The sequence below is a fragment of the Amblyomma mixtum genome, chromosome 4 (genome assembly GCF_055824585.1).
Source record: "Amblyomma mixtum isolate Tamu chromosome 4, ASM5582458v1, whole genome shotgun sequence".
Taxonomy (NCBI): domain Eukaryota; kingdom Metazoa; phylum Arthropoda; class Arachnida; order Ixodida; family Ixodidae; genus Amblyomma; species Amblyomma mixtum.
This window is the reverse complement of record NC_143015.1, coordinates 70,096,742-70,239,800: the sequence shown is the minus strand read 5'-3', so window position 1 is coordinate 70,239,800 and position 143,059 is coordinate 70,096,742. Positions and strand designations below refer to the sequence as shown.

The following is a 143,059-nucleotide window of genomic DNA, read 5'->3' as shown; positions in this document are numbered from 1 at the left end:
GCTTTCTCTTCAAGCAGCACACGACGGTTCAGAGCACAACAGGCGAGACCCCCTCGAAAATGATGTTCGAGCGTGAAATGCGAACCCAGCTCACAGCCATCCTCCCCGAGCCAAAGGCAGAGATGTTCCGGGAAGAAAAAGCAATTCCGCGCTGCGGCACGCTTAATGAGGGGCAGCGCGTCCTCGCCCGACAGTTTCTGAAAAAGCCACGCTGGGAGGAAGCTACAATTGTCAGACGCATAGGCCTGCGCTCTTGGCTCGTCAACATACATGGCACAGTAGCACGCCGACATCTCAACCAGCTGCGTAGATTTACGACGCCGTCTGAGAGCTGTCCGCCAGCGAAGAGAGCACGTGCACCATCTTCCCACATAGCCTGGCACCCCTTCCCGGAAGAAGAGACTTCGCCCAGGACAGACCTAGGAGACACAGCGAACAACAGCCAGCCTACAAGTCTTTCTCCCCCGAGCGCACAAAGCCAGCGCGCCTCCACGCGTGAGCGCCGACCCCCTGCACGATACCAGGCAACTTTCTAAGGGGGAAGGAAGTGTTGTGTCCCCTTATTGCTTTTGTGTGTGTGCGCCCCCTCCTAACGACCATTCGCATCCTCCTCCTAACGACCACTCAATCCTCCTCCTAACGACCACTCGCATCCCCTCCTAACGACCGCTTGCCCCTCGTCGCACGCTGTCGCCGGATGCCCCCCCACGGTGCGCCCCCGCACCCTCCTCCTGTTCTGGGAAGCCACTCCCTGCCGTGGACGCTTCTCCACTCCCTCCTTTCTTCGGGCGGCCAGTTCGGCTCCTGCCTCGGTCGACGCTGGTCGCACAACCAACCAGGTGCGCAAGCCTTCTGTTGTTGTAAAATCGGTCAAAAAGGCACAACGCTGCTGGCGGTGTGACGACCAACACAACCCCCAGGGATGTCGATTCCAGTCAGCCACGTGTAATTTTTGCCACAAGCGAGGGCATATCGAAAGAGCATGCATTACGAAACGGAGACTTGCCAAGATAAAGTCACCTTACCAGCCTAATCACAGCGTCAACGCCTCAGAGAATACGCCGCTATCTGATCTCCATGGAACAACATCAGCAACACCATCTGTGTTGTACGACCTGAACACCATGAATCTCGGCACGCGACCGAAGATTTTTACAGAAGTAAGCGTACATCACCAGCTGATTAAGTTCGAGGTGGACTCCGGCGCAGCCTGTACTCTGATCAGTGAGGACACGTTCCGAACTTCATGGCCATCTGACGCACCAGCCCTGCAACAAGACGACACGCACCTGCGAACGTGGTCAGGACAGAATCTGCCACTATTGGGCTCTGCCAACGTGCAGGTTAACTACAACGGCCAGACCCATACGCTACCTCTGCTTGTTGTGAAGGGCACAGGATCAAGCCTTCTAGGGAGAAACTGGTTTTCTCCACTAGGCGTGATGATATGCGGCATACACCAGACGCCGAGCCAGAACATGGTTGGTAAACATCAAAACGCCGATGCGCTAAGCCGTCTGCCACTAGACGCAACTGTTGACGAACCATTTCCACCAGGAGACGTTCTGATGTTCGAAGCACTGCCAGAACCTCCGCTTACAGCAGGCACAGTTGCAGCATCTACGCAGAAGTGCGCAGCTCTCCGGCTAGTTTACACAGCTGTTCAACAAGGCAACGTGCACAAACTCAAAGGGGACAACTTCGACGCTTACCGCAGGCGAGCTACAGAGTTGAGCACCCATCGCGGCTGCATCATATTTGGGTCCCGAGTTGTGATGCCGAGAGAACTACGCGCACAAGCTATGTCTCTCATCCACGCCGGACATCGGGGCATCGTTGCAATGAAAAAGTGTGCCAGAAGCTACATGTGGTGGCCTGGCATTGACAACGACATCGAAACAGTGGTGCGAGAATGCAAGCCTTGCCAGAGCAGCCGGAGCGCCCCGCCGAAAGCTCCTGTCCCAGAATGGGAAAAGCCAGACACACCATGGCACACACTGCACATTGATTTTGCAGGACCAGTTGAGGGCTGCACTTTCCTTGTGGTCGTAGATGCCTACACAAAGTGGCTTGAGATAAGGCAAATGGGACAGACGACTTCGGCAGCAGTCATTGACAACCTCCGATCACTATTTGCAACGTTCGGCCTGCCGCGCAAGGTAGTGTCGGACAACGGAACACCGTTTGTGTCTGCGGAGATCCTCAAGTTTTATCGCGACAACGGGATCTCATCAGTTACATCGGCCCCCTACCACCCAGCGACAAACGGACAAGCCGAGCGCTACGTGGCCGAGCTAAAACGCGCCCTTGAAAGAGATCAGACAGGCTCGCTGCAGCGCCGCCTTGCGCGCTTTCTCTTCAAGCAGCACACGACGGTTCAGAGCACAACAGGCGAGACCCCCTCGAAAATGATGTTCGAGCGTGAAATGCGAACCCAGCTCACAGCCATCCTCCCCGAGCCAAAGGCAGAGATGTTCCGGGAAGAAAAAGCAATTCCGCGCTGCGGCACGCTTAATGAGGGGCAGCGCGTCCTCGCCCGACAGTTTCTGAAAAAGCCACGCTGGGAGGAAGCTACAATTGTCAGACGAATAGGCCTGTGCTCTTGGCTCGTCAACATACATGGCACAGTAGCACGCCGACATCTCAACCAGCTGCGTAGATTTACGACGCCGTCTGAGAGCTGTCCGCCAGCGAAGAGAGCACGTGCACCATCTTCCCACATAGCCTGGCACCCCTTCCCGGAAGAAGCGACTTCGCCCAGGACAGACCTAGGAGACACAGCGAACAACAGCCAGCCTACAAGTCTTTCTCCCCCGAGCGCACAAAGCCAGCGCGCCTCCACGCGTGAGCGCCGACCCCCTGCACGATACCAGGCAACTTTCTAAGGGGGAAGGAAGTGTTGTGTCCCCTTATTGCTTTTGTGTGTGTGCGCCCCCTCCTAACGACCATTCGCATCCTCCTCCTAACGACCACTCAATCCTCCTCCTAACGACCACTCGCATCCCCTCCTAACGACCGCTTGCCCCTCGTCGCACGCTGTCGCCGGATGCCCCCCCACGGTGCGCCCCCGCACCCTCCTCCTGTTCTGGGAAGCCACTCCCTGCCGTGGACGCTTCTCCACTCCCTCCTTTCTTCGGGCGGCCAGTTCGGCTCCTGCCTCGGTCGACGCTGGTCGCACCCTCATCGGCTTTAAATAAACGAAGTCTTAAAGTACCGTGTGCGTCTTTCGCTGCATTCAACACAGCGACCGGACACGACAAGTATATCGGTAGCTATCTGATGTTTTATTTGCTATAGGCTATGATCTCAAAGGTGCTATGCTCGAAAAGGCAGCAGCTGTGGCGGAGTCCTCTTTATCTGCCCTCCTCACACTACCTCTCCATCCAGACCTCCCCAGAGGCTGCAGAGGAAGCCGCCATTGCACTGGTTATCACCCGCACGGAAGCCCAGTACAATTTAAGTGACTCGAAAACCGCGATTCTAAATTTTGCTCGAGGCCGAGTCGATGTCCCTGCTTTTGGCATACTGGACTCGCCCGATGCACCCCCACCTCACTAAGTGAAGCTGATATGGGTGCCTGCGCATCCCGGGAATCCCGGAAACGAGGCCGCCAACCTTTTAGCCCGAGGTTCTTTAAACCGGGCTCAGATGGCCTGGGATCGGGGATTCACGAAGGAGCGCATGCACACATTCAGCGAGCTGACGCAGTCCTGCAGAGCGTCACGCCAGCTCTACACCCGCCCCATTCCTCCCTAGTTAACAAACAAGCAACACTCTGGCGCAGACTACAGACACACTCTCTCCCCTCACCCCTTACCCTAGCCCACTATCATTTCTCCTTCCCAACTATGCCCCCGCCGTGCAGACCGTCGCCACCTGCCGGGCTGCCAGTGTTATGGACCTTAGGAACATAAACACTTGAGTGCAGTGGGGTCGTGCGGGGACCCTGGGGTACGCCCCGAATTCCAATCCAAATAAAGTTTTTTTTTTCTCTCTCTCTCGGCAGACACTGAAGACTGCTTAGGTGTAGGGATGCGAAAGCACTACATTCCCGGGGTGTACTTACCCTCACCTACACATACATGCGCGTATCACATCACCTAGAATGTTGTGCGACGAACGGAAGCATCGCAAATTTAATACTAAGATTGGTTTTTGAGGAAAGGAAACGTCGCAGTAACTGTTTCGCATACCGGTGGACACTTCAAATGTGCCTTAAGGGAAGAGGAAAAGAGTGTGGGAAGACGTACGTTTCAAGGTGCACATGTCGTCGGTTCAAGTCCCTCTCACAAGTTAGCCTCCAACTTGAGTACCACATCTAAGCTATATGCAAAGAGAAATCGCTTGACACAGGCCGGAACGCTGTGCTACAAACGGTTGCTCACAATTTTGTTACGAATGCAGTCCGGGAAAACTTGCGCCATATTGTTTTCGGCTAGTCGGCTGTACTACATGTAAGCCAACGACATATGATTATGGGGCGGAGGGGCCCGGGTTCGAACCCGACCACGGTGGCCGCGTTTCGATGGAGGCGAAACGCAAGAGGCGCCTGTGTGTTGTGCGATGTCAGTGTGATGTCAGTGAAAGTTAAAGATTCCCAGGTGGTTGAAATTATACCGGTGACCTACACTAGGGCAACTCTTTCTCTCTTTCTTCTTTCACTCCTACCTTTCTCCCTTCCCTTACGGCGCGGTTCAGGTGTCGGCCGAGATATGTGAGACAGATTCTGCGCCATTTTCTTTCCTCAAAAACCAATTTACCAATTTTAGATCTTGGAGTATCTCTTGTTTCAGCCAGCGTCTTCGCTTCGGCGGACGCGGTTGTTGCGACGCGCGTCTCTTTAACTCTCTCCTCTTATCTTTTAACTCTGTCTGCACATGGCAGCGGTGGTGGCTCGGCTCGAGCCAGTCGGCAGGCCCGTGCACTTTCCTTTTCATCCTTCTCTCAGTCACAACAACAACAACAACAACATGTGGTTATCTGAAATGATGGTGCTCGGCTTGCTGTGTCCTTCCTACGGCCGCTTGATGACGTCACCCTATTTTTTCGCCATCGCTGGGATTTTGTCTCCCACCCCTGAGTGCCGCACTAACACACACCGAAGTTATGCAATGATGAAAGAACAGTATCTGTGTCTGCAAAGTGACAAGCAAAGAGGACACCAGGCTGCTAAATGGACCCGTTAACGTTATCGCGTCGTACTCATAAGGCGGAGGTGTTCCTCTAAGTTTTAGTTTAGTTAGTTTATGGGGTTTAACGTCCCAAAGCGACCCAGGGTATGAGAGACGCCGTAGTGAAGGGCTCCGGAAATTTCGACCACCTGGGGTTCTTTAACGTGCACTGACATCGCACAGTACACGGGCCTTTAGAATTTCTCCTCCAAAGAAATTCCAGCCGCCGCGGCCGGGATCGAACCCGCGTCTTTCGGGTCAGCAGCCGAGCACCATAGCCACTGAGCCACCGCGGCGGCTCCTCTAAGTGGCATTTTTCTTCCAGTCCTTTGATTTGTCTTTTTTACTCCGCCTTAAAGATCTCATTTCTGTTTATTTAGCAGAGCTTGTAGCAGCCGTCCTTGACCCGCGTAAATTGGACAACTATTTCTGGTTTGGTTTGGTTTATTGGGGTTTAACGTCCCAAAGCAACTGAGGCTATGAGAGACGCCGTAGTGAAGGGCTCCGGAAATTTCGACCACCTGGGGTTCTTTAACGTGCACTGACATCGCACAGCACACGAGCCTCTAGAATTTCGCCTTCAAGAAATTCAGCCGCCGCGGCCGGGATCGAACCCGCGTCTTTCGGGCCAGCAGCCGAGCGCCGTAACCGCTGAGCCACCGCGGCGGGAGTATTTCTCTTGGGCGATAATAAATAGGTACTCATTATCCTTGTGCTCTTTTCTAAGCGCATTTATCGAGGCACGTATATTATGCATGCTCAATTTTTTGTTGGCAATCGGTGCGTTTTATTTTGCTGGCGACAAGAGCATACATTTCAGAGAGGTTGCTGTCAGTTTAGCGAAGGTATCGTAGTGCCTTAATCCTTAATTTCCGTCCTACCGGTGCTTACTGTACGGGGGTAGATTTCCTTGACATGTGATAATGCGCGAATTCGCTGCCTCAGCACTTTCTTCTTCAGGTGATTTCAGCAAATTTTCTTCCCTTGCAGCAGTAAAGTTTGACGATCCCGCAAGACGGAGGTTCCTTTCGCGTGAATGCATTGTCGCGGGCCGCTGCTAAATTTATTTTACCTCTATACACCTGCGGTGAAAATCTCCCTTTCGCTCAGCCAGAAACAGTGGATCACTTTCTTCTCTTCTGTCGCCACTTCACTTTCTTAGGGGACTGCTAGAAATTCGTATCCAGAAACCCGGTTTCTGTTTTCCTTTCGTATAACTTTTCTATCCTCTTGAGCATCTAACCTGGACACAGTGAAAACGTATGCTCCATATTCAAAATTTCTCGTCGAAACTAAATGTCTTCTATTGTGATTTTTTTCTATTTCAAAATTTAACCACATGAAGCGTGTGGTGCATGTTCAACCATTTTTCACAGAAAGCAATTTGATTACTTGTTTATAAATTATTTCCGCACTGACTCGTTAAGCAGAAGCTGTGGAAGTCATAGCCTGTGTCATGCTCAATCCCTCGTGTGGTTATATGCTGCATTATGTCTCGACGGCAAAAACAAAAAAAATTCAGAGGGGCAATTTGTTGACATAAAGTGCGGTGAGGCGAAAGCCTTAAGCCCGGTGTTGTTCCTTGTTTCACTGATGTGTGGATAAGGTATGTTAAGCTTCGCCTCTAAGTGTGAAACGCGACAGCGTCCTGCAACGCTGCCAGGGAGCCCACAGAACACCATCGCCCGTTCGGCTCTACGCCTTGCTCGTCGGTAAATTGGTTTTTGAGGGAAGGAAATGTATCTGTGTCGCATATCTCGGTGGACACTGACACCCTATTCACTAGACGCGCCTTTGTTCATTCCAAACCATCGCGCTGGCATGACGGAGTAGTTAGCGTGCACGTCTCCCACTCCGGAGACCCTGGATCGATTCCCCAAGTCGACAAATTTCCTACTCGGTTTTATTTATTTATCTGGTCTGACTAGAAAGGTTAATTAGGCTGATTGGTTAATTGCGCAAATAACGAAACTAAGACCCCTTTACTTGGAGCATCACTATACGATCCCTTTAATTGGTTGCATGGTTACGAGCCAAAGTTAAATTGTCCTCGTTTGAAATGCGCTCGCTGCGACGTGACGACCATTTCGACCAATTGAAAACACACCATCTGTTAGGGGTGGTGGTGAAAACATTTATTACGAATGAGCAGGAGGTATGTTTGGATCAGCCCGTAAGGGACCGATCTTTACAAACACTAGGTGGAGGTCCCTAGTATGGGACCCCAGTGCCGGTTGCCGCCGCCCGGGCGCGCCCGACTAAGGCTTGTTGGGCCTGTAAGTCGTGGCAGCCGAGCAGGGTCGCCTCCCAGTCCTCCCGGGTTGGGTTGGGGATGGGGGGAATAGCGGCGTTGGAGGGGCAGGCCCACACCATGTGATAAGTGTCAGAAGACACTGCACTACAGTGTGGGCAGCTGCCGCTAAAAGAGGGGTCAAAATGTTTTAGCGCTGCCGGGCACAGCAATGTATTGGTGAGAAGGCGGAGAAGGAGCCGCTCATCCGCCTTCTTCAGGTCTTTACATGGGCTAGGGTAAAGGCGATGACAATTTTGATAATATGTTGTAATATCTTTGAATGTATAGACCGGATGAAAATCGGTTTCCTGATCGGATGGGGAGGAGAAAACAGCCCGGTGAGAGAGCGCGCGGGCGGCTGCGTCTGCTGCCTCGTTTCCTGCCAACCCCTGATGAGCAGGGGCCCATATGAGGTAACGGTGTGCGGGGTCCGTATCCCGTATGCAATTTTGGTATATTCGATAGGCTAGGAAGGGAGTGCAGCCTTGTTCGACGTTCCGACAGGCCCCTGGCGAGTCGGTGATTATGTATTTTGAATTGGAATGTGAGGCCGCGAGAGCAATCGCGACCTCTTCTGCTTGTGTTGCACTGCGGGCTCTGAAAGTTAGGCCGTTAACTGTGTTGCTGTTGTGAACTACCGCGGCCGTGTACCATCCCCCGTGGTGAGGGCCGGAGGCGCGGGTGGTGGTGGTGAAAACATCTATTCAGAACAGGAGGTGTTTGGATCGGCCCGTAAGGGACCGATCCTTACAAACACTAGGTGGAGGTCCCTAGTTTGGGACCCCAGTGGCGGTTGCCGCCGCCGGGGCGCGCCCGACTAAGGCTTGTTGGGCCTGTAAGTCGTGGCAGCCGAGCAGGGTCGCCTCCCAGTCCTCCCGGGTTGGGTTGGGGATGGGGGGAATGGCCGGGTTGGAGGGGCACGCCCACACCATGTGATAGGTGTCCGAAGACACCGCACCACAGTGCGGGCAGTTGCCGCTAAAGGAGGGGTCAAAATGTATTATTGCTGCCGGGCACAGCAATGTATTGGTGAAGAGGCGGAGAAGAAGCCGCTCATCCGCCTTCTTGAGGCCTTTACATGGGCTAGGGTAAAGGCGATGGCTATCTTGAAAGTAGGTTGCGATATTTTTGAACGTATAAACCGGATTAAAATCGGGTTCCTGATCAGGTGGGGAGGAGAAAACAGCCCGGTGAGAGAGCGCGCGGGCGGCTGCGTCTACTGCCTCGTTTCCTGCCAACCCCTGATGAGCAGGGGCCCATATGAGGTGACGGTGTGCGGGGTCCGTATCCCGTATGCAATTTTGGTATATTCGATAGGCTAGGAAGGGAGTGCTGCGGCGGCTCCCCGAGAAGTGGGGTCCACGCACCACGCGACGAGCGGTTATACCTGGCGTAGTATTGCTTTCGCAATAAAAATTAATTGACTACGAAAGAAATTGGTCCCTTGAGCTTTCACCGCATGACCTAAATAGATTAGAAGAGTGCCACTAGTACTAATTGGTTTAGCATCTTCGTTTCCGCACGCTGCTTTGGCGTTAGGAAGAGGACGTAAATTACGGAAGAAGAACGACAACCCACTAGGACAATGCGCGAGCTTACCGCGGCCTATTGCAAGCTAAAATGAGACTGCAGACGTTGATTTGCATGAAGGAGCTCTTTTATAGAAATCCGTGTATTTAATGGTTTCTTGGCCCCTCTTATAGCTTCACCTGAAGAGATTTCATGTATTTGTATAAATCATCGTGGTGGGTACAGCGCGAACCAAACGAAGCAAAAAGACTACACAGACGAGCGCTCGTCTGTGTAGTCACGATGAATTATTACAAGCTCGCCCAGATATCCATCCTTCTTCATTTGTATAAAGGTGGACTAAAAATTTCAATAAGTTCCAATGGGCTGCGTGAACTTGCAATGGAAGTTTAGTCTCTATTGTCCTCCTCGTAGCCAAAAAACATTGCGCAGAAGCGATGTAAATAAGATGTGTATGAAATACTGTCAGGTTGACCATGCATTAATGTTGGCATTTCGTACACCGTTCCTAGCTTCCGAGCTTCTCTGCATGCATAAGAGCATTAATATATAGAATTACACTCTTTTCTGTTTACACACAGAGCCAGAACCGCATACTAGAAGGAGTAATTGAAGGATTCGTCTAGGAACACTGCCTTACAACAGTCCAGAAAAATTTGTTCTATTGTCTCCAGCTGGTGACGACTAGGAAGGTAATAAACCATTGCACAAAAGAATTCATTTGCTTTGAAGCTGAGGCTTCATATAGAGCTCGGTAGTGTGCAAGTGGACGAAGGTTTGGCCGATTGTTTGACTGGAGTTCGTTTTACCTTTACTGCGCCTGTTTTCCTCGTATAAGCTGCTATGTGGAAGACGCCACTACCCCCTTGGTTTCTGCGCTCTCTGATCTCTCAAGCCAGTCACACGAGGCTAACGCACCGCGGCACACAAAGAGAATGCGCAGGCAGGGCATTCTTGAATGACGCATGGAAAGAAAAATCCACACTGCATGGTATTCGTGGCACAAAGTGGCCACCTTTGCCTGCTTTAAAGACGAAACAGAGTGGAACCGATGCATACACTCTGAGAACAGACCTGCAGTTCACCGTCGCCAGACATCCTTCTTGGCCTCTTCATGTCCTTTCTCTCCGCTGTATTTGGCACGGCGGAGAAAGGGAAGCGTAAAATAATTCCAAAACACTGATTCAGCGAAGCTATCACGTTCACTCGTGCAGCAAAAACGTCCATCTCGCCACAGTTGGACTCGCTTTCTATAGTCGTATACAACTTAAGAAGGCAGCGGCTTTTCCCCGTCAAAGGACGCCCCTCCAGCCAATGGCGTCGGCCGAATCTCATTGTCCTGCTAGTGTGACAATGCAGGGAGTGGCAGATGAAAGGGGATAGTCCCCTCCCTCCATAGTCGGGGATAGGCCCCTCTCTCCATTGTGGCACCGCTCCCTGCATTGTCACCCTAGCAGGGTCACGAGAATCGGCCGACGCCACTGGCTTGAAGGGGGGTCCTTTGACGGGGAAAAGCCGCTGCCTTCTTAAGTTGTATCCGACTATAGTTAAAGAAGCGTGGTGCGCATGCTTTAAATATAACGCCAGGTATGCATATATACAGCCGCATTAGCTGTGAAAACAGGTTGCTTTCACAGAAGCCACGCATTCTAAACTGCGACTTCGCATTTAAAAAAAAAAAATCGATGAGCCTCTTTCTCTTCATTGCTCCCCTTCAATGCACGCGCTGCATATTTCTTTGTATCCCTAGCTTTCTTCAGAAAGCAGTTCGCGTTTCTATGAAAACGCAGGGGTCTCGAAAATCTTTAATGCACTTAGGCTTCGTACGGAGGCACGTATCCTGTTTTTGTTTTTCTGCAGGGTCCTAAATTTGAAGCAAGGTCAGGATACCTCCAACACCCAACTATAAAAACAAAAGCGCCCATGATGATGACTCACGTCCCGAGTGTGTCAAATCTGAAAAAAAAAAACAGTTGAGCACAAGACGATGATCAAAGCTCTGTAAGCTGCTTCGACATGGCCTCACGAAAGCGTTGCTTACATTCAACTGAGCACAAAAGCTTGTGACGTCCTCCCGTGTTGATATAACAATGTTGGGACATGATGCCACGCACACGGAAAAGACAAAATAGAAATTCGACCGCCGCGGCTCGATCCCTGCCGCGGCGGTTGAATTTCGATGGTGGCGAAATTCTAGAGTCCCGTGTACTGTGCGATGTCAGTGCACGTTAAAGAACCCCAGGTGGTCGAAATTTCCGGAGCCCTCCACTAAGGAGTCCCTCATAGCCTGAGTCGCTTTGGGACGTTAAACCCCCCCCGTACCACAAACCACAGAAGCTACTTTTGACGGCGGCTCTAAATCGCACAATTCCTGTCGTTTTTGTGATTATCACCCGTCTTAAGCTGTTTTTGCGAACAACTGACCTTTATTGCATACAGAACAGGTACGGCAGGATACACCCGGCACAATATCCGAATTACTGTCCAGCCACAAACTTGGCTTCCTAAAAAACGACACACACGCCGTTCGAGCAGTGGCGGGCAACCCTGACCAGTGATACCTTGGAGACACAGCGAAAGCTAATCCAGCAAATGCGCGAAGTCAGAGGCTGCCACTGGCGTCCTGAACTGAAGATGCCACCCGCCTAGCTGGGGTTCTTTCTTGTTAATAACGTTCATTCATGCATTGACTCACTCATTCAAACATTCGTTCACAATCAACCTTGATGTAGCTCCACTCCATTAAGTACGCATTTATTGCCGTACTTCCATGGAAAACTGTGAATAAATAAGCTATATATCACCGGCTGTCATGTTAACAGCTCTGGTTCAGTGATCGTAGGGTCGCCGTCAACCAGCAAGCCCACTTCCGCTTGCTGCCAAGCCGTTGCAGCCGCTACGCTCGTGGACTCGTTAAAGCCGGAAGCGACCACGTCCGGTTCTTGCCTCGCCACAAACCGGACGGGGTCCACGAAGACGGCCGCGTCCTCCGGCGTCGCTGTTGGCCCGCGCAACTTGCGTTCTGGAAACATCGAATTAAGGATGATTCAGAACGGCTGCCGATGTATCCACGCATCCTTTCCACAAACTCTGCACCGGCTACGTTAACAATGACAGGAGCTTACTATAGGCCGTGCAGTGAAATTTCCTATTGCCCGCGGAGACCTCCGCAGCTCTGGAAAGTGGGTTGTGATTTTTTTAAGCGATGTTGATTGCCTCAGGGCGTAAAACTGTACGTAATGATAGATGAGGATGCCTAGCTAAATGAGAAAAGGTTCGCTGATCTAATGAAATCGAGCAGTGAACGATGATGAGGTCCTTCTGTCCAAGCGCTGTATGAAGCGCTATTGTTGGGCGAAAGACCCGCAGCCGCCAGATGTCGAATTCTCACTCCATTCACATTCACTTCACACACCATTCATTCGTATGCAGTTATTAGTCATTAAAATAGGAAAAATGGTCCCGCGGAAATGTAACCGATCCACTGTAGACTAGTTGATCAGGAGGCATGTGGTTATGCCGCACTTTATACTTTCTTTACAATGTGTCGCATGTGTTTTTGATACATCAAATTGTGTCGCGAATACTTTTTTTGTCCCTGCGACTGCTTTTATTCATCACATTGTATCAAACATTTACCGCAACATCGTCCCATTTCACTTCTCGATGTCCTATCGGGGACAAAAGTGGCATACGCCACGCGGCGGGAGCCGGAGCAACGGAAAACAGTATTGCGACGCCATCTACAGGCGGCATCTGGAATCGAGACAGCCAATGCGTGACCTTTATTATTAGCAGGCATGTCGACGTCAATGTTTCGAGCTTTAGCTCGCCAAAATGCCGCAGTTTTCCGTTGCTCCAGCTCCCGGCGCGTGGAGTATAGCACTTTTGCCCCCGATAGTACGTCATAGAGGGATGCAATGGCAGCCAGCCGTTGTCAGGTCTCAAGTCCTAATGTGAAAAACCAGCCACCGCATTGGCTCAGTGGTTGGCGTGCTCAGCTGCTGACGAGAAAGACGCGGTATGGGCACCGGCCGTGGTGGCCGCATATGGATGTAGGCGAAATGTTAGGGGCCCGTGTACTGTGCGATTTCAGTGTACGTTGCATAACACAAAGTGGTCAAAATTATCCGGAGCCCTTCACTACGGCGGTCCTAATAGCCGGAATCACTTTGGATGGTTAGATTCCATAAATAATGAACCAATGTGGAAGCAAGGCTCTCTATGTTAGCAATGCCAAGAAAGGCCAATTCCGTAGCACAGCCTGCAGAGATTTACCGCATTACTACTGCATAGCTCCCTTCGCCTTCCCTCCGACAATTGCTCCTCAAGATCTACGCAGTTACCCTCGATGCGCGGGATCTCGAAGGAGACATTCCCACTTTGCGGCTCCCCCATCTGTTCTCAAACTGCGAGACAATTTTTTTCCAGCAGATTACTGGATTTTATTCGACCATAGCCTACTGCTATAGTAGGATGCGACATCAGCACGTAAGTGCTGTTAAATGTAAGGGGTTAGTTCTACTTGGAACAGTGGGGATAATTACGGGCCTAATGAGACATAGAAAGAGGAGCGTATGCAACAAAATACACGGCAGACACCAGCAAGTTCTACTGACACAAAGTCTGGCATATTTGACACTGGCAGAGTAAACTTCAGGAATTCGACTTCCTTTGAAGACAAATATAACGGCGGAGTGTCCACGCTTCTTTTTTCTCTCAGCGTCGCACAGAAAGGTCTAAAATATTTCAAGGTGCATTTGGCTTTCAGCCGTATGGTGCCAAAACGCGCTGCTCCAACGGGTCGCCAAGCTGGCTGGCTTCCAAGTTATGTGTTCGGGAGCGAATGATCCAAAGAAATGTATTTTCTCAATTACGATAGGTGACATCACAATCCATAGACCTCATTGCGCCGGAAGAGTCATTGTGCTAGCCTGTCATCCGGGTGGCGTGGCCTCGTCAGGCAATGTATGCCTTTTGCCACGTCACCGTGGACAACCTCTTCGTTGTCTGAAATAAATTCTGAATGAATGAATGAATTAATTAATTGGGATATGAAGTATTTCCTCAAGTCATGAAGATCCTCGGAAATCAGCCGTGAGATGTGGCATTGTCACTCAAGCGCGTCATTACCTCGGTCATTACCGGTGGCATCCCTCCTAATATATCTGCCGCTATGCCTTTGCAAATTTGGAGCACATCCTTTTCTTCTGTCCCGTTTCTCTACAATCCTTTCAATACAATTATTCCCCCCCCCCCTCCCAACCGCCAGGGGGGGGGGGGCGACACTGGAACCAGCTGTCCATGGCCTTTCGGGACTACCTTTCGGTATTTTCTTTCTCTCTTGCACTCTGCGGCCCGAAAACTTATCACTATAGCTGTAGAGTTGGCAGCTGATTTGGAGACCGGGTTGCTGGCTGTGTCTGCTGCGTTAACTACAGTGGAAGCCACATTCTTCGTATCTGCTCCTCCGCATGTGACCGTTCGTAGCAGTGTGCTCGCAACCGAGATGTTTCGTCTCCTTTCGCTCGGGGTGCACGGCTGTATACTTGCAGTTTTCTTTTTTCTTTTTACCACGGCAGTCCAATATGGCTGAGCGAGGCTTCTGCAGATAATATGGCTTTCGAATGTGGCGAAGTGGCTCCGTCACGAGCGCGACCGCTCCATGGAGAACGTCTGCAGAAGATATAGGAGTGAAAACGAAGCTCGCTGTTGTCTGCCGGCCCAAACAAACCAAGCAGCATAGTCTCGAGCCCAGAGGTCAACGCTTCATAGAACTGGCATTTGTCCAAGCCACACATTGCAGCACTGGTGTTGTTTGTGCGCAATAGTACAGGGGTGCGCAGCCTTGTTGAGAGCGCGCCGCCGATCTGCTGGAAAGCAATGCAGTGCCATCTAACGGTGGCCGCCGGACTCGCGGCAGCTCTAGACTGCGCATGCGCGGCCAGAACAGGCAGAAATAGGATTAGTCTGTTCGTCTGCTTCCGTTCGCGGTGGCCGCGCTGGCGTTGTTACTGCGCCGCCCGCCTATGTAACGGCGCGTGAAACGAGGCTGCCAGGCCACCGAGCGCAAGTGGTAGCCGATGAGCACTAGATGTGGCCGCCCATCCCTGGAAGCTTTGAACAGTTTAGCGGCTTTGAGCTACCGCTGACGATTCCAGCAGTTCCGGTGCAGCACAGCTCACTGCCTGTTCCGTTCAGTCGGCTTTGTTATTGTGACTTCCTCGCTTTCCTCCACCTTTATTTATATGCTGTTTATTTAGTTCTGAGGGGGGAAGGGGGGGATCAATCGCTAGTTAGTGCACTTTAGTTCACGAAGCCTTTATTTGCGAAAGTGCTGAGTAGTTATTACCAGTTTCAGAAATCACAAACACAGGGCCCGCCAAGTTGGTGTGGTCACCCTGCGCGTCAGGTGACAAGACTACGGCAGTCAGTCAATGAGCCGTTGAATCTGCTGTACATATCGCAACGTGCAACGCTCCAAAATGCCGTCGGCTCGTTCTTACTATGTGAAAGCAAGTTTGTGGGTCTTCACGGGCACGAAATGTGCCGTCTATCGTTCCTGAACACGCAGCGTGAAGACTAGCGAACAGCTAAACCACATGGCCACAGGGCATGGTGCGTAGAGTTTCTAAATATTAACTAGAGGGATAATTGGCGCCACTGCCCATGCAAGTTTCGTATTTTCATGAAGAGCACTTCATTTACCGCTGGAATGCAGGGAAGACGAGGTTTCGTGCTTCGCTTGGCTAGTCTTAAGCCGGAAGCGTGGATTGTACCTCGAAATTGATAGTTCAATGCTCCGCAGAGTTCTCCTCTGTGCTAAGATTGTTATTTCGATACTCCGTTTTAAATTTCTTGAATAGATTTAAGTCGAGTATTAGGTTCGTATCGAAACTATTACAGCATTTCTTCGAGGTATGTCTCGAGCCGAGTCGCATTTTTACGGCTGTACGCTCGTTTTATGCCCAACAAAAGCGAAGTCAACTAAGAAACTTCGTCTTCCCGGCATTCCTGCCCCTATCCATGTATGGTGCATGAAGTGTAGCACCGTCACCTTTCCCTCTAGTTACGTGAAGAAACGCGACGGCACGGTGCGCATTCTGAAACGTGTGACCGCCCGCCAACACCCTAGCTAGCGTGCCCAGCGAGTTAAATTTACGAGAGGTGACACGGCGGCTGGCAGGAAACCCTCACTGTGGCGAGAAACGCAAGCAGGAAGTGAGAACCAGCAACGGGATCAGTGAGAATGATTCTAACTATCGTGCCGCTCGTAGGCACTCAAAAGCTGTCTCAAACATAGCGGTCAATGTTAGATGGCGCTGCACTGCTCCGGAGCGTACCGGGGGCGCCACAAGACAAGTATCCTCGCCTCTTTGCATGAGGACTTCCGCAGTTACTACGACTAGAACGCTTTATAGGGACTGTCCACTCACCGCTGACGACGGCCACGAGCGCAAGCGAGAGGACGCTGACGACCGAAGCCAGCGTCATTACAGCGACCCAGAGATAGAGGCTCAGCGGAGAAGTATACCTAAAAGGGAGCAAAATGCGAACGCAAGACATAGAGCACACCTTCCCCAATACAATGACAAGTTGCACTGTAAGTAGACAGTTTCACTGAAAGAATTACTTTTCTATGTTATTAAAGTCTTAACGCCATCTACGCCAACTGGACACAGTGGAGACTGCATAGGTGTGGCGCAATTTGATTGAACAGAAAATATCTATAACAGCCTCACTGGCACAGAAATTAAATGAAAATGTGATGTTAGAAGAGCCATCCTCTTTTGATGTTCGTAAGTAAATGCGCTGTTCACTGTAGAAAACCAACATCAGTTCTTATTCGGGTTATCATTACTGTCACGGATTAGAAGGCGACAAAGTGGGCAGTGGCGCGGCATGAAGCGCTCACGCTGAGCCCGCCGCCATTAAATCGTGCCTTAGCCATCTGTCACGCAGTCCTGGCTTCATCGGCTTGCCGTCAGGTAACATCTGATGTGAGGTTCGGGGCAGTCATCGCCATCCTGGTCCTGTAGTATGCCGTGGTCGTCGGCTATGTGTTTCTGTCCGCACCACCCGGCTGTACCCCAGCCCGCCAGACCAGAGCCGATCTCGCCGTTCGCCACCGCCGCGTCCCCCGCACCGACCACAAGACACGACTATCCTATTCACCAGACCCTAAGCGACCCGACCGATGAGAGACACGTGAGCACATAGGCCTCCTACCAATGCTGTTTGGTCCACTCATGCTTCTCAGACGTCGGCTGAAGGGGATCTGCGTGCCGGAGGCTTTGTGGACCAGTGCTCATCCGATAATCTCCTCATCTCTTACACCGTGGCGGCAAGCCCTACAGCGTCTTCTCTTCTGTGTTCTTCCCTCCAGCCACGCCCATCGTCACGTCTTACATTTCATCGTCACTGCCATTCTTCTAGTTCGCCCGATCGGGACGATCGCTCGGTGGACCCGGGTAGTGTAACGGCTAGAAGACGACAAAGTGGGCAATTGCGCGGCACGGATTGCTCGCGCTAGGCCCACCGCCATTGAATTGTGCCGTAGCCAACTTTCATGTAGTCCTGTCTTCACTGGCTTGGCGTCACGTAACAATGCCTTTAGGCCTATCAACAATTCCCTTCATGACGCCCATTTCTTCGCCTTTTCTGCGCTCCGTACTGTTTCTACAGTTCCTAGATAATAATTATTTCCAGCTGATATCTGCACAAACAAAATCGACGAAGTCACAGCGCTAAATTTACGAGCACCTGTTACCTTACGAACTCCTCGTCGACAATTTCTTTTTTAGCGTGTAATGTACGCACCTGGCCACAACTGAGGATTTTCTGTCTGAAAACAAAATTTATTCCTGAATGATTAACCCACGAAATTAACTGGGTGTGCTAGCTTGCGGCTGAATAAAAAAATTGGCGGTAGCTTAGCTGTGGTTAAGCCTGGTAGGTTGCGAAAGCGAGCGCAGCGTCTCTAACGGAAGGAACGCGGCGCGCCGCGTCTAAAGAAGGAACGCAGTGCGCCGCGTCTACAGGTCACGCGTGGCTACCGGCCGCCGCTGCGCGACGACTCGACTTGGTAGCCCATCTCTCACCCTGGTATGATGTCAAAATATGACGCCACTAGGCATGGCAGAGGTCATTCTAAATGTCATGCGTGTCTACCGGCAGCCGCTGCGCGACGACTCGACTTGGTAGCCCATCTCTCACCCTGGTATGACGTCACGCTGTGACGTCACTAGGCATGGAATGACGTCAGAGGTCATTCTAAATGTCATGCGTGGCTACCTGCCGCCGCTGCGCGACGACTCGACTTGGTAGCCCATTTCTCACCTAGTATGACATCACGCTATGACGTCACTAGGCATGGTATGACGTCATAGCTAATTCTAAATGTCACGCGTGGCTACCGACCGCCGCTGCGTGACGACTCGACTTGGTAGCCCATCTCTCACCCTGGTATGACGTCAGAGGTCATTCTAAAGGTCAAACGTGGCTACCGGCCACCGCTACGCGAAAGGCCGTTCATGAGCGTAGTATTGCTTTCGCAATAAAATAACACGTCAAAGTGCACCCAACGTCAATGTTATATCATTTCACGAGCAGCTACTCTTCGCTCAGTATGCAACCGCTTTACATGAGCTGTCCGCAGCGGTACTCACTCAGCGCTTGATATAGAGCTGGTATACGTCGACGTTACTCGGGATACGCCCTCCCTCCGCGATGACACGGAATCTGCATATCAAAATGAAGCTCTTTAGTGACCTATAGTACAGATTTGCTGCAGTTTAAGTGGAGCGATAATTCTCTTGACTGCTCCGCAATTTTATTACAATCTTTTTGTTAAAAGTACCTCCTACGTCCATAAAAAAATTATTTAGACGGATTTCCTAGCTACTTGGAAGAGCAGAGGGCAGCATGGTAACCAAACATGCGAAAAAAAAAATGTTTATAAGACCACATCAACCATAGCACATTTCAGCACAAAGCAGGTAAATATTCGACTAGCGATAAGAAAATGGAAGATAAAATTGGCGACACTCAATTAAATGCTGCCTTAAGGGTATGACGCGATAGCGCTCATGGGTCGCTTACGCTTCTTGGGGTCCTTTATGCATATCACTACGCAGACAAGGACACTCTCCATTCTTCCACCATCAGATAATGCTTAACCTACCCTTAAGAGTGCATTGTGATGGTGTTACAGATCCGTTCTGCATAAGTAGTCCATCTCGGTCGCCTGGGTTCTGCCTGCCCATATATCCGTAATTGGTCATTCTCTAATTGACAGTCATACATCACATAGATCGAGTCATTATGCCGCTCCATAGCGTTTAAGCCATGCGCCACTGCTCGGTAGGTGCCAGTTTCAAACAGAGCCTCCGGTGGGACTTGTGACCGTGTAAAACGAACTACATCGTGTTGAACGGCCCCCTTAACGTGGCGAGGCTCCGTAAGGCCATCGTGAGCCCATTTTTTTTCGTGGGGCTCAACGGATAAGGAAACCGGGACATTTTCCCACCTTTCAGCCGGTGGGCTGTTGAATCAATTGAGGAGAAGGTTTATGATAGTCGAAAATTTTTCCAGTAAAGTGCTTTTCCCTGACCTGTACGGCTCTGTTTTACATCACGGCGGTTTTAAACCGGTGCAGACAGCAACAACAAACACAGCAAGACTGCCGGCTTTTCACAGCGTTACAAAGAGCAGCACTTAGCAAGCTTGTTTCGTCTCAGGCTACATGAATGTGCCGTGTCTGTATTCTAGTTTTCATTGTTAATTTATTTTTTCACTGAATGCATCAAACCCCAATAACTGAGAAATGAGGTGCAGAACAGCAGATTATGATAATGTGACCCCAGTGGCTGAACGGTGAAAGTCAGGGCAAAAATTAGAAAACTTCAGCAAAGGGAAGGGGTGAGGGGGGTAAGAGGGTACTGGAGCTGCCGCCATCAATTTGAGTCCATGAAGGAAGACTGAAAGCCTGGAGAACCTGAAAATTATCGTAAAACTACGTGGAGAAACAGGTACCTTACAACAGGCACTAACACCGAAACCACACATCAGAAACCGCAGTCGCCGTTGTTTCTGTGCGCGCACTAGCAAAGCATAAAATATTGAGTCGAGATTCTTAGTTCAATTTTTGGGAAGACATTTCGTGTCTTCGTTGACTGAAGGAACTGGAGGCTCGACGTGAAAGCCACTTCCCGCCTTACCGCCAGGGGGTCTGCGGGCAAAGTCGGACGGTCGTAGCGGCCTTGTGCGATCCGTGTACAGGATGCGGTAAGGCAGGTGACCCCACGGAGTGGACGGCGCCTCCATGAAGCCGCTCTCGTCTGCCCCGCGCAAAAAGATGCGAGAAAACCGTGTGACTGAAGATGAGCAGCAAGCTTACACGATCCATCGCCACCGTCGTCGTCGCAGCAGATGCTCTGGCTACGTCTGTTCGATCACCTGTGGTTGTATAGGCGTGCCCTTTACAGTGCGATGAAGGGATTCAAATGTTCTTTTCTGTGCTTTTCTGCGAAACAGTTCACACGGGCTTTAAAAAGCAGGTTTTACGTAGCAGGTCTCGTAACTACCATGGCCATTTTCTGAGGCACCACTACAGCACCTGAAATTTTTTTTTCGAAAGCCGCCAGTGATCATTCATAAAAGTGAGTATCCCTTAGCGCTAATTAAAATTCCAGCTGCAAGCATCCAGAGAGGATCACGCGAAACATTTCTGCCCAGACTGACAGTGGACGGCACCAATAACCATTATTAGTGGTGGTGGTGGCGTAAAAATACGGGCGGGATTAGCCTTTGAGAGGCCTGTCGGCAATCGCGCCACCTGAGTCATTGATTTAAGAGATTGGGTCCCTACCAAGACCCATCATACCAATGTCCTCTAAAAAACATGATGACTGACTGTGCGTGCGAGGGAGGTGGGGTTCGTGTCTTGGAACGCCTGTTCCCGGGTTTGAAGAATGCTAATCGACGGTTTAAAATGTGCAAGAAGAGATTTAGGGGTTATAGCTGCAAAACTCAGCACAAGAAACACAGTTCACCCCAAGATTAGCATTCAAGTTGCCTTGCCATGCTGTATTCGTGTTTTCCTTTTTTTCTTTGCAATCTATATGCATTATAGATGACAAGCGTAGGGGGAGGGCGACCGAAAGGACAGTTGAGATTGAAAAGTTTGCGGAGAGATGGCCGGAGCTGGCACAAGACTGTGCTAACTAGAGAAATAGGGAAGGGTCATTTGGCCTTAAAAGGACATATTTGGGTTGACGACGATACCTTATGCGCATGAAAAAATTGAAGAAAATATTTCATACATAGAGCAAGGACCCCTATACTGGTAACTAGGCCGCATAAGGGATCGATAAGTTATGCAGCCATCGCTTTTCTCGCCTGATTTTGTTTTATGATGATCATTGTCTCTGATTCCTGTCTATACTTAGTACACCAAGCGAACTATTCCCGGTTTGAATTTCTTAAAGCAGCTGTTTCGGCTTTGCACCTCTCGTATTATTTTGCTTGAAGGTGTTATGGTCAATTTAGATCCACGGAAAAAATAAAAGGATAGTAGCCACGGTGGCTACTGTGGTAATAGTGCTTGGCCGCTTATCCGGATGATGCGGGTTCAGTCCCGCTTGCGGCGGACGCATTTAGATGAAGGCAAAATACTAGATTCCCATGTTCGAACTTATCCGGTGACTCCCACTACGGCGCCCCGCAAAGACAAAGTCGCTTTGGGAATTTAAACGTCATAAACCGAACCAAACCAACCAAATGTTCCATAAACAGTGGAATTAAAGCTATCGTGCTTACTTCTACTTGATGGTCACTTCGTACGCAGCAACTAATGGAGCTTTAAACCACGCCTAGCGCTTATGGACAAGTGGCCTCTAACATCATCTTCCTGTAGCCTCCTTCCATACCGAAACTCTACGGAACTAAAAAACCGTCTACAATAGCTGGACACGCGTACTCTCTTTCTATACCAGCCTTAGACAAGCTATATGCCAAAACAAGACTAATGATAATTTTACTACAGTGTGGTAAGAAACTGCAAAATGAAGTGTTATTGCTTACTGAAGTAAGCCATGCAACTGCCAAACATTTTTAAAGTACGCGGTGCGATACAAGGAAACCTTCACCTGGTAAGGGCTTGTCAGGGGATATGACACCTGCGAAGGAAAATAAGAGCATTCATCAAAAAATATTGGTTGTAATGCGATATTCCTGTAACTATCTTTGCAATTGCTATCTAACACTCCGTCGCCAGTAGAAATGTCTAAGTCAAAGGAGAGAGCTGCAGCAGAACATTGTGAAGGGGTTCGACTATTTTGAGTTTCGTATTACGAGAAATTTTAGAACCTGATGCGAACAGCGAAAGGTAGCTCCTCTGATGGCTGAGCACTACGTTCAATATCAAGTCTACTGTCGATATTAGAGTAGTAATGAACAATTTAAAATACAAGCGGTTCTTTTGGCCTGCTCTAATTTTTGGCTTTAATGATCTCTGTAAAAAGGTTTTGAGAAGAAAAGTATTGTACGAGCTGCACATCTCCGATATGGAAAGATATTGCCGTAGGTCTTTTCGAATGACAGAATAGTTGGAATAGCAGAATCCGTCCCTTTTTGTTTCGATGCGTGCCGCTTGTCCACCCAACCATCTAACCGCAAAGTGCTTCGGCCGTCCTTGTGTGTCTTCTCTTTCGCCCGCATTTACGCGCTTTTCATCACAGTCTGCACCGCGTTGCAACTGATTTTAAAGCGGCAGTTTAAGGCTTTCGTTCAGACGAAAAGTGGGCGTCGCTGTTGTAAGCCACGCCACGCCGGCGCCGTGCAGAGAAACCCTCGCCATGCGTGGATGCCTGAACGCGTTTCATATCCTATTTGCCTGACGCGACATAGTGGCGCCGACATGCGGCGGTCACCAGAAATTTCCCGCAATATGATGTACACAGCTGCCCCTACAGATGGCGCGCGAGCAGTATGAAGTTTCTCAGCGCGGTATCTGAGTCAAGGTCGGTCAAGGTGGAACACTCCTTTGTGGCCATGCGACTGTGTGTGCAGTCAACGCTAATGAGATCAACCAACCGAACGATAAATTTAATTCTAGTATTTTTTGCACGCTGCTCAAAAATGTTTCTTCCTTGTCAGTTAGAGGATTGGATGGCTTGCTGACGCATGATGACCCAATATCATCGTTGACTGGTGGCGTGTAGGTTTCGGGAACAAGTCTGTCGCGGCTCCTCTTTACCACGGGACACCTTCAAGAGGCTGTTGAGGAGGACGCGCCCCTTATTCTTGATGCCACCACTCTTGGCAAAAAAGAACTGAAGCCTGCCCCATAAAATTCAATGTAGAGAAGAAGAGGGCAACGATGGTTGCTGTAATAGCGAAGACTTGAGCGCGAGCAGACCATCCATTGTTTTAGCTCACCTAAAGGCGTTTCCACCTAGTGAGTGTAACAGATTGGCACAAATTCCTTATGGTTTCCTATAAATGTTTCTGTGGCGTCGTCAATAAATATTGTTGCCAACGTTGCCAACACTGACACTCGTCTTCGTTCCCCTCGCCGAGTTTTAAGCTGGCCCGCCGCGGTGGCTCAGTGGTAAGGCGCTCGTCTACCGAGCCGGAGTACCCGGCTTGGAACCCGACCGCGGCGGCCGCGTTTCGATGAAGGCGAAACGCAAGAGGCGCCCGTGTGCAGTGTGTTGTCAGTGAACGTTAAAGATCCCCAGGTGGTCCAAAATTATTCCGGATGCCTCCACTACGGCGCCTCTTCCTTTCGCTCCCACGTTCCTCCCTTCCCTTACGGCGCGGTTCAGGTGTCCGCCGAGATATGTGACAGATACTGCGCCATTTCCTTTCCTCAAAAACTAATTTACCAGTTTACAAGCACCATTAATCGACGCCTACATTCTGTACTCACGTTAATTAGCGTTACCCTCGACTTCTCTCTCTACATGGAAAGCGCGATAGCATACTCCTGGTTACACAGGAAAATAAATAACCGTGAGGAATGCCTGAGAAGTTGACTCAGTGCATGGAGAATTCATTTCAGAAATATTGGGTGCTGAATGGTCCCGATCCTTATTTTGCACTCTAAACGTTATCATGATTCCCCAAATTTACCCACATAGTGCAGACTGTAGAACAGCAGGGGTTGAACGTTTAAAACAGTATTAAGCGATGCGGTTTGAGCACATGAGTAGCTTCCGTGAATAAAATTCTGCTCAATTATGTGATGAGCTCAATTCACGGCGCTCATTTCATTAGCATGCCTGTATTTCAGGACACAGAGAGGAAATCGCTTCTTTCACCCCCTTACAGTTGAGTCCTAAATTTATCCCCAGGAAAGGATCCACAACGTGGGTGGAAGCCGGTTGGTGTGAAATGAAAGATATCACTTACGCAGCGAAGCATGGTAGAGCTCACTCAGTTCCGCTCCTGGAAAGGAATGGCATAGCACATGTTGCAATTTACGAAAGAAAAATACTAAGCAGCTTGCGATTAGAAGTTCACCTCGCTTTTATTCCAGCCTATTGCGAATTTATTTAAGCAGCAGCGCACACGGAAAACAGACACAGGAAGAAAGGGACAACCGCTGATCCACTTTCATCACTTCTCCCCTTTCTGTTTGTGTTTTCCTGGTGCGCTGCTCCTTAATTATGTCAAACCAACTAGCCCAATTTCATGCTTTACTATTACGCCTGTCAGGACGCACCGAAGGCGTAAAGGTAGAGCATTCATTTCGCGTGCAGTAGCAAAGCGGTGTTCTTAGGTGCTCTTTGTGTTCCATTCTGTTCTTTGGCATTCTTTCTAACTAAAACATTATGTCGTCGGCCAGCAGTTTTGAAAAGAAATATTTGTTTTGTCAACCTTAAGACGTTAGCTCTGAGGAAAACTAGCAATGATTTTTCAAACGGGTTGCTTTAGCTAATGCTCCTCTGTCCTTACTACATCTTACATTAATTCTTATTATCACTTACGTTAAAACCGGCGTTACAGGAAGCATGCGCGCACTGTTTGGTATTACATAAACGCACTGATATATTTTCTCCTCATTAAGTTTCGCAAAATGGTAATGGTTTTAATTTACATTCTGAGGACAATGCCAAGTAGTAAAGACATCTTGCGATGCTTGTATTTCAATCAAATTTTTAATCGGGCACATACACCTTTCGGCTTCGTCAGAGCCGATACGCATATAAAATTCCTTTGGTTACCACCGGCCGACCTCTCCTCCTTTTCCTCTGATTAAAATTCCTTTCTCTCCCTCTCTTTGGTAAAAGTTCATTCTCTTTCTCAAAATTTGAATATCTGGGGCCGTATTCTATAAGGTGTCCATTTTCAGTTGTCCACTCCGCATTCATTCGGTGCTCTCTCAGCGGTCCCTCGGATATACTCCGCGGATTTCAAGCGTCTGTGGGAAGCGACACGGCTATTGGGTGGCTGGCGACACGACCTCACCATTGGCTGCGTTTTTCTTCCAATTTCAGCCAATGGGGAGTTCGTGTCGCCAACCACCCAATGGCCGTGTCGCTTCCCACAGACGCTTGAAATTCGCGGAGTATATCCGAGGGACCGCTTAGAGAGCACCGAATGAATGCGGTGTGGACAACTGAGGAGGGTAGCTGTGTAGGCCAGTTGGTGAGACATGAAGGCGCTAGACACCGCAGCGGACACGGGACCGCCCTGTGTCGTCTTCTTTCTATGTCCCGTGTCCGCTGCGGTGTCTAGCGCCTTCGTGGACAACTGAAAATGGACACCTTATAGCATACGGCCCCCGGGCTTTGAAAAACGCCACAGTGAGGGTCTGGCTAGTTTCGAGAACGTGAGTTTGCAATACCCTCATACACTTATATCCCAGAGCACAGAAGCATCTTTCCACCTTTACCCCATCAAAATCGCTATGCTGCGGCCAGGATTCGATTTGCGACATCGCTCTCAACAGCGCACTCTCTCAGCGACTGCAGTTGCGTCGTTGTTACGGCTTTTTGCACACAAAATTGACAGTCATCTCAAAGATCCGATGACAGCAAGGAAATCGAATGCAGGATCTACAAAAACTACTCCCCGGTGAACAGCAACGATGGCGCTAGATACTTCCACGAACATTCCTGCACTACAGCGACCGCGCTCTCGGAATGAACGAAAGAAAGCTTTTTCATGCGTGCGTTAGGCTATTAGATGAAGTGCAGCCACTCTTACCTCTTGGTGCTTTCTTTGTGCCTTTAGAATAGGGTTTACCCATGGTAGCCTGTATCGTACGCGCGGATCGGGCTAACTTGTCTTCTTCCTTTTCGACGCAACAAGACTAATCCGCACGAGGTCATGGCAAGCAGCGGAATGTGGAATAATAGAGCGCGAGCAGCAACGATATTCAGTGGCGACGAAGGTACGCTAAATGTGTGCCAAAATTAAGCGTGAGAAATAAAGAGGCAGCGTATACGACACAGTTTACTATAAAGAACTGGTGACATCAATTTCATCTCGAGCATATCCATTTCTCGCTCTCTCTTACAAATTGGTTGAAGTTGCTGCGCTAAGAAACTGTAAAATTTAAAAAAAAGTGGATGAAATTATTCTGTTAACCTTTTTTTTTCAGTCCGAGCCGAATGAAGCTCCAGATACTGACATCAAGAAAGGAGGAAAACGATGTTCGCTGTTGCAGCTAATAGGATTAACTTACTAGGACTGTATGCTTTGTAACAATTTCAAGCCACCTAATAATCTCAGCATCTGTACAGTTCAGTAGTCTGAGTGTCGTTTTGCCATCATTTGTAATTGTAGAGGTTTGTTTTCTGTCACCTGTTTTTTGATCCTGGTAGATATGGGCATACGCTGTTCAAAAAAAAAAAATGTGAGGGAGAGAGCAATGTGAGGGAGAGAGCAACTTTTTTAATCCTTAAGAGAAAATTTATAACGCCACCTTGCTACGTTTCAGCTCGGATCGATCATCGTCATAAAGTTGGTATTCTTTCATGCCAAACAAACCACTTTTACAACTCATTCATCCCCAGCACATCGGCACAATGGAATCACCTTCCCCGATCGGTCGTCGAAATAAGTGACCATTCTGTGTTTAAAACGGCTTTAACTAACTTGATGGTAACATAGTACATGTAATTCTTGCGCCCTGCCATTTATTCTTTTCAGCATATGTTGTAGTTCAAACAGACCTGGTGTTTTTTTTGTGTTTTTTTTCCCTTGACAATTTCTGCTGTTTAAGGGCATGACAGAATGTGTGCACCAGTGTTTTCCTGCCATTTTCAACAATTTCCTCGTGTTTTTTTTTTGTTTGCGTGGTATGCTTACTTTTATCCTTTGCTCATAATTTCGTGTTAAATGACTGTTAATTTGTTTGATTGTATTTGCTGTAACCTACTGATTTGCGCGAGACATATTTTTGTTCATTTTGTGTTACTTGTAACTGCTGTTCTTTTGTCATTTTGTCTATTGTACCCCACTCCCCTCTGTAATGCCCTCGGGCCCTGAGGGTACTGAAATAAATAAAAAATAAATAAACTAAATTTTACGTTAGTGCGACCGCTAGGCACTCGCCTCTCTCGCCCTTAAGCCTTTGTTCTAATTTTTCGCAGTCGAAACGACACGCAGACGTTCGGTAGCGTTCGATGGCTACCTGCTTTCTTATTTTCCTTTAATTTTATATCTATAGCTTCATTCCCTTCTTTCGAAACGCTTTAACCCCAGGGTTAATGAGTCCCGAGCGAGAAAGGCGGTCGCATACCTATTTACGCCCTCTCTGCTCTCTTGCTAGCCACGGTAGCAGCCAATACCTTAACGCCTCTTGAATCGTTACTCTTTGGACAAAAGGTAGGGAGTAGTAGTTTAGGAATAACCTGCTTCTTAGATCCCTTTATTCTGACTTGATCAACGTTGGCGGATGCATCGAATTTTTTTGTGGATGTCTTTAAGATCAGAGAGCTTAAATGTTAAAAAAAAAAAAACAACAGAGAATGTTTGCTACATTCGAATCGGAGCGAAACAAGGATTTGTGCTACGCAGAAGAGGACGGTGAGAAGGCAAATCCGCGGGACAGAGCAGATGGAAGATGATGAAGACGACGCTATCCAATGCACAGCGCGAGACTTGTCGCAGATTCCCCCGGTGGCTAATCTTTCCAACAGTTCACCGCCTGTGTCTTGGCCACTCCCCCGTAGTGGGTATGTGCCATTCTACTTGAGGCCAACCAACCAACCAACCCCCGGTGTTGCTCTCCCGTGTGCTTTTTTCTGTTGCCTTTATTAAGTACAGGTGAATAGCAACCTCTGCCTCCCAATTCTTGGCCGATCCCGCAGTGTGGGTATGTGCAATCTTTTCAATGGCTAACAACAGCAACTAGAACAGTTTAACACAAGGCGTGTTGGCTGCGGCGATAATTTAGTGGTCTCGCTGAGCGGCCCTTAAAGGAGACCCGTTTGCGCAGCCGCCGGTTCACTCCCAGTCGTGGATATTGTTTAAAAATTATTTGATTGCGACAGCAATACTACTCCCAAGAACGGCCTTTCGCGTAGCGGCGGCCACTTGGCACATTTGACCTTTAGAATGACCCCTGACGTCATGCCATTCCTAGTGACGTCACAGCGTGACGTCATACCAGGAGCGAGAGACGGGCTACCAACTCGGCTCGTCGGGTAACGGCGCCCGCTTGGCACGGCGCGCCACGCTCTTCCCACTAGAGGCACAGCATATGCAGTATAAAACACCTTCTTTCGCAACCTACCAGGCTTAACCGAAGCTAAGCCTCCGCCAATTTTTTCTTTTTTTCAAGGCTTTTTTTTTTTCGAGCTGTTTTCCATCAGGCATAATGAAAAAGGAGAGAAAGTTATAAAAAGGAGTGCAAACAAGCCTCGCTTAAAAAGCGGCTGTAGGTTAAATCTAGGCACCCGACGATCGAAGCACGAGGTCTCGTGGAGAAGCTTCCGCTTCAAAATCCTTTTTTTATGCAAGTCTTCTTCACAGCACTGTGTTGCCTGTCGCGTTGTTCGTCTAATTCCCTCATTGCGTTTTACAGCTGGCCTAAACAAGAACATCGTTCTGCTTCTTAGTCAGTAGTTGTGTACATATACTTTCTGCGGAGCGTATGCGTTAACTTCATTATGTAAGATGTCAATACCCAAAGCTCAAGACTCACCTCTTGCACAAAGGAAATGTTGGATAGGTAGAGTCCTTACATTGGGGCGCTTCGGCAAGGTGGCGGGTTCTGTAGAGCAGAGAGCATCTCAACATTACCTGTAGGAAAATAAGAGACCCCGCGGTCGCTGCTCCATGACGGCTAGGCGGTGGAATGCTGTAAAGTGGACACTTAATTTTAGGCTGAAAACGTGAAATATATGTGGCAAAATGCACGCACCGCATTTATGTTCTTTTGAAGGCCACAATACCGCGACTATCTAGTTTCGCCTACCACCTCGCCTCACATGCAGCTTCTTCACACTGGTCGGGCGCAGCACCAATACTTGCTGCGGACTTGCCCGGCTACAGCTTCCGTGAGACGACGCTTCCTAAGAAAGGTAGGCCTGCGATGGGACGTTGCAGGCGACTGTCGCAAGTGGACTCATGATAATCGCTTTATCGCGAACTTTTGCCGCTTTTTAAGCGAGGCTTGTTTGCACTCTTTTTTATAACTTTCTTTCCCTTTTTCATTATGCCTAATGGAAAACAGCTCGAATAAAAGAAAAATGCAGCTTCTTAAGCGGCGATTTTAGCCTAAGGGTACCCCAAAAGCTAGCCTGCGAGAGAAAAAGCCCTCTGAGAAGCTCCTAATGACTGAAGTGCTGTTAATTCTGAGTGGGAAAGAGGACGAGAACCGTTCACTTTCATTCAAAAATTAACAGCCATTCCACTGCATCGCAAAATATTTTCTAGTACGGTATTCATTAAGAGCGTCGATAAATATCCCACGTAGGCCACATATCCAACGCAATATCCCACGCCGCATATTTTATTAATAGTAGGTGCTGCAGCCTCCCGCTGCCTTGAGGTGGCACGATTGCAAGCAAGTCTGACTTTATGTGCACTGATAAAGTACAGGAACAACCACAGGCCCTTGAAATGCTCTGATTTCCGTCGTGGTTCCAGCCCGATTAGTGCACGCTAGGAAGTTGATACGATTAAATATTGTCAATGCGCCGCCGCGGTGGCTCAGTGGTTATGGTGCTTGGGTGCTGACCCGAAAGACGTGGGTTCGATCCCAGACGCGACGGTCGAATTTCGGTGGAGGCGAAATTATAGAGGCCCCTGTACTGTGCGATGTCAGTGCACGTTAATGAACCCCAGGCGGTCGAAATATCCGGAGCCCTCCACTACGGCGTCCATCATAGACTGAGTCGCTTTGGGAAGTTAAACCCTAAAATCAATCAATCAATAAATATTTTCAATACAGTTACAAGCAGTGAGGCACAAGCATTATCAATGCAAATTTCAGTTTATTTGTTCAAGCACTCTTAGCTGCTGACACGTTGGTTATGATAAAAAAAAGCGTTGATATGAGTTTGCACAGCTGAAGCATCTGAGAAAAAAAAAGCAATACGCTTAAAACCGAAAAGACTTCAAAACGAACGCTAGCCATTGTCCAGGTACACTGCGGGCTTCTCTTATGCTTAGCAGTCATAATTAATAAACGTTTTCGTGCAAGGAACAAATACAAAAATATACGACAAAAAAGGAAAAGTACATGCGATTAGAACTAATATGTGCCTTCAGATGACTGCATCCGAATCGGCCAGCGGCTTTAGCGGGCGCGCATTTTCTTAGAGTTGCGCGCGCTGCCAAGAACACGTCGGCCGGGAAATCTCTTGTCACGGTCCGCGAGCTTCAGGGGAGATCTTGCGGCTCAGTAGTCGGATATGTAGCATTCCGAACCCTCCCTGCATGAATCAGAAAATAAAAAAAAACGAAACGCGTAAAGAAATGCAAACAGAAGCGTTATTTATTGTTTGTTTTTCGTCATCACTTGCCGTTCTTGCCTTCGATACTACTCTGATAAAAGTTAGCGCAACGCAAAAACAATCACGGAAAAGGAAGACAGGACGACGCGCAGGACGTATACTTCTATATCCTCGGGCAACCATGTTCTTTCCACAAGACTGCGATATGTCAGTTTGGTTGGTTGTTGATTTAACGTCCCAAAGCGACTCAGGCTATGAGGGACGCCGTAGTGGAGGGCTCCGGAAATTTCGACCACCTGGGGTTCATTAACGTGCACTGACATCGCACAGTGCACGGGCCTCTAGGATTTCGCCACCATCGAAATACAGCCTCCGCGGCCAGGATCGAACCCGCGTCTTTCGGGCCAGCAGCCGAGCGTCGTAGTTAACAGTGGTGCCCTTAAAGCGGAACAATTTACGTATAAGAGCATTGTTAGCAGCAAGTGGGTTGTGGGGTTCTTGAGCATAGGGCAGATCCGGCATAATGAACTATATTACATTAGTCGCTAGTGTAATGTTGCTGTTCAGATAAAAATAATTAACCAGTCGCTAAAACTAATAATTATTTTAGGAAGGCTTGTATTAGGGTCCTTAGATGGCAAACAAAGCATGATGTTTTTACATTGTTCGCGCTTTTTGAGGTATGAAGGTGCCTGAACGCATAGTTAGAGGGCAGAAATTAACATATTATTCGCTTCCTTTTCTTTAGAACCGCTATCTTGAAACGGATTGTGAGGCGAAACGCAAGATGCGCCCGTGTGCTGTGCGATGTCAGAGCACGTTAAAGAACACAGGAGGTCGAAATTATTCCGGAGACCTCCGCTACGGCACCTCTTTCTCTCTTTCTTTTTCAGTACCACCTCCCTCCCTTCCGTTACGGCGTGGTTCAGGTGTCCGCCGAGATATGTGAGGCAGTTACTGCGCCATTTCCTTTCCTCAGTAACCAATTTACCAATTTTTACGTAGTGGCTGTATGCGCCTTCCGGACGCTACTTTACCGTATGGTCCACTGCTGATGTCGTTCGAAACCGGGGTGACGTCATCTGGGGTTTTTCTCCACTTGCTTTTCAGCTTTGTTCATGAGAGTAATGCTTAAAAATGTTTGTTCTGTGAATGCAGCAGCAAAACGATTATAATATTCAGTGTGCGCAATTAGGAGCACTCCTGTCAACTTCAGCAAGAGCCAGTAAATATGAACAGCTGGCTTCACTCTAACCCTCGCACGACAGCCTTCTTTTCTAGTGTTCACAGTTCAGCAGCGGAAAACTAAACTAGCTAGAATGCATGGAATATCTTATATATTTAGTTCACTAGAGCAGTCTAAATCGATGATAAGTATCGAATTGGTAGACTCGTACTGGGAGCGAAATGACAGGACAAAGACAATACTGGTAAATAAATAAGGAGCGAAGTGGTTTTTTCCCCGTTAAAAGACCACCATAGAACCAATGGCGTCGGCTGATTTTCATGAGCCTTCTAGGGTGACAATGCAAGGAGTGGCAGCTGAAACGGGATAGACCCGTCCCTCTATTGTCACGCTACGAGGCTCAATATAAAATCACCGTATGCCATTGGCTGAAAAGGGGTTCCTCTGACGGGGAAAAGCCGCTTCGTTCCTGAGTTGTATCCGACAATAATATTTTGGCCTCCTGTCTTTTGTTGCTAATTCGTTCGTAATGATGAACTGAGCAGGCCACTACCAACTAGCACAACTACAGGCTTTTACTTTTATTGGAGCAGAAACGAATACTTGTTAGTAGCAATAGGGCAAATTACCCTTTCGTTATCGTCGTCTTCTCGCTTTAGAAATTCAACTTGGCTCTTCGTATCCTTCGTAGTCGATGCGAAAGTGCAGAGATGGGAAAAATAAATAAAACTACGCTCGAAACAGACCGACCTACGAGCCCCAAACTGAAAAAAAAATCTCTCTCGAGTAGATATAGCTCATTTTTATCCATACATCAGCAATATCTGGCTCATTAGTGATTTCACATATGATTGGCGCGCAGGCTTTAAGCAGGGCACAATTCGTTATCACAGCTTTCGAAAAATTAATATCTATGGACGAGCTCTTGATATCAGCAAAATATGACTAATTATAAGTTTCTAAGTGTGGCTGATTTCGAAAAAAAAAATGTAATTTATTGTAGCCTCATTGTGACCACGAAAACACTTTCACTCAGGTTCAAAGGACTCTCCTTTATATTTTTCACAAGCGAGGTGGGATAAGGTCTATCTGCAAATGGGACAAAGAAAATATTTTAAATGACTGCAGTAAATCTCACTTTCAACTGCCCAGAGGAATGTGATAGCCATGATGAAGAGGAAGAGTACCAAAAGGGCGAGGGTGTACACGGCCGGCAGGCTCGAGTCGGGCGATGCTCTGAACAAAATAACATACACACACAATGCATGAGCTCTTCGTCAAGGTCCGCAGATGTAGAACATTTCCGCACTTGGAGACTCAATAGGGTAAGGTTACCAAGATATTAAGTGGAAGCGCTAAAATCTGCAGTTTAACATTGACTACGTGAAGCTGTGGTTCGACCACGGATTGACGTGGGTACGGCCCAAGAATTTTCAACGTCTAGCCAATGGAGAGGTACGCTACAGCGCTCTGTCAACTGCAGGCGGCCGGATCTGTCCACTGGCTGTCATTGGCTCCGATCTGCAGCCAATGGTGTGGTCCGGTCACCAACTATCCAATGGCTGGGTCGCTTGCCACAGATGCTTGAAATCCGCGTGTGTATGTTAGTGACCAATGACCCCGAAACTTATCTGCTGCCCCCTCCTTTTGTATCCAGAAGGCGCGACCACGACTGGAAACTACGTGAAATAAAATGCCGTACTAACGTGTTCAAACAATCTTTCTTTCCGCACGCCATAAATGAATGGAATAAGCTGCCTCATAGCATTGTTCAATGCCAGTCCGAAGAAAAGTTCCGAGCACTGTTGTCGGTACTGTGATGTAGACCCATGTTCATCTGCTGTTTTCCTGCTTTTCCTCTTCCTGTCCTTTCCCGGCCAATTGACTGAAGTGAATGCTCTGTTTAAACCTCTTTTTCATCCTCTGCCATCCGTTCTTTCCTATCCTGTACAAAAAGTTGCCACATGCTGTACGATTGAATGTTTGTATGTATTCACCCCTGCAATTATGCCTTCATGGCGCTGCAGAAATTTAAATAAATAAAAAATGGAGGCCTGATAATAGACAGCTTATAGAATAAGGCCCCTGACGAGGGTATATGAGGTTTAACGTCCCAAAGCGACTCAGGCTATGAGGGACGCCGTAGTGAAGGGCTCCGGAAATTTCGACCATCTGGGGTTCTTTAACGTGCACTGACATCGCACAGCACACGGGCCTCTAGAATTTCACCACCAATGAAATTCGTCCACCACGGCCGGAATCGAGCCCGCGTCTTTCGGGCCAGGACCCGAGCGCCATAACCACTGAGCCCTGATGACTGTTCTGGGTTAGAAGAGTTCATTCCGTATTGGCTCTGTGCTTTAAGGGATTCTTTCTGTTGGTATCGTAAGGAGGAGGTAACGGATCGACACCGTCCAGACCACAACTATAGTTGTTCAGAGTTCCGTGACGCATGCTACCGGGGCTGCATTACCTTCTTGCTATAACTTAGTTATTTAGGCAGTAATTAATTATTTACAAACAGCTGAGCGTAAGCCACAAGACGCAATAGCTAACGAACGTCTTCAAGTGACACACTGCTAAAGTGCAGGTAATGCGTTTGAGGTGACGACTTGGTCGCTTGCGAGTAAACGCAGATGTCGAGGGCAAAGACTAAAAGGTGGTGTAACTTTGAGAGCTTCAGAAGATGTTTTCAAGGGAACGGAATGCTAGCAAGTGCTAGCTAAAGATAAAGGAATCGGATGACTGCTGAGGAGAAAATCAACTGAGTAGCCCTTTCCAGCATTTCCTAGCAGTAGTGCTTGAGTACTTGAGGACGAAGTACTACTAGCGAAACTTGGACGAACTGAATGCCATTTGTTCTTGCAGCACATACGGAGGAGGAAAGAGTGTGAATATCCGAATAGAGTGTAATAACCTGGGGCCCCCGAAAATTCAAAACGCCTAAGTTTTTTGCAGCCCGTACTAGAAGCGCCATCTGCAGGCGATCATTATGATATCTTAAAGGCAGGCATAGGTGGCTAGCATGGCGAAGAACCTTGACAAATGATCATCGTGAATAAACCTGACAGCCGCAGAAGCAACCTTAGGCATGCTGCTGGTGAAGCCGCACCCACGGGCACCCGATCGTTGCTAGGAGCTTCGCTTAAAGGGCAACTGCAGCAACTTTTTGAGAATTTCGCAAAATTCAAGGATTCAAATCTATTTATGCGCTTGGTAAAGCATGCCAAGTGTTTCCACACTAGCATTTATAATAGTGACGTAATCAACGATTAAACTTTGCTCTTCTCCTCAATACACTGGAGGAGTGCAGGGAAATTGAGCGTGACGTCATGGAAGGTATGATTTCAAATTACCGCTGTCGTCAGCCACACCCTGCCCTGACTCGTTAGAAACTGCCAAGTTACTACCGGCAGGGTTCGCCTTCGGTGGCGTTGGTTTTTTCCTTCAAAACAGGCGTTTGTGCGTTGAAGATGTACCGATACCTTCGATGACGTCATCGTGCACCCGCACTTGGCGTTGTGGGCTGCGGAGATGCTTGAAGGGCGTCCGGATTTTAGTCGGCGATTACTTCACTATTTTCAGTGCTAGCCCAAAAAGACTTCGCATGCTTTACCTTCACACATTCGACCCTCTTAAGCTCGTTGATTTCTAAAACCTAGGCAGTTTCCCTTTAACACAGCTTTGCCGCCGTACTCACTCCGTCAGTTGGTCCTGGGCGGCTGAAAAACAAAGAGACGCCAGTAAGTTCACTGTTTCCCCAGGCATTTCAAGTCAAGATGCCCCTTAACTAATAAACCATGTGGCAGGTCAGTGGCTTTGCCGTTCGGCTGATAACCCCAACCTCACGGGACAGATACTGACCGCGGCAGCCGCATTTTGACGGAGCCCAGATACAAAAACGCTTGTAGGCAGCGCCATTGTCACCGCATGTTAATGAAACTTTGGGGGTCTAAATTATTTTTCAGCCCTCCACAGCAGCGTCCCAACTACCTCATGCGTCGATTCAGGACGTTAAACCCCACAGCTTGAAATTTTAACATAATTAATCTCGATGGAAGACGGCGAAGGCACAGAACAACAGATTCGGTGCCTGAGGAGCATTCACATTTTTTCTACTTCTGTATTTACCATTAGGGTACCACTAAGATTAAAGTGCAAACCAAGGCCTGAGTGCGTGGCCTTTATTTCCTCCTTCAATGTTTTAAAAGTTGTAGTAGGCGCGCAAGTTAAATATATCTCCACGTCTCACTCTTAAACGCAAGTCGCGAAGATAAAATATCAAATTGGTGCGTGTAGAAGAAATTTACCTAGGCGAACAAAGTAGCCTTTTAATCTTCGTAGTGATTTAACACTAAAGGAAAAGTTACGAACCTCCCCAATAAATTACTTTCTCTAGCGTTTCGTCGTTCGTATTAATGGCCTCAAAAAGTCCAGCCGCTGTAATGTACTGCCAGCTAATTGATACCAGCGCAAATATTTTCAGCCGTTTCGTTTATTCCATTCCTTGTTAGTGTCAGTACACGAGGAGGTACCAGTAAAAGAAGGCAGAGTAATTTGCTGAACCCATGTGTTGCGCTACCAGCCGGAAGACTAAAGTGTGCTCAAGCGTTCCACTCTTGCCGGAAAGCATGGGCCAATGAAGAGTAGTGGCACACAATATCTCGGAAATTATAATAGAACCTTTTTAATCCAAGGGTATTGTCGTGTTCGTCGACCAAGCGACGCCAGGCCGCTCCGGCAACCCTTGCCTCCTCCGCGCATACACGCCGCCGCTTCCCAGAAACAAGCGCGGGCCGGCCGCTCCAACAAAAGCTAGCACCCCCGTCGGGGGAGACGCCTGCTAGCTTTTGTGGGTGCTAGCTTTTGTTGGAGCGGCCGGCCCGCGCTTGTTTCTGGGAAGCGGCGGCGAGTATGCGCGGAGGAGGCAAGGGTTGCCGGAGCGGCCTGGCGTCGCTTAGTCGACGAACACGACAGTTATAGCTGTCATGAGTGACTACGCGAATGCTCGCAAGGCTACAAACCCCCTTCGCCCCTAAAGCTCGCTCGGAAGAAGGCTGCACGCGACCATTCCCTTTTACAGGGAGTAAGAGAGTGCTACCCTTAACATAGCCTTACCTGGCACAATGTCTCCTTTGCTCTAATCCGATTATGCTATCGAGAGGTTTCTAAGTCCAAAGATTTACAATTACTTCAGACCATAAGAGATTACCGGTTTAGTTGGAGATGCATGGGACGGGCATTTGTCCCGAGTGGACGTAGTTAGACTGGTTACGATGATGATGATAAGCAAGATCAGTGTGCGGGTTAACGCACCTTGCATACTGGCGCGGCGATCCACCTCAGGAGGAAGGTAGGGAACGGGAGGAAGAGGAGGCGGAAGAGGAGGCGGCGGTGGGAGAAGCGGAGGAGGCGGAGCAAGAAGGAGAGGAGGGTGCACAGGCGGAGCGTAGTAGCCGTTGTCGGGGGTTTGGTAGTAAGAATATTGGCCCTGGGGTGTCTGCGGCGTCGCAGGGTAGTCGAAGAAGTCTGTATCGTCTAGAAGAAAGACCGTACCGACATGAGAAAATTGCGAGGACACTTTAGCAACTAAAGTGTTGAGAGGCGAGAGCCGAGGACACTATGCCGTGGCTACTTTCGGTGGGTGTGACGTCACACCGTTCCCGTTCCCGTGGCTATATAGATACCCACATTATACATCTTTCGGGGATCGTAAGTGTTAATTACGCTTAATTACACATTCTTCCATGTAATTTGACACAAATCCGGCGTTTTTCCGACCATTCTGTGACAATTTTCACTATGCCGAGACGACGTCCGATGTATGTGACGTCACATCATTCCCGTTGCAATATCAATGTCGACGTCTGCGTTATTTCAACGCAATTTTGACATTTCTGACTATAATTAATTAAGTGATTACTCTACAGTCATCAAATGTGGTTTCTAGGTTCATTTTTTCCTCCGCTACTTAAAGAAACCATTTGTTTTCTCATATCTTTGTTAGTTCCCGAATAAACAGGCTGCCAAAGGTGTGACACCCTCTGCTAACGGACGAATGTATGATCCATTAAAGGCTTTCGCCTTAACAAGTGTTGCAACCCGATGAACGGACAAAGATTCAGTCTTACGAGAGCTTTAAACTCATTTTGACTCGTATTTTAAGGATGACTGGCGTACAGAACGTCGACAGGTTTGCTTTGAATTGTGAGCAATGCTTTGTGCGCGTTAAGCAAAGGGACAATTTCTTATTCACTACTGCGGCTCTAAAGCAGCGCTTTGTTCGTAATCCGTGACAAGCAGCTTGAGAGTGGCGCACCAAATGTAGCTTGAGACCTCACCAAAAACCGCAACAAACGTTGTATTCTGAAGCCAATCATAAATAAAAGCCGTGTTTCGGCAGCTGAAAGAACTTTGACAATCATTTACCACTTTATCCAAGTACGAAGTTCATACATAACAGCGTTGCTGGATTAGTAGAACAATCCATAAACTGGCCTCTAGGCATGTTTTGCGCGTTACTTTTGGAAAACACAGAGCGCTATAGCATCCGGCTAAAACTTTCATGGAACTGAAAAAATAACTAGAGCTATATGACAACGAATAAAAACTAAATTATAAGCTGTCCAATGCATCTTCCGTGTGGCCAACGCCACATAGACACAAAAGCAGCATATTTCCTGGCAGCATTAGTGTTTGCAACGCATTTTTGCGGTTAGCACTTATTAAACGCCATGTTTATCATTTGGCTGAGTGAGGTACGAACAACCTTGTTGTATTAAGTTTGCTTCTTCTATTTTCCTCTTAATGTTTAAAGCATACAAAATAAGTACAAAGTTTCCTGGATGCATGTTACCTTAAAGAATAGCCGCCTTATTATGTAAGGCACACTTAGGGAATATTTATGTCTGTGAGACGACATCACTGTTAAAATCTGTGAGATGACTTCAATTGCTGCAATTCACGAATCTCTACCCAAAAATTGGCGCTCTGTACCTTCGGAAAAACCGCCCCTAGGCTCTCCCCACAATCTTCATTAGGTCGTTTACTTACCTGGCAATGGCTCACCAGCGCGAATGGGGCCTGTCGGATAAAAACACGTTGTTTGGAGCAGAGAAATCGAGACCTTCCTAAAATAGCAGTTTTCTTCGCTTTCGCTTATAAAGACCTTCATCAAAATACAGTGCCCGTACGCAACGCAGCCGGTACTGTAGCACCCAAAGCTTTCTTTGGCGTCCATTGAGCGTAACTTATGATTCCCAATGTCTCCTGTTATGTAATGGCAGATGAACCACGATGTATGCTTGGAATCATAAATTAACGCAAGAGCTTGGAGCAGCGTACATTTTCCGTTATTAGTGAAAACACTTTGCAAATTTCATGAAACACGTAATAAAGATTTCCATTGTTTTCAGCATTTCTTGTTCGCGATCCTGAAGTGCGCTTTCTGTTGCTGGCTACTACTTCTTGGTGTGTATGTAATGTCTTATAAAAAAGAATGTGGAGCTGCCGACCCTCCTCCAATAAGCCGCAGAATTTAGCAAGACTTGTTTGTCGCTTTTGTTTGTTTTGCTATCGCTGTTTTTTCATATTCCTTTTCTTTGGGTGTCACGAGAGGCGTTAGTGAAAAGAGCGCTGACGGCGCGACCTTTGTGTCAAGCAGATGCGCGCTCTAACCCCGCAGAAATCTTCTCCCATCGACTGTGACTTTATTCGGCAACTGTCACATGACTATACTGTCAGGAGCGACGCTGCACCAGTGTTACAATATCCTAGCAACAGCTTTTACTCCGAAAACAATAGAAAAAGTAGTGGGTTAATTCCGCGCATAAAGACCTTGTCTCTTTCACATAGTGTGAAGAGGCACGTTTATAATACAAGGCGTTCGGAAAGCAGCGTCAGTGAATCGGCGTCTTTTATAGCAGCCATCATTCGCAGTGTATGCCATAGCAACGTAGGTTTTCATTGGGAAGTGTGTTCGACACCACACATTTAAGCCGTTCATTACTTTCCACGTGCTTTAGCGAGGCGTCGCCGATTTAGACGAAAAAAAGTTCTTCAGGAGAGATGAAAAGACGAGTCGTGCTCCTGCGTCATTGTTGTTTGACGTTCTGGAATACTTACGCAGAGAACCGTGATACAGCTCACTGAACACGGCTACAACAGAGAAGCATCAAATAAATATCAGCGTCCGGTACGAGGAACCCTGTACGAGGAACGAAAGCTTTAAGTTTAAACTTTAAGTTTAAGCTTTAAGTTTAAGCTTTAAGTTAAAAAAAAACATGTTTAAAACATTTTAGATTTAGATTTACATTTTACATTTACTTGCAGATTTTAAAAGTACAGACACCATTATGGAATGCTCCACAAGAGCGGTTTCTTTTTTCCTGTTCAAGATTGCGCGAGCTGTATTTTTGTGAATCGGTCTCGGAATTTTTAGGGTAGAGTTCGCTTGCTTGTCATTGGCTGCAGCAACGCGTGCGGCCGCATTAAACTGCCCCTGCGTACACAATCGGACCAATCACATGCTTCAGCCCCAAACCGGCTGGGAACTAAATACCCCCGGAACCTAAGTCATTAGCCTGAGCACTACTGGCGCCATCTGCTATCGGGGATGACTGTTACACATCCTATATTATGGCCTCCGAGATTAGATGCGGGTGCGCTCGTTTTGCGCGGGTAGGTAATTTCGGAGGCCATGCCTATACTCTCAGTAGCAGACAAAATCACGCACCGTTGCGCCGACGACTGAGAGCTCTCCGCTGTGCCGGCGTCAGGTCGAATGCAGCTTGCCCCATTTGCTCTCCATCTGCGCTTATACATTTCGGACGGAATTTTTGAAATTAGTTTTGCGCTGGATTCGTCCACAAGTTCAGAATGATCTTCTCCTTGTTTCAGGTGCGTTGTTCGGCGGCGATTGCCGAATCTCTCAACTTAAAGCATTGAAGCACAGCAAGAGCAGCTTGTTTTCTAAAGCGTCAAATCTCTTTTTAACAATTTTCGCCTTTCATATTGTGTAGTCTTAAGGAATTTACAATGAACTGAGTGCGCTATCACCGTATTGAACTAGTTAATGTAAGTCTTGGCTCAATGTAACTTGATAGGTTTGCCCGACCTTTACCTTCTCGCAGTATGGCAACACGCATTCAAAGAAAACTCCAATTTCCATGCAGCCTTATCGATCTGAAAAGTGTCTATTAGAGAGGTTCGGAAATCTGGAGCTAAGTTAATGCAACGTCTCAATGCATGTGGCATTTAGCTACTGAGGACGCGATCTAGGGATACGTTATGGCCACAGAGACGGAATACAGAAAAAAATGGTCGTCTAACGGTATTTAGGTGCAAGTTAAACAACCTCACGTGTGCCGAAATTAATCCAAAGACTTGCCATCTCTTATCTAAGAACCGCTGCCTCAGCGACAGCACAGCAAATGTCATTGATTTGGAAATATTCTTGCGCTTTTGAAAACTCAATCTTCATCGTGCTGTTCACTCAGGAAACTATCGACATGGGCCAGGAAGCGCTGGCTTCCAAACGCCTGCTTTGTTTGGACATGGACATTATTCCACAAGTTACTTTACAGCCATCTACGAACTGCACCCTACATGGTCCCTCCGGCACGCATATCTCACCGCACTCTCCATCAACTCCAGATCAGCCGTCCACGTGCACGCATCGTCACCTTCGCAGCTTCATTTTTTTCTTGCACCGCCGCGGACTGGAATGGCCTTCCGCTGACAATTAATTAATTAATTGATTGATTGATTGATTGATTGATTGATTGATTGATTGATTGATTGATTGATTGATTGATTGATTGATTGATTGATTGACCGTGAACTACACCTGCACCATGTCTGCCACGGAGATGGTCACTCTGAAAATTTATGGATTTATGAAAAGGGGGAGTGGGGGGGGGGGGAGGGCTTCGTACGCAATGTACAGAAAATACCGGAACTGCCATTACGCTGTCACTGTCTTTTCAGACTTCCGCGTCAGGTTCATCTGCAAAGTTGGGAATAACCCGGTCGGCGCGAACGAAAATAACAACGCTCACCGCTAGCCGACCTAAGTAACCTGGAGCTAAGTACAAAGGCTAGCCAAGCAAACTCGGAGTAGGCCCAACCTGGCAGCATTAATATAAAAACCCGAGAGAGGATTTCAGTTTGGTGCTCACCCATTTTCTTCAACTTCTTCGTCTTGCTTTCGGCAGAACGTGCGCGCCCGTCTTCGCTACTTCTTCTTCTCACGTTTTCTTCTTTTCCTGGTTTTCCCGAAAACACTGCGTTTGCTTGAGCGTGCGAATTTGTCTACATTATTATACATATAGCTTAACATATATTTTCATCTTATAATACTGCACTCGGAACTTTTCTTGTCTTCGTTATTGTTAGTTTACTTTTGCTTTCGGATGTTTCCTTGCTACTGCATTAACTGACGGTCCACTCCTAACCTTAGTGTCTCCCCCGTGAACTAAACACCTTATAAAAATGACTGATGGTGAGGTGAGTATACCTATAAATAAATGAATAAATAATACAAACCAAACGCCGCATGAAAATCTTTACGCGCTATGTCTGAGTTCCTTCTGCAACAACAGCTGCACCCACAGGCGCCAACCATCGCCTTAAAAGCCAGTGTTTACTATTTACCCATTTGAATTCGACTGCCGTAGGCTTGTAGTGATCAGTATTTTAGCCTCAAGAAGAGTTTTGCGTATATTAGGTTTGCAACAGTTTTGTCAGTGCCCTTTGTTATACGAGGTCTGTTAGAAAAGTATCAGACTTTATTTTTTTTTGCGAACACCTGATGGATATGAGACAAGCGCGCTTGCATCAGGCGACCTTGAACCTTCATGCGCATGCATGAATTTTTTCCCGCCTGCCGATCGTGTCAGTCGCTGGGAAGCAGCGTTTGAGTGAGGCAGTGTGCAGTGCTCTCGTCGGTTTTTTATTGCAAGGAAAATGGCGGAGTGAAAGGAGCAGCGCTACTGCAACAAATTTTGCCATAAACTTGGCGACAGCCGAGTGGAAACCATTAGAAATATTCAGACGGCTTTCGGTGAAGATGCTATGAGCAGCACACAGTTTAAGCAGTGTTACAATTGTTTTAAAAATGGCCGCACATCGGCGGAGAACGAGCCACGCTCCAATCGGCCATCAACATGCCAAAATGACCAGGTCATTGCCGAACTTAACGCTATGGTGATGCGGGACTGTCGCATGACTATCCGAGAAATTGAGGAAGAGGTGGACATGAGCAATTTCTCTGCACATTTTTATTTATTATTTATTTATTTGCAGATACTGCAGACCATACATATACATGGCCCAGGCAGGAGGGGCATCCGCGGCAAAAACATGAGTACACATTAACAAGCATGCAGCTGGTCAGAAACAAATTTCACACAAAAATTTCATAACGAGCGAAGTACAATTAACAGTGCAAGAATTGACGCTCCAGTTCTTTAACAAAGTCGCTGGCTGCGAAAGTGTGCGAAGGCAGGGAATTCCATTCACTGGTAGTCCTCGGAAAAAAACTATGCTTATAGGTATTAGTTCGTGCAAAAATTGGAGCCAAGGAGTGAGGGTGTGTGTGTCGAGTTTTCCTGGTGCAATGTGGCTTAACACAGTCTGGCATGTTTAACCTCAGCGTACCTGAGAGGCAGTTATGCAAAAAAGCGAGCCGACTAATTTTTCGACGGGATTCCAATGTTGCTATACTATGTTGCCACATCAATAAGGAAGGAGAATCGTGCCTTTTGTATTTGCTAAAAATAAACCGGACAGCCTTTCTTTGGACTCGCTCGAGCTGCAATATGTCCTTCTTATTGTGCGGATCCCATACAATGGAGGCATATTCGAGCTTGGCTCTAATGCAGGCAATATAAGCTAATAGCTTAACTTCGACAGGTGCACCTTTAAGTTTCCTCTTTAGAGACCACAGCTTACTAATAGCGGAAGAACAAATGGCGGATATGTGCGGAGACCAAGTTAGTTTATTTGTTAGCGTCACACCAAGATATTTATGCGTGTCTACTTCTGTTATAATATTGTTGTTAAGCAAGTAAGAATAGGTGCTGATATTTTTCTTCCTTGTAACTCGCAACAGAACTGTTTTTTGTGCATTTAGTTGCATTCCCCATCGAATGCACCACTCATGAATAGCCTCTAGGTTTGCTTGTAATATTGTATGGTCATTTGGTGCTGTGATGTTCTTAAAAAGCACACAATCATCCGCGAACAATCGGATAGCAACACCACCATGAACGACATCAGACAAATCATTGATATATATCAAAAACAATAGCGGCCCCAAGACGCTGCCTTGGGGGACACCAGAAGTCACAGACAGCGTTTTAGACGAGCAATTCATAATTTCAACAAACTGCTGCCTATCTCTAAGGTACGCGCAAATCCACTGCAAAACGCAGGAAGGAAGACCAATGCATTCCAATTTGTACAGCAACTTTCCATGCGGCACTTTATCGAAGGCCTTCGAGAAGTCTAAAAGCAGCACATCTAGCTGGCCATTCATGTCAAGAGCTTGTGCGAAATCATGAACAGTACAGACAAGTTGGGTAACAGTTGACATGTGCTTCCTAAAACCGTGCTGATACTGTGATAGAAGGTTGCGGCTTTCCAAGAAATCGCTGATGTAGGTGGCAATGACGTGTTCTAAGAGCTTACAGCACGTACTCGTGATTGAAATGTGGCGGTAATTTGACACAGATAAACGATCACCATTTTTGTAAATGGGAACCACACGTGCTTTCCTCCAGTCATGTGGTATTTCCCCTGTGGCAAGTGATAAGTTGAAGATATCTGTCAAGAATGGAGATAGTTGTTCCGCGTACCGTCGCAGAAAAGAATTCGGTATATCGTCAGGACCAGAAGGTTTTTTAGTATCGAGTTTTAAAAGCATAGCTGTGACCCCTTCCCTAGAAACCACGAGATCATCCGCGCCTGCTGAGTGCGTACTGTGAACCCTGAATTCTTCTGCGGCAGTGAATACACTCTGGAAGTAACCGTTGAAATGTTCGGCGATTTCAGGGGGATCAGATATTGTTGCATCTCCAATTTTAATTTTCTTAATTTCCTTTTTGCTTTCATTTAGGTGACGCCAGAATTTTTTGGCATCGCTCTTTATGAAGGCAGTAAGACGATGACCAAAGTAATTTTTTCCATTATCACCGAAGATTTGGCCATGGAGAGAGTTGCGGCGAAATTCGTGCCGAAGCTGCTCACGGTGGAGCAAAAGCAGCTTCGTGTTGAAGTCTCACAGGACATGCTGGATTCCGCAAACAGTGACCCCGACTTCATCAACATCATAATCACTGGTGACGAGTCTTAGGTGTACAGGTACGACCCGAAAACCAGATCCCAGTCGTCAGAGTGGAAGAATTCCACGTCACCAAGACTAAAGAAGGCCCGCCAATTGCGCAGCAATGTGAAAGTGATGCTGACTGCTTTCTTTGACACCCTCTGTGTGGCAGACCACGAGTACGCACTCTACAGGATCAAACAACGACCAAAGAGTGCTACAGGGATGTCCTCCGTTGCCTACGTGATGCTGTGCGGCGCAAGAACCCGGAGCTGAGGTCAACAGGAAATTGGCGCACCCATCGCGCCAAGCTCCTGCACATTCCTCGCACTCGAATCAGATTTTTTGGTGAAAAACCAGACTCCTGTAGTTCAACAGACTCCTTACTGTCCTGATATGGCCCCTGCGATTTCTGGCTGGTTCCCAAAATCAAAATGCCATTGAAAGGAGCGCGATTTCAGACAAGGAAGAACATTATGGCTGCAACGACAGCTGAGCTAAACTACATTCCGAAAAGGGCCTTTTCGGAATACTTCCCACAATGGCAGCACCGCTGGGAGAAGTGTGTGGAGTCCCAAGTAGACTACTTTAAAGATGACTAGGTTTGCAACGCTCCAGTTATGCAAGTTTTTTTTAACGGCCAAAGGTCGGATACTTTTCTAACAGACCTCGTATTTTCAAATAAGGCAATTATAGCTACACCAGCCATATCATAATTCGTAAGTCGTTCAAGCTATTGCTATCCAAAACAGCTCAGTTGTTTTGAATAAACTTGCTGCTATTGCAGGTGGCCATGTACATTTGCAAAATATGGTCTCAGCGCAAGCATCCTCTTGAAATTCAGTGGTCAAATTGAAAGTGGATTAAAAAGCACGATGGACTCAGTAAAGAGACATAGAGCACGTCACACTAATTCGAAAACATTTTTCCAGGCTGTCTACAATGGTCGACATTTAAATTGGGTATAAAGCTAATGGAGCACGGATGAATAGTGGGCCTTTTGGCATGTTGAAGAGGATTTCACGCATGCACCAAGCCAGGATAGGTAATAAACACAAAGTCATTCAAAACACCAAACTCCTTAGATGTGAGCGATAGAGATGGGGAACTGATACAAGCATCGCCATGTTTAGCTATCTAGAAGACCTCAAGGATTTCACTTGCCTGTCGTGCTTTTTCATGGCGGAATATGAACATTCCCAAAATGTGGAGAACATGTAATGGAACTTCCGTTTCAATGCCAAGACAAGATTGCCGTCCTCTTTGGTGCCAGCTTTAGTTCGGCGCTTGCGCAACCGTTCATTCACACTCTCACCCGTTTGCCGTATTTAAAATTTGCCACAGATCAGCAGAATCTTATAGACTGCGGCACTTTCCCATTTTGCAAGCATATTTCTATGTTTAGAAGTGAAGAGATTGTTCCTTCCGCCGGAAGTTGTTCGTGCGCAAAGACCTGAAAGTTTGGCTGGAAGAGAAAAAACCATGTTAACTCCTTGGCACTTACTTGCCCACATTTTTTTTTATACTGGGTTCAGCTTTCTACAAACACGGCACAACTTGAATTTTCTTGCTGTATAATCTTTAGTCTTTTTTTTTTCTTTCGTGAGACCTCCATTCATCTCCTTTAATATTCTTCTACCGTTCTCCAGACTACTGTTTGGACTACCAAACTAGAGCACCAGACTAGAGTTTGACATGCGTTGTGACCCTGAGTGACACAGTGCAGCAGCAACTTTTTTTCAACTGAGCAACTTCAGCAGCAACTTCTGAACTTGTTCTTATGGTAAGAATCGTAGCGTAAAAGTATTGTTTTCGTTCTAGGTGATTACAACCGGCTCATATGGCTTTCTCCTGAAAAGGTAATTCGTCAGTGAATTTCAAATGGGATGAGCGGCGCCTAAAAGAGCCCAGGATGTCTTCTACTACGTTGTTGCAACAGTTATTTGTACGGAGCTCAAATTCAATAAAAAGTTACCAACACTTCTGACAAATCGCACAACACGCGCATCGTCCAGAAAACTGAAAGCGAGTGGTCAAACTTTGCTAAAGAATGATATTTCAAAGCACTGGGGCTGCAAATCCTCCAATGAAAATCTCATTGATTAAAGTATAAAAACACTTAGCAAACTCAATAAGAGTCGATGAAAGATATATAGCAAGGAGCTCCAAAAAGCTCCTATCTTTTATTCCGCACCGTGCTTGAAAGGTCAGTTCACCGGAATCTTCTGTAAGTTCTCGCACCGCACGCAACAGTTCGTCGTCAGGGATCGAGTAGAAAAAGTCCTCGATGTCTACTGAAAAGGCTGTCTTCGCTCCAATAAAGCGTTGTCGGAGTTCTTCTATGAGAACTCCAGAGTTCTTTACACTGAACGTGTCTTGTGCGATAAGGCTATTCAGATGGCATTGGAGATAGTTTCCACCCACCTTTTACAATGAGCCTTCTGAAATTCATGGCCCTCGACGGCAGAGAAGGCTCGTGTCTCTTCGCTGTGAACTTCGCTCAGTCGGAGTTAGCTCTTCTACTGACATACAAGGAAGACCATTTTTGTGATGCTGCCTGTGGGGCGGTTTAATGAAAATGCCGCAGTAGCCACAGAGTAGCATTTTGTTCGCGCTTTGAAGGAGCACACCAAAGCAAGGTCCACTGCTGAGCAGCTCCTTGAACTAAATTTAGACCTCTTGTGGAAATCCATGAACAAATGCGCAGAGAATCCTTTGAAAGTTGATGACTTTGTTGATGTTGATGACTTTTTAGCGATTTTAAACCACGGACCAAATTACTGCTACCACAGTGTAGTAAAAGACATCCTGAGCGCCTTCAGGCGCTGCGCATTCAATTTTAAACTTACTCGCGAATTAGCAATGTACAACTCCGTTCGGTTTCTTGCCATGTTGCTAACCTATTTCGAAGAAAGCCATGTGTGCTAGATGTACTCACCTAGAATGAAAAAAAGGGCTCTTACGCTATGATTCTAACCATACTAAGCTAGTCAAGAGTGGTATTGGCAAGGCTTTCTTTCAAAATCCAACGAGAAAAAGTTGCTGATATACTCTCTTACTCAGCGTCACTACCTAGGTGAAACGCTTGTCTTGTGCTAGCCTTCCGTCAGGAATAACGAGAACAGTAGCAGAATTAGTATTAAAGGAGATAAAGGGGGTTTTAAGAAAGAAAAGAAACATACTAGTGATTGCAATAAGAAAATGCAAGTTGTTGCGCCGTATTTGCACAAAGTCGCGCACAATTTTGAAAAAAGTCGGCAAGTGTCAAGGCTTTAAGGTACATTTTTCTGCTTCAAAAAAACTTTTAGGTCTTTGCGCATGAACCACTCCAGGCGGAAGGATCAAACGCTGCATTATCACGTTTTTAAATATGTTTTCAAAATGCGAAACTGCATTAATGTATGAGATTCCGCTAATCTGTGGTATATTTTACATAGGACAGACCGGTGGCTGTGTAAATGAACGGCTGCACAAGCACCGAACAAAAGTTGGCGGCGGAGAGGACGACAATTTTGTATGGCATTGCAGCTGATGTCCCATGAAATGTTTCCCACGTTCTGCGGAAGTTTCAATTCTATACCTTGGGAATAAGCGAAAGGCACGTCAAATCTGTGATGCCTTCCAGATAGCGAAACCTGGCGATGCTTGTATCAGTTTCCCTTCTCTAGCGCTGACATGTAAGGAATCTGGTTTTTTGAATGACTTTGAGCAGATGAACCGTCCTGGCTTGGCGCTGGTGTGGCTGTTACTGAGAGGCTTGTGTACAATTAAAATTTCACTTGTCATTCCAGCCATTGTCCTGTGCGGCACTTCCTTTTGTATACGTCTTTTGTGCGTCAAATACAGTGATTGTTAGGAGATGTTCGAGGGCCGGAGCTTTGTTCAGCCTCATGAACTTCAACGGTTTCGCTATGTAAAATGCGTATGGCATTTTTTTTTTTTTTACTTTTGCGAGCAGATCTGAAAGTACGAGAAAGTTGGGTCGTTGTAGCTTTTCCTTCGCTTTCAAGAGAACGCCTCATGTTCTTCAAATGCGCATGATCAATAAGCGAAAAACTCAAAGCAGCCATCGGAGATACAAAGGCACAACTGAGCAATTTTCCAGCCAGGTTTATTCCATGACTGCCGTTCATGGGAAGACGGCCGGTGACTCGTCGCAGAGCAAGACGATTAAGCGTGCCTTGCGTGCTCTTTTCCACCACGCTTCAGACTTCACGCGCTTTAGCCACCGCTTCTTTCGTTGTATAACAATTTCTTATTCTGTCTTCCGCTGCTACACATTTAACTTCACGAGACGAGCCCAGTTCGTCCATAGCGGCATGCTCGAGTTGCCGTTTTCAGCGCTGCATCCGCTCCCACCTCTCGTGTCTTCCCCGCAGTACACTAATTGCTCTAGCAGCCACCGCGCACACAGCGGCTACACTACATGTGACAGCAACGACAGCGTCGAGCCGCGTCGCCTCTTCGTCGTCATTCGTCAGCCGCAGCGCACCCTAGAGGCCGCGGCTGTCGCTCTGTCTGCGCATCTTTTATCATTCGTTTCGTGCCCGAGAGCGCGGCCAACGGTTGCCTCGGCCATAGTCCTTCAATGCTTTTATGGTCATGAAACTTCTCCGTAACTCTATGGGAGAGCTTCATATGTTGACCGCGCCTTCCACGAGGCGGCGCTAAGAGTCGTGTGGGGGCAACGACGCGAGGAAGCGAGCGGCTCTACGGCCGCGAGTCTACGGGCGGAATGGGACGCCGGCGGTGCGGCTGCAACTATTTTCTCTTTTCACTTTGCATTCGTTTGCGAAATAAGTACAGTGGACGTGACGTGCAAGCCTGCGATGCCGAATGCTTTCCGCGTGACGGGCTGCCGCTCCGGCTACGGACGTGGGACGCCGAGCAGCGTAAAATATGGAAGCGGGCGATACCCCGACAGGAAAGCGGTGGATTTAGCTTAGACTCCAAGCGTATCCGTGTCTGCGAGAGGCATTTCGCCCCGAGGATTTAATTCGGCCTCACGAGTTCGTGATCAACGCAGAAGCAGTGTCGCCGCAACGCGAGAAGCTGACACTAAGGCACGGCGCCGTCCCACGGATATTCGAAGGCCAACCACCTTACCTGAGCACAAATCTGGACGATGTTGCATTTCAGACAACCGTACTCTTCAATGTGCTGATGGCTTTTCGTGCGAAAGCACTACTTCATGGGATGAAACCCAACCAAGAGTCTTGTGGCGTCCCTGAATATAAGGGTGCAGAAATAAAATAAATATTGCCGCGACTGGAAATTTTGAACCCTCGGCGGCGCGAACGGATCAGCTTCGCTGGTCACTGCACGAGAGCACTGTGCTATTGCAGCAGCCGATAACGCCTCGTGTTGTTGTTGTTGTTGTTGTTGCCTCAAAAACGATGGCACATACCCACGGTGGGAGATTGGCCAGGGTTTCGTGCGGACCCAAACAGGAAAAAACTAAACTGCAACACACTCTCGCGCGCTGCGCGCATTACACACCGTCGTATTCATCAACGTCCTCCTTCGAAACGAACACATCAGACGAGCTTGACCTCGATCAGAGCTTAACTTCAGTCTAATATCGTCGTCAGACGTCCTAACAACCCAGCAAAGCAAAACCATGAGCCAAACAGGCTAAACACATGCGTTCGCACGTCTGCTCGGTTTAACCGCGTTATACCCCTAGCGCGTTTTATTTTTTTTACATTTTTCTCCGTGATTTTTATTGCTCATTTTTGGTTGATTGCATGGCCGCTCACAGCTTGTCTCTTATTTTGGTAGCGCGAAGTCATCACATGAGCAATGAACAACAAAAATTCACAATTTACTTGTACTCGTCAGCGCCTCCGTAATCACAGCGTGACAAAGTGTAAATAAATGGCTTATGTAGCAAAAGTCTTCAGCAGCTGGCTTTGCCACCTCTGAAAGTGTCAGAAAAAAAAATTGAGATAACGCCATAAACTACCGGCGCATTCGTCATGTGATCGCTTTTGTAGCGCGCACTCCAGTTTTTAAAATGCCGCCATAATGCCTTGTTTTCAGCATTATTGAGATTGCAGTATTTCTCACAAGGTAAACGCCAGCCTTAAGCAGCCTTGTGCACTTAGATGAAAGCGAGGACTCGGCCGAGACAGGCGCAACTCAGACACAAGTAGATATGTTACGGATCGCTACGCTAGATCTTCCAGAATGACGCTGTAGGCAAGTTGCGGTAAAAATGAATGCGAAGGCTGGACCAATGTACAAAAATCGCTTTTTTTTTGTAAAAAGCAACGAGAGAAAGTAAGCGCGCTAATCGTTTGCCAGAAAACAGCCGCTAACAAGGTTTTACTAGCGGCCGTCGTCGATCGCACAGGCTTTTTAGTGTCTCGATGTTGCATCTAAGCTTTCAGGTGATAACCAGTACAGTAGCGTCCACCCTAAGGCCAAATACCAATTTCCAGAAAGCACAACTACCAAGCGAATATGAGCCTGCTGGCCGGAAAACAGCCGCTGCGAGCAGGGCTCGCGCAGCGACTCGCCCCCTCGCCGACAGCCGCGCCACTAGCGGCGCGCGCTGTCCCTATATGAAACTTTGGCCGGAGTTTCGTGACCAGAAAAAAACATTGAAGAACTATGCCTCGGCTCTACGGCCTCTTCGGTGCGCGTTACATGAAGCGGAGAGGGGTGGGGGGGGATGTGGAGGAGGAGTGGAGAGAACGGGCGATACCGCGGAGACGCGGGAGGCCTGATCACGTGGTCTCCACGGCGGCCGTCATGGAGGCCGTAGTTCACGCCAGTGTGTGTTTGCGGCCGCTGCGGCGGTTGCGGCTTCCAAGAGGGCCGAAGGAGAGAGCGAGAGGCGCGTGCCGTGGTTTCGCGGGCCAACGAAGACGCGCTGAAGGCCGCCGACTTGAGCGACAAGTGAAGGGGGCACGGCGAGGAGAGGTCGTGCCTTTGATGCGGAGTCGTCGTCGTGGTGGAGCGGTGCCAACGGCGGGAACGTGTAGCAACCTCGGCGATGCTGATGCGGGGACGCTGCCGCTGCGGAGAGCTACCGGTGATCCTATGCGCGACCCTACTTGTCGTCGCGCGTTCGACGTGGTCTTGGCCTGGGCAGGTGCGTCGCGGCACGAGTGTTCACTTGTTGAAGAAAAGCGCATTGAAGAGCGTAATTTTGTGCGGAAGGAACTCGGCGTATATGAAACACAAATTGCGTAAGGTGGCGACGAATGCAAGCACTTGTTGCTTCCTCTGGGATTTGTGTTTTGTTTTGCGCCAACTTCTTTAAAAATAGTATGCACCTGCTAAGCTGAAGTGAGTTATACAGCAGGTCTGCGATGTTCGCCTTTATCTAGGAATATTACATGCCAAAGTGGTGAGGACCGATCGATGACGCCTGCGTTATCTGAACGTTCCCCTGGTGACGTTCTACTGCTGGTCCGCGGTGGCGACCTTTTATAGGAATTATGCTCCGGGCGTTGCGATAATAGGTTCGATTCCGCAGGCTCAGTCTAAAGGTTCTCATTGAACCTTCGAAGATGCTGCCATTTCCGGGACTGTGCCCAGTAGCTGACATTACTTTAAAATAACTAGACGCAGGTGTAGGCAGAATATTTTGCAGAATTATTTGATTATTTGAGGTGTTGTTGCCCATTAGTTTGTTAGCCCAGGGCTGGGTGTCCCGTAATGTCAGTATCTTAGATATGAATGTTTCACACTGCACACCCCCTTTTTGTGTTCTGTCAAGCTTGCGCACAAGAAAAAATTGGCCCAAATTAGGCCACTTACTAGCGTGCTAATGAGAGCAATCGAATGTCATGCCTGTGCTTTTGGAGTGAGCGTTTTACTGTTTGCCTTATGGAAAAAGTTATGAGCTTTCAGGGCCGTGTTGTAGCCGGCTGAATGTGTACACGTAGATTGCTCAGAGTAGTATGGTACTGACACTGGGATTCTGTTAATTTTAGAAGCGCAAAGCAACGCTGATTGCCTCCTACCGGGAAGAAAAAAAAACAGCACACGAGAACAATGACCGCCGTGAAAATTACACGAAGGACCCGAGTATAATACTGATACAACTGCCTTCCAGAACCGCAGCTGAAGCCGCCAAAAGGTCGTGACAGACTCAGCAGAGCCGGTCGGAGAACAAAGTGGATGCTGGGACGAGCAAACATGTTTTTTAATTAACCTATGATTACTTCCTTAAACTAAATGCGACGTAGGTGTCCTAGGACAATATCTATGTAACCCATGTTAGCCGCATACCATGGGTTAATTATGACTGCTTTACAGGAAATGTAACCGGCGTGGTCGAAATTATTCCGGAGACCTCCATTACGGCCTCTTTCTTGCTTTCTTATTTCACTACCCCCTTTACACCTTCACTTACGGCGTGTTTCGGGTGTACACCGACGTATGGGAGACGGTTAATCTTCAAAAACCAATTTTCATTTAGCTGCAGCGACGCGGTTTCGTCCTTCTCACTTGACTGCAGCTGCCGCTAGTGACCCACCATTTTTCGCTAGTGACTCACCTAGTGCTACTGTACTCCACCTGCCAATCGTGGAAAGCAGCAGCTGGGAGGTAGAGGCTTCACTCCCAGACAGGAGGACGGTTTTGATGCTAGCTGCGCATGTAGTGCTAGCGTACTGATGTAAAATGTTCCTGAACGTACCACTACGTATAACCAGAGTCAGTTGGATACACAGTACGAGATCGCGCGACGGTGCAATCAACACGTACCCTATGTAGAGGGCGTCAGTTTAATGCGTGCCAGGTGGAGAGAACGATACAAGACAATGAATTCTCGAGGAAGGCGGCCAGCTTTACCTGTTGATATCCTTCCTACGAATGCGAAAGACACGAGAAAAATTATTAAAGTTGGCTTATGCCTATGTATGCCTGAAATGTTGGTAATGTGTATCAGTAAACGATATACTACTTAATTTGAAAACCTCGAATAAGATTTTTCATTGTTTTGTGACTAATACCTTTGGCACTTGCTTTGCTTACCTTTAAAACGAATAGTGCTCACAAGACCATTTCTTTTTTACACCTACGTGTCAAAAATTTAAAACGCCCCGGACTTGATGCTGCAATTGATTAACCCAAATTACTCATTAGGAACATGACGTGGACGCATGGTGGACTCCGGTGCGCCACGAACGCCTGGCAGCCGGCGTCTGCACCTCGGGGGAAGACCTCTGCGCTGCAGATGCCCCAAGCAACGTTTGTCGCTGCGACGCAGAATGCGTAAGGTACGGTGATTGTTGCGTAGACCGAATCAATCCAGCAGCCATCGGGGATATTCCTGCAACCTCGCCTTCACCCTGGCGGTGCACAGTCGAGAACGGACGAGAGTTCTACGCCCTCGCCTCCTGTCCAAACGATCCAGGATTGGACCCCGACTTGTTAAACCACTGCCTCGGCAGGGGAGACCAACTGAAGCACCTCCAGAACGTGCCCGTGTACAGCAACGCTTCGAAGATCATGTATGCCAATGTATTCTGCGCCGCTTGTCACAAGGACCTCCTGGCCCTGAGGGCTTGGCAGCTGGAACTTCGTTGCAACCGCGCCTGGCAGGCGGCGACCGTCCTGGAACACCTTGCTCGCGGACGCTACAGCAAGGTCAGTCACGCTCTTCGGGGTCCTAAGGGACTGACTTGCAGGCTGCAGGTCACCGACGCTGCGTCCGAGGGCTTCTGGCACGAATTTCCTGGATTGCGCCAGTGTCGCGTCGCCTCGACGACTTGTCGGAAGAGTGCCTCGCCGCGCGACGTCCTGCTCTGTTCCAGTTACACGGCATACGTCTACTCTCCGCGGATGTTCTCCAACTACCGGAACTTCCACTGCTTCCGGTGTGCCAGTGGTTCCGCGAGTGCCGTTGAATGCGGCGCCCGTCCTGTGGCCTACGCCAATGACGCGCCGAACCTTGTGTCGCGACTCGTGATGGGCGTTAGGAGTCACTTCGTGAATCCGCGCCGGTGTCGGAAGAGGGCGAACCACATATACGACCCCATAAGTGACAAGTGCTACGAGCCACCGATGTCCGTGAGCGAACTTGCGGCCGACGTACCCTCAGGCGGCAGCGGAGAGCCCGTCAGAACTAGAGTGCTTCGGTTAGTGTTCGTTGTGGCGACGGCAGCACTGACTGCCATTTTCTGAGACTCTACATTAGTGCGAACTGTGATTGGATGGTTGCTTGTTTTCAAGTTGCCCTTGTTAAAAGACTTTGTGAAATAGTGAGCTCCTGAGTTACGGCATCTGTGTCACGGCAAAGAAATCTCTACATATGTGTTGCTTTTACCGCAGGGCAGCGGTGTGCTGTGCATTTGTTATCGCAGGCAGCTTATACTGCATTTGGTGCCATTAGATACTGCCGTTTCACAAACAACAGCTTTATTAGTTCGCCCGTTCCTTACGTTACGCTTGCCCGTGTTCGCAGATTTAAGATTCACCATACGTTACGTGTCTTCTAGCAACTTGTGGGCAGCCGTCATGTAGATACGGGTGAAGTTGCAGCATTTAATGGCAACTGTTGCTTTCGAGGGTGCAAGCAATTGGACCGAGGAAAACTCTTCTTTCTCGTGATAAACTTCCTTAAACGGCAATGAATGCCTCCGCTTTTGTTACCGTATTTGGTGTGTTTTGTTTCCTCTCTAATCCACTCTTTCCTACCCTCTTTTTGTTTCATCACTGCTCGACTGATGTCGCGCGCACCACGGAGACGGATCTCGCACAACCCTTGTAGTTCCCTCAGTGGGGCTTGTAAGACCTGGGGGCTTTCCTGTGCAGCCATTATCAGCGTTCCGCCTACCTTTAGGCATTTGCAGTGTACAGAGAACCATGCGGACTCTTATCAGAGTTCCGATTATATTCGCACTTCAGGAACAATGCCCAGGGAGGAATATGTACGTCACGTGCGGAGTTTTGGCGAGTAGCATTTTATTATCTTCGCTTGCAAATCACTAACAATGGCTTGACAGTTCGCTCTTGCCAATGTGTACAAAAGTTGGGTGCAATGTGGTCCGAATCGCGTTCGCGCTTGCGCATGACACTGACCTTTATGGGACGGCTGGACGCGATACGGGCACGGTTCATACATATAGGGTTTCTCTCTTCTGCCGCAGATAACGATAAGTGTTTGAAGCCCTACACGGGGCGCCCGCCACGAAGCGTTCTTTCTCTCATTTCTTCCATCGCAAGTCTTGTACGCAGTTCATGGCATCAGTGAAATAGAGTTTAGCTGCAGTTCATCACGGATCGGGCCTGGGTACTACACTTATTTACACCCAGACCTGGCCTGTGTTAAGCTGAGTAATTTTATTTTGTGTTTACGTCGCTATTACGAAATACTCTATTCATTTTGCCTCTTTTTACCGTGGGATGCTGCAGCCCTTTCTGTGTTCATGTTCACTTCTTACCGCAGGCCGTGAGCAGATACCAATGAAGCTCAGAACGTGACAGCCTCTAGCTCGGAACTGCGTAAAGTTGTGTCAACGGGCGTTTTTTTTATTCCATGCGCAATTTAAAATCTTATAAAAATTGCATGTATATGAAACAGTGTCTCGTGCATTCTTGTATTTAACAACCACAATTCTTTAGCGGCCATAACTTATTTAACTTGCTTTTGTTACAAAAGTTCATACTTATAGTTGTCCTAAAAAGCATTATACTTCGATTTTATGACCTAAAGGAATTTGTTAAAAGCAAGCAGTAAGGGATTATTGTAACTAAGGTTTTGGTCTGCAGCTATACGCATGAAATTGAGTTTTAAACCCAAATTTATTTCATCGTCCTTATGATTCCAAAATTATGGTATTCAAAGATATTTGATTCAGGACGCCGAAGTGGACACCATCTAATGTTGCTTCCTAGAGCCCTTTTAGATTGGTCGCATTATGAAACATTTCCGTTTAATAACCCTGTACTTCTTGAACAATCGTCACAAATTTGTGGTACGCCGATGTGTATATTATGCGGGTTAACATGCTTCAGCTAAGTCACTGCTAGTTATTGGTGTTAGAGTGGCAGATATATGATGAAATACATCTAAAACTGCTTGCCCTGCATGTAGGAGGGCTTGCTACTGAGTTCCCACTGCTTTGAGCTTGTTTACCGCAAAAGTGTTTGTCTGCCGGTTATATATTTTGAGTTGGTGTTCATTCTGTATGTTTATGTTGCATACTAAGATTGTTTACTTCGTTCTTTTTCTCGATAGAAGTACCGGCTTGCACATCATGTATGCTTGTAGGGTCATGGAATAGTAATTTATTCTCGTTACATTATTCATGCTTGTTATTGCACTCCTTAACCCCTCAGAGCCTCACAAAATTCTGCCCGCTTTACAGAGTTGTCACAAATAAAATTTTCGTGTTCAGAAACGGGCTGGCTCCTTACATAATAAATAACAGAAAATAGTGCAGATATAGAAGACAGGAAAACTAGACACAACTTACTGGACCATTAATAAGTTTTTTTTTTTAAAATCGCGTGCGTAATACTGGAAGTTTCCTTTCCACGCATGGCTGTGACAAAATATCTGTGTTGCACGTTTATTTTCTGCCTCCTAAAAACGCTCATGTTGTCTATTGTTTGTAGTCTCATTGTTTGAGCTCTTTAGGAAACCTGTAATTTTTCTCTATCAAGAATAGATTGATACAAACAAAAGCTAGGATAAACCTGTTCTTCCCAGGAGTGTTTCGTTAATGCCAGCTGACCTTGTTCATAAAACTGTGCCCTAACTATGCGCTTGAGTGCATGTAATTATTGCTAGATAGCATGGGTCCTAAGCAACGCACTAATAAGAGCGCAGTGGTCGGCATGTCTTGCCGTAATCTGAAGGCATTTTAGATGGCAGCAAATTCATAGTGAGATGTTTTAAACAATGTACAAAAACGTACCGTATAATAAAGCTTGACTTTCAACTTTAAACAGAATTTGACTGACTCGCCGCGAAGGCTGTTATTTTGGCGTTGTGCTGTTGACCCTGAAGTCATGGGATCGAATCCTGGACGCGCACAACGAAATGCAGAAATTGCCATGTTCGGTGCGATGTCAGCGCACGTTAAAGAACCCCAGGTAGTTTAAATTGGTTTGGTTTGATACGGAGGCCTCCATTATAGCGTCCCTCAGAGCCAATGGGTTAGTTCGAGACGTTTAAACCTAACGTTACAATACCAATGTAATACGAGCATCTTTCGAGCTTATTTTATACCCCCCCCCCCCCCCCCCCCCCCTTCAGCGATTTCACTTTTAAACAGCTTGCTTTAGGCATGGGTAGCATTACACAATTTCTTTGTTCACTGCCATGCTTCATGCCATTGTGTAGCCCTACTTAGCACATACGGACTGGGCGTCACGTTCATGTATAGGCCCCTTCCCACCGGACGTGTGAAAAACATTCAAGGCTGTAAACACGGTGACGTGCTCACGCGCACTCTTTTGCGCTCGTTGTTTGCACTGAAGCTCTGTTGACGTCACTTTCCTGTTACTTGTCGTGGCGTGCTATCGTGGTGTTACTATCTGACGTACGTTATCTGCGGCTGCATGCGTGATCGTTCGTATGAGGCTAATGCAACACTCATTTGTTATTGTGCATTACTTGAAGGCGGCGCAAGCGAGTCATCCTCAGCGCTAGAGGAATTTGGTATTTTCTTTATTTAGGTATGACCCTCTCAGGTCGCACTGATTCGTTTCGCCATGAACGAAAAGTAATTCGCCACATGCGGTAGAAATTATAACGGCAACGTCCCCTACATGTCCTAGCAGTGATAGAGGCAAACATCGGGTTGGGTGAGGTGTGTTTATAACTCAAAATGAGTTTGTTCACAGCGTCGCAGCTGGTTACTTACCGCGTGCACGGCGGTTACTTTACCTTTTGACACCACTACGATGCGGCATAAAAAGAGACCCATTTTCTATTTTCTTTTTGCTTAAGGGTGTTCCACTTTTTTAAAGTAGCTCTCTTACAATGCGTAAACATGTAACTATCTCTAAAATAGCTATATGTAGAACCATAGCTGTATTAGCCAGGACGCAGATCTTTACATGTTGGGTTTTCACCTATAAGCTGATAGTTTGTTACCTTGGTCGAGTATATTTAGCGCTATTATTTCATTGATTCCGTGGCAGCTTCGAAAATGCCTCTTACCTTAATTACACTGCATACCCAAAAACATCGCGTATACTGGAACGCACTTGTAGGGAAGTGCACTTCAAATAAGAACAGTGCTTGGGCATTGTATTCTATTTCGTGTATGTTCTCGGTCAAGTTATCGCAGTGCCATACTGTTTGCAGGCTTAAAAATGTAGTGATTGGAACGAAGTGGCCGTTTCCGCGGGATTAACATTCAACGCATGATTATTACCAATGCTGGAGCCGCAACATTTGTTACGGTAGTGCAAAACTATCCCGGCTTACGCTCTTACATATCAGTTTTAAGCAGTATCGGCAGTTCCGGTAATACTAGAAAAGATTACCATCAGTGCATTGTTAAAGCAGTAATTACGACTAGTTGGTTACACACCCAGTTAAACTCATCGCCATGTCCTTGTGCTAATAGTTTCTAGTACACACCTGCTAATGACTTGCACTGCCCCGGTAGTTGAGTGCAAGTTTAACATAACATACACAGGACCCAGTGTGTTGTCAGGCTTAGGCCACTGTTCGGGCAGCAGCTTGTTTTCCTGTTGTTGCATCAGTTAAGCTTCAGGAGCAGATGGTGAGGCACATGGCTTGGCCGCAGAAACTAGAAGCCGAAAACAAAAGCTACCCGCTTTTTTAGGCTCAAAGCGCCGTATATATGACGCTTGTTTTTCCTCAAAAGTGGCGCCACGCAGCTCTGAGGGCACTTCTTCTAGCTGCCTTCACGCAACAACAGCGCCGAGTCAACGTTCCTGACGGTGAAATTCCGTGAACCATTGCTGCTGGCCCGCTAGAACTTGGTGCGTAAGGGCCCGCGCCCAGGTGGCACCTTTTTTTATTCTTCTTTATTTTCAGGTTACTGTCTGCAGACCCGACGCGAGGAAGACGTCTTCTGCGCTAGCCCGTCTGCAGTAGTCGGATGGACGGGCCGAAGCTATTTAAAAACGCCTTGTTATTGTTGTTCTTCCGGCGAAGTGGTGGGCGAGGGGGGGGGGGGGGGGTAGAAAAATCACCGAAGGCTTCCTTTCCTTTTTCTATTAGATGGCCGAGTAGCTCGGCCGTGAGTTGGCCACGGAGCCAGTGGTGGGTCGTAAAAAAATTGGGCTTGCCGGCTCGCGGTTTCCATAAACAAACCCTACTTTTCGGCAGAGGCTAAACAGGCGTCTGCCTTTGTGCTCTCGGATATCTTTCACACTTCCGTGGCCTGGAGAAAACACAACGCCTATACATGTAGTTCTCAAGGCTGAAGGCCTATTTCTTGTACAACCCCATTACGGAAGCATACTGGGCACACAAAAAAGGGAGCGCTGGGTAGACTTCTGCTTACCCTGTTCATTTCCGTGATTCTCCGCCGTGGTAGTAGTAGTAGTAAAAACATTTATTTATTTATTTATTTTTCAAAAGGAAGAGTTAGGGAGTAGGGGGATGGGGATAGATAGATGTGGAGCTACAGTGGTCGGTCTTCCCTAGTCCAGGATACCGTTGGCCTCCGCCGCTGCCTTGGCCCTCGTCACCAGCATAAGCTGAGTGCTCGGGTTGTCCGAGGGTTCACGAACCGGAGGGCGGGTTTGCCGGTGGAACCCTTCAGCACGCCAGAATCTTACGGGGAGGCAATGAAGGCGTTGTTGGTAGCGCGCAAGAAGTACTCGGCTCCGGCGGATATCCTCGACAGAGAGCAGGCCACCACGCTCAGACGACTACAAACAGACACCTACCCAAGCAGAGCCATGTATCACAAAATGTGGCCGAACAGATACGCGAAAGAGTGCGTGTGGTGTGGGGGCTACGCCACAACGTACCACGCCACCTGGGGCTGCGAAAACAGCCCTTTACTACCAAAGGTAAATAGCCCTAGTCTAGAGCAGTGGGAGGCCCTCCTGGCTGACTCCGCCGTGGTGGCTCAGTGGTTACGGCGCTCGGCAGCTGACCCGAAAGATGCGGGCTCGATCCCGGCCGTGGCGGCCGAAATTCGATGAAGACGAAATTCTAGAGGCCTGTGTGCTGTGCGATGTCAGTGCACGTTAAAGAACCCCAGGGGGTCGAAATTTCCGGAGCCCTTCACTATGGCGTCCCTCATAGCCTGAGTCGCTTCGGGACGTTAAACCCCAATAAACCAAACCAATAATTTCCGTGATTCCTGGGGGGTAGGCAGATGAATAACAGGTGAAGTAAATTTGTTCTGCGTTTTTAATGTGTTTTGGAGTCTTAATTAAACGGTGGTGCCATTAAAATTATTATTAAAGGGTCGCCCTACAGGCGTGTTCGTGAAAGGCCTGAGCGAAAGCCGCCAGGCTTTACATCTCCCACCCCTCTCGGTAGAATACTTTCTAAACCAACAATTCTGGAGAATAGCATTTTTTCTCGGGAAATCGTTCATGAAAGGAAGTCTTTCATATAATGTAAGATTTAAATATAACTGTCAATATATCCGCAGACCACCCGACGGCAGCCTTGATTTTTTTTTCTATTAACGTTTTTGATATCATGAAAAACTTTTCCCATTGGTTTTCTATGGGAGTCTTAACTCTTCGATGTAATCGATTGAAACGTTTTAAGAGAAAGATTTTGCTACATACCAGAAGAATGGACGATAGCCTGTAATAATCCCACGCAGGCGTCTCACAATTTCCCATTTTTCAAAATTTTTGACCAAAAATGTTGGACATGCTGTCCTCCACCTGTTATACTCGGTACTGGGTACGCTTATTACTAAGCGAGCATAAAAAAAAACGAGTGTGATTTATGAAACACACGGGTACACCGCAGAACACTTACTAACTTTGCTTATCCTGGAACCCAAGAAGGAAGGAAAAATATTCCGAAGGCGGAACGAGGCCGAGCATCCGAGGAAAGCGCACGCGTACCCCGGAAATGTAACGCGGCGTATTGCAACAAAATTAAGAAGAAGACAAATAAAAGCAGGTCTAAGCGGATAGCTGAATGCGGATGTGTGACATTCGTGGGCATGCCTCACGCCCTTCCGGCTTTTCTTGTGTCAGCATTAATGCGCCTGTCTTTTTACTTTATTTTTCACCACTAACACTCGGTTCTTATTTCGTGCATGAATTGTGCAGAGCGCAGTAGTGGCCCAGTTGTCTGAGCCTACGCCTTACATGCAGGAGGTTCGGGGTGAGATCCCCAGTGCTGCCGGGTACCCACTGGTGATACAATGGGTACAAGCTTTCCCCTGCTTGGTGCTCGGCTTCTTTGGGCTGAAATGATTGGAAAATGAGTCCTTGTGTCATGGCGCTAGTTGAAGTCCCCTCTGGATCTTGTACAGCGAAATTGGGTTGATGATTATTGTTGAAGGATGTTTGACGTGTCGCAGATTCGAAATGCTCAATAACATTGCTAGAGGACACTTCTGGAGAGGTTAACTTTTTATTATAATTAAAAGCACAAAGGAAGATACAAGCAAGGAGAAAACATATTTACACTTGACTGACTCGTAGTTCTACGTGACGAAACCAGCCCTCGGTCCTGCCAAAACAGCCGGTTTTAAACCCTATGTCCCCGCCCTTGGTGGGGAGAATAACCAATCAGGTAACTGCACAAACATCCACCCAATAAAAGATTGGGGAAAGGAAAACATCACCAATCAACAATTCGGAAAGGACAACACAACCAATCAATGATTGGGGAAAGAAGGTAACTCACCGCGACAAACACTGCACACATATGTACACTTTCTACCATCACGATTTTGGAGAATTTTGCTTTCCTGCTGCGAGCTTCGCGAACACTCTCACTTTCCCATGCTGCAGATTATTTCAACGTCCGATTGACCCAAGTTCAAGGAAAGTCACTTCAACCCATCTGTTCAGCATCGTCGCTCCTCATGCCTGCAGCTAGCTTGGTAATATCCTGTTGACTGCGCTTCAAGCTGTCAACGCACACCGCTGCAGACATGGGACAAAGCCACGCACTGTGATGCGGATCCGCCTCGCCGCAAGCACGTGCACAACAGGATGCGACCTAATGTATCCGTCCCTGAAAGGAGTTTGACCTTTCCCGTAATCCTCCGCTATCCGGCGCTCCCTTATCCCGCTAGGTAGCGAGTGTGAGTTATCCCCTTCTCTGCAGTTGTGCGGAGGGCGCAAGAGTAATGGGCATTCCACTAATGCGAACCGGATGCGGCAAAACTTCACTGCGCTCTTTGACCACAGGCAGCCCTTGCACCAGAAAAATTCATCATCATCAATAAATTGCGCAGTCCACTGCTCACTTCTCCTAGTCTTCTCTGGCAGAGGGTCGCTGAGGCAAGGGTGGGGGATATTCGGTGATCCATGACGAAGAACTGCTGTGCAACAGAGAACGGAACAACACGTACATTCATGAAGAGACAGGAGCGCTGTCTTGCAATTGACATTTGTTTGAAGGAATAAATACTTAGATACTGCTTACGAAATAAATCACACAAACAAGAAAAGGACAGCCCTTGATACATCACTTTATCAACTATCCCATCTCTGCTTTTGTCAAGGAAACCATAGGCGCGCGAACACAAAAGTCGTTCAACCTAGATATCACAGTGGGGTCCTCAATATCCCGCACTGTCTGGTCACAATTCCTGCTGACCACGGAGCAGTTGTGAAGATCCGACGCTAACTGCCTTTCAATGCTGGAATATTTTTGTTCATAGTTATACAGTCGCGTCAGTTTAACTCGAAATTTCCTGTGCATGTATTGTAAGTGCTCTTCTAAAGCATCTTCAGGCGCCTCATTTAAGCTCCTTCCAGTATGAGCTATGTACCGCAAAAAAAGGGCAAGAAGATAAAGATTCCGGCATCGAAAGGCTGTGCGCACCGTATCGTGTCACCTGTTCTGTGGTCAACAGCCACTCTGACCAGATAGTGCGGGGGATCGTGGAAGCCACTGAGATATCTAGGCCGCACGATAGTTGTGTTAGCTCCGTCTGTTTCCGTCACAAAATCAGAGTTACAATATTTAACGTGCAATGCACCAAGTGTTGTCCTTTTCTTGTCGGTGTAATTTTATTCGTAAGGAGTTTCTAAGTCGTAGTTCCTTCGTTAAAATATCATTTGGAAGTCAGCGTTCGTGTGTCAAATTGTTTGCGTGGATCGTTTTTTCCTTGTGGTAGTGCAATTCTTAGTCTGGAAGAGAGTGTTCCCATGGACGGTAACTTAATTCATCAACAATCGACCCATAAAAATTCAGCACCAATCCCCATTACCGTGAGCAGTAACAGTAGTGGAGCTAAAACGTGGTCTCGGACATGCCCAAAGTAGGTTTGGTTTACGGGGGTTTAACGTCCCAAAGCGACTCAGGCTGTGAAGGACGCCGTAGTGAAGGGCTCCGGAAATAGGTGTCCCCCGACAACAGAACGCGGGAATTCGTGCAATGAACAAGAATCGGTGTTTGAGCCGGCTGATAGTTATTTCAAGCTTCACTGCTTCAAGGCGTTACGGCATTACCACTAGTACCATTATATGGTCAGTCGATGGTCAAAGTGGCTGCGTTACTTTTCTAACCGGTCGATGCCTTCATTGTTGGATGAAGCACTATGAGGGACGACAATCTTGTTATTTTTCTATACTGAACCGCAGAAACAGCCCTGCTCAAGCATCTAGGATCCATGCATTCGTTGGATCGCTGTTTTTGTGCCTTTAAATATATATGCTATGAGTTGCCATCCTTGTGTCTTTTTGTTTAAGAAAGAAGTATCAAAAGACACCGCTGGACTTCGCGGTTCTGCGTGTGTTCCTATGGCCCTCTGAGTATTTTCGAAAGTTCCATGTAAGCCACTCATATGGAATATTCCAGGAAAAATGCTCGTCCATTTATCCACCCGAGAACATCAGTAACCAAGCAATTTCCTGGCCGTATCGGGGCGTCCTCACCCCGCTATCCCGATGACGTCTCCGTCGGCGCTTGACTCCGCCGTGTCCATAAGGCTTGGGCAGTCGCTTGTTTTTCAACGGCGAGTATCGTAAGATGGGCCTCCGTATCACGCACAAGACGTAGGCAGCGCCACATCCGGCCTGCCTGTTGCAAAATGATCAGGCTGCTTGCGAAGCCAACCAGGGCATAGAGGTCCCCAGTAAAAAAAAGAAGAAGAAATTAGAAACCTAAGCTTTTGCTATAGGACTCCTTGGGTAAAGGGCCTGGCCGTATGTTTCTAAGAATTATTTATGTTCTGTTGCTTCTCTGAAAGATGTCGGACAGGTTTTGGTCACTTATAGCGCTGATCACGCTAGAGTTCGCGCCTTTCCGATCTACCGCACACTACCCTTATCAGATCAAACAATATTTATGCATACTCTAGATTGTTTCGCCGCTGTAATGTTTTAGTGCCGCGGAAATTTAGTAGGCATCTGTTTCTAAACTTCTGAGTTATGTGGACACTGTTAACTGGAGAGAGATGGGAGAGGCCTCTGCCCTGCGGTGGAAGTAGTCAGGCTGATGATGATAGTGCGTTATGTGATGTAATTAACTTTTTATCTGATGTTTATCTTCGGCTAACGCCTGGGAAGAAATCAACTTCCTAAAAACGTAGACATAAAAGCACAGCATAGAAGCGGGTTAAAATTAATCGAATTGCGCTAAATGTCGCAAGCGACAGCCATAGCCTTAGGGCTGGAGACGCCTAAGTGCGGTCTACATCATAGCTTCGCCAAGAAGAATTGCGATACCGTAATTAATTTATCTCTGTTAGCTCCTTGTTACCGTGTGCGCCATGATATACTTATGTACTGAAGGGGCTGCAAGGTTCGAGCTGGACGTTGTATAGTAAAGATCTGTGGTATTATTTCGACAGCACGGATGTTTCTGAAGGACTAGAGACATAAAAGTTTCAACCTTCATGTTTACTAATGAAGCATGTTAGGGCCAGAACTATTGCATATCTCATTATTCAAAGGAGTCTGACGCGTTTGACGTATCTCTAGTTAAGCGTGTCGAAGTTTCTCTTTTGGAGAACAACACCCTTCTGTTGACACGCACATAAACCTCGCCTCAACTCTTATTCGACTTCGCTAAGCAAGTGAGTAACATCATACCTGCCGACTCCGCAAAGATTGCATTTGTGCTCAAGAGCCAACCGCCAGAAAATGTTGTGTTCAGTCGCCACTTCACAGAATACCCACCATTTAATGCTTCGTCGGCAAGTGCGCCCCTGATTTCTGTCTCTAGTACCAGTGGCCACCGCACGGTTGACAGAACAACAGGAAATCTTTCTTTTGTGGCACCGGGAATGAATAGAACACTAGCAAGAAACGTGCTGATCGAAAGAGAAACACAACTGAGACACGAGGGAACTGAGCGCATTTGCTAGCTTTTTAAATGAGTAGTCTTCTTCCTTGATTTGCTTTCTTTGGCATGCGCAGCCATTTATGAAGCCATTCCTGTCTAGCAACGTGTGGCACTGTAGCAGCTCGAACAACTAACGAAAAGGTCACAAAATGACAGGGGTGCAATCGACAGTATTCACATTTAACGCTTTTCACGCGATATTATTGCCAACACACAGCCAAGAGCTAAGGATTGCTCACCTGCGGAGGCCACGGGCTTTCACTGAGCCCGATGCCGATGAATCAAACCCTGGCCGTGGCGGCCGTATGTTGATGGACAAGGTGTCAAAAAGAGCCCATTTCCTTTGCGGTTTGAGTGCCTATGTGGTTGAAATTAGTCCGGAGCCCTCCACTACGGCGCCTCCCTTAGCCACGTGCAGTTGCGTCACGCTGAACGCCACATGTCCTACAACCTACCAAATCTTAAGTAAGTTATCTGCCTTTATGCCTCCGCCTATTTTACAACCAAGTATTTTCGCGCACGCAAAAGCCAGCAGGAGCGACGTGAGAGGAAACCGGCGTTGCGAGGTCAGGAGTGCAAAGGATGAATGTAGATCTGGCCCTGTTCCAGTTTCTCGGGTAACCTCCAATCTTGATCAAAGTGTAATGCACTCTGGATCAGGCCTCCAAAAGTGCGAACAGAGCAAGACGGCGCTCCTGTGACCGTAATCACGTCGGCGAGCTTAGGGTTACGTCTGCGCTGGCAACAGAGTGTATTAGAATCTTGAGAGCCCCAGATAAATAGCGGGGATAGAGCTTTGCGGCACCGCACGCCGGCCACTCTTAGTATAGTACAGTAGCTCTACCTACGCAAGAAGTCAGGCTTATGTTTATAAACTGAACCTCCTCCGCCGCTAACCAGAGAAGGAGACATAAAACATGTTTTTGTAATAAACACGAGTTTATTTCCTCACCCCACTCGTTACGAGTGGCAAGCCAAACAAACCGGGTTGTTTAAAATAATATTTTTAGCCAGTACATGCCATGACCTGACTAACCGAAACAAACGCAGTTTTTGTAAATAAAAAAAAACATCTGTCAGTGTTTCAGTGGCTGTGGCATTCCGCTTCTAAGCACTGAATCGACATCTGGCCGCGGCTTTTGCTATAACGCCCAAACGCTTTTGTTCCTTAGTTACTGTGCGAGTTAACGTGTTTAAGACACAAAATATCGAACCCAGAGAAACGGTATCATTTGTTTCATGGGAGTAAGGATATGCCTATTAGAAAATTTCAGTCGCAAGTATTCAGCGAACCATAATTTTATATGGTTGTCACTGTTCTCCCAGGAGCCGCTGAAAAGAGGACGCACGTTTCGGCTTCCGTACGCAAGCCTTGCTCACATAATATGTGGCATGATATGCCACCAGGAGCTCAGTTCGACAGGAGCCGTCGACATCTTCGAGAACGTGAATGGAGTTATGTTCTCACAATGACTTCACTGAGAGCGTGGTAAAGATGCTAGCAAGCTTGCAAAGTTTTCTCGTATCGAAAATTCACTGCAATAGCAGTACCTCCAGATTGCGCACAATAATTATTATCCAGCAAGCTCAGCCACAAAATGTTATTTTGAGAATAAAGCACTACTATAAACCGTGGTGATTTCGAGGATAGTCACGCGATGCAAATTTAAAGTAATAACACCAAATACCATGTTTCGGCAAGTGACCTCCGGATAATCTTGTTGATGTGGCTTTTCTTTACAATGACCGTCCAAGAAAAATCAGCCGAGCTGTACATAGATTTCCAGTTTGGTAGCGGTCCGCCCAAATGCCGATTTGCTTAATTAGCGCAAGAATGCAGACGTTTTAATTCTCCAGCATTTGCGCGGAAAATGTGGCAGAGTGACAATGCGACGCTACCGACCGCCTCTTATTAGCGCAGCATTCAATTCTGGCCTTTTGCCTTCATTAGACTTGACGCATCCAAAAGTAGGCGAGGCAATGTAGGACTCGCCAACTCGTAGACTGAGCTGCAATTAAGTAACAAGGGGAGTAATCCTGACGGTTATTCCGTTTGGCTGTTGTTTAAGATTGCCGGAATGCTGCCAACACAGCGTACAAAGTACCTTCATTGGCAACCTCGTGACGGTTAGAAAGGCGCCACGGCACTGTCGCTGATCGAGTGCTATGCTTAAACCTATCACGAGAAGGCACATTCTCTTAGCATTTTCTCCCTTTGCGAGATACAACACTGGGAAGGCTGTGGCGACATAGGAGAAGAAGCATTACCGCTTCGTAATCATAAAGGATGGGGTGGTCAAGAAGTTTTCGTGGACAAAACCTTCCATCTTAGCCTAACGAGTTTGGAGGACGTGTTCGTCAGTAACGTAAAAGTGGAAGAGGACCTTACTTCCTCGGCAGCATGCAAAACGGAGCTTTCAAGGAGGCACATATAAGCAGCACATGCCCGAAATTTCTCCATGCCGCTCGCCGAGGCCGGCATAGGGTACCTAATGTAGATGTGTACAGGAGACAAAGGACTCAAGGAGAAGAGCTCTAATGAAGGGCGTTGTACTCACGACCACTTGCGAATGGGGAATTTTTATATGGGTGACGCAAAACCTCAAGACTCGGGACCAGTTCAGGTTCCTGTATTGCGGGAGTCTCCATAAATGCCTGTATAAATAATTAAATAAACCAATAATACACATATGAAGGAAGTTTTACAGATAACTTCTGACCTGAATTAAAAAAAAACTCGCACTCGCCGTTCTTGTTGCATTACCGCGCAATATTCTTCAGAACCCCGAGCGGGTCACAATATTATTTCCGGCATCAAACTGAAGGACTTCCGAAGAATAATCAGCCACTTTTGAAATCAAAACTATTGCTCAAATCTTCTAATAAAAAACACTTGTAGCCTGTGATGACGATGATCGCACCAAATGCCTTTCGAAATTTCTCCGGAGCTCTTATTGCAGAGCAAAATTAAAAAAAAAAAACAATCGGCTTTACTACGCGACAACGCCCCGTTATATTAATGGCCTCATTTCATTCCGAAGCAAAGTGCGAATGCACTTGCGCGCACCGCGAACGAATGAATAGGTCGCCGATGACTAAGATGGATAAGAGGCGAAGGCTATAGCATACTTTTCCTTAAAAATAATCAATCTGCCGCCGAAGAAGTACCGCCGTCAGTGCTAGCGATAAGCGGCCGGAGCCTTAGTTTGAAGCAGCGTTGGCGCTTTCTTTCTCTACCAATGGGCATAAGCGGTGGAGCGGGAGTAGATGAAAACTTGATGGGGAGCGATCAGCAGTGGCATTGACTTTTTTATTGTCGCTGGTAGGAATAAGCTTAGCATGCAATCTATTCAGCCGCTGTTGTAGGATGGGTGATCTCTACCCTTCGGTGTTCGAGGATAGGCATTCAAGCCAAGGGCACTAGAAACAAGAAGGTCTTTAGCCAATAAAGCGTGCGTGATTGAGATTGTTGCCGTGGGTGCAACGAAAACGATATGTCAAAAGTAACATCTGTTTCACAGTTTGCATAGAGGAAATGTGGTATGTATGGTTCAACGTCTCGACTCATGGGCTACGAGGGACGGCGTAGGGGAGGGCTCCTGATTAATTTAAACCTCCTGGGGTTCTTTAACGTAAGATGAGATTGCACAGTGAAGATGGGAGTTCTTGGTTTTCGCCTCCATCGAAATGCGGCCACGGCAGTCTGGAAACGATCCCGCGACCTTGGAATCAGCAGCCGAGTGCCAATGTCCCTGATACACACTGGCGGGGCATCTATGACCGTATTCCGCAGCTATGACACTCTGAAGGAAACTGGCACCTCTAGAAAAAAGTTGCAGAGGAATGGCGAGTTTGGTTAGTTGAATGGAGTTCATATTGGAAACAAAGTCCAGCCCACAAGGACGAAGAACACAGGAGGAGTAGCCCACACCACACTCACATCCAACTCCCATACGACTAGCACAACTCGCTATTCTGCAACAGGTTTCCATTACATCGGGCTGTATTTTTTGGTGTCAGCACTCCTGTTGTCTTCGTTTGTCCTTTGTCCATGTGCGCTGAATTTTATTTCCAGGTGAACCTCTACAAAAGCACTGTTCACCGCAGTAAAGGGATCAGCGGAGAGACCATAGAACAGCTGTACACTGTCCTTCACGGCCGCTCATCTCCACGTAAGCGTGGCTGACGCGACCACTCAGACCCTAACTGCGCCGATCAGGGCTTGGCGAGCGCTGAAGAGCGGATGGCACTATACGGGGCCACGTGGACTTATCTCAATATGTAGAAGAAAAATATTTCTAAACCAGTTGTCTACGATCGCAAAGTATTTTGATACAGACAGTAGAGCAATCCTACTTCTTTAAAAGTACAATTTGTTGAGGCGAAGCGAACTTTTTTGCTCGGCTCAAGTGTATGCCATCAATGCCCGCAGACGAGCGCGACAAATAACAACTGTCTGCTGTAGGTACAACACGCAATCCAGTGGTCTTTAAACGTATGGCATGGGATTTTAGACAGCTCTGTCACAAACCCATATATTAGGTGGAACGGAGCACTGACCGAAAAAAGCTATGTCAGGGAAACACTAAACCGCCCATGCGTTTATTTATCTACGACCTTCACCTGGCACAGCTCCCCGTATCTGGTTCTGGCAAGAAGGCGCTCCGCCGCATATCTGCCTGCAAGCTCGGGTGTGGCTTAGCCAAACATTGTCACAAATATGAATTCGGCGCCCCGCCAGGCTTCCGGATTTCACTCCCATGGACTTTTTTCGTTGTGCGCACATTAAAAACGGTGTCTACTCCGAAGAAACTACCACCCGCGATACCTTACAGTCAAATATAGTGGGAGTCTGCCACTCTATCTTCAGGAGCATGTTCTTGCGCAGCAAGAAATGTGGTGACTAAAGCGAGAAAAAAGATGAGCGGAAAGGCAGGGGCGCTAACTAGGCTACGCCCCATATGCTACCACCCTACGCGTGGGAAGGAAAACGGAGCAAGATATAGAAAGCGAAGCGAGGAAAGGGATATCACTTTGCCACGTGTGCGTCGGGCATTACTTAAAGAGTACACAGAGTGCACGCTGAAAGCTCACAACCTTGCACTCAGGCTTGAGTCCTTCAAGAACTTGAAAAATTCCCTCACAGCTATCCTCTGGGATGAGGGTTTAGGTCAAGGACCCAGCATCTTGGCTTCAGTAAAGGGCCCGGGATCTAAGCGGCGGAATGTTGCAGCCAGGAGGACAGGCTCACGCTCAAACCTAGGGAGTCGCAAAGTATGCGCTCTGAATGTGGCTACTTTGGACGCCGCAGTTTTCCAGGTTTCTTTGCAATGCCAAACTCTCTGTATTGTTTCATGTTCCCCTAATGATGTTTTAAACTATTTCAAGAGGTGTCATTTATTAACAGCTTTATCACCACGCAAGATAGATGTCGAACATGCTAGTGGAGAGGGTTGTAAAATGCAGGCGTTTCACTCGTTCTCTATCTATAACTTGTTCAGCCAAACAAGCCGCAATAGTTACAAATGGCCTGAACATAACAGTGGCAGTCCTGGTCGCCAGTCTCCCTAACGCTAAGCGAAACTGCATTTTGCACTGAAATAGCCGTTAAAAAAATTCCTGCAAAAATTTACCTCACAAGCGAAAATCCAATGAGCAGCGCTGCACCTCTAAGGCCTCCTTCCTCCCCCCCCCGACCCCCCCATAACGCACTTACCGTCATCCTCTCCGCCGTCTTTGTTCATTTGCTCGTTGATAAAAAAAAAAAAATGCTAAGGCTGCATCAAAATGCTGCGGCCTACTTCTTATCTCTTCCGCATGTGGCAACAATCTTCGGCGAAGAATTTATTTCCCTGAAAACAACATGCCATGCCCGTAACCTCGTATAGATCGCAATCGCTGTCGGTCTAGCCATTCGTCCGGTGTGCGTGGAGGGTCATTTCTTCTTTTCTCCAAATCGTCTTCAAGGGCATTGAAAGCGCGGCGCAATAGCCAGCAGGAAGGCAGGAGTTTTTAATTTTGCGAGCTGCAATTAAAGGTAGGAAAAATAGTCAGAATAAATTCACATTGACCGAAGTGACATGATATGACGCTGCTCTTGATCGGCAACAACTTTTATATAGAAATAGTTCTGCACAAACTAACACTGTACAATTTCCCTAAGTAGTATTTCCTAAGTAGCCACTTTGACGCATTCGGAAAAATATGGTTCCCTGCTATGCCAGGTCGTGAACAGCGCTGCGCTAGTTCGACACGTGTGAGTGCGTTAGGTTATTTCAAGGTCTAATCAATAGTTACCTAAAGCTCCCTGTCGGCGCTCCCAACATATGCTGTATGTTATTTCTTTGGTTGCATTCATTACGGCACCTTTCACTTGGGTGTGTTTATTTCTTCTTCACAATGACTACATTGAGCTCCAAGCATATCGCGGTCCGTCGATCGTTAGTTTATGTACTGTGAAGCCCATGTATTACTTTTATATCGCTATGTTCCCAGCCAACGTGGGCCGTACTGTTAGTGCGTATGCCTGTCCATAGGCCAAGAGGCGTCATAGAATAAAACGAGCACTTCCAGCAATAAATTGCTATTTTATCGCAAGGGTTTCACTGCACTATTTCTTGACATCTCTCCCCTGCGCAGTAGCGTACACGTATTTCTTGTGCGATGGGTTGGCCAGGGGCGGGGCCGGACCGCTTAGCAACAAAGCAGATGCCGATGACGATGCGGGGAGCGCTGAGTGGACATCTCTGCGGCGGGGACGTCGTTCTTTCTCTGAACACGTTCGGCAAGCTGAAACGGTTTCAGCTTCCTGAACAGGGAAGCTGAAACGGTTTATTGAGAATTCGAGGTTATTCAAGAATTCTAATCTATCACGCTCCTAGATAAAGCATGCAAAGTATTTTTGCACTAGCACTTAAAATGGTGACATAATCGTCTATTAAAATCGCGAAGATGTTTAGGCTTCTCCTCACTACGTTGGAGGAGTGCGAGGAAACTCGGCAGTGACGTCATTGTTGCCGAAATTTCAGATGTCCATTGCTTACGCCTTCGTGCTGCTGTGCGACGTAAGGTGGCACCAAAAAATGCATCGTGCGCATCACCTTCGGTGGCGTCGGTTTTCTTCCATGGAATAACCGTTTCTTCGCTGGAAACGTAGTGCCGTCATACGTGACGTCATTATCGGGGCCTCTGCCCGTCGCTGTGCACTTCAGAGAAGCTGAACGCCGACGACTACTTTATTCGGCGATTACGCCACCATTTCAAATGCTAGAGCAATACGATTTCGCAGGCTTTACCTGCTGATTTTGCATATTCGGCAACCTTAAATTCACCAAATTCTAAAACCGTTTCAGTTGCCCTTTAAAGTGCTAAGACAGTTTCTAGTTACATCAAGCCCATCTTACCTGTACATACGGATCGTAGCAGTGTCAACTTTGAAACCGAGTGATGGCGGGTGCCGGCAGGCTGAGAATACGTTCCTTTTTTTATATCTTAAGCCTTAACTTGAACAATGACTAATTCAGAATAAAACCCTGTTTAAAATACTAATTCCGATGACTGTTAGAGTACAACGATTTTCGCTTCTAAAAAATGCCTATGTCCCTTAAATGTGTGAAGGCATCCATCTACCGAGCGCTTTTATTAACCTCTGCCGCAGAAACACCTTACTTTCATTGTCCATCAAACATAGTGCCTCAGAAATGCTCATCGGCATCGACAGAAGAACTTATACTGCCTCACTTTCCCCTCGCACGTCATCAACCTGCGCCAACTTATGCAGCCAGTATGAAACACTACATGAATACTACAGAATGAGGCGGTTATAAGCTGAGCGAACATGTTGATAGCGATGACCTACTGTTGATACGCGCTTTAAAACCTCATTTATAAAATACTTCCAGAGCTCCAACCCACTAGTTCTTAATGGCCATAAAAAATTAGAAAATAGCCGTGGACCGCAGAACATTCCAAATTCCGACGGTAATTTTGGACGTTTAACGCTATGCGACATCTCGTGGCAGACGCGTTTAATGTTTGTCGAGATTTTCTGGGCTACAGCGAAGAACCCTTTGCTAGGAGCATGTGTATATTTTAACTGATGATTTGTTGTGTCCTCGTTGAGTACATTGAAAGGGTGGCCCTTAATTAAAATTCGGCTTAATTTGTAGTTTGGCCCCGTTCGAGGTGGAATTATAGTGAATCTACTTGTCAAACAGGCCTTCCCATACTTATTTATTTGAACATAGTACAGGCCGGCATTTTCGGCGTTAGTAGTAGCGGCTATACAAAGCATGAAAACAAGGAGCTTCACTAGAAACTTTACTTAATGGCCTAAACATCTAAAATAAAAAAAAGGTGCTGGTTAGTGCAGCAGTACAGATCTCTGTCCTATCTGCATCTTTTTTCCTGATTGTGTTCGCGCTGCTCATACATATAGACCGAGTCTCCCGCCCCAAATCAAATAAGGAATTCACACTGATAAGCACTTTGATTACACAGCTCTATGTTAGGTTTACACTACTGGGCATATTACGTAATTGCGTAACCTCACTTCCGGTATATTTATGTTTTTATTTTGTGTCAGCGCGACGAAATATTTCTCGCCGCCATAGATATAGCCGCAAATCTTTGTACTGTTTGCTTTTCATTCTCGATAGCTGCCGGCACTCGGCTTTATCGCTTTGTTCGTGATGCAAGACGTGACCGGATTTATCTCGATTGATGGCATGAAAGGCGGAGCCGGTTCTACGTTGTTCCAGAATGTTCTAGTAACTTTGCACGCCGTATCTCGAAGTTCCCTATTTATTTATTATTTATAATTTATTTACAATACCCCTAAGGGCCCTCGCACGAGGTTATTACATAGGGGGGGGGGGGGGGGGGGGCAATACAAGCATAAAAATATGGCACAGGCATTTGAACAAAATACACATAATAATTAATTAAAACTAGTAATGCACACAAATAACACAACAAACAACGCAGAATAAAATACTCAGTAAATGCACATAATACAACAAAAATACCAAATCTGTTAGTACATGGTTTGCTTTAACAATTGCTGAAATGATTGTAGGTTAACCTCAGTAGCTATGTGTGATGGCAAGTTATTCCAATCTATTATAGTGCGAGGAATGAATGATTTCGCGTAGAGCGATGAACGGCATGTGATACGTTTTATTTTGTTATCGTGGTCGCGGCGAGGAAAGACTGCAGGGTGTGGCAAAAAGAAGTCGTCGTGGAGAGTGGGATGGTGATACAGTTTGTGAAGTAAGGTTAGGCGAGCGAAATGGCGTCGACATGATAGCGGTTCCAACTCGGCACGTTGTTTTAATGCTGTGACACTGGCGAAGCGTGAATAATCTGAAAATATGAAGCGAACAGCGCGGTTTTGCAGGGATTCAAGGTTATTAATGATGTAAGCTTGTTGAGGGTCCCATATGGCAGAAGCATACTCAACTTTCGGGCGGATTAGCTTGATGTAAGCAAGTTTTTTTTAAGTCTGAAGGCGCGTGTTTGAGATTACGCCTAAGAAGGCCGAGTGCGCGATTTGCTGATGCTAAGATTGTGTTAATATGGTAATGCTAAGTTTGTTAGAGGTCAGACTGAAAGTGAACTCCTAGATACTTGTAAGTTGTTGTAAGTGCAACTCTATCGTTATTGAGGAAGTAGGCTGTAGCAATTCGAGTGGAACGGTTAGTAAAGACATTAACTTTGTTTTAGATGCATTTAGAGACATTAGCCAGGAAGAACACCAAGCCGTTACAGCGTCAAGATCAGTTTGAAGTGAATGGCGGTCGGTTTCATTAGTAATATTACGATATATTACACAATCATCCGCGAATAACCTAATTTGAGATGATACACACATGGGTAGATCGTTAATAAAAATTAAAAAAAGCAGAGGGCCAAGTACACTTCCCTGGGGGACTCCAGATGTTACGGGCACAGAAGACGAGTTAAAGCCGTTGACAGAGGTGAATTGTTTTCTGTTATCGAGGAATTGTTTTATCCATGAAATAACGTTGGGATGGAGATTTAAGTTTGTAAATTTGGTTAGGAGCCTGTGATGGGGAACGCGATGAAAAGCTTTAGAATAGTCTAAAAATACTGCGTCAACCTGTAAGCCAGCGTCTACTGCGGAAAATATGTCGTTTGTAAATCCAGCGAGTTGTGTGTCACATGAATAACCCCTGCGAAAACCGTGCTGGTATTTGAAAATGATATCGTGCTCCTCTAGATAATTTATTACTTGAGTAATTACTCAGTAATTACTCAAATAATTACTCAAGTAAATTACTCAAGTAATTACTCAGTAATTACTTGAGTAATTAATTACTCAGCTTTAAGTTGAGCACGGTAGAGAGCGGCGGGAATTCTGTTCGACAACCGTCGAGCACGCTTGTTGCTTTCGCCGTCGCTGGTCAGTCCAATACAGTTTTCTTTTCAAGGAACTTTTCGCTGTCTCCCTCACTGCAGGGACTGCCGTCACCACTACGTGAAAACATCGCCCTAGTTTAACCAGCACAGGATTTAACCCCCGGGAACCGGTTCCTAAAGGAATTTCGCATATTTAAAAACTTTTTTTTTGCGATTTGCTTCTTCATTGATGTCCCTGGCCTTTGATTGATGCTTGGATGAGGCGATGATAGCCTACCACGTGGCGTCTTGAATACAACAACACTGACTGACAGCTCTTTGGTTGGAACCTTTTTGAGGGCCCATCCTGATGTTTTGGCTTTATTTCTCACTAGATTACGTATGTCCAAAGTGCAGCACCTGTAGACAGTGCGGAGCTTCAATGCGATGCATGGCTGCGAAGCAGTAATTTGACACTGAGACCATCTATCCATTTAGTTAGCCTAAAGTATATTTTTGATAGTGCGAGCTCCGGCAAATATTTAACACTTAAATCAACTAATGCCAATTAAAGTTAATGACCTGAAATTGAACTGAGGTTTCAGAATCAAAAAGAGGCTTGAAATGTTGGCAAAATCTTTATTAGCTTCCTCTCATGGTGGCGCGTTTCCTCCTGCCTGAAGTCAGTTCCGAGCTAATTAGCTACTTGGTGTTTGTCTAGTGCATGGTTTGTTACTTAGCACTTTCAGTTTTCCTAGTATGATCAGCCAAGGCAGTTTCTTCCTTTTTCTGACACGGTGTCAATCGCTGCCTTTATGCGCCACAGCCTTGATGATTTGATTTCTGGCTAATCCGGATGCATACGCGTAGCACGTACAGACTAAAAAAAAATAAAAATAGAAACAAATTTTTTTATTTATTTTATTTACACAAGAAATTTTGTGCGCTTTATTGTTGAAAAATAAATGACGAACGCTATAGACGTTGTACCATTACTCAATCTTTTAATGTTAACGTTTACGCGAGCAATATTCATTTCGATACCAAGGGAAACAAGCCGGCGGCTGAGATATCCCGCCACGGTATGTGCACGAAGGTCAAAGCCCCTGCCCGGACATTTCACCAGCGGGATTAGCGGCCTTCATTACTCAGCTCTGGGAAGTGGCTTTGTTCCGCCCTCAGTCCTTTCCTTCAAGGCGGCTGGTCGGCGCTCGTTGTCAAGCCAAAAAGGGATGATCCCCTTGCTGGCGTTGCTTTGTTCCATAGAATGGGTGGCTCATTGCCGCCCCGACGAGGTTGCTAGCCACCGCAACCGCAGGTGAATGGCACCGCCGTCGTCGCCGCGCCGGCGGCATGGCAAGACAACGGTGGGGGCACGGCAGGACCACGATACCTCGACAATCACTACGAATTATGCACGTATAATTACCAACGTGTAGAAGGTGGAATTGTGTGAAATAAGGCAGCCGCTAACACGGTGAACGTACAAAGTAGGGGTCTACTTGACGCATCACGGAGGAAAAAGCTTTCCAGTTCTACGTCAAAAATTACATCTCGCCCTATGAGTGCCCGAAAACGGACGTCCGGGAAAATATGCAAAGGCTTTTGAGGGGGGGGGGGGGGGGGGGAGTCCACTTCCCCCCCCCCTTCCGCTTTTAGAACCGCCACTGCTCTCTGAACAGAAGTAGTTAAGGTACTCTGAAATGATGTTCGGGCTATAACACAGAAATATCTAGGTCCGGCGCAGCACCGGCTTCTGGGCCTTCGTTCAGGTTATTTATGGGAGCGGGCGAGTCCCGACCGCTGCGCTTTGAATCACGTGTAGATCCGACGCGGACAGGTTCGAGCGGAGCTCCGTGGTGAGTGTGCACGAAGTGCTGCGTGGACGTTGTCCCTGGTCCGGGCGGGTACCGCAGATCATCTCTTTCACCTGCAAAGAGGATTGCATGTATATGCATGCACTGTTAGGGATCCGTCTATCATTCAAGACGAGCAAAAATTAGAGCGCATTCAATATATGGCTGCTCGCTTAGCCACCGAAAATTACGCGCGGTAGTTCGGTGCTACAAGAAGAAAACAAGAATTAGACTCCGACCTGCTGAACAACAGACGATAAAAATTACGTTTTAAATGATTTCATAGCGTATACCACCCCGCCGCAGTGGCTCAGTGGTTACGGTGCTCGGCTGCTGACCCCAAAGACGCTGGTTCGATCCCGGCCGCGGCAGCCTAATTTCGATAGAGGAGAAATTCTAGAGGCCCGTGTGCTGTGCGATGTCAGTGCACGTTATAGAACCCCAGGTGGTCGAAGTTTCCGGAGCCCTCCACTACGGCGTCCCTCATAGCCCGAGTCGCTTTAGGAAGTTAAACCCCCCATAACCACACAATATTTGAAACTGTGCAAAATTTCTTGCCATAGAAAGTTGTTTAGGATGTCATTTCTTCCCAAAACAATGTCAGAGTCTGGCCATTTGCCTCGCAATGTTGTCAGTGCTGCGTACAATGATATCTGCTTTTCAATGTTGAGTTCTTACTGTGGCTCTTGGTATTTATCCTTTATTTTTGGTTTTTGCGACGTTCATAGTTCTCATTACGACTATTTGCCTATTAGGCATATTCCGTTGACGTGTGGTAACAGTTCACCCGTCTTATACTTGTGATATAAGCATTCCTTCTTCCTCCTCCCACTGTAATGCCTCCGGGCATTGTGAGCTCTGAATAAATAAACAGATCAACCCCAGCTTTCATGGACAACATCAACCGGCGCCATGTGTCGGCCGACAATGGGGACTCCCGCGAAAGTCAATAGCATATTTCTGGCACTTTTGACCAAACTGTACGATCTGATGGCGTACTGTTCCTGCGTGGTGCAAAAATCTGGTTTCTAAAATAGTTACAGGGCTCTAACCGACTATATCTGATAGCCGTAGAAAATGAATGAGGTGTGGGTCAAATGCTTTGTAGAACCCCCAAGGTGGAGTAGATTAGTAATAAGGGAGTAATTACTCCTTTGCATCCACCCAAGCGCAGCCATACGGCCACAAACGGTTGTTAGCTTTCCTTCATAGCCGCATGGCTGTGCTTGGGATGATTCCAATGAGTAACTACTCCCTGATTACATACCTACTCAACTTTAGGCAATTCAATATAAGGCTTGAACCGCTTCGACTCACTGGTGAATTTGCTATCACCCCACCTAATAAGCTAGCCGTCCCGGGTAGCTCAGTTAGTAGAGCGACTGCTTCGGTGAAGCCCTGGTCGCGGGTTCGACCGCTAGACCACGACGATTTTTTTCTCCAACTACGAACTTTTTGAGAAAGCTGCATAGCTTTCCTTTGTAATAAGGGAGTAATTACTCATTGGCATCCACCCGACCGCAGCCATACGGCTACAAAGGAAAGCTATACAGCTTTCTCAGAAACTTCGTAGTTAAAGAAAAATTCGTCCTGGTCCGGGGTTCGAACCCAGGACCACCGCTACACCGGAGCAGTCGCTCTACCAATTGAGCTAACCAGGACGGCAAGCTTATGGTAGGGCGAGAGCGAATTGATCAATAACTCGACGTGGGAACTGTGTTGGTCAAATGTTTAGGGGAATCCCCCAAGGTGGTGTAGATTTGTAATAAGGGAGTAATTACTCATTGGCATCCACCCGAGCGCAGCCATAGGGCTACAAAGGAAAGCTATACAGCTTTCTCAGAAATTTCGTAGTTAAAAAAAAAGCGGTGGTCCTGGGTTCGAACCCCGGACCAGGACGAATTTTTCTTGAACTACGAAGTTTCTGAGAAAGCTGTATAGCTTTCCTTTGTAGCCGTATGGCTGCGCTCGGGTGGATGCCAATGAGTAATTACTCCCTTAGCAGTTCCCACTTCGAGTTATCGATCAATTCGCTCTCGCCCTACCATAAGCTTGCCGTCCTGGTTAGCTCAGTTAGTAGAGCGACTGCTCCGGTGTAGCGGTGGTCCTGGGTTCGAACCCCGGACCAGGACGAATTTTTCTTTAACTACGAAGTTTCTGAGAAAGCTGTATAGCTTTCCTTTGCAGCCGTATGGCTGCGCTCGGGTGGATGCCAATGAGTAATTACTCCCTTATTACAAATCTACTCCACCTTGGGGGATTCTCCTAAACATTTGACCAACACAGTTCCCACTTCGAGTTATTGATCAATTCGCTCTCGCCCTACCATAAGCTTGCCGTCCTGGTTAGCTCAATTGGTAGAGCGACTGCTCCGGTGTAGCGGTGGTCCTGGGTTCGAACCCTGGACCAGGACGAAATTTTCTTTAACTACGAAGTTTCTGAGAAAGCTGTATAGCTTTCCTTTGCAGCCGTATGGCTGCGCTCGGGCGGATGCCAATGAGTAATTACTCCCTTATTACAAATCTACTCCACCTTGGGGGATTCCCCTAAACATTTGACCAACATAGCTTTCCTTTGAAGCCGTATAGCTGCGCTTGGGGGGATGCCATTGAGTAATGAGGTGTGCCGAATGTTCAAATTTCCTCCGCAAGTTTTAAGAACCACGCGGCACTCGACTGAAACCACGCAAGCTAAAACCGTTTGTCAAGAGTTTCTGGATTGGTTTGGTTTGGTTTATGCGGTTTAACGTCCCAAAGCGACTCAGGCTATGAGGGACGCCGTAGTGAAGGGCTCCGGAAATTTCGACCACCTGGGGTACTTTAATGTGCCCTGACATCGCACAGCACACGGGCCTCTAGAATTTCTCCTCCAAAGAAATTCCGGCCGCCGCGGCCGGGATCGGTGAGAGCCGTATTACTCGGAGCTGGTGAAAATTCGAAATTCCGATTTATTCGAGCAGGCGATTTGTTCCCGTCAATTCTAAGTGCATTAAACTTGCGTTCCATATTTCGAATTCCACTTAACTAGAAAGAATTTTCAATCTTGTTCGTGCTCAAATAATCTTAAGTACGCTTAGTAAATTGACGTTTCCAAGAATCACTCTGATTAGGCCCGTCGTTAATTGGAGCCGAATTGGTGATGATGATGCTTAATTTTAATGCGCAACGGCAGCTTTGGTGACTGAGAGCCATGGAACGAGTTATTAGCATCTGCACAAAGTGGGGTCAAATACCTTTTTCCCAAGTATTTCATCCCACGTAAGCCGAGCACCACGCCTGAGAAAGCTTGTATCCATTGGATGACCGGTGAGTACCCAGTTGCACTGTGGATTGAGCAATGCGCTTCCCCCATGCCAAATAACTAAGCTACCGCTGCGGTAAGTGGAACCCCGGAATGTCAGGCACGCTGATTGCCGGTAAGGTTCTAGTGTAGATTCTAACGAACACGCCAGAAATTAACCCTTTGTGGCGCTTTGTAGACAGCTTAGTTAATTACGATCCCGCAGTCCGATTTCTTTCTTTCAGGCGAATTAAGCATATTTCAAATTGTAAAGATGAAGATTAACTCAACCCGTGTACTGTGCGATGTCAGTGCACGTTAAAGAACCCCAGGTGGTCGAAATTTCCGGAGCCCTCCACTACGGCGTCTCTCATAGCCTTAGTCGCTTTGGGACGTTAAACCCGATAAACCAAACCAAACCCTAACTCAACCCAACTTATTCGTTCTCGTCATGTCATTCAACAACGAAAATTATTCCTTGGTAAGTACGGTAATAATTTCACAAATCCTGGTAGATAGTACAGTTTCCAACTATTTTGAAAGTTTATAAAAAAATTTGCACATGCGTGTAAAGAATTATGATTAGCGTGTTCCGTGAGAAAACTAAAAATTTCTTGTGGTGTGTAAATGCTATTAGGTGGTAGAATATTGTTTCCGAATCGAAATGATATATGAGAGATGAAACGATTTACATGCGCATGCGCCTTCACATATTCCGTAAGGTTACAAGCCATGCGCAGTATTTGACCCAGCTTCCTCCACACCAACCTCTGACCATCAATTAAACCAAACCAATCTGACCAAAACGAATTAAAGGACATATATTACTATTTCTCCGCACAAATGGAGATACGTAATAATTGTTCACAGCGATGCCAGACGGCAGGCTTGTTGTGTACGCGCTACAGTGAACGCCTCACATGCCTCTCAGTGAATAAGGAGACTGACAATGTCAGTTAAAAAGCTAACTATTCAGTATTAGTTAAACAGCCTGCTAATTAGCATCTCTTAGCTGTATTCTGATGAGGTACAGAGCTGAGAATGCCATGCCGAAATAAACTCTTCTAACTCACGGAGCCCATTTTTTAAAATTTGCAGAGCATCAGAAGTGAAACACCCAGTATGGCTCATTGTGAGCCGGTGCAGCAATTGCCTGAAGAATCAGCAAGGCTCATCTCAACTGCAGCTTGCAACAAAGTCAACCTCTTAACCTGAACCTCAGCTGGTGCCAACGGCCTTAATTGGAAGCATTTTATAACAGTTTATTTGGATTATCTTCGTTTGAGTGAGTTTCGTGTTTCTCGGTTTCGGTTCCACGTCGATCATTATCCATCTTAGAAGTTGCAGATGGCCCGCTTACCATGAGAAGCACGCTCCTCTTGAAGGTGAATGCGAGGAATATGAAGGCCCCTTGAAGACCACAGAGTACGATGAATGGGTACCAGAGGGCGCGCAGGCCCGTGAGGGCAGCCGCGAAGCCGAACACCCAAGCCAGCCCGAACACCATAGCCAGCTTGACGTAGAGCGCCAGTCGTCTCTGCTCGGTGCACACGCTACGGACACCTCCTTTGTGCACTGAGCTGCGGGCCACCTTCGTCTGCGAGCGGGTGCTAGGGTCAAGCACTTGCACAGCTTACCGCAAATGCGAGATTCGTGAAAAACAGGTTGTAGCCGTTTTACTGCTCGTGACTCTCTTTTCCCGCCCGCAGCTTAAGCTGAGGGCTGGAGCGGTGGTTTACTGGGGTGTTTCAGGGATACAGCAACGGTGGAACATATCCTGCTTGAGTGTGCTGCATATGTTGACGAGCGAGCGTACTATGAACATTGCTTCCAGATAACTGCAGGGGAAAAATGACGAGCACAAAGGAAGAAACACCTACGACACGGACAAATGCTGTGTTTGTCGGTGTCGTAGGTGTTTCTGCCTTTGCGCTCGTCATTTCTTACGCTGCAGTTATGTGGATGCAAAGTAACCAACTTGCCTAAAAGCTCGTTTTACTAAAGCATATGAACATTGCATGGAGAAGCTCTCCAGTGCCCCTGACAATGGACAGTGTTTTAGGTCCCTTAGCCTGCCCTAGGCAACAAAGACATACAATGAACTTTTTATTTGCATATTTAAAGGACAGTGGACATCTTGACAAGCTATAATTTCACTTTGCACATTAGCCTCAACCATTCTTCCCGCGGTGAAATTTGTTAGCTCGTACGTCGGACTGTGCACTTCATCATTTCATATGCGACATCGCTACTCGCCGATGCATCGTAGTATGCATTTAATGGCCGCATTTTATCTTTTCCCCTTTTTTTATTTCACCCTTTACGCACCACTCTCCTTGAGCCTTTACTGCCTAAACTTCGTTCCCCACGCAGAGCAACTTGCCAGTGATTTTTAGACGCCGGCTAAATTGTCTGCTTTTTCACTAAAGGGATTCTCTCTTTCTCTATACAGCAAGGCTTACCGTAAGGCACCACGGAATAGCAAAGAAGCTTCATGATCGAGTAGATAAAAATTATGATTGCTCGCCTTGCTACGAACACATGTAGAGGCGAAATACGCGTTTTCGTTTGACGTCATTTTAGGTTTGGTTTGGTTTATGGGGTTTAACGTCCCAAAGCGACTAAGGCTATGAGAGACGCCGTAGTGGAGGGCTCCGGAAATTTCGACCACCTGGGGTTCTTTAACGTGCACTGACATCGCACAGTACACGGGCCTCTAGAATTTCTCCTCCAAAGAAATTCTAGCCGCCGCGGCCGGGATCGAACCCGCGTCTTTTGGGTCAGCAGCCGAGCACCATAACCGCTGAGCCACCGCGGCGGCTATTTTAATCAAAATGGGTTCGCTGTGTAACGTTCAGTGAGAGCAAGCTTTGTCCGCTTTAAACGAGACTACTGCTGGAATACATTGACCTCTTGACTAATCGAACTCTCCTCTGCCGGTCAACGCCAAAAGTGACCGACGTTTTGACTGCTACTGCACCCTTCCTCTGTCAAGAAGCTTGCAGGTGGCAGTCAGCTTTTGCACTTCGACGGACGTGTTTATAACTGCCTGTCGCCAGCAGTAAACGCCTTCAGCACTTCAACTTCCTAAATATACCTGAGCAGAACAAAAATATTGCTATATTAAAGCACAAGTGTGCTGGTAATATTTATGTATTCGTGTGAGCACTTATTTTTCTCCTATTTATTTTTTTCATGTGCCAGTATCTCCATAAACTCTAGCGTACCAGACTTCCCTCTGCAGTACTGCACGTGGGGACCGTAGGAAATAATTGAATAAATTGTCGCATACTCACAGTGTAACTGTATCTTTTAAGGCTTTTTTCCCAAACTCACTAATTCTGCACAAGTTTTTAGGCATTTTATAGTCCATAACAGAAAAGAATTTCCCTCTGAGCTTTCTCAAAATCAGCGCACCATACACAGCAAAGTGGTAATTAAAGGACCATCTCCTACAACCTAAGTGCCATTAATGTCACGAAGATCATACCATGACCTGTAATCTGTTGTTTTTTTCGTAATTGCGCTGCAAGACAGGCAGTGAGACCAGAGAAGTAGATGAAGTAGTAATAGCAATAGTAGCATTACAATTCTAAGATTGTTTTTTCTACATAAATTTTCTACTCATATACTTAAGCTATAGCGAAGGAGGTTCGACAATTTTACTCTTGACTTCGGAATATTTGCACATTTTTTTCAGTAGTGCTCCTTCCCGAATGTGTATGAATTCTAAGCAGCAGAGACCGTCGCTTCCTTTTGAAGCCATAGAGGCAATCACATGTTGTGCAACTATAAATCGGATAACTATGGGATATGCGAAGGCAAGTATTGTCGGCATAATTCAAAAAAACACTTTACTTAAAGAATACCTTGAATCAAGCTGGCGGATTCTAATTTTAGGTAGGCCTGCATGAATGTGATATATTACTTATAGTCCTACCTTTTCTAGCAGAAGTGAGGAACATCATTCGGGAGCAAAGTTGTAATCTTACCTGCTTACTGGTTTGATGGATGCTGCGTGCCGTCAGAATGAAGAAAATGGTGTTTGCTATTAGCATGATTAGCACGGGTGCCGCGAAGAATGCAACCAGACTGAGTGGCCGATTTATCCAGCAGAAAGGCGAACCATACGAAGGGCTCCACGGCGATTCCGGCTTCACATACTGCAACGTTGAAGCCGTAGCCACCAGTATCGCCGGCGCCAACCACGCATACGCTGAATATTTCAAGAACGCGCTCACGGCTTGCGAACTGCCGCGGACACCCTTGCGGAAAGTACTTTGGACGTCCATTGCCATCACGTTCATCCAGAAGAAAGCTGCGAGGTGGGCGCCGTGGGAGACTACAGCGCACGCGATGCAAACTGCCGAACCGGATTTGAGGAACAGTCCGCCGGCTACGAAGCTACCTTGGGCCACAAGCACCGAAATCGCGAGGCACAAAACCAGCCTGGATGGGCCGGTCCTTAGTTTTGGTAGCAGGCCATACGCAACCACGTGTACCACAAGGCACAACACTGAAATCAGCAGCAGTACGGTAGACAACACTTCTTCAAAGCCGACTGGTCTCATTGCTGATTCATGGTCGGGTGTTGACATGCAAACTATTATTGCGCCGGTTCTGTCTAGACGCCAGCGGTCTGGATGCAGCGTTTCAGAGCCTGGTGATGGAAGAAGAGTCCCGTTGTCTTGCACGACGTCCTTGCCGGGTTCAAGGCGAGTCCACTGGCAGTCGTCACGACGGACGCACACGTCGGCAGGACAGCCTGTCCACACGCAACGGTTTGTCACAGGGTCATAGATCTCTTCGCTTTCGCATATGATTTTAGCCTGTGCGCTCGATACGGCTGACGAATGCCAGTTGCTAAAGTTCATGACTATGGCGTAAGACTCGCCTGTAAAAGAGTTCTTTCGATGGTATGGACCCAGCTGGGCTTTCAAATGGCAGGTGAGGGTTTTTGCAGAGCGTCCGTTGCAGAAGGCGCAGTGGAGGTTCCTGTACACAATCATGTTGTCGGTGTCTTTTACCATGCTCGCGTAGCTGTGGCACTTGTCTCGGATCTCGGAGTCAGGGTAACCCTCTGGACAGGTCATTACGAAACGCTTTTGTATGCAGTCTGTAACCTTGAGATCCAGAGCGAAACCTTTTTTCTGCAGCTCCTTGATCGCTATGGTGCACTCTGCCTTAGGCTTGCCGGCATCCCAAAGAAACGTAATATTTCGTGATTGGAAGGAGTAGTCTACGTAGGTGGCAGTTCCATTCTTCAGTACCTGCAAGGGAAAAACAATGAAGTGTTTAACAGTTTTTGCTGCCTGCCGGCCATTCTATGCATAAAATAGGTAGATGTGCCGTGTAAGCAAGAATGGCTTTAGGACATACACAATGCGGTTCTACAGACGACATTTGCTTTGAGTGGTGTTTGGTTTGCTTTACGGGGTTTAACGACCCAAAGCGACTCAGGCTATGAGAGACACCGTAGTGAAGGGCTCCGGAAATTTCGACAACCTGGGGTTCTTTAACGTGCACTGACATCGCACAGTACACGGGGCTTTAGAATTTCTCCTCCAAAGAAATTCGGCCGCCACGGCCGGGATCGAACCCGCGTCTTTCGGGTCAGCAGCCGAGCACCATAACCGTTGAGCCACCGCGGCGGCTCTTTGAGTGGTGTGTAAGGCAGTTTTGCAGGGATAGGTATTGTCTCGGAAGATTCGGTGATTATAGATGACGTTAAGTAATGGTCGACTGGTCCAAATTTTCGGTCAATCTGACTGCTTTCGTGTCATTGTCTTATGACTGGGCACAATGAATCTGCATGCCTTTTTCCTGAAGGAGTTTAAAATAAAAAATAAGGCACACGTCAACTTCTTCCAAATTATATCAACAATGATGAAATGCATCGCTTGAAGGTGCCGTAAATATTTGCTGAAAATCTATAATTTATACAGTATACAAAAAAACATATTAAATATGCTTGTTTCCACTCCCCGTGAAAAAATTTTTTCGGCCTTTCCTAAAGAAGGCAATAGTTTTATAACCGTAAACGACATAATCGTGAATCTTATGTTGTTTAGCAGATAAGCTTTCAAAAAGCCTAGCGTAATCTATTTGCCGCTGCAGTTTGTTTCTTTTCGAAAATTAAACGCACCCTGTGGATGAACTCAAGTTGGCCTGTAACGACAGGTTACCCCATTCTCATCCCAGAAATGCCACTCATACCGAAACCGGAGCATGTGTCAGCTAGAAAAAAAAAAAAAAAAACGAAATACAGGTGTCGCAGTCACCGGCCAATTTTGCAAGTAAACTGCGTTTGGAGGACACAGTTTCTAGGGCCCGGATCTTAGAGGCTAGGCGCCCACGTCACTAACTTCAGGAGGGTGATAACGGAGACTTTTAGTTTGAAAGCAATACTTCAAACCGGCTCACTGAGTTTGTGTGAAGCTTGACCTTGAAGGTGACCTTGACCAAACCATAAATAAATGAATAAAATAAATATTGCCGCTGCGAGGTTTCAAACCCGCGACGGCGCGAACAGATCAGCTGCAGTGGTCGCTGCACGAGAGCACTATACTATCGCCGCAGCCGATCATGCCTCGTGTTAAGCTGCAACAGACTTGTTGTTATCCGCAAGTATACGCAGCACACTCTCGCGCTGTGCATTGCAAATCGTCGCCTTCGTCAATAAATACTACTTTGGAACTGATACACCGACGACACAGCAAAGCAGAACCATGAGCAAACCAGGCTAAGCACATGCTTTCGCCGTATACCGGGTATAATTGCGTAAAACCACAACCACTTTTTTTTTTCGGTCTAGTCGTCCCGAGCTTGAACCAAATGGCGGTGAAAACTAATAATAATGAAATAAATAGTATTTTAAATGCACTATATCTTTCCTTTAAAGTGTCCGTCGATCGCATCGAACAGTTAAAAAAGCTTTAGAAAACCAATAGGGAACGCCTTTGACGATACTAAAAACGTTAATAGAAAAAAAAAAATACAAGACTGCCGTCGGGGGATCTGCGGATCTATTGACTGTTATAGTGAAATCTGACATTATATGAAGAAAAAATTCGTTCATAAACGGTGTCCCACTCAAAAATACTGTTGTTCATAACTGCTGGACATATGTGCCAATTCGGAGCCACGGTAATGAGCTGCGCTTTCATGGATAGTGCGGTTGTCCGGCCAGCAGTTGTTTTCAGTGTGAGGTACATCTCTTGAACATGTAAAAAAAACACTGAATTCTTAAAATGTGTGAAACCCGTTCGTTGCGTTGATCATATTGGGGCATGCCATCTACGCGGCCATTCTCCATTTCGTCAAAGATGAACACCTTGCTGACAACTTCTGACGCACCTTTTCCTTCGTTACACGACTAAAAACAAAATTCGAAAGCTGGAACAACCTGCGATAGCTGTTTGAAAATGTATACTTACCAGTAAAAAGGGGCGCACTTAGTTATTTGACCACTGAATGCGGGAAAATCATAGGCAGCCTGCCCATGTATCCATGGCGTCCAATAGGTTGTTTTCAGGGTTGTCGGAAACCGAGCGACCAGCAGCTCCTGGGAGGTTTATTATTGTTTCCCTCGCTCGCATTCTCAGTAGTAGGAAACATGTGAAACGAAGCAGGCTTCTACGTCAGCGTGCTGTGCTAACTAGGCTTACAACTTTGAGCGCCGCCTCCGGACTTCGAGCGCCTCGCGTACAATAGTGGCTATCGATACCAATCGCACCACGGGCATCAAACCCTGAATATACCACACCTGCAATCACCTACCTTCCGCCAAAATATGCAGAGAATTTCAAACAAAAATAATCACATATGCACGCACGACCCAGATACGAACGCAGGCGGCACGCGTGAAATTCGACGGCCGCTCAAACATTTCCCGTGATGCTTCGCGAGCGCCCGTGTAGCCGCTCCGTGGCGCTGCAATTTTCGAAACGGTGAACTGAATTTTCTGGCCATTGTTGAAGGAGAATAAATACAAAAAGAAACTGCTTTCGTTCAATACTTGTATTTTCCCTCCCATTAATACGCGCCTTATGAAGAAATTGTCTACATCCACCCCTTCTATCCCAACGGTTCTCACCTCAAACGCTTCCTTTGGTTCGCAGTCGATATGTAGCTTCCAGTTTCGTAGGTGCTTGGTATCGCCGTTACAGGACGCGCAGTACACGTTCCTGTACAAAAGTCCGGAATGGCGACTCAGTACGGGCAAGTCGTCCAGGTACGACAACTTCATTCCGCCCCTGTCTTCGGACTCACATCGGACCTTCGTAGCATCGTTCCGGATTGAGGGAACCCACTCTTCGGGACATTGCACAACGGCCACCAAGTCGCGGTTGGACCCAGCCGGTACGCAGGCGCGCCGCGGAAGCAGTTCTTCCAGGAACTGATCTGCGCAGCAGTCACCCATCTGAAAGCACTCCTTCTGGCTTCGACATGCGCACATGTTGGGCTTCACCACGGTGGAAACATTGCAACTGTCCCTGCACTCCGTCTGGTTGAGTCCCATCACGATCCGCTCCAGGCGAAGATCTTCCGCCGTCATCGCCAGCGGCGACGCCTCACTGACCGGCGGTTCCACAGCGTGGGACACAGTTGCGATGATTCCAAGAAGCACGGCGTAGTTACAGACAGTCATGACCGCGAGTAGCCGAACTGGAAAGCAGTGAATGAAAGCCATCGCGTCGGCTGCGGCCCACTCTTGTTCCGGAGAGCGGAGCGCTATACCCTCCGGATGGTGCTTTTGCGGTGGCAAGCCCCTGCATCCGCCTTCGGAGGCTGCGAGGCAGAAGTGTGTATATTTTGCCGCTGACGACAGCGAGTGGCAGCGGCGGTGATTGCGCTGTCGGTTGCAGAGCCGGAGTTCCTCCGCCTGGTATCCGTCACTGGCGCCATAGGCGGTGATGATGTACCGGCTTTCCAGCGGCGGCTTTCAGTGCCGTTTTAAGCTCGGCCTTGGTTCTTCGTTCGGGTGAAGTCTCCAAATAAACAAAATTGTTTGGGGAATGATGGTAAGGAGGGTGCATAGACAGATATCAACATGAATGACCCAATTCCAAACAATCGCCAGCCTCCTAGGCCACCGGAGTCAGGAATAGCTTCGTTCTTTCTTTTTTCGCATCCAAAGAACGGCGTGGTAGCTCCGCAAGAGAACGATGCCGAGGGAGCACGCGCAGGCTATCTGAATATAAAGCGATGGGTGCACCAAACAAAGTTTGATCGTAAAACCCAAGAAAGCAGTTGTTCAGGGCGTTTAGAGTCGTTTCGTTCATGGTTTATGGGGGTTTAACGTCCCAAAGGGTCTAAGCCTACGACTGACGCGGTAGTGAAGGGCTCCCGATAATTTCGACCACCGGGTGTTCTTTAACGTGCACTGACATCGCACAGTACACGGGCCTGTAGAATTTCACCTCCATCGAAATCCGACCTGGGCAGCCGGCATGGAACCCGCGTCTTTCGGGTCAGCAGCCGAGCGCCATAACCACTGAGCCACCGCAGTGGCTTGTTGAGAGTCGTAAAAAGCGTGGTTTTCACGTAGTTGCTGCGGTTAAGCGGCCTGCTTAGGTACTAAATACGCGCGCCAGACAACTATGTTAAAAATGGCTGACATCTAACGCCAGAGCGAATATAGACAGACTGTCAGTCAATTAGTCAATCAGTCATTCACTCTTCATTATTAAATGGCAATAAAAACATTTTTAGATAAGTTTTCAGCAGTACGTCCCGTCAACCGTTAGGCCTGAGGGCTGGGGGACAGGAGAGGGGGGGGGGTCTCTTTCGTGAAATAAAACAAAAAATGCGGTTAAATATACAGGCGCTAGCGGTGAAGAAAAAATTATAATGGTCAAACACAGGAAATTATAAAAACGCACTGCAGACACGAAAAGTAATGAGCTTGAAAATGAAATGCACAAATCGAGTTTGCCCAGAGGGGGATCGGGAGGTTGTGACAACACCACAAGGTCACGTGACCTGGGTCACCCACGTAGCTTGCGTCTCTTAGTTTTTTCGTGCAGTTTTTCAGGGACTTTTCGTGCAGCCTAAGCATCTGCCAGATATAAATGCTAAACTGTAAACGTGAGCTAGAGCAGTTCTCAATGGTAAGACGTGTTTTACTGCCTTTGTGAACTTTTTTATGTTGTCTGTCTTCTCCATGAGAGCTCGCTTGAGGAATGACGCGGGACTTGAAATTAACATTTTATTATTAAAGATATCGTTATGAAATTAGGTGTGCATATGTGTTTCGCCTTCCTGTTCCCTAAAATGTAATTAGTTTCAGTATATCCATGTTATAGGAAAATAACTTAAACTAACTAGTTAAATTGTTACGGGTCTTTAAGACATTTTCTTTCTACATTTTTTGTTTTGACTGAAATGGAGCTGTAGCCAAAGACTTGCCATCAGGAGCAATGCTAACTTTATTGTTGTTGAAGAACATGATGATATAGAGATGTTAAATTTTGTCTAAGCCCCATTATTATGAATTGTAGTTAGGCGACATTGTGGGTCACAAAATTTCAAATGTTAGACTCAGCCAAACAAAAATAGCATAGCTCCAGTTTAGTTCTTCTTGGATTCAGCCGTGTCAGCCTAACGAAATTTTGCCCTAAAATCTTAATAGAAACTTCCGTAAGGCTAGTCATGTTGGCGACAAACACGAAGCTTTGCGTGCCAGCCATTCAGAGTTTGTAGCAGAGGCGTCAAAAAACAGCGGAATGCAGACGTCCTATAAATATTTCGCAGTAGTGAGTAATACCAGGTAGTAGGGAAGGGGCCCAGCTTTCAAACAAAACCAAGATGGCGACCATAGGGGACGCGGTCTTGGGAAGCGACGGGTGCGAAGTCCTTAAGCATTGCGCTCCAAAATCACCATTGCCAGGTTTCGTAGGCGCGAAATATATAGATATTTTAGGGGTTGGGCGGCTAATTTAGACGTTGAAATTTTTTGGCCAGGAACTTTAGAGTATATTGATCCCCCCGTATATGCCGTTTTTGCTTAATCGAAGTTTCTGCACTGTTTGATATTCAAGACCCGCGTCTCTCTTTAGCACGAACAGCAGAGTGGCTTGAATAGGCTTGAACAGACGCCAGCGCCGCGAAGCGTTGAACGCTGAAGTCCTCGGTATGTTTGCGGCGGTCGACGATAGCTGGAGCGAACATCGATTTCGATTTGACTCACCTTTCGCCTGTGCCTGACTGGTCTGAACAACGAGCTAAGTGCGTGCTCTCGACGGGCCCTTTGGTAAGGCTTTCGCTCGTGGCAGCTATCTCACGCGCGCTCAAAAATCACGTTGCAGTTTGCACATCTCGGCAACCCGACATCACGTGCGGCAGCTAGCACATCTTTCTAGTTTCGACCCGAAGCTGCCGCATGAAGTAAATACAGACTATGAAAAGCGGAGCGAACGCGGGTTCGTGGTTTAGCAGCGAAAGCTCTACTAGCTTTGTACAAGCCATTTCCACGCCGCGGTAGCTCAGTGGTTACGGCGCTCTGCTGCTGACCCGAAAGACGCGGGTTCGAACCCGGCCGTGGCGGTCGACTTTCGACGGAGGCAAAATTCTGGAGGCCCGTGTACTGTGCGATGTCAGTGCACGTTAAGGAACCCCAAGTAGCCGAAATTTCTGGAGCCCTTCACTATGGCGTCCCTCATAGCTTGAGTCGCTTTGGAACACTAAGCCCCCCATGAGCCATAAACCATTTACTAGAAGCCATGTAAGCGGTACAACGGCAGCTGTGTAATGCGCTTTTACAGCGAGAGCTGTAAAAACGCTACTACAGAGCTACTACTACAGAGCTACTACAGAGCTACAGAGCTACTACTACAGAGCTACAGAGCTACAGAGCTACTACTACTACAGAGCTACAAAGCTACTACAGAGCTGGAGTAGCTTTGCGCAAGTCATTTATTATAAGCTATTTAAGGGGTACAAAGGCCTCCGTGTAACGCGTCAGGTGGACACCACCGCCACGTAGTAGTAGCACTGATAGTAGTAGCAGTAGCAGTAGTAGCAGCTCTGGTATCAGAAATAATTATAATAACTAAGGATAGGATAGGTTAGGATAGGATAGGATAGGATAGGATAGGATAGGATAGGATAGGATAGGACAGGATAACTTTATTTAGCTCTAGCGCAAGTGCTGTTATGCAGTCATATGAGTCCATCTCCGCAACGGTCGGTTGGCCCTATTCCAGGGCTCTGCTGGATGCTGCCGTCAGCTGAGCTCGCCGTATCTGACCGATCTGGTCATCGCGGAAGTCGCTGGAGAGCAGACCCTCCCTTTGCTCCACACTTGGGTTTGGTATAACTGGGACGACGTCGACTTTTTGACATGCCCATTTTATGGGATACAGTGCAGGTTTTTCATGGCACCACGGACAATTGTGTTCGTAAAGTGTAGGGTGAACTTTACCAAGTGCGTATAGGTTTGGATATGAACCCGTTTGTAGTTGTCTCCATGTGACAGCCTCTTTTTTGTTTAAGAATTTTTGCGGTGGTGGGTACCGCATCCTGCTGCCTTTGTAGTTGTTTAGTATGGCCGAGTATTCCTTAGGTACTGGTAAGGATTCCTCAAGGTCGTTGACGTTGGATGCTCGGTAGTTAATATATCCGAAGGAAAAGATTTTCGCTATCCCCCGCATCTGCCACCGCCACGGCAAGCACCTAAGCTGGGCCAACGGAAATAGAGGGCGAAGCGCGATTGAGGTATCCGCTGAAACAGAAAGCCTTTTCTTTCCTCAAAACGAACGATCTAAACCCTCCGCTGGTTTTGACAAAAGAAAACGCAGCTTACGGTATCAATTCTGTTCAGTTTAGTTTATGTGGGATTATCGTCCTAAAGCGACTCAGGCTATGAGAGACGCCGTGGTGAAGGGCTCCGGAAATTTCGACCGCCTGGGGATCTTTAACGTGCACCGACATCACACAGTACACGGGCCTCCAGAATTTTGCCTCCGCCGAAATTCCTGGACGCAACGTAACACGCCACCTGCCAGCCGTGAAGAACGGCGCTCAAATTTCGCATTACCGCATATATCATGATTGCCTGTCAATTTTTTGTTTGTTTCTTAGAACTTCAGTGCCCAAGTTCGATCAACCAAGGGACGTTTTCCTGTTTTGATTCAGTGGCAATCATTGTCAATATGCAGCCTTCAATACCCTGATGGCGCTGAAATGTACCACTACAGGTGCCTAAAAACAATTGTCGCAACAAACCCGAGGCCCCATTTTGAACCATCACAGGCACGCGGTTCGCTGCTAAGATTCCTTGCCTAGCTTCTCTGGACTTAGCTGAAGCACGCTACGTGTGGCTTCGACAGCGGGCGAAAGCTGATACCTTTAAACGGGGGCGGCTGGCACGGAAAAGACCTGCGGGACCACAGACAACTGCCTGCTGCTTTCGCTAGGATCTGTGTTACAGCACTACGATCCACACGGGAAACTTAAGCGCAGGTCGCCTGTAACCGCCGCAGCCATGACCATTGCCCTTCTGCCGTAATCCTGATGCGCGGGCATTGCACATAGCGACTATTGCGCATCGCGGCAACTCGTAATAATGAAAAAAAAAAAGCACCAGCGTGTCTTCGCTCAACACAGGCAACTCACCTCGTGACTTGTCGTCTTGCAGGCAATCGTTCTACTTAGTGGGCCTATGGTGCGTTGCAAGTACCACTGAATGCATGGCGGAACCCGTGTAAGAAGGTTCAATAAATTGATGCATTGCGGAGACGTACTAGCGTACAGGTTTACCGATTTAACGAACGCCGAGTGCGCAAGCGCAGTTTCGCTGCCCCTGCCGCACTGCGTGCGCAGTCGCGTCCAGTAATCCTGTATGCGCCAACAGCAGCCTGTATCCGCTATGCTACAGGTCTCTAACAGTGCTTCACCTACGTGTACGCAATGAGGGATGTTCCTAAACGACACTCAGCCACCAACAGCGTAGTTTCACATTGGCAGCCGCCATGTAATTTACCGGTACCTTGGAAACAATGTGGTATTAGATGCTCCGGCAACCTTTTTCGAAACTCTTGCTCATTGAAAGCCCACGACAATGTGATATTAGGTGGTCCGGAAACCTTCATCGAAACCCCTGCTCATTGAAAGCCAACGTGACACTTGTAGCACGAAATGCCTACAGGATACACACCACATCGCCAGCATACTTGGCTTATTGTGGCCAATAAAGAGGCCACTCGTGTGGTGTGAACTTTCGTACATAATATACAGAGCAGCACGCTGAGGTCAACAGTATAAGAGGGCTTTCAAAATTCGAAATAAAAAGAAAGCCGTATGAGGGTCTTATAACGGCTCGATTCTTTCAGGCAAAATTAGCTTCAAAGTGCGTATTTTATGCCTCCAGCGCTCGGACATTGACGTATAGAGACATCCGGTGGTTCGATGTTTGATTTACTGGTGTCATAGGGTTTCCGACAGGGAATTACAGAAAAAAATGGCGTCATCGACTATGCGAGTTTCTTAAAGAGCACTTCATCCACCACGGGAATGCCGGGAAATTGAGATCTCCTGTTTGGCTCGGCTAGTTGGACCGAAAGCGTGGATTCTTCCTAGCAGTCAGTAGCAGCATCACGACGCTCTTCTTTGCGTTAAATTATTTTAATACCGCGTTTTTCGCATTAAAAAATCTAACCCAAGTGAAACCTCTGTGCCAGGCTGGTACGAAAACTTTCCCACCGTTTTTTGGGGTTTTGATGCCAGAAGAGTCGTATATTTTGGGCTGGATCCCCACTTTATGCGCAGAAATATCCAACAAAAATGCAAAACCTCTGCTTCCGGGCATTCATAGCCTCTCCCTATTGGATAAAAAACAGCAGCGCCACTACTCCTTCAAGGTAATATTGAGAAGCTGTGTACCTTGTGTGGACCACAATGCTTTTACATTGCATTGTTGCCAACCGACGCTGGTCGTTTTTCCAATTAGGATACTTTGCCATCAACACTAGATGTTCTTTCGGAATCATTTCCACCGTTGGCCCTTTGCATTTTGCGCGATTTGAGAGATATTCCCAGGAAAAAAAAAACTGCCTCCATAAAGTGTATTATCATTTTGTGCAAATAATTTTATTACAACTTTTTTCCACCTTCCTCTTCTATGCACAATAGCGTTCCTTAAGCCTTTCTAAGCCTGTGAAGCAGGTTTGTTGTGCAGCGTGAACGCCTGTATTTAAGGTGCTCCCAAATTTTTAAGCCTTAAACGATAGTTATCTAGGTCGGCGAAGTAGCGGCTTCTGGACACCCTTAAGACTTTCGTTGTGCAGGGTCTGGACCCGACCGCTGAGCAGCGAAGCACGTGCAGATGACCGCGTAGACGAATTCGAGTGGAGCTCCGTGGAAAGAGTGGTCGACGTGACACGTGGACGCCGTCCACTTGCCGTGCGGGTTCCGGAAATCCTCTCTTTCACCTGCAAAGACAGTTCCCATTAGGCTTAGTTTTTCTGGACATTACCAACTTGCGCCATCTGTCGGGGATTTGTTTGTCCTCTTGAAAGAAAACTGGAGACATCGAAGAGATGTTTTGGGAGCGTGTTGATAGCGATGGCTTTCTATTTAGATGTGTTGCGAAGTCTAACTTGTAGAATTGTTACCCTAACCGGCTATTTCTGATACCTATACAAAATCAATGCGGCGAACGGAACAATCAAACATCACGCGCAAATTTTATATATTTAGAGCCATGAGGCACGTAACAGCAGCCGGCAAATTAGAAGCGTTTATTGAGACTTTCTACGTCCTGGCAACGAGAGCGGTACTGTGCGGGGCAGTTAAAAATTGGAACCTCCTGTTTATTACTACAGACGGTTTGCTCCCGTCAGCGCCGAGCGGGTTAAAATAGTGTCCCTTAATTTGAACCCTGTCCAACTTTAACGTTGTACATCCTGAAACTATCATGAATGAACTTGTAAATCAACATTTTCTATCAGCACTGTCAGTAGCCCCATGGTTAAGTCCTGTTTGAGCTGACACTTTTCAGTCATTTTGCCAAAACTCTTGCGTGCAGTCCTTTTGTCTTTATAAAGGTTTGGTTTGGTTTATGGGGTTTAACGTCCCAAAGCGACTAAGGCTATGAGAAGCGCCGTAGTGGAGGGCTCCGGAAATTTCGACCACCTGGGGTTCTTTAACGTGCACTGACATCGCACAGTACACGGGCCTCTAGAATTTCTCCTCCAAAGAAATTCTTGCCACCGCGGCCGGGATCGCACCCGCGTCTTTTGGGCAAGCAGCCGAGCACCATAGCCGCTGAGCCACCGCGGCGGCTGTTTTGTCTTTATAAAGGAATCAAAAGTGCTGCAATTCACTTTCCTAAACAACCTAGAATACTACTGTTTAACAATCAGAAATACATTAAAAAACCTATTCATAAGAAGCTCTAATTCACCGCCAGTTCGCAACACTGCATGGCAGTGCTTTATCTAATTCATCGATGTTGTAGTACCAGATGAAATACTAAACGCTGTCAGGATTTTACTTGTAAAATACGAAGTGGCTCTTCCGATCCTCATGTTTTTCGCTCACTTTGCTCACTTTGTTGAGACAAAAGTTCCGCTCGCTAGTTCTGACCTATGAGCTACCATCTAACAATAGGCTTAGTTTCCTGGACGTTGGCTCTTTCTTTGGAACAGGTCGTAGCCAGCTGCTGGCAGATGAACCGCGTAGCAGCAAGCCTTTACTACCCTTCAGTTCTGCTCATTCCAAACTGGTCAGATGGGCGACCGCCAATCTATGCCTTCAAAATTCCATTCCTAAGTCTTGTCCTATTTGATATACAGACCGCCGCGGCCGCGGGTTCTATATTCGCCGCGACAGTCGAATTTCGATGGAGGCGAAATGCTAGACGCCCGTGTGCTGTGCGATGTCAGTGCACGTTAAAGAACTCCAGGTGGTCGAAATTTCCGGAGCCCCTCACTACGGCGTCCCTCGTAGCCTGAGTCGTACTGGGACGTTAAGCCCCATAAACCAAATCAAACCAGTAGTTTCCAGCTACAGTGTAATAGGTTGTCGCTCGCTGGCTGTCCTGGTTATCTGCTGATAGCTGCTACAGAGCCACTGCTGAGAAAGGTAAACGCGAATACGCAAGCTGCAGCTTGTGCTGTCGGAGAAGGACCGGGAAAACTTTGTGTTGTTTCGTATATGCACACTGTATCCCACAATTGAAGCATATTTCGAAGCGGCTAGATGTACGCGTTGTTGTATTGCACTTCCGTCGACTGCAGAGGGACAGAGGCTTCGTCAGGCACCACAGCCTTTAGCCTCTGCCCCTGCAGCAGATGCTGTAACTGCTCTGCTCAAATAAATATTTTCAATTTTCAATTTCAATTTTTTCACCCCCTGAAAAGTTAGATAGGCTATACAGGGTAGACAAATCAGAAAGTCACGTGCCCAGGATGTGCAAGAAGAAGCACAGTTTCCTTTGTCGAATGTAAAGAGGGTGTTGTGTAACGTATTCCGCTATCGTGTGAAGCAGTGTGCAGGACAGACTGGTCGGTGTTGAAATGATCGCCTCCAAGAGCACGAGCGCTATGAAACGAACAAAAAGGAACAAGACCGGCTGCTAGTAGTGTACTGCAATGAGTGCCAAGGGTGTACACTTCTCTATGACAAGACGGTCCTAATCGGTAAAAACAATGATAATCGCACGTGGGAACTAATTGAAGCGCAAAAGATAGACCGATTAGAAAGTGCCTATGTTAGCAACCCCTCTGTTAATCTGTCCCAAAAAGAATTTGCGTTCATTCGGGCTCGATGATATCACTTATGTCTAGTGATATCACGACAATCCAGCGTGTACATGTAGATTTGTTTCTTCGCAATGAAGTTGTTGGAACTTAGCGCTGTGTGTGCGTCCACTGATTCAGTGTCCGAGTCGTGTGTTGCGCTACAGCGATGGCTTTAGATTAAAGGCACTGGTCCCTTTTTTTGCAAATCAGTGAGAAATTTTTCGCACCTGTCGCGGTGCAAGCTCTCAGCTTGTAATATAGGGTAGTCTGCGCTAATGGCAGCAAATTTTTGACGCTCTTTTAAAATTTGTGGGGACGCCTTCGTCCCCTGCGTTCGCTTTCCCGCATTGCACACCCCACTGTTGTTAGCTCCTCCGAAACGCGCTCTTCTGTTTTGGTTACTTTAACTAACAGGGGAGGGCGCTCGCGTCGTAGCGACACCAGCGCCACGGATGGCGTTTTGCTGCGCGCGCGCGGGGGATAGCTGGCTCTCTTCTCCCTGGGACAGGATAGCGTGTGGACGTTCACGCGCAAAGCTCCGCTCTTGGCCGCGGGCGTCCTCGTGTGGAAACTTCTTCCCCTCAGCTCGTTCCGTCGGGCCTCGGAGTTTATCCCTTTGCCCTACCGTGGGCGGACGTTCGCTCGTAGCCGTGCTGGTGAGTCGGACATCCTAGATTCCTCAGTGTATTTTGTTGCTAGCTGGCGTTATTGTTGCTATAGCAATAAATGCCTTGTTTGTGTCAGCCAGTGTGTCGTTCCTTTGTTCCCGCAGAGCAAGGCCCGCCGTGGTCGGCGTGCGCTCAGTAGCGCTCGCGATCACGGGGTGGGGTCAGCGCGGTTTTGAACTATGTCAGCCGCGCTTAAACGGGGAATACGTGTTTATCTTCCCCTTTTAAACCCCATATCTGGCGCCCAACGTGGGGCCTGCTCTTGGAACATTGGACGACAGTCTGTTCGGTTCGAGGAACGCTCTTTGTCCGGACTTGACAAGTGCTAGGCCTAGAGTGAATTTTGATCGCTAGGACCTGCGGCATGCTTTCTTGAGTGCGAGGTGTATTGCGCTGCAGCATGTTTGAACTTTTCGACATGCTCAGCATGTTTTTTTTTGTGAAGTTTTCTTCCTGGAATTTCTTCAAGAACCACTTGGTCCGCATCGAGGGAGCGCGAGGCCTAGCGCCCGCGTAGTTGCCGAGCCCGAAGCGAGTGAGTACGGAAGCCGCGTGGGTGGTCCGAGTTTTCTGTATATATTTTCTCGCTGTCTCTTTTTCGACTCTGGGAGTCGCGGCTCTGGGAGCCGGGTGGCCTGGGGCCACGGGTGCCTTCACGAGCTCGCTGGTATTGCAGCTCGGCACCGGGCGTTCCGACACCGTCCGATACGGTGGGCGCCGATCACTCAGCAGCTGCTTCGTGCAGTGAGCGGGGAGGACCACCCCACAACGCTGATGTCTCCTCGCGGCTGCGCGCACGAAACCCGTTTCGGGTCTTTCCTTTGTTGGGGGTCGTCGACCTTCACAGTGGCATTGAGGCCTAAGGCTATTCATAGCCGCCTGCACCTTGTCAAAAGTGACACGACCACCGGACCGTGGTATTGAGAGGGGGGCGCACTTTGCTGGCCCACCCGTTTTTTTTAACCTCGCATGAACCGAGCATTCTCGTTCAACTCAAGAAAGGGCTTTGTTCACTCGAACTTTGCGTTGCACAGCCGCCCGACACATTTTGCTAGCGAGTTGAGCATTGAGCCACCAGGCCCTTGTGTACACCGTTTCCCCTCCCGTGACCTACGTTAAAGGCATGCGGAGTGTGTTTCGTAAATTTTACAGATCTGGAGCCACTGCGGCTTGCTGTCCTATGCACATCGTCTCGCTGCCGCCTGCTGCGACGGAGCGGCCTGTATCCTGTTCGCCGCATCCATCCGGGGCAGCCGTGGCGAGACCAGACAGCAGCCACGTCTGGCTGCTGTTGCCCTGGCGACTACTGCGGAATCTTGGCCTGCAGTGGTCAACCGGCCCTCCTCTTCGCGGGCCTGCGGGCACTTAGCCCGCGGGCCATGCGAGTCGTCCCAGCGGAGACCTTCACGCCGCCTTCGGAATACCGCGGAAGACTGCGTGCACCCTGTCGGCGTGACCTCCGCTGCACGACCTGCCTCAAGTGCATGAAGACCAGGAGACTCCTCCATAGCATGTAACTTGCAGGCGCGTGGGTCTATTTAAGGTTGGGGGGATGTGGGGACGCCTTCGTCCCCTGCGTTCGCTTTCCCGCATTGCACACCCCACTGTTGTTAGCTCCTCCGAAACGCGCTCTTCTGTTTTGGTTACTTTAACTAACAGGGGAGGGCGCTCGCGTCGTAGCGACACCAGCGCCACGGATGGCGTTTTGCTGCGCGCGCGCGGGGGATAGCTGGCTCTCTTCTCCCTGGGACAGGATAGCGTGTGGACGTTCACGCGCAAAGCTCCGCTCTTGGCCGCGGGCGTCCTCGTGTGGAAACTTCTTCCCCTCAGCTCGTTCCGTCGGGCCTCGGAGTTTATCCCTTTGCCCTACCGTGGGCGGACGTTCGCTCGTAGCCGTGCTGGTGAGTCGGACATCCTAGATTCCTCAGTGTATTTTGTTGCTAGCTGGCGTTATTGTTGCTATAGCAATAAATGCCTTGTTTGTGTCAGCCAGTGTGTCGTTCCTTTGTTCCCGCAGAGCAAGGCCCGCCGTGGTCGGCGTGCGCTCAGTAGCGCTCGCGATCACGGGGTGGGGTCAGCGCGGTTTTGAACTATGTCAGCCGCGCTTAAACGGGGAATACGTGTTTATCTTCCCCTTTTAAACCCCATAAATTTTATGCGAAGCATACTAAAATAGCCCAACCCAGCTCCTCGAGCGCGGCGGTGTCGTTACCATTGACCTTTCGTGACCTCCATGTCATACCACGTGATGCGTGACGTCACAGCAGATGAAAAACGGGGGCCCAACTCGCGCCGTCGCGCGAGGCGTCGCGACCAAGGAGGACCACGTGATGCGTTACGTAACGACATAGGAGAAACGGGGCCCCAGCTCGCGCCGTCGCGCGAGGCGTCGCGACCAATGTGTTTCTTGCTTCTGCCGCTAGGTGCGCTGTAGTGAACACGTGATGCTGGAGCGGCGGTATCATGGAGGAAGAAAAACTAGGAGGGAGCATGACGTCACAATCTTGAAGCCTAGTCATAAAAAATATAATGGAAAGCATCATGGGAAATAGGCCCTCACGTGACAAGGCAGCGGTAGCTCTTAGCCGGATTTCGGTTTCGGTTTCGCTCTCTCGCTCTACGAGCAACTGCGCGACCATCTGCTTGTGTTCACTGACGGCTCCGTGGTGAGCGCAAACTGCTCGCTCGCCGCAGCGGCCACCACCCCCGAGCGACGCGTGCGATGACTGCGGCGCCGTGGAGACCACATGCTCCTTCGCTGTGCCGCTTCTGCAGTGCCGCGTCGCAAGATGCTCGCGGCCTACAGGGCGCTGGGAATCATACCGGACAGTCTCGAAGCGCTCCTGTGGCCGCGCGGCAGTGCGCACACCCGTGACAGAACAATGGTGAGCCTCTGTGCGTTCATCGAGCAGGCGGGCTTGACTTCCCGCTTGCTCTTCGCCAGGTAGTGCGCGCGTGACACGAACGCTCCGTGGGTGCTACCTCGGACGGTATACGCGGCCGGGTGCCCCACCCCGGCCGCTATAGTGCAGTGTGCCGCGCGCGCGATTAGTCGAGACAGGACGCTACGTGCGCGCGGCTACGTAGTACATACAGTTTACTTCTTTTTGTCAGTGATTGTGCACAGTGGCCGGGAGAGCCAGCGCAGGGGCCGACGTAAAGCCGCCGGCACTCTCTGTCGACAGCGAAAGTAATACTTCACTGCTGCATTTCACGTCGGAACCGCGTATGTGCGCGAGCGTATTCGGCGCGACTTATGCCTCGAGAACAGCGGAGAACGGCGGGCCCATGGGCGAGCCGAAGTCCGCCTGCCCGAGAAACAGAATCGTGCGCAGCGCGCCGGAGCGCTCGTTAAACACGTCCGTCCGCCGCGAGCGCTCTGGAAGCCATTGCGCCCTTTTTTAGAGGCTAGTTTTCTTCGACTTCTCTCGAGTTCTCCGCTTATAGCATGCGCTGAAATAAACGCTCCGTATGTGTGTATAACGACGAAAGGAATTCCTCTCCATTCTCTTTATGAACCACAGTTGAGCAGTGACGATCGAGGCCGCAGCTGCACCCTTTGATGAAAAGTTTACCTGCAGTTTTCTACAGCGCACATAAAAACTCGAGTGTAATCAACAGAAGTGTTGAGACGCGGAGCCTTCAGACAACCTCGAGCTCGGTACGCATTCCGCCAAAGCTGCAACACAGGCGCTGCGCTTCTGCGCTACATCGGAGCACGGACGTTCACTAAAAAACACCGCTGATTGGCAGTCTGGTAACTGTGGAGGGCCCATTTCCCAAGAGCCAGTGCGCAAAAGGGCCCTCGGCAGCGGCGTCAGAGGAGGATGGCTTGCAGAGGCTGAGCGCACTCTCTCCTAGTTTTTTTTCCTCCATGGGCGGTATACAAGGGGGTGCGCCTGCCTCTGCTAGGCGTACACGGGATAGAGATGCCTCCTGGAGACAGGGCTGCTCGTTGGAATGAGAAGCAAAAGTTGCGGCGTGCTACAGAGACTGATGAAGGGCGTGAAGAACGTCTAGCCAAGCGGCGTGCTCGATATGCAACTCGGCGACAATATGCTTCGCATCTGACTAGGCTTAACCTAAGCTAAGCCTCAGCCATTTTTTGTTTCAGTAAATTTATACATTTTCAGATATTTAAATTTTTTTCTGCATTTCCCAACCTGCTACATAATTTGTCCGGAGTGAAAGTTATCGGTGCATTCGGCTACATTATCGTTAATACCATAATATTAGGCGCCATTAAACGGCAGTTATTATCTTCCTAAAACCATTAAAATGAAAAATATATCCCTTTTAAGGATATTTATTAGGCCATGTGGACATTTAAAGACCATATTATCGAAGATCACTATTTAAGTGCACTGTAAAATGTATCCAAAGCTATCACTTACATGAATCTAGGTTTTTGTGAGTGTAGTGCGCTTCGTATTACTCACTTCAGGCAAGGCCAGCGAAAGCATGAAAATGGGAGGTACAATTGTGCGTTTAATAACGGTCCTAGAAAAAGAATTCAACTAGCTGCGCCAGTAATAGCTGCGTAATTTGTTAGCACCTTCCGACAAGAGAATTTTTACATTCGACAGCGTAAACAAAAAAAAATATTTATCCAGGCTTCTCAGCAACGCTATTTATTCTTTTTCACGGAAAATAGCCGTTCGCGTTAGCGTCCGGGTACTTAATCGTACGAGCAGTGCACTTGGATCTCAGAACTGCGGCATAAAGGCGTAGACAATGGTGTAGAGTCAATATTCTCGTTCTCGTTCTTAATATTACTAACGCATGTTTGTGAAGCTCTGACCAGCAGATCCCTTGTGAAGCCTTAAAATAAGCCCAACTGTCGAAGCTTTTCCGCACACACAGCCGTTCAGGTAAACCAGAAGAGCTCCCGTCAGCTTTAGTTTGTATATGAGCGGGAACTCAAACATAACAACTATGAAAGAAGCATACGCCCTTCAAGAGTGTGTTGATCTTGCACTGATCATATGTTTTGTTTCATCCGGTCGATTGCCTCGGCTGTTCACGGCACACTCTCAGACAGGATAAGGTACGGAGGCCGCGCGGTGTTTAAACGATGGGATAAATTATGCAGCGCTGGCTCCCCTCAAGCTGTCCTCAATACGTACAATGTTCCACTCGGGCCCGTAACCGTTAGCGAGAAGAAACTGCGGCCTATAGGAGTTGAGCTACTTATGTGTGCCTGGACTATTGCACTCCAAAACGGCACCACTGTGGCTTTCTCAAGCACAAAAAAATCCCGACAAATACTTTTAGTATGCGTAGCATCCGCCACGTGTCACAGGACATAAAACTTACAAAATTTTGAGGAAACTTTGATGGTCTCGAACAGCCGTTTGAATTTTTTTCTGTATGAATATCAAACTAGTCGCTGGAGCCATTTTAATATCAGGTTTTGTACCTCGTAGAAAAGTACAGCCAAAACTGTCAATACGTTGGAGTCGTGTCTCAATGCAATGCATATCTTTCGCACAATTAGAAGTGAAAATATATCCCTTCAGTGACTTTGTGTTCGCTTCTCGTGGCTAGACAGACAGGTCTCGAGGGCAACGAAGCGGCCGACGCCGCTGCCCGCGCGCTCGCTCTCCGGGCATCGCCCTCGACTCCCCCGATGTGGACTGCGACCCCAACGCGACTTTTACCTTCAAGGAAATCATTCAATATTACAAATTTGGCCATGCAATCTTTCCTAAGCCCTGCAAAGGCCTCACGAAGGCGGAGGAACGCTTACTTCTTCGCCTTTATACTAAAACACTGCTGTGCCCGGCAGTCATCAAACATTTCGACCCTGCGTGCACAGGGGAGTGCCCGCACTGTAGGGAAAAGTCTTCGGACCTTTACCACATGGTGTGGGCATGCCAATCAACCCCGCACCTTCCCCCTATCCCCAACCCTACCCGGGAGGACTGGGAGGCGGCCCTGCTCGGCTGCTCTGACCTGGCGAGCCGAGAAGGCCCTGGTCGGGCGCGCCCAAGCAGCAGCTACAGCCAATGGGCTCCTGTAACGAGCAGCCCGCCTAGCGTTTGTAAGGGACGGCCCCTTAAGGACCGCTCCACTCGCTCCCTGTACATATTTTAAATATAATGTTTTTTCAGTCAGACAGCTCTAGTTGTTGCTAGCCAGGGAATTTGGGCTTGAAAAACTTCAATTCCACTATAATGCTCGCTTCTCTGAGATTCAAACCTTACCAACACAAGGCAAGTCGGTTGAAGTAATGAAGTACGCAGGTAAATTGGCCTTCAGTAAGTCCAATGTATCAGGCGACGTCGGACGGCTAAAGGAGCTGGAATCCGGCGGTGTTGAATCTCTATGCCGCGCTCAATATAAAAATTACAATTACCCACGAGTTATGGCGTGCGTTTGGTGCTCTGTAATACGGCGCATTTAACTGTGCGAAGATCAAAGGGTCGATACCGTTACCGCTTACAGGTCAGCGGTGCAATAAACACTTGATTGAAGTGCTGGGTGAGCCCATTTGAGTTCTGAGATGCGTTGTGTTTCCCAGCAGCGCTACTAAAACGGCAGACATTGTTTCTGGGCGTGGAGTGTTTGCCTAACCGGGCAGCGTGACGACTGCTGTGGTATGGCGGAACAGGCCATTTGTCGTGCACAGCTGTGTTTTATCTCCACGGCAGAAGTTTCACATTTCATAAGTTTATGGCAAAGGAAGTGAAACTAGAGAGGGTACGTGCAGAATCTAGCATGATGCGTCAGATGACGGTCTGTGCTTAGCCGCTGTCTAAAAATATGGGATGTTTTCATAAAAACCCCGCTTTTCTGGACTTCTTCAAATGGGGACACCTACCGGCCGCCAGAAGCGTACTCCGTGCACCTAAAAGGGATTGGAACGCTTCGGGAACATATTGACAGCGATTGCGTACTCTTCCTACTAGCTGCAAAAAACGGCTTGTAAAATGAGGTCTGTGCTCGCTGATGCTGGTTCTGGGGGCCCGAGAAAATCAGTGGGCAGTAGCAGATATTCTAAGTTCCCGGTGGAGTTGTGCATATTCAGCGCTGTGCAACAAATGGTGGCAGCGGCTTAGAGTCAAAGCGTTACTCCGTGCTCTGTCCAGCTTTACTAGGTATGAGAGTGTTTCGCTTTCCACGGCTTCTGTTCCATGTAAATCGTTATGCATCTTAGAGGTTGTAGATGTACCCCTTACCATGAGAAGCACGTTCCTCTTAAAGGTGAATGCGAAGAATATGAACGCTCCTTGAAGACCACAGAGTACGATGAATGGGTACCAGAGGGCGCGAAGACCCGTGAGGGCAGCCGCGAAGCCGAACACCCACGTCAGCCCGAACACCACGGCCAGCTTGACATAGAGCGTCAGTCGACTCCTCTCGTTGCTGGCGCTACTGACACCGCCATTTGTCAATGAGTTGCGGGCCACCTTCGCCTGCGAGGGGAAGCGAGTGTGGAACATTTGCACAGCACTGCTCAAGCACGTACTTAGTGAACTTTCTGTGGCTGGTATGGGCTACTGCTGGTTACTTTCTACTCCTTCCTCCGCCAGCTCAAGCAGAGGGAGAGGGTGGGAGCGGAAAGGATTGTTGATGTTTCAGTGACACAGCACCGCCTTCCGTGAGGCATCGCTTACTTGCAAAGAACATAATTTGTAGCTTAAAGGAATTGATAAGTAGGCTTACTCTCGTGTTATTTGTGAAGGCTGGGTGGAGACATTTCTCAATGGCTGTAAACTGTCTACAGAGAGTAAGTAAAGAATGGTCTACTGAAGGTTTAGTAGACAAAGGTCTTTAGACTTTATAGAAGAAGGGTTTATAAAATTTTACGGCATAATTCTACATAATGTCTATAGACAATTTTTAGACGTCTGTATACTATACAGTAGGCTTTTGTCTATCTACTCTATTTACAGTAATGTACAATAAGTACATGGCCATCAGTCCATAGACTGCAGACTGCCCATAGAGTTGTAAATATTAGACTTTCCCGAGACTTTTTTCTATGGACTGTCTATAGATGAAATTTTCCAACAAGTGTATGGCTATTAACGTATAAATTCTCTAAAGAGCAGTCCGTAGGATTTTTTTATAGAAAGCCGATAGTCTTCATTGACAAAATCATATGGACTGTATATAGCCTTTCTAAGGAAATTTATGTAAGAGTGGCTACATCGGGGCAGTCTTTTGACGTCGATTTTCTCAAATTGGTTTCAGTGTACGCGCGTGTGACGGATATGCACTCTATAGGAGCAGATTTTGCACTTCTAAACGAGCTATGCTGACAGAATACGTGCTGTTTTTTCCTTACTCATACTCTCCTCCTGTAAACACTGAATGTGACCGAGGTTCCGATTGCTGCTCCGTGTTTCCTTTGCATAGAAGCCCATGTTTTCTACAATAGCTATAGTCGACTGTCGACTTTTCCGCTTCGACTGATCTAACTGCAACTGGCCTTCGCCAGCAGTAAATTATGTGTTGTGTTGGGTTTAATGGCACAGAGACATCTAAGGCCATCATGCGCCAAGAACAAGGTATAGGAAATGTTTTCTGTGGGAAGCAGTAAATTACTTCAGTACTTCGTGTTCCGTAATATAGCCGGAGAGCACAATAATACGTTTTATTGAAACGCGAGTGTGCTTACACAATTCTGGCCTTAGTGGGCGCATTTATTTGCTATTTTCTCCTGTGCCAGTGTGCACGTACACTAGAACATAACTGACTTCCCTCTGCAATACTGAACACCTGGAAAGTCCGAAGTAATGAAATAAAATCTCGCACACTGACAGCGTACTTATCGCGCCTCAGAAGGATCTGCTTGGGACTTATTTCCCAAAGTAATTGATTCTAAACGCCTAGTTATGTATTTATTATAAGAGTAGGTTCATAAGAAAAGAATTGGCACTACGAAGTTTTCAATATGTGCACACTATACGTAGCAGAGCGGTAATTAAGTGAGAGAGTGGTGTGTTTTCTCGTTTCTTGTCCTGGTTTGTGTTCCGGCTGTTCGGTACAGCGGGCTTAAGCAACTAGCCCTCCAAAACGTTCTAGGCAATCAAATGAGTACCTTCTTCATCATAAATTTAGCTACATGTCAGGAAGGACTTACAAAGCTACGAATTATATTATTTGCTTTTTCTTAAATGCGCTGCAAGATGGGCGCTGGGTGCAGTCAGATAGCTGTAGGAGTAATAGTAATCGTAATAGTAAATATTGCTGTGACCGTACTTAAATAAAGAGCACCTCGGCTCCAACCATCCTTTTCCCCACCTGACCAGCGTCTGGCGAGATCTCCGTGCCTACGAGGCATGTGGGGACAGCTGCCTGAGAAGCCTGGGGCTAAAAAAATCAACCTCAACGTAGAGTGTTTCAGCCGAGATCCTTTCCAAGCCAGGCGAGGCTGTTGCAGTCAACGAGGACCGCACAGTGGCCCTAGCGAAGGCCCGATTATCTCCTCTCCTTCTTCGGGAGCCCCCGAGGGCTACAGGTCTTATCTTCCGCAGTGGGTGTGCCGCACGACTCTCCTGCCCTAGCTACGAGACCTACCATGCTGTCCTTCAAGGAAGAAGTCCTATTATGGGGTTAGAGCTCCGGCCTATCGGCGAGGAGGCAGCCTGAACGCCTTATGCTCGCGCGGGACACATTTCACTGTCAATTCGAGCACCTGGTGGTGTATATACGCAAGCTCCACAAAACACAAAGAACATTCCCACCAGGCAGCATTCCGACCGGTCAGCTAAAGAGGCACCACCCAGACAAGGCGCCCAAGCAAAAGCGTGGCTTATTGAATGCAAAGATTTAAATCGTCAAGAAAAAGCTGTTTAGGAGCGTCCGGCTCCTTTCTTCGTCGTACTCCTCATTCGTTCTGTCCCTCACAATATTATGTAAATAGTTTGAGTATATCTGATGTGTTTATTTTCCTGAGCATTTCTGTCTTTGTACCCAATGAATTGAGCTAGCCAATGAGGTTTAATATATTTTTGATGTTTAAGATTTGTCTATTTTCTCAATATCCTATTCTTCCCTTATTATGTTTAAACACTGAAACAGTTGAAGCCGCCATTGCATTGCTTATAACCGTAAATGGGAGAACTATTAGAAATGCTAACGCACGAATTTTTGCACTCATTCGAACAAGCACTTTTCTTAAAAAAACACTTTGATTCAAGCTGACCGACGTAAACGTTAGCCAGCTCTGAAGGCGATATCTTACAGGTAATCGTAAGTTTTCTATAGCAGTAGTAAGGATTTTCATTCGGGAGCAAAGTTGTAATCTTACCTGCTTACTGGTTTGATGGATGCTGCGTGCCGTCAAGAGGAAGAAAGCTGTGTTTGCTAGTAGCAAGATTAGCACGGGCGCCCCGAAGAATGCAACCAGACTGAGTGGCCGATTGATCCAGCAGAAAGGCGAACCATACGAAGGGCTCCACGGCGATTCCGGCTTCACATACTGCAACGTCGACGCCGCAGCTACCAGTAACGCCGGCGCCAACCACGCATACGCTGAATATTTCACGAACGCACTCACTGCTCGCGAACTGCCACTGACACCTTTGCGGAAAGTTCTCTGTACGTCCATAGCCATCACGTTCATCCAGAAGAAAGCTGCGAGGTGGGCGCCGTGGGAGACTACAGCGCACGTGCTGCAAAATGCAGAGCCGGCTTGGAGGAACAGTCCGCCGGCTACGAAGCTACCTTGGGCCACAAGCACCGAAATCGCGAGGCACAAAAGCAGTCTGGATGGGCCAGTCCGCAGTTTTGGCACCAGGGCGTATGCAACCACGTGTAACACAAGACACAACACGGAAATCAAGAGCAAGACAGTAGACAAGACATCTTCGAAGCCGACTGGCCTAAGGGCTGCTTCATGGTCGGGTGTTGGCATACAGGCTATCACTGCACCGGTTTTGTCCCGATACCAGCGGTCTGGCTTCAGTAGGGCAGAGCCAGGCGCTGGCAGGAGAGTTCCGTCATCTTGAACAACGACATCCTTGCTGTTCTCAAGGCGAGTCCATTGGCAGTCCTTGCGTTGGACGCACACGTCAGCAGGACAGCCTGACCACACGCAGCTTTTCATGACGGGGTCGTAAATCTCTTCGCGTCCGCAGGTGTTCTTGGCAGGTGCTTTTGATAGGACTGATGAATGCCAGTTGCTGAAGTCCATGACCACTGCGTAAGACATGCCTGCAGCAGAAAAGACTCGAGTATCTGGTCCCTGCTGGGCATTCAGATGGCAGGTGAGAGTTTTTGCAGAGCGTCCGTTGCAGATGGCGCAGTGGAGGTTCCTGTAGACGAGCATCTTGACTGTGTCTTCTACCATGCTGGCGTAGCTGTGGCACTTCTCGAGGATCTCTGAGTCAGGGTAACCCTCTGGGCAGGTCTTCACCAAAGGCTTCGGTCGGCAGGCCGTGACCTTGAGGTCCTGTGGAAAATTTTCGCCCTGAAGCTCTTTGATCAGTATGCTGCACTGTGCCTTGCGTCGGATGCCCTCCGATTCCCAGCGGAGCAGCATTTTTCGAGTTTGGAAGGAATAGCCCGTATCTTTGGCTATTCCGTTCTTCAGTGCCTGGAAGCGTCAAACAACTTGTAAGTTTTCTCCATTACTTTTGTTTCCTTCGGGCACATCTGTGCATAGAGTTGGCCGATATGCCTTATTGGCAAGAATGGGCTTAACACAGGTATAATAATGGCTGCTCAGACGAAATTCCCAATAAGCAGGTGTCCAAGAAAGTGTGGTAGGGAAAAGTAGTATTTTCTATTGTTGGTAGAATTCGCATGGTATGCAGTTGATGGCTGGTTGCTATATTCGCTCGCTATGAAATTTTCTTGTTTCATTACGTGATGAGAGGAAATAACGAATGTGCAATCACGTTTCTCCAGGGAAAAATTAAAAAGTATGAAAAGATTATCCGCTAAAAGAGCGAACTTGCGGGCATAGATGCACTTCTGTTTGTGAAAATTTAGTTTTACAGTCCCTCAGTATATTTTGCGATGCGGTCCCTAAAGATTTTGAGATCAAATTTATAGTGAATAGACAATACACAACAATGTACTGAAAATGCCTTATTTGATCCGCGTCGAATGTATTTTCTGTCTTTCGCTGAAGATCGCGCAGCAATGCAAGTATATCTGTGCACCATATACGAGGGGGTACCCAAAAGAATCCGAACTAATTTTTTTAATCGGCAGAGCTTCTGTGGTACCGCGTTTTGCCACTAGGAACGCATAGAACGAACATTCCAGAGTCAGTAAGCCGAGTTCCGTCGCTCAAGGAGGTCAGACTAGTTTAGGCAGAGTTTTAGAGTGACGACTGTTTTGTGTGAGTGTCGTTTTTGCAATGGCTGATTATCGTGAACAGCGTGCGCCGGTGAAATTCAAATTTTTTCTCGGAAAAAGTGGAACGGAAACTCTTGAAATATTCAGAAAGACGTTCAAGGACGATGCTATGGGAACAACTCAAGTGTTCTTGAATCAAATCCTGAATCAAAGCAACAATCATGCCAATGGAAAACTTCAAATTCACCTCGCCTCAAGAAAGCTCGTCAGGTGAAACTAAACCTCAAAACAATGCTGATTTGTTTTTTCGACGTGAGAGGAGTCGTCCATTCAGAATTTGTTCCGCAGGGTCAGACAGTTAACCAGGCTTTCTACTTGGGTGTTTTGAAAAGATTGGGCAACAGTGTGCGGTGGAAGCGGCCTGATTTGTGGCAGACGGATGACTGGTTTTTCCACCATGGCAATGCCCCTGCTCACACAGCCCTGTTTCTACGACAATTTTGGACCAAAAATGGCATGACCCCTCTTCCTCAATCCTCATACTCACCCATCCTTGCCCCGTGCTACTTTCTTTGTTTCCTAGACTGAAAAGACAGGTGAATGGAAAGCGTTTCGCTGATGTTGCTGAGGTGAAGAAAAAAACGACGGAGGGACTGTCAAGCATCACAAAAGATGAATTTAAACAACGTTTTGAAAAATGGAATGAAAGATTCGACAAGCATATCATTGCAAGTGGAGAGTACTTTGAAGGAGATTGAAGGTCTGTGCCTAAAGTGTGAACAAATAAGTTCAAACAAAAATAAGTTCGGTTTCTTTTGGGTACCCCCTCGTAGCTGTGAATTGAATAGCGTTTAGCTGACAACCACTCTGTAAACGCTACTGTACACCATCTTTGATTTCAGTTTGTATCTTTTATAAACTTAACCCCTTCGAAGTTAGAAAATAACTTCCTGTACTTCTTTTTGGACGTAAATGGGATGTCATTGGGCTTAGGCAGGTTAGGAGGACGGGTGAAACAAGCAAAGTGCTAAAAGCCGGACACAAAAATTTTTGTGAAAAGTTTTCGCTTCAACACACACACACAGACCAGAAGAAATCTCGGGTACAATCATATTAGAGCGATAAACGTGGACGCCAACAAAGAAATCATCACCATCCTGAATACGTTCACTGGGGGGACAAAGACCTCTCGCATACCTCTCCATTCGCCCTGTCCTGAGCGAGCGGTGCAAATCTCCTTATCTCATCCGCCCACTTATCTGCCACCCCCGGCTACGCTTGCCTTCTTTTCGTGTCCACTCCGTTACCCTTAAGCACCATCGGTTATCTTGCTCGCGCATTACATACCCGGCCCAAGCCCACTTCTTGATTTCGACTAAGATGTCATTAACCCGCGTTAGTTCTCTGACTCACTTTGCCCTCTTCCAGTCCATTCATGCTTCACCTATCACTTTCCTTTCCAAATCTCTCTGCGAGGTCCTCAGTTTAAGTTGAATCCTTTTTGTTAGCCCCTACGTTTCCGTTTCATAGGTGACTACCGGTAATGTGCAGCTATTGTACACTTTTTCCCTGAGGTATATTGGTAAACTGCCATTCATGATGTCAGAGAGCCTGCCGCATGCGCTCCACCCCATTCTTATTCTTCGAGTTTTTTTCATCTCGTGATCTGGATCAGCGGTCATTACCTGCCCAAAGTAGACGTATTAGTACCTCTTATCACTTCCAGAGCCTCGCTAACAATTGCGAACTGCTGTTCCCTTCCGAGACTGGAAATCTTTACTTTGGTTTTCTGCATATTAATTTTTAGACCCACCCTTCTGTTCTGGCTCTCTTCATCTCCTGAGTAACTTATCCAGGCGATCTCATCAGCGAATGGTAGATTACTAAGGTATTCTTTATTGACTCCTATCCCCACTGTTCCCAATCCAAGCCTCTGAATACCTCTTGTAAGCAGGCGATCAAGAACATTGCAGGGATCGTGTCTCCCTGGATAACACATTTCTTTATTGAAATTTCATGGCTGACTGAATGGAGAATTATGGTAGCTGTGCAGCTGTTACAGATACCTTCCAGCATTTTTACGTGAAGATACTCTACAGCCTAATTCAGGAATGCCTGGATGACCGCCAAAATGCAAAATGTACTTTGCGAATTTCATTTAGCTGGCTGTTCGCGTCCAACCAAGACTGACATATGTCCTTGAGTGTACATAAAAACAAAGGGTCACTAATATTCTTGCTTAGTTTTCACTTTTTGATATGTTTCATTGTAGTTATATTCTCTTTTTCTCGCTCTTTGTCCTGTCGCGCTGCGTGTTCTTATTTTGTATTTTCTGTACTGTACATCTGCCGCTTTTATGTTGTATTCTTGCTTTTTAAAACCCACTCTTGTCTCGAATGCTTCGGCAATCGAGGGTATGCAAAATAAATAAATAAATAAAGATATATCCTTACAGTACGAATTTCTCGATTATTAATGCCACAAATTAAAAAAAAACAGACATTCCTCTATGCTTTCTTGGTTTCGGCAACTGCTGCCTTCATTAGTGCCTAGAATAATCTATATGTATATTTTTTTCCCGCAAATTCCTTGCCTCAGATGCTTCTGTTGGTTTGCAGTCGATCTGAAGCTCCCAGTTGCGCAAGTCCCGGGTATCGCCATTGCAGGACGCGCAGTACACGTTCCTGTACAGCAGTCCAGACTGGCGACTCAGTACGGGCAAGTCGTCCAGGTACGAGAGCTTCATTCCGCCCCGTTTCTCGGTCTCACATCGCGCTTTCGTATCATCGTCTTCTACAGCAGGAACCCACTCATCTGGGCACCTCACGATGGCCACCAAGTCGCGGTTGGAGCCAGCCGGAACGCAGGCGCGCTGCGGATTGCGCACTTCTTCCAGGAACTGGTCTGCGCAGCAGTCCCCCATCTGGAAGCACTCCTGCCGGCTTCGACACGTGCACATGTTGGGCTTCTCCCCGTGGGTCACATTGCAACTGTCCCTACAGTCCGTGTGGTTTAGTCCCACGGCCATCCGCTCGGCTCGAAGATCCTGCGGCGTCATCGCCAGCGACGACGCCTCATCGACCGCCAACTCCGCAGTATGGGCCTCAAAATGGACGATTAGAAGTAGGAGAACGTACCAGCGAACAGTGTCGGCCGCCAGCGGCACAGCTGGGCAGCAGTGAACGGTGGCCATGATGCTGGCTGTGGGCCCGCTCTGGGTCCTGCAGAGCGGAGCGGCAGCCTAGGGATGACGCTTTTGCGGTGCCAAACCGCTGTCCCCAGGTTCGTTGGTGGTGAGGCGGTGCGTATATTGCGCCACTCAAGGCTTTGAGAAGCAACGGCGGTGACTGCAGTGCTGGCTGCAGAACCCAAGAGGCGCCTGGCATCCGTCACTGGCACCACCATGGTGAGCAGGAGGGGTGCAGCGGCTTTCCAGTGGTGGTTTCATTTGACCCCGTCTTGTCCTTCAGCTTAGGCCTTTCCACGAGGGCTGCAAATAAATAAAAGTGCTTCAGATACCAATGGGAAGTGCTTACATAGAAAGCTTTAGGCGATTAGTGCACAAATTAAAATCAATTGCAAGTCGCAGGAAAGTTGCGTTATAAATAAGCTCTTTTTTCCTCTCGTCCGCCCTGAAAGAGGTAACGTTAGTGATGCGGAGGAACGGCGCCGAATGAACATCTGCAGCCTATCTGAATACAACACAATACGCGCCCTAAACAGCGGTGTGTCGTAAAACCGCAGAAGAAAGTTGATCAGGGCGCTGCGGGTCGTAAAAAGCTTGGCTCGGAGCCAGCTGCTCAGGTTCGCAGGCGCGCTAGACGAGGTTTTTTGCGTTTGATTGAGTTTTCCCTACACTGATAGAAGCCGATCTGAATTTCCGTGTCAGTGAACCGCTTGCGAATTAAATGAAGGCTTGAATAACAAGGGCGGTAATGCTGGTGCCCTTGTACACCGCGCTCCAGATCTTTCCTCCAGCGTTTTTACCTCCTTTTTGGTTTTTTAGGCGAAAGCTTTACATGTCCCATTGGCACAAAAACCGCTGTCCGCCGTTCGTCAGGGTCCATGGCATGAAATTCATCAATTAAATCACTCGCAAGGCGTCAGCAGCAGTCCATAAGCAGAAATGTCTACACCACGTGTAACACGTGTAAGCGCTGAACCAACAATTGGCTGTTTAATCAGAAAAAAAAGAAACAGTAAAATATCTAACCGCCGCGCGAGAGGCTCATGTCATCTTCAAAAAATAAAAGCATTAAAACGATGAATCCTTTTATTGGAGCGAGATGGATACCTCTAGGTCTTTACGAATTAGCATATGAGTTATCATTTTCACGTTTTTAATTTTTGAAGATGACACGAGCTTGTCTCGCGGTGGTTAGATATTTAACTGTTTTTTTTTTTCTAAAGGAACAGCGAGTTGCTAGTTCAGCGCATGTACGTGTCTTTCCTTTCCCTGGTCCTTCGTTTTAGTTGCGCTGTTCACTTTCTGTCAAGATGTATTGTCAACTCGCCCCTACGCTACGCTCCTACAAAATATTGATTATAGCCCCACTGCGTCTGGCCCACCGTTGATTTCGGCCCACTGATCAAAATAGCATAGCTATTCGTCGTGTGCTTTTCCTCAACGTCGCCATCCTTTCTATGCGGAATTATGCCCTATTCTTGCTCGTAATACTAATATTATCCTTCTTTGATGCGAAGGCCGCTGCATCACCGGACCCGAACGCTAAAAGGGTTTTGTGTACGTAATCAGAACACCGAGTGCTGAAGATATGGGCGGCCTGCTTAGGCTCATTTATCAAGGCCACCGCAAGCGTTTTGACGTCCACGAGCGAAGCATTTCGCATGTTTATGCTTCGCACTATGTCCCGCAGAAATCCAGGGCCAAAAATGAACAAGCGCTTGTTCTCTCGGTGTCCACAGGAAGCAACATGCATAGCTTGCCAGGAACGGATACAGTTTATAGCCGAATGCGACGAGGCTTCTTTCAGGCTGCGCAAGCCATTAATCTGTTCCTCAAGGAGCCTTGGATAGAGGCTGATACGGACGCGGCAGAAAGCAGGGAATGCTTTTGTCCATGCCACTATGTGAAGAATGCAGTGGACATCTATCTTCCTCTCTTTTCCTATTTTCCTCAGTTCGGAGCAGTGTTCCGACTGACTTCGCCGTACCACACCGTGCATATGGTAATGAAGGGTTTTGCAGTGGGACGCAAGGACGCGTTTTCTGTTTTAGGTGCTGAATATGTGCGTGTCATATGTCGCTTACCAGTACACTTTTGTTCGTCTTTGTGAGTGCCGAAAATTGCATTTCATTTCGTTTATTAGGTCCTCAAAGGCACCATTCAAGGGGTATTACATGAGGGGTGGGCGGGGAGTACGGCAGTTACGACAAAAAATGATTTTGTTCGTTTATTCAGTCATTCATATCGCATCTTAGTCAATGCGTAGTAGTCGGCTAGTGAGTGAGCGGTTTCGAAATGCATTTTCTCTAGCGCTTATGAAGAACAACGGACGAAGAAATAAACGGGCGCAACGCACGCTAGACATATGCAGTACAGCTATAGTCGGATATAAGTCAAGAACGCAGGGGCTTTTCCCCGTAAAGGGACCCCCTTCCAGCCAGTGACGTCGGCCGCTTCTCTTGACCCTGCTAGTGTCACAAAGCAGGGAGTGGTGGATGAAAGGGGATAACCCCTACCCTCTATGGTGGGAAATAGACACCTCACTGCGTTGTGGAGCCGCTGTGTGCTTTGTCACACTAGCAGGGTCATGAGAATCGACCGACGTCATTGGCTGAAAGGTGGTTCTTTGCCGGGGAAAAACCGCTGCTTTCTTGAGTTGTATCCGACTGTAGCATACGTTGCGTCTGCCCGTTTCTTCGTCTTTTGTCCTTCATGATCGCTCGAGAGAAGGTATTTCGAGACGCCTATTAGAGCAGTTAATCATTTTTAATTAACTGAGAATTCCGAACTACACTAACAGGAGCTTAGTTTCAAGTTTCAGTGGAACAGATGGCTGGTAGAAATTACACATTGTGACAACAGTGGTGCTTTTCATAAATAAAGGCTTGCTCCCAGCGAGGCTAGACTTTCTCTCCGGTCGAATTCTTCGTGTTTTCGAGGAAGAGAGATGCGCAGCTGGTCAATACGAGCCCGCAGCAAAAAAAAAAAAAAAAAAGAAATAGAAAAATACGCGCAGCTCATTGCTGGAAAAACTCGCGGTGTCTTAAGAACAAAAATACCTCCTACTTTCGAATCGCATTTAAAAAACAACAAAAAAACAATGTACGTGGATGACTGGTCTCTCATGTGCCATTGTTAAAGATGGTCTTGAGCACATCTAATAACTGGCAGCCTGATTCTCTACAATCAATAATTGCTTTTTTTTTTCAGAATGTAAATAGCTTTATGAAATGACAGAACAGCACTAAGACACTTTTTAAAGTGCGTTTTGATTACTTACAGTAATTAGAAGCGTCTCTTTTTTTCGTCCCGACGTTGCTTTTAGTTTTGGTACGTTCCCTCGAAAAAGAGTCTGCCCGCCCTCATCGTCATTCTACGCCTTATGGATGGCTCAGTAAGAGTAATGTTTTCTCTACACTTAGAGAAGAAGGAAGCATTCTTCTCCGTCTTCCTTTAACCAAGCATAAATCGGGCTTTGCAATTCTGAAAAATGCAATGCTCGGAGATGTGCTTTCGACATAGACCATGTCGTAGAACGCGTCCTTAAAACTGCAGTGACCTCCGCCTTGAGCGTGGAACTTTTGCACAGAGGATAAACTTAATCTAAGGTATGCAAGGAAGTGTGACTGTAAAGAAAGTCTTATTTTTGTGGCCGATATTAAAGCCCTCGCCATACGTTCCAGGCTAACAAGTCGCCACGGTGGCTCAGTGGTTACGGCGCTCGGATGCTTACCCAAAATACGCGAGATGGATCCCGGCCGCGGCGTCCGAATTTCGATAAAAGCGCAATTCTAGAGGCCCATGTACTGTGCGATGTCAGTGCACGCTAAACAACCCCAGGTGGTCGAAATTTCCGGAGCCATTCACTACGGCGCCCCTCATATAGCCTGAGTCGATTTGGGACGTCAATCCCCCATAAACCAAACCAAACCATTAGAGGCTAACACAAAATGAACGACCGCTTTCGTAGGCTGAAGAAGTTACTTACGCCGACAGCATATGCCCCCTGCTAAATCTTGGGCAAGGTACTTGGCTGAAGTGATAGGATAAAAGTTAAGGAATGGAGCTTGAGACAATGCTAACCGCACTTCGGTCAGCCGTTAAACTTTTAACGTTATGGCCTTCTACAACATTGACTAGTCTTCAGTAACTCAGAATCTCGATGGCACGCATGTTTGGTAATTTTGTTTCTTTGTAGCGCGACAGCACTTTTAGTGCCACAATGCGAAAATGGCTGCGTATGTCTGCAAATTCTGAGAGTGAAGCCGCCAACCTCCGCAAGCACAATCTCTAGCTAGGGGGCTGGCCACCCATCAACCGCCATCCTGCATCCAGGTCCCCTACACACCCCAGCAACGCCCATTTTCTCCCTCCAGAGTAGCCATCTGCTACTGATTCTAATCCAGCTTTAAATCTAACTGCTTTCTCAAAATTTTTGCGTCATATGTATGATAATCCCATAATTTTTTTCATTCAGTTGAACGCATGAAAGCTGCAGCTACCATACCGCGACCTTGCCGGATTTGCGGTGGCCGCATGCTGCTTCCCGCTGGTAACGTATAGAACTGAACCTGTCCAACAAATTTCAAGTCATGTATGTAAATTTTTGTTTGGTTAGCGGTCTGTTTGAAAAAGTGGTTTACGTAGCTGCGGCGAAAACTATGCTTTTTAAAGGATGACAAGCTGGGAGATGGACATATATGGATCGTGTTTCCCACACCTGCATTTGTCTCCCGAGTCTTCCTGTTGTGTGCGCAAATCGCTATCTATAGTCACGTGTGCGTAGGGTTCGTAAACAGCAGTTATAAAGGAACGGAGCAGTGTAGGATATTGGACCCACATTTCTTAGGCTTACCCGCCTGCCTACAAGCTTGAACAAACGGTGCCTCTCATGTCTTCCAGCGTACGAACCCGAACAGCCGAGACCTGCCGGGAGTCGTGTAAAGATTACGAGTGGCCGTGCGTGGCGTCGGGCCAGGAAGGAGGTGCGTGCGCTTTGGCTTGTTTGCCTGATACCGCTGGGAAGTGAGTCACACTGTTTTCTTCTCCCTCGTCGTGCAAAAGTCTTCTGTCACCCGGGAGCTTTCACGAATTGGTGACCGGTCGGAATCCACTCATGAGTATGACTCACTACGGTGCTGTTAACCTCAGCGAGTTTATCGAATGCGTCCCCTGAAAGGATTTCGGAGTAAATTCCTCGCGTCTTTACTATAACACACCGTCAGCGATAGTGCGGGGATTAACTTTCCTTATATGTTTCCTTTTACGAAAGATTAGGCAGCCGGCAAAAAGGCTGTACAACATGACAAGGCATCGGCACCCATATATAATACGACTGAGCAGTCACCCCAGCGTTGGCCTAGTGGTCTGAGCATCCGCCTCCCATGCGAGAGGTGCGGTGTTCGATCCCCAGTGCCGCCGGGTAGCCACCGGTGATGCAATGCTTTATCCTGCCTGGTGCTCGGCTTCATTTAAAGTGAAATGCTTGGGAAATGGGTCTTTGACCCCATCTTGAGAAGAAAACACCTTTTGTCATAGTGCTCTTTGGCCCACGATGGCTTTGCGCCATAAAAATTCACAATCATCACGACTGAGCAGTCATATGACATGATTTCCAGTGAAAACTTATACATTTGGAAGCAACTTGATGACTTATGTATCATGATGACTTATATATCTTATATAACTTGATTACCTATACAAGAAATATGCAAGAGCTGAAAGAATACAGATGCTACACAGTATTAGTGCCGAAAGGTTTTCAGTGCCGTAAGAACCACGGTTTGCACCATATAAGGCTCCCAAGTTAATACGTGTAAGTACTGGTAGAGTGGCTGCTCCGGTGAAGCGGGGGTCCCGGGTTCGAACCCCGGACCAGGACGAATTTTTCTTTAACGACGAAGTTTCTGAGAAAGCTGTATAGCTTTTCTTTGTAGACGTATGGCTGCGCTCGGGTGGATGCCAGTGAGCAAGTACTCCCTTATTAGAGATATACTCCACCTTGGGGGATTCTTTTAAAACATTTGACCAAGAACTAGAAAAGACCGGGTCATCAGTCTGCGTGCAAGAAATTTTTGGCCTCCACAGGGGAAGCAGGGGTGCTGGCGAGTGACACGGGTGTTTGTGCGCATTTTACGGAACAGTACAGGTGCCATAATGCCGGGTTGGCTGTTTGGTTTGAGCGGGCTGTGTCGCAGTTTCTTCAGCACGCGGCTTCTAGCCGACAACCTGAGCAGCGTAGCGTGAATATTGCGTCTTTCAGTACACCGCTCTTCTAGCGCGCATAGTTTCAAAGAGCACCTCGATAATGATAACATCGGTATTGAGAGAGCTTTCAATCACGGGAGCAAGCGGCACGGGCGACCCGTTCCACATCGGCTGCACAATGAATTTAGATCGTATTCAATGTTACAAATGTAGGTGCCGTTATCTCGGACGTTGCTGCTAAGGGATGCGGTATGTTTCCGGATTGTGCAGGATAATCTAGAACTAGGCTAGTTGGTTCATAAATCATAATGCACTTAAAGCAGCAGCCAACGAGGGTCACCACATAGCAAGGAGACACCACACGAGGCTGTTAAGTATATATAGGCGAAAAAGGGGGCAGGATAAGGGGAGAAACCGAAAAATAAGAGCACTGCGCAGTCGCATAGAAGAGAAGTGGTCAACGTCAAAGGCTAAAAAGAAAATCACTAGGAAAAAACACGTGTAAAGAACGGGAGGTGTGAGGCGCCAACCCAGATGAAATACTAACAATGGTGAAAACAAACCAATCTGTGTAAATATGTGGCAAAAAGAAAAAGGCGAAACGAATATGCGAAGTAACAAGAGGAAAAACGGGAAAAAAACAGAGGGAGGTGCAAAGCGCTGACCCGGAAGAAATAGCAGCAGGGATACGCAAGACTAGAACGAAAGTAAGAAGACACGTGGCTAAAAACCGGCAAAGAAATACGAACAAAATATTCCTTCCGGTTTCCTTCATCCTTATGACTCAGCATTTGAGCACATGCGAAGATGCGCATGCTTGGAAAATGACTAATCGAATGCATCGAAAACAGTTCGGCGTAAACACAAAGCTTTGTTTTGTCACACATAAACACAAACACCTAAACACAAAGTTTTGTCCAAAATCTTAGAATGTCTTGATACTTATTACTACAGAAAGTAGCATCACTATGACTCCAGTTATTCGACAACTGATTCTACTTTGACTAAAGGCGCACGACCATCGAAACTATAGAGTAGTATTTTGCTCATATTTAAGACGCGTTTCGCATTACCGTAAGAAAATTTAGTTGGAGGCTGTGCAGCTTGCCAGGCTTGAAGGTTTCTTGCGTTTCAAATTAAAAGTGCGTGTGCGTGCGTGCGTGCGTGCGTGTGTGTGTGTGTGTTTGTGTGTGTGTGTGTGTGTGTGCGTGCGTGCGTGCGTGTGCGTGTGCGTGTGTGTGTGTGTGTGTGAGAGAGAGAGAGAGAGAGGGAGGGAGGGGGGGGACTTACGCGTATTCTGTGACCGATTTCTGAACTGTGACACTTGTTAATAAAAGTAGCACCGTAAATAAGGTGCGTGTGGCTTCTATGTTTGAGTGCGCAGATGTGAAAGTCATAATAATCATAATAACGGATTTTTTACTGCGGTTACGTTATTAAATTTCACTTGCGGTACGCATTGTGTCGATGGTAAACTAAGTCATCATCCAGTTTTCGTTTATAGAGCCATTAGGCAAAACTTCAAGAGCTGATAATTGTTCGCCCGGAAATGTTCTCAAAAACGAATTTCGGGCCCTTGTTCTGGGAACTTCAGCGACTACAACTGAATAACTAATTCTTTCCTTGTTATTTGTGAAACCTTTTTCACTTAATGATTACTGGGTAGCGTATATCTTAAGGCCTCCGAACATTAGACTGATCAAGCGAAGTGTCGTGAGTTTCCTAATTTTTTATATTTGCATTTACAGCCTTTTCTGGTAAGAAGTATTTGCTGAGATACAAAATACGTGAGTGCGACATATTGTGCTGGCGATATTTTGTTGCGACACGCAACACAATCCTTCCTTCAGGCCTGTAAGGTATAGGGAATTAAATAAACAGGTCTAAAAACAGCAACCGTCGGATAGTTTCCGTAGAAAGCAAATGACAATGAATTGAATGTAGTCTCGTTAGGTCACAAAAATGTACCTTAGCTGCTTGATTTCTTACTTGAAGGTTCTTCGTAGGTGGGTACTGTCTCCTATTATTTTAAGTTAGGGCCGCTGTAGGGTAAGAATGCAATGCGTTTTCAGTGCTTTAGGTTACGCACGTCACCATGCTCTGATTCCCTCCTAGACTAAGAAGCCAGAAGCGTCTAACACTTTCGTAAGACTCCCTGCCTCTCTGGGACTTCAGAAAAAGAACTACGCGACAGCGTTGGGAGCTGTCCGGGCAATGTAAGGCCTCCGCAGCGTCCAGCCATTTAAAAAACTGAAGACGCTTGTTAAGAATTTGGCAGATGGATAGGCCCCGTATAAACAGAGCTTCCTCCTCCGTTACTGCCACAAGGTCGCGTTGCCGAACGTCACGTCATTTCAACGTGCTTGTAAATAGTTTAAGCAAATTACTGACCAACCCTGTTGCTATAGTGAAACGCCCTTACTCACCTTTGCCTCCTCGTTCTTCGGTTTCAGTCCAGCGTACACCCTCCCTTCGTCAGCGCTGCCGGCAAGGTGAGCCGCTTGCTACACGATACTCCGGGGGAGGAATCACCGAGGCGTGCTTATCTCGCGTTCACCGCCAGGGCGGCGTGTGGAAGGGACGAGACGAGGGAAACAATAAAAGAATAGAGACCGAGGTGATTTGTGCTCGCTCGCGTACGGGCAAGAGCACGCCAACTGCTCCGCTTCTTGATAATCTTTGGGGCCTTCCACTCTTGACGGAGAGCGCGTAAGCGTCGACGTCGTAGTGATGAACACCGCTCGTTCGTCACGTCCCGCTTTCTAGGGCTCCGCGGTCTCTTTCCGTCTCTTTCTTTCCCCTTCCTTTCTGCAACGTCCTTCTCCCTTCTCCCACTATCTTTTCGCGCGTTCGCTATGCGCTGCTTATCTAACGTTGGGGCGCGCGCGCACACTCGACAGGAACTGTTGCGAAACTGCACCTCCGATTCTGCTACCAGCGAGTGGGGTTGCAGCATGAGGGGTAGGAAGAGCCTCCAAGACCGTTGTGCTTCTTGAACCGGATGAGCATTACTCGCCGCCGGTGGTGGCGGGCTATCGCCGAAGGAAAGTATGACGTCACACCTTTTACCCGCGTCTGGAGGACGCGGCTGCGTGTGTGCATAGAGGAGCGCTGGGTTTGTTCTTAGGGCGTGGTCTGTCTTTTGTTGGCAGAAGACGTGGGCAGTGGCCGCGTTGTCCACGCTTCAGGTTTACGCCCTGACCGAGACAGATGAAAACATGCCACCTCCCCCTTTCCCCTACTCCTCCCCTCAGAGTTCTTGTTCCTTACATGCCTCGTACTTATTATCGGCGCCGGTAAAGAAACCGCGCTGAGCCTCCGAACACGCCGTAACGTTTTCCATGTCGGGGCGTTCGTTTAGATTCTCATTTACGATATCATTGATCAAGTAGTGTAAACAGCCTGACCTCCCGGAGTCAACAACTGATATCAAATGTTCACGGATGAGGAGTACTGAGGCAACGTGCGTCCACAGCGGAAGATGTGGTGCGGTGACTGAATATTCTTGCGCCAGTGAGACGCAGCGCTTTTTAACCTATTGCAAAGGAGTTGTGTAGCGTCACCATGTTTTCAACGAAATATAATCAGACCCGTCTTGCTTCCTAGGTGGAGGAGGGTAAAAACACAATGGCTGTCGTACACAGCTGCTTTCCTGCTTTGGTATTCTTAATAAGTTTTCGACCTCACGATTAAAAACAGAAACGACACTTCGAGACAAAAGGTAGTCACTAGTAGCCGCTTTGTGGAATACTGCGTACGGAATGCGAGGCATCATTCCCTCGTATTACAGCGAGCAGCGCTTCAAGTGAGACATGGGACTCTGCCGCTTTTAATGGCGACAGCTTTGTATAGAGACCTCCTGGAGCTTGAAAAAAAAAATGAGCGATCGTCGGGTTCCGAAGCAGCCATAGAATTTATACACCCGACGACAAATGATTATGGAAGGCGTGTCCTTGGAAATAGTTTTATTTCTGCGCATCCATAGCTCATTGCTTGACATTTAATGGTGTACAAGGACAAAAGAATCAAACACTGCTGTAGAAGAATATGGCATCTATTCGATAATGAATTAAAAGATAGTAATGCAGTTTAATTCTTTCGCTAATATTCTGCCATAAACTTTTCACTGCGGTCGTATATGCGCTAATATGAGGAGAAGAGCGCGAAGGAATGCAACGTGAAACGCACTCGTGCATTTGAGCTGGGTGGCCTTAGCTTTGCAAGGAGGAAGAGTAGATTATGAGGACAGGAAAGCTGCATGCGTTCCACAGTAGTTTCGTTTAGCATTTGCGGGCAGTGTTGCATGTATATATCACTAAAGTCCGTCATCGTGTTCAGGTACACTGCAGTCAAAGTACACGCGGGCCGTGCTGCATTCCAAAAACTTCTTAGGCATGGGCGCCCTCTCAGCAGCGTAGTCCATCAAATTCCGGTGAAGCGGCAACATATAGGAGCGGGTAAGAGAAATATTTTCAGTACAGAAAATAACGCAACTCAAAGCGGTCGCTTACATGGGTTCCGTGGTGAAACGGAATAGCACGGCGCTTTTAAACAAGGCTGCATAACGGATCCGCGCAGACGGAAAGAGGAACGTAGGAAGGAAACAAACACGACAGAGTGCGGACTGTTCCCTTCTTACGTCCCTCTTTTCGTTTGCGCGGCTCCGTTATGCAGTCTAATTCTAACCACTAACTACCGCGCCTTTTTCTGCTGTGCATGATTTTAAACAAGTAAGATACCAATTCTTCGAATCCCCTAGCTTCAAATGCAATGTACCTGGTATGTTTTTTTTTTTCTTGCCGAAATGAAACCACGCAATCCATTTACGATCTGTCCTCGGTGTATTACAGTTTAAGGCATAGTTTGCTTTTCTGATCGCTGATTAAAATGTTCTAAAAGGACCATGAAATCTTATTTGCTGAGGTTAAGGAACGCACACGAGCGATCAGTATGCCACCATTCCTCCCTGCACTGCCTCTTTCGTTACTGGCGGGATACCCCAATGCTGTGCTCTACTGCCTCTCTCATTAACGCCCTGATTGTGTTGGCTTCTGTATAGATTTGTGTTGAACCTTTCGGCTACTTTAGCTATCTTGTCCATATGCTAATGACATTGGCTTCTTCGCTTCTTCACGAATACATCTGATTTTTGCCTAAACTTTAAACAGAAAACAGTAAATCATTTTTAAAGGGTGTGCCCTAGAGGACAGCTCACACCCTGTTTACTCCTATACAGGCGTATTCTTGTTTAGAGCGTATGCCTAGTTTCCTCTTTACCGCTCTTAGGCAACCTTTGTTTCTTTAGAGCCTGCTCTATTTCCTCCATAGTGAACTTTCTTATGTTGGCCACCTTGCACTTATTTATGAACTCTGAGCTCTGCCAGTTCTATTCTCTCCGTAGTGTTAGGCTCTTTCATGCTTTGGCATTTCTTAATCAGATCGTATGTCTCCCGAGATAACTTGCCGATATCCTACCGAACCAACCTACTGGCTACTTCGACTCCGCATTCCGTAACGATAGCTGCGAGATTATCGTTAATTGCTTCAACGTTATGGTACTCGCCCTCAGTTAAAGCCGAATATCTGTTCTGCAACGATATCCTGAATTCCTCTACTTTGCCGCTAACCGCTAACTCGTTAATAGGCTTCCTGTTCACTAGGTTCTTTCGTTCCCTATTGAAATGTAGGCTAATTCGAGACCTTACCATCCTGTGGCTACTACAACGCACCTTTCCAAGGGCTTTCACTTCCTGCACGATTCCAGGGTGACCGCATATTATGAAGTCTATTTCATTTCATTCTTATCATAAGAGCTGCTGCACATCCTCGTTTGCGGGAGGAGGTATTCAAGATCCGTAAATTATTTCTCTCCGCGAACTATACTAATAACTCTCTCCTACTATTCATAGAACCTATGCCATAGTCACCTACGGCCTGGTCTCCAACCTGCTTCTTCCCTACCTTAGCAATGAAGTCGCCCATAAGTGGTGCAGTGTGTTTTTGCTTCGCTCATTGCTGATTCCACCTCCTCATGAAAGCTTTCTACGATCTGGTATAATCACAGCTAGGTGTATAGATGTGTAGGCCTCTGTACCTTGCTTTTGTACCCCTTCATAAAACTAATTACAATACAAACCACCCTCTCGTTAATACTGTAGAGCTCATTGATGTTGCCAGCTATATCCTGATTGATGAGAAATCCCACACCTAGTTCTCGTCTGTCTGCTAATCCACGATAGCATGGTACACGCCCGCCCTTTAGTACTCTACACGCTTCAGCTGTCATCCTATCCTCATTAAAGCCTTATGCCATTCCACTGAATACCCGCTAATTCCTCCAGCAGCACTGCTAGGCTAGCCTCACTAGATAAGGCTCTAGCGTTAAACGTTGCCAGGTTCACTTCCCAATGGTGGCCTGTCCGGAGCCAGTGAATCTTAGCACCCTCCGCTGCGTCACAGGTATGACCGCCGCCTTGGTCAATTGGCCCGCAGTCACTGGGGACTGAGGGCCGAGGGACAATTGGTTTGTTCGTATAGGAGGCTGTGGCCAAGTACTACTCAGGGAGGCCAAATTTTGCTCGTGTGAGGGAGTGCGTTGCCGGTTCTGGTCACCGAGATCAGGCAGCACTCTAGGCCGGGTTATAAAATTCCATCGACACGCGGATTTTTTTTTTACCCGCCGGAGAATTGGACGGTACCGGGATTCGAGCTCTGATCCTCTTGCGCGCGTGGCAGATGCTCTACCTCTATGCCATCGCTGAAAATCCACCCCCCCCCCCCCCCTAATGATTTCACACCTGCTCAAAATGTAATTTTGGAGCTATTTACAAAATAGGTACCATGAAATAAAATTTCACATGTTATCGCAATATTCCTTAAGGACAGAAGCGATATAGTTAAGCGCGTATGATGTTCAGTGCTGTTATACTTCTCTACACAGACTGATGTACCTCATATGTTGCTCACAGTCATCTTCAAATTTTCGTTTAGAAACAAGCGGCTTGCACAGGAGAAAGCACTGTAATTTAGTCGGATAGTAACATTACTAAGCAGACATTGCCGTATACTAAAGAGCTGTCTAGTTTCACCATGTAATATTTGTGGTGACAATGATGTGTTGCACATAAATTGAATACTGAAACATTTTCGCAGCTCTGTGAGGCAAAATTTCCCCCCTGCTGCTATGTGAAAGATGAGCAGTAGCCTTCAATTCTAACAGCAAGAAAAGAATGCATGATCGTCTTACATGTACCTTCCAAAAGCGATTAACATAGGGAAGAGAAAATAAACAACTTTATATAAAGAGGGCATAAAGTTGCTCGTTCAGACCGCATTATGCTGGGCAGCTGTCTTCTAGCAGACTCGTGTGACCGCGTACCTGTGGCATCCCAAACATTACTGGCGAAATATCCAAACGCAGTGGGGCAGCAGTCAGTTGCATGGAGGGCAGTTACATGTGAAAAATGAAAGAAGCGCCAACCAAAAAAGGTGTAGTCAAGATGACAGAGACGTTAGAGACGGTAGTCAAGATGAGAGGGAGCTGCATGTTCGTTTTGCTGTAACGCGGCTCCTAACACCATCGTCACTGGTCTCAAACGCCACGCGGCAAAGCAACGTCAACTATCGAAGACTGACGCAGGATGTCAGAATAGAACATGACGTACACCCCCCTCAAAAGTATACGGCCCAAAGGGTTTGCTTGTGAGGTCTGCTGTATGCCTCGTTATGCATCCTCAGCGACTGTAACCTCTCGAAAGAGGAATTGCTTCGCGTCCTCAAACCTCCCAAGATTTGGGCCGCTAGATGTGCTAGGGTGTGGAGAGGGTGTGCCGGGGAGTGCGGCCGCCGCTATTGATAGCGTCGGTAGATTAACTCTACGCCAAATGATGTTGTGTCCCGCCGCGTATACAGTTTTAATGCGAAAGCATTATCTCAATCTTATCCGCAAAATGTGTCCGCAAGATGACGTCACTCCAGATGAATGAATGTGTAAAAGTTTAATGATAATGAGGACTAAATTAATTAATGGTGTAGTAATATGCCATGACGAAGTATGATGCCGTGACGTTGTTCCCTCCCGGGATGGCCATTAGCATAAAATTTGGGGGTCACCCGTTTGGCGCAGAATGTTCGAAGTGGTGTCAAATGACTTGGCATGTTCCTGAGGATAAAACTGCAAATTGAGATAAAGCCGAAAATATGTGTGGGATTCGCACCGACAACTTTTTCCGCCCCCGAACCGTGCATCCTGAGGACCTATAGCGACAGCCATTACGGCCGAACCGTATGCCGCAGGGGGTTCCAGATGGTGTCAAACAATTCGTCGTGTTGTGATGCGCACGTAATAAAATTTATTAATCGCTATAACGAGGAAATATACCAGATATAGCGAAGATGGCTGTAAATTGCAATAGTAGTGCAAAATCAATGAGGCAGATAGCGCCGCTTGAGTTTTAGAAGGTAACAGAGGTTCCGCCCATGAAGTAACTAATTTTTTACTGGAAATCTACCGAGATAATAAAGTTGAAATTACATGGGAAGGGATAAAAAGTATGACAGCTGCAGAGGTACACAATGGATTAAGGCAAGGTTGTCTTCTATCACCGCTGTTGTTCATGCTTTATGTGATAAATATGGAAGGAAGGCTACAGACAGTAACCTAGTTTGTAATCTTTCCTACAGATTAGGCGGAAATGTAGTTGAGCAGCGGCTCCCTGGTTTAATGTATGCCGACGATATCATACTGTTAGCAGATGAATTGTTGCGGAGACGAAGGAGACGCTCTAGGTTTCAGTTTTAGCGCAACTAAGTAAGGTGTGATGATTTTCAGTGATACAACTGACCAGGTGCTTGCAATACAAGGCCCCGAAATACCCGAAGTGGCCGAATACAAATACCTCGAGATATGGCTAAACGAAGGGCAGATATACACGAAAAAGCATGAACAGTCTCTTAGGGCAAAAGGACGAAGAGACGCCGGCTTAATGAAACATAGAGCATTATGGGGGTACAACAAATATGAAGTACTGAGAGGTATTTGGAAAGGAATAATGGTGCCGGGGCTTACTTTCGGGAATGCGGTTCTGTGCTTAAGGGCAGAAGTTCAGTCGAGATTAGATGTAAATCAGAGAGCTGTTGGAAGATTAGCACTAGGTGCCCACGGCAAAACCACAAACGAGGCAGTACAAGGGGATATGGGCTGGGCATCGTTCGAAGCACGGAAAGCTAAGAGTAAAATACTATATGAAGAATGCCTTCGGAAATTGGACGATAACAGGTGGGCAGCTAAAGTATTTAAATACTTATACAGAAAGAGCGTTGACTCATAGTGGCGGAAAAGAACTAGAAAACTAACCAGTAAGTATGCCGGTCATGAGGACGGAGAAAGAAAGAGCATTAAACGACAGGTTAAAAACGCGGAAGTTAAAAATTGGATTAATTCAATGGAAAAGAAGCATAGTGTACAACTTTATCGATACTGGAAAAGGCAGATCAGGAAAGAATTTTTCTATGATAGCTCAAGAGGCAGTGCTCTACTCTTTGAAGCTAGGTCACGGTGTCTTAGAACGCGCAGCTACAAAAAAAATTCAGCGAAGATGATGACAGATGTGCAGTGTGGGGTAGATCTGTGGAAACAATTGAAAACCTCTTACTAAAATGTGATGGTATCCATCCGGATGTCGATGCAGGCACAGTCACTCTCCCTGAGACCCTAGGGTTTAAAGATAGCAACGGTCATGTAAATAAATCTGCAGTGGAAGTTAGCAAAAGCGATTGGAGGATTGGTGGCTGAAAAGCAGAGATGTGACATAAGGTTAGAAGTGTAGGAAACCATAGTGAAAGAAGGTGGGCAATCTTAAGCCGAATTAACAACAAAGTTGAACAAAAATAATGAAAGAAAAGCTGAGCATGGCGGCAATTGCCGCCACCCCGTTTCAAAGGGGGCGCTCCTGTACATCCAACCATCCATCCATCGTTCGGCGCTGCTAGGTGGCGCTTCCAGTCGGTCTCGCGGCCAATTGTTTTCCCAATGAGCAGCCAGGAACCGATTAGTATCCACCACTCATGCGTTTCAGCATTAGTCTAAAGTGCATTTTCCCTTGACATTTCACATCTCTTTATTTTCTTGCCTAGACATCAAGCTGGCGTCCCTCATAGCCTGAGTCGCTTTGGGACGTTAAACCGCAATAAATGAAATCAGATATCAAGCGTTTTGTTTAAGCCTTTAATGCGCAAACTCAGTACGTGAAAATAAACCTGAATTGGGATTTTGCTCAACCAAATGATCACTGCAAAATTCGAAATACAGTAGCTCCTCGCCAGGTAACATTTAACGTGCAATCCGTTTTCAGGGTTTCATTAATTCTGAAACGTGCCCACAGGAAACGAGTAGATACAACATATAGCCTCTGAAATGTGTAACATATCGAAACCAAGAGGAGCAGTGATGTTCCTGCTCGGAAACCTTGTTTTTTAAAAAAAACCCCAGGGCGGAAGTCTGGTGGAGACGCAATTTTTACGGAGTTTCGGAAAATTAAATCCCCGTAAATAACCCCTTTTTCTGCAGCTTCTTAAAGTTTCCAATCTGCTTCAGGAACAAAGGGCCTGGAATGGAGATTCTGGGTTTAATTTTGAGAATTTACTGTCATCGGCGTGGAACATCACTGAGGACGAGACACAGAGCCTCGGAAGAAGCAATTATGAACGTCATCAGCACCACACATATTTCAACTTACGTTTTATTTCGAGCTCTTGCTATATGGGAACACAAAACATTTTCTTAGTACCCCAATCGGGCCAGCTGGAATACCAAGCGCTGGCACGAACTGGCATCGCTGCGACACCGTTCAGACAATCTTCAGGGGCACAAAGAAGCAGAAGATGGTGGTGCCATTGCCGTCTTCGAGTCGAGTTTGCACTTTCAGCTCCACCTGCAGCAAAATACCAAATGGTAGGTTGGTTTATGGGGTTTAACGTCCCAAAGCGACTGAGGCTACGAGAAACGCCGTAGTGAAGGGCTCCGGAAATTTCGACCACCTGGGGTTTTTTAACGTGCGCTGACATCGCACAGTACACGGGCCTCTAGAACCTCGCCTCCAAAGAAATTCGACCTCCGTGGCCGTGGTCGAGCCCGCGTCTTTCGGGTCAGCAGCCGAGCACCATAACCACTGAGCCACCGCGGAGGCTTTCAAAATACCAGATGAGCAGCGCACGCAGTGACAACACTGAGGAATTTCATTCGACAGAGTCTGCCGCCAGAGAGAGCTACTCTTTTGTGCCTTCTGCACACCAACTCCACTGCAAGCCAGTATGGCTGCACAAGGATCGCAATGCCATCTGACGTCTGCGCGTCATTTGCGCTGATGTTGAAGATGGACATCATAAGCTTTAAATGTTCCCGAGCTTTTCTGAAGAGTGTTAGAGACTGCTTATGTACCTCAGATAATGGGTTGCGTCATTGGGAAACATGCCTCTCGCTAATAGAAAGGAGAAAGCTTCGATCCTGGCCGCGGCGGTCGAATTTAGATGGAGTCGAAATTCAGAGGCTCCTGAACTGTGCGATGTCAGGGTGGTCGAAATTTCCGGAGCCCTTCACTACGGCGTCCCTCATAGCTTGGGTCGCTTCTGGATGTTAAACCCCATAAACCAAACTAAGCGAGGAACGAGAAAGAACTAGAGAGACACTACGCGCCGCGGTGGCTCAGTGTTTAGGACGCTCCGCTACTCAGCTGGAGTTCCCGGGTTCAAACCCGGCCGCGGCGCTCAAGTTTCGATGGAGGCGAAACATAAAGGTGCCTACGTGCTGTGCGATGTCAATAAAGGTCTCCAAGTGGGCGAAATTATTCCGGAGGCCTCCACTACGGCACCTCTTTCACTCTTTCCTCTTTCACTTCCACCTTCCTCCCTGCCCTTTCGGCGCGTGGTTCGGGTGTCCACCGAAATGCCAGACAATTACTGCTCCATTTCCTTTCCTCAAAAGCCATTTATTTTTTCTTTTGTAAGAGACAGTGAAAAGGTGAGTAAACAAATCCGGAGCAATGTGTACAATAGTTTTTTTTTTGTAAATATATCAACCACAATAATTGCACTTCCTAACTTTTTCTGTATTGCACCGTACATTGTATACTTCATTAAACACTCTCCTAATCTTGTAATTGTCTTTGCTTATGTCTTGATTTTGTGCCACTTCCTCCCATGTCTGATGCGTTGTGTTTGTATCCTAGTTTTGTTGCCAATGCCATGTTTTTAGGGGCCGTGAACCCCGTCAAGCCCAGCTAGAGGCTTTTTTTTCACGGTCCTCAGCATCTGTAATGTTGATGTTGGAATAAAATGATGATGATGATGATGATTAAATAGCACACCCATGGCTCCGGAATCTGCTGTGTACGAAAGAGATTAAAGTCTACCGCCCCAGTTTATGCCACAGTTTATTATAAGTTATTCTGCCTATTGAGTCAAGATGATGAAACGGTCCATCGCTGATACTGATCCCTAGCGCTTAACATGATGTTCACACCCCGGATAGCGAAGCAGCGCCGCTGACTGACCTGTCTCCCACACCGTTATTTGTCTTCAAGGTTTGCTTCTGATTACGCTACTCAAAGTTCGGTTACTCTACACACAAATACCCCCGAATGCAGAAGATTGGCGAAATTTGGATGTGGTGTGTTAGAATTCGGTGAAAATAATTGCCCTATTAATATTCTATTCATGAACCCCACAAAATATTTTTAAAATCCTCGATGCTCCTTAGTTTGGGTGTCTGTTGGCTTCCGTCCTGAATGTCATAACGAGCCCCTCTTCTCTCTCTCTTTTCCTTCTCACTGTCATTCTTGTATAGCCTTAAACTTACACTTCACGTTTCTGTGCTATCTAGAACCGCATACTGAATGAGGTATTCATGCACCCAAAAAATTCAGGGGCACTTTGACTGTCTAAAGTGCGTAGAGGCGAAAGCGTCTTCCGCACCACTGTGACTGCCTCTGTGGCATCGGTGACGTGACGTCGCTACTGGATGACATAACACATAATTAATGACTAATCACTAATTAAAAATTACGAATTAATGGCTAATTATTGATTAATTACTAAACACTAATTAACTGCTAATTAATAGCGCTTAAGCGTCGCCTTTAGGAGTGCAACATGGCAGCGTGTTGTAGCGTTCCAGGGAGTCCACGGAACGCCACCACCCGTTCGGCGCGATGCCTTGCCCTTTGAACGCAACCTTAGTGGACACTTGAACCACAAGGAAGGCGCATAACTGCCCTCTTGGTACAGTGCACACTTCAATCGCGCTTTAAGCTACGTGGCGGTAGTGACAGATTTGCGCTGCATGCTTTGGCATTGACAACGTTGTGCAAGAAACGCTGCCACCTGCCAGGGTGGCAGGGTGGGTGGGTACTTTATGTAGATATAAAGACAAGCGGGAATTTCTTACCACTTATGCGGGAGAACATCCCGTTCCTGTCGCTCGTAACGCCTCCCACTGCTGTGGCAACCTCGCGAAATACTTGAGACCTCTTTGAGAACCAGGCATTGGTGCAGGAAGTCGAGCATATATTTATCTATTTCTCCCACCACAAAGCTTGCTTCATGGCAATCAAGAACTGTTAGGGGAGTGTTTCTTGAAGAAAGAATATGTGTGCAAAATAACAAGTTGTCTGTAACTTTGCATACATGCCTTGCTCGAATTCTTTGCCTCCATCTATCGAAAAGCTGAAACAGTTGATGAACTTCGCTCAAATTTCGCATTAGGAAGTAACGTATTCGCCGGTATTTTTTTTTCACTCCATGATTAATTAAATCCTTACCTCAGGAAACCACGGCTGTATTAGCAAGCTCCTTGAGAACGTGTACTGCTTTCCGCTTTCGAGGGGGCACGGCAGATGAGTCTTGGAGCAGCCCTGCTTCTTGAAGCCCGGTATGTGCAGCCACTCCTCTGGCGTCAGCATACCTCGTATGGTCGCTTGAAGCTTGTCGAAGCTCTCCGCTGCGGAGACGCGGCACTGAGCAGCGAATCACTAGAACCCATGTTGAGCACATAAGGCAAGAAATGGACCCCACTCGTTCCTTTCTCTTGTCTTTTGCTGAGAGATTTCAAAGTCAAGTTCCGTAATGTCCGCAGGTGTGAGAAAACGAAACTATGGAAATTTGTACACGTGCAAAAACAAAAGTAGGCTCGCACGCCCCCAATTGTATTATCAACAAAATGCGAGCAGGTGACCAATAGTTCGACGCAAGAATGCCCACAAAAAAATAATACAATCTGCAGATGTATTTGTACGTAGCGTATATTGCCACCCTACCCCTATCCTTTCTTACTATTGCTCCCCCACCCCTTCTTTCCCTCTCCCTATCATTTTATTGCCGCTAGCCGCAGCTCATCAGATGCCTGAGGTTTTGATGGCAGATGCCGTGGCTAGCAACATCTGTTCGTTCTATTTTTATGGTTACTAATAACTTGCGCCTAACAACAACAAACAGTAGCACGGAAACAGATACTACAGCTACTATTACAGTTGCGATGGAAGGAAAAGGAACTAAAAAATACTTCAAGAAACAATACAAAAACATCACTTTATTCCAGCAAGACAACAAAGGCAATGTATTACCGTACATTTGAAATGATTTTCACAAAAGGAAGATTATCTGCTGGTTTAATACCTAAATTTTAGTACCGAAGAGATATTCCATATAGTCGTCGCTTTAGCCGCGGAAAATTATTATGAAGTGAAAAATATCTAACACAGGTACCTGCAAACGTGATGTTCACAAATACATGCGGCACCAGTGAATGTGGCATATTAGCAATGTCGGATTAAGGATACCAAAGTCAAAAATGATTGCCGATAATATCATCGCACACAAGCGTGACAGGTCTACTGGATGTTTGTATAGGCATTCGTGAGGTTCCATTTCTTCCTTACGTTCCGCACAAGTGATACTGCTTTCTAACGACTGTTTTCACGTTACAATCGCAAAAGATTGCTTTTGTGACGTGAGTTATACTGCATCTACCGCCAAGCCAAGAAGAAAGAACGAAGTTTATGTGAAATCTCACGGCATCACCGCAAGAAAAAGTCTGCTTTCCTTCACTTTCCTCTGCATGCCGTCGATCTACTGGTCCAATTAAAAATTTTAATTTCCACACAATGATTTTATAGGTCACGCACATTACCGAGGAAGTAATTGGCTGTGGTGAAGCCCTTAAAACTCTTCCAAAACTTACCGGGAACAAAGTCCACTTCGAGGCGTACCATCTTCCCTTTCTGCAAGGGGCAGGGTAGGTCTGGACAGGGACTGACACGAACTTCCTTCACGCTTCCTCCTGGGAACGAGAACGAGTGGTGAAATTTAAAATTTTAAAAATCTTTCAAGCCCTGTGCTTCATTACAACCCACTCTGAGAACGAGTGCCGTCAAATGTCAATAAATTGAACTGCACAAGTTCTGAAAGTTTTTTTTCTTGTTATGAAAAGCTGAAATTAACAGCAGCCTTTGTAATGTACTTCATGTCTACCAGACCGAAGCGTCCATTCGCACAAACCGAGACGCAAATTAAGCCTTTTCTAATGCTTGGGAAGAAAATTGAAGACAGTCCACTGCATCAAGGCAGCACCAAGGAACCAAGTAACGCCTGCGGGTAATGGCGGTTACACTCCTGGTAAGTATTTGGACAACTTGTGCTAGCTGGTACGCCTTATGCTCTTGCATTTATTACATTTCTTTGCAATGCTGCCCCGCATGAGTGGGTCACGACTGTGTTTAGGTTTGGGAGGAAAAACGCAATTGCGCTATGGTGTTAGAAATTAGTCAGCAAGGAGGTGAGAATGCTGTCATGCAATGCATTTGCGGGTGGCGTGCTGACACAGTCCGTCCTCTGTTGACCCGCAACACTTTGTCGCAACTCGCCTATCACATATGTGCGACGTACAGTGCACGACGCCCCACAGCGGCTGAATCCGCTGCCATTACGAAACGCGACTGATGTGCCACGTCAGTTTTGTCATAATTGCGATGGTTGCTTCCGTCTAAACACAAATGCGATTATAAGGGAGTAAAAAGAAAGTAAATGTTCCTCAAGTGGCGGCGGTAAAAAACATTTATTTGCTCTATTTTACAGTGGTTTTTGCGGCTTCAGATGGAGTCTTCCATCCTCTCTTCAGGGTCGGTTCCCCTAGTCCAGGGCTCCGCTGAGGGTAGCTGCCCTGCGTGTATGCCTTACTAGTCCCTGTTGGACTTTCAGGATGTCGCTGGATAGCATACTCTCCCACTGTTCCGCACTCGGGTTTTCTGTTATGGCTAGCTCGTCTATTTTCTGGCAAGCCCTTGTGGTATGGTATAGGGTTGGTTCGTCTCCACACCACGGGCACTCGGTCTCGTACTGCGTGGGGTAGATCCTGCTTAGCATGTTTAGGCACGGGAATGTTCCCGTCTGTATAGCTGTGGCCATGCTACGGCGTCTTCTCTTTTTAGTTGTTTGTGTGGGGGCGGGTATTTTTTTCTGCTCCCGCTGTAGTAGTTTAGCATCTCTGTAGAGCTTTGGGCTACCGGCTCGAATTCCTCGGCGAGGTCAGGATTGTTGGATGCTCGGTTTGTTGCGTACCCTCGAGCTATCCTATCCGCCTTCTGATTTCCCGTAATGTCGGTATGTCCTGGCACCCAAACTATCGTGTGTTTGGCCTGGTTGTTTTCAGTTTTGCCACTAGAGCGGAGGATGCGGAGCGCGCTGTGGCGGATTCGGCCGTTTAGGTAGTTGCGGCATGCAGCTTGTGAGTCTGTGAGTATGGTTGGATCGGTAGCCCTCCGCTGCCGCTAGAGCCATGGCTGCCTCTTCGGCCTCGACTACCGTACAGTTCCGGATTGATGCGCTGGTGATTTCTTTTAGGTCCGAGTTGATCACCGTTGCCACTTTGCTTGTCTTGTGGTTTCTGTCCTCAGCGTATGTAGCGGTGTCTATGTACACTGTGCCGTTTCTAGTTGCCAGTGTTCTTTGTACATACTCTGCTCTTGCTTCCCTTCGCACCATGTGTAGGTTCGGGTCAATATTCCTTGGTATCGGTGCTACATTGATGGTGTTTCTGTATTCGTCTGGTATTGTCTCCGTGCTTTCGGTCTTCTTTATCGTAGCTTCACCGCCGTATCTGCTCAGGAGTCTTCTGCCCGTTGCCGATAGTTTTAGTCTTTCAATTTGTGCTATTATTTGCGCCTCTTGGAGTTCTTCGCGACTTTTGTGTCACCCCAGAGGCAGTACTTTGTCGGTTGATGATGATTGTGGTAGGTGAAGCGCCGTCTTGAGGGCTTTCCTCAGGATTGCGTCCGCTTGTTGTGTTTCGTATTTTGTGCAGTGGCGGTATGGGAGGCTGTATGTTACTCTGCTTGCCACCAGGCTTCTGACCAGCTGTAGCGTGTCTGCCTCTTTCATGCTGTGTCTTTTCCTCGAGATCCTTGTTATCATGCGGGCTACTTGGTTGGTTGCTGTTGTAAGTATTGTTATGGTGTGGATGCACCTTTGGTCCTCAACCGTTCTCCCGTTTGTATAGGGTGTACGCTAGAGGGCAGCTCACTCTCTTTCTACTCCTATTTGTTTAGAGTTTACAGCTCATGCGTGTAGGAGGCCCGTCAATCATACATTCCGAAACGTTTTCTGAAGTTTCTTTTCAAGGCATTTTGCGGGTTGGAACCCCGCGCCCCATATTACGACGACGATGTTAATGCTTGGTGCGAAGCAAGGAGCTGTATGAAAGAGACGGTCGCGTGATCGCGAACGCTGTAGCCTCGAAGCCACCGCGACGGCTCAGCGCAAAGGCGGACGAACCTCGCTCTAACAGCTAAATCTGTGCAATGTTATCTTGGAAAAAGTCCGGACGCCTCGATATAATAAAACCAATTATACGAGGAAGGCGAAAGCAGACTGCGCGCATGCGCAAACGCCTGCTTGTGTCGTTTATTCTTTGTTCTGAAGCTAGCAACGTTAATAAGGCATGAATGGCTATCGAGAGCGTTTCACAGTGTACGCCGATTCTTGGCATTTACTTCGAAAACTGCCCGGGAAGAAATTGTCGCCACCCCCGGAAACATTCACTTTAAGATATTCTCCGTAAACGTGCCGGCAAAAGAAAGGCCTTCACGCTCGGTCAGTCATGCGAACGCAGCCTCGAGCAGCAATTCACTGCAAACGAATGCCAAGCGGCACGCAACCCATGCATGATTTGGTTGTCAATATAACACTGTGGTAAATTTTAAATCATAGATAAACATCCAAATGTCATTTCGGCACAACTGAGAACATCAAAACTCTGTGCCCTTAGGAAACTCCCGTGTGACGATAAAGGCCTTCTGATAATGTGAAGCCATCGCGACCGCGGCCTACATTATAATGCGTGCGTGCAGAAATCGATAGATATCCACATATAGATGTAGATATATAGCAAGCGCATGATGTCGCATGGACTGCCTTTAACAGAGCTCACGCCTTCTTTGAGAGATTTAATCTTGATTCTTTTTTTGCACAAGAAATCGCAGACTAAAAAAAGGAGGGGGGTGGGGGTAATCGCGGAGCTATTATTCTAGCATCGAGACGCGAATAGTGTTACATTTAGTTGAATGTGAGACAGATGATCTGTCGCGCGTTGTGTTAGCCCTAGCACCTCTATGTTTCAGGGAATACAAACACGCATCGATTTTGCCGTGTAACTGCACAAGAAAAATAAAGCGAAGTGCCTCGGAAGATCTCCCGTACTAGGGCAACATCCGTGTGCCATCCCACTCTCTCACTGTCTAAGCAGATAAAATACGTCTTACTGGCCTTACCCGTACACACAATAAATATGCTTCATTCAAGCACTTGCTACCTCCGGCTTTTCCTGCTAGGAAAGAAACGCTACATTATTCACTAGCACCACTTTGAGCGTCTGTAGTTTCCATGCTAGAAAAATGTAAGGTGCTAAGTAAAATTTTCAATTTTCGTGCCGACCTATAGGCCATGAAATCTCGGCATTTAGTACACAGTAAAAGATACCTTTCTAGTAATTACTAGCGAAGCTTGCGGCGTAACTAGAGGGACCGCATCTACGTGAGAATGGTCACGTTCATGACAATAGCCCTAGGAAGTCACAAAACACGTGGAGGTACGAAATATTTGGGCTAACGTGCAATAGTCTAGGTATATTAACCAAAGACTAACATGGTGTACGACGTTGTGTGTGTTGAAAACAGTAGCACATCGACGTCGACATATCCAGGTCCATCCTACGATGAGGCCTTTAATGCCTCATCGTAGGAGGTTGTCGGCAGAAGGTTGTCAGCAGTAGGTGGTCAGCATAGATGTCACGCTTTTCTAGTCAGACCAGAAAAAATATTTGCGCACCATGGTATTCGAGCACCACCATCCTTCCGTTCCGCAGCCGAGCGTGATAATGGCTACGCTACTCCCTGGCAGCGCATATGTAGTTCTTGTCTAGGACGCTGGAGAGTGTTTTCAGTTTTCAGAAAGGCGTCGAATCATACGGATGCCACCCGAACGCCCTCCAGTGTCTCCAGGATTTAAGATTCACAAACAATTGTGTACTTAATTAACATCTTAACCACACATCAGTGACACAAGCAGCAACACAGCGCTAAAGGCTTTCGCCTCACCGCACTTTAGGTCAACAAAGTGCCCCCCTGAATTTTTCTATTCTCGCATATGCCTAATCACAGCAGTACAGATCATTACATCCCCATCCACTGTCTAATATAAACGAAACCAGCGCATTATATTTCGGCTCACCACACTTCTCCAATGCCCCGATGTCGAGAGCGGCAAAACGGCCGGCGGCGAGTAACAGCAGCCCAGCAAACGTTCCAGCAGAGAGAGCGACGAATGAGGTGTGACGACGGGCCATTGCGGAGGGACGATGCCGGTACCTGCCTTCACAGCAAGATCTCGGCCGAGTGCGTGCTTTCAAGGACAAGGCTATTTTCATACCCCGAAGACGTCTTCGCGTGTCGGTACCTCCCTCCCCTCGCAGCACTACTTTTTCCGTTTCCTTCGGCACCGCCTTTTCTGCTGCCGCCATTTCTTATCTTGTCACGTAATTCTGAGCGCTTCTGAGAGAGATATATATATATATATATAACCTTTATTTTTCAGCTCAAGTCCGAGCCTTCTTAGTTGCCCCTTTGGTGGGCGTTATTTATCGGCGGTGGCGGAGTAGGGCCACGTGTCTCTTGGATGTGTCGGATGTGGGCGGCGAGGAGCGGCCGGAGGGTGGGCTGCAGAGAGGTTGGTGGAGCGGTCCATCGGGCCCACGTAAGCGCTTGTGAGGCGTCTGTGATTTTCGCACGATCAAATCATTAAACGGGCACTGAAGAGGAATCTGAACTCGTCTTTTTGCCTCGGGGACTCGATGCCGTGGCCATGAAATGGCCGTTATCTTTGGCATGGTTGCAATTCCAGCTTTCGTTGACATCACTATTCATTGAGTCAGCTGTGTAATGCTGTAAGATATTATTATAAACATATCAATGGGAACAGCCTGACGTTCCGGTCGGGAGCAAAATCTTGCCTTCAAAGTTTGTCCTGCTCTAGCGCTGACTGGTTGGGACGACCAATAAAAAAAAAGCCTTTGGGGTGCGCTTTTTACCCGAAATAGCAAAAAACTGGAAGCGTCCCGTGGGTGGATCTGAGGGCATATTGA

At 47.4% G+C, this 143,059-nt stretch overlaps 5 protein-coding genes across 6 annotated transcripts; 1 reads left to right on the top strand and 4 right to left on the bottom strand.

Annotated features, from left to right (window-relative positions):
- Positions 1-11,804: 11,804 nt before the first annotated feature.
- Positions 11,805-22,168, bottom strand: LOC149346868 (uncharacterized). The gene is made up of 5 exons (XM_089541438.1): positions 22,143-22,168; positions 20,214-20,333; positions 18,663-18,735; positions 16,431-16,528; positions 11,805-12,016 (listed from the first exon to the last, which is right to left on the bottom strand). The coding sequence occupies exons 2-5, from the start codon at positions 20,317-20,319 to the stop codon at positions 11,805-11,807; spliced, it is 489 nt and encodes a 162-aa protein (XP_089397564.1). The 5' UTR covers positions 20,320-20,333; positions 22,143-22,168.
- A 29,953-nt stretch (positions 22,169-52,121) lies between these two features.
- LOC149346867 (uncharacterized) lies at positions 52,122-56,036 on the top strand. Its single transcript, XM_089586731.1, has 2 exons — positions 52,122-52,520; positions 54,524-56,036. Exons 1-2 carry the CDS (start codon positions 52,422-52,424, stop codon positions 55,562-55,564), a joined length of 1,140 nt encoding a protein of 379 aa, XP_089442857.1. The 5' UTR covers positions 52,122-52,421; the 3' UTR covers positions 55,565-56,036.
- A 22,807-nt stretch (positions 56,037-78,843) lies between these two features.
- LOC149346866 (uncharacterized) lies at positions 78,844-91,512 on the bottom strand. Its single transcript, XM_089586730.1, has 4 exons — positions 90,408-91,512; positions 86,305-87,582; positions 83,673-83,909; positions 78,844-79,107 (listed from the first exon to the last, which is right to left on the bottom strand). Exons 1-4 carry the CDS (start codon positions 91,002-91,004, stop codon positions 78,955-78,957), a joined length of 2,265 nt encoding a protein of 754 aa, XP_089442856.1. The 5' UTR covers positions 91,005-91,512; the 3' UTR covers positions 78,844-78,954.
- A 5,868-nt stretch (positions 91,513-97,380) lies between these two features.
- Positions 97,381-125,106, bottom strand: LOC149346865 (uncharacterized). Of its 2 annotated transcripts, none has more exons than XM_089586729.1 (5): positions 124,803-125,106; positions 115,576-116,472; positions 110,986-112,128; positions 107,906-108,142; positions 97,381-97,743 (listed from the first exon to the last, which is right to left on the bottom strand). In XM_089586729.1, exons 2-5 carry the CDS (start codon positions 116,173-116,175, stop codon positions 97,543-97,545), a joined length of 2,181 nt encoding a protein of 726 aa, XP_089442855.1. In that variant the 5' UTR covers positions 116,176-116,472; positions 124,803-125,106; the 3' UTR covers positions 97,381-97,542. The 2 variants fall into 2 exon arrangements, with proteins under 2 accessions (XP_089442855.1, XP_089442854.1); XM_089586728.1 differs by having other exon boundaries at positions 110,986-112,272; positions 124,803-125,104.
- Positions 125,107-133,176: 8,070 nt separating this feature from the next.
- Positions 133,177-142,319, bottom strand: LOC149346864 (NPC intracellular cholesterol transporter 2-like). The gene is made up of 4 exons (XM_089586726.1): positions 142,150-142,319; positions 137,609-137,707; positions 136,191-136,369; positions 133,177-133,307 (listed from the first exon to the last, which is right to left on the bottom strand). The coding sequence occupies exons 1-4, from the start codon at positions 142,262-142,264 to the stop codon at positions 133,224-133,226; spliced, it is 477 nt and encodes a 158-aa protein (XP_089442852.1). The 5' UTR covers positions 142,265-142,319; the 3' UTR covers positions 133,177-133,223.
- Positions 142,320-143,059: the final 740 nt, after the last annotated feature.

Bases quoted from the DNA above. Each gene is read 5' to 3' on its own strand.
- LOC149346868 (XM_089541438.1), bottom strand. From the start codon at position 20,319: ATGGAGGCGCCGTCCACTCCGTGGGGTCACCTGCCTTACCGCATCCTG. The intron at 18,736-20,213 runs GTAAGGCGGGAA...TTTGATATGCAG, and splicing joins TGCCCGCAGACCCCCTGGCG to ATTCCGTGTCATCGCGGAGG. The intron at 12,017-16,430 runs GTGAGTGGACAG...CGATGTTTCCAG, and splicing joins GCTCGTGGCCGTCGTCAGCG to AACGCAAGTTGCGCGGGCCA.
- LOC149346867 (XM_089586731.1), top strand. From the start codon at position 52,422: ATGCTGATGCGGGGACGCTGCCGCTGCGGAGAGCTACCGGTGATCCTA. The intron at 52,521-54,523 runs GTGCGTCGCGGC...ATTACTCATTAG, and splicing joins CGTGGTCTTGGCCTGGGCAG to GAACATGACGTGGACGCATG.
- LOC149346866 (XM_089586730.1), bottom strand. From the start codon at position 91,004: ATGGCTTTCATTCACTGCTTTCCAGTTCGGCTACTCGCGGTCATGACT. The intron at 83,910-86,304 runs GTAAGATTACAA...ACCCGCTCGCAG, and splicing joins TCCATCAAACCAGTAAGCAG to ACGAAGGTGGCCCGCAGCTC. The intron at 79,108-83,672 runs GTAAGCGGGCCA...TCCTCTTTGCAG, and splicing joins AGAGGAGCGTGCTTCTCATG to GTGAAAGAGATGATCTGCGG.
- LOC149346865 (XM_089586728.1), bottom strand. From the start codon at position 116,175: ATGGCCACCGTTCACTGCTGCCCAGCTGTGCCGCTGGCGGCCGACACT. The intron at 112,273-115,575 runs GCAAGGAATTTG...TGACGCTTCCAG, and splicing joins AACCAACAGAAGCATCTGAG to GCACTGAAGAACGGAATAGC. The intron at 108,143-110,985 runs GTAAGATTACAA...TTCCCCTCGCAG, and splicing joins TCCATCAAACCAGTAAGCAG to GCGAAGGTGGCCCGCAACTC.
- LOC149346864 (XM_089586726.1), bottom strand. From the start codon at position 142,264: ATGGCCCGTCGTCACACCTCATTCGTCGCTCTCTCTGCTGGAACGTTT. The intron at 137,708-142,149 runs GTGAGCCGAAAT...TCTCGTTCCCAG, and splicing joins CGGGGCATTGGAGAAGTGTG to GAGGAAGCGTGAAGGAAGTT. The intron at 133,308-136,190 runs GTAAGGATTTAA...ATTTTGCTGCAG, and splicing joins TACAGCCGTGGTTTCCTGAG to GTGGAGCTGAAAGTGCAAAC.